General features: G+C 58.1%; 7 protein-coding genes, 1 long non-coding RNA gene, 1 other non-coding gene and 1 pseudogene across 18 annotated transcripts in view; 1 reads left to right on the top strand and 9 right to left on the bottom strand.

Moving 5' to 3' along the window:
* Positions 1 to 1,129, bottom strand: part of LOC115517703 (histone H1.0) — a 1,383-nt gene extending 254 nt beyond the window's left edge. Inside the window, exon 1 of the mRNA XM_030320576.1 lies at positions 1 to 1,129. This exon is cut by the window's left edge and continues 254 nt beyond it. Within this exon, the coding sequence (XP_030176436.1) occupies positions 227 to 811 (585 nt within the window). The 5' untranslated portion in view covers positions 812 to 1,129 and the 3' untranslated portion in view covers positions 1 to 226.
* A 26,746-nt stretch (positions 1,130 to 27,875) lies between these two features.
* Positions 27,876 to 49,723, bottom strand: LOC115517702 (TRIO and F-actin-binding protein-like). Its single transcript, XM_030320574.1, is given in 23 exon segments — positions 27,876 to 28,614; positions 29,399 to 29,565; positions 30,332 to 30,381; positions 30,384 to 30,417; positions 30,945 to 31,054; positions 31,130 to 31,220; positions 31,222 to 31,294; positions 31,836 to 31,894; positions 31,896 to 31,939; positions 33,639 to 33,731; positions 33,734 to 33,785; positions 38,553 to 38,665; positions 39,328 to 39,387; positions 39,390 to 39,444; positions 39,446 to 39,598; positions 39,600 to 39,644; positions 39,646 to 39,812; positions 39,815 to 39,849; positions 41,303 to 41,406; positions 41,725 to 41,814; positions 41,942 to 42,010; positions 44,458 to 44,514; positions 49,533 to 49,723. Coding segments are annotated over 23 exon segments (2,127 nt in total). The 5' UTR covers positions 49,707 to 49,723; the 3' UTR covers positions 27,876 to 28,382.
* Positions 49,724 to 59,059: 9,336 nt separating this feature from the next.
* LOC115517701 (TRIO and F-actin binding protein) lies at positions 59,060 to 78,740 on the bottom strand. Its single transcript, XM_030320573.1, is given in 16 exon segments — positions 59,060 to 59,351; positions 59,353 to 59,406; positions 60,086 to 60,200; positions 65,376 to 66,088; positions 66,090 to 66,161; positions 66,163 to 66,431; positions 66,434 to 66,582; positions 66,584 to 66,837; positions 66,839 to 66,901; positions 66,904 to 66,995; positions 66,998 to 67,408; positions 67,411 to 67,968; positions 71,973 to 72,141; positions 73,166 to 73,355; positions 74,559 to 74,698; positions 78,533 to 78,740. Coding segments are annotated over 16 exon segments (3,648 nt in total). The 5' UTR covers positions 78,647 to 78,740; the 3' UTR covers positions 59,060 to 59,066.
* A 4,586-nt stretch (positions 78,741 to 83,326) lies between these two features.
* LOC115519519 lies at positions 83,327 to 83,432 on the bottom strand (annotated as a pseudogene).
* Positions 83,433 to 86,789: 3,357 nt separating this feature from the next.
* On the bottom strand, positions 86,790 to 93,051 carry NOL12 (nucleolar protein 12). 2 transcript variants are annotated; one of them, XM_030320570.1, is made up of 6 exons: positions 92,902 to 93,051; positions 91,443 to 91,548; positions 90,951 to 90,999; positions 90,263 to 90,405; positions 88,921 to 89,018; positions 86,790 to 88,500 (listed from the first exon to the last, which is right to left on the bottom strand). In XM_030320570.1, exons 1-6 carry the CDS (start codon positions 92,982 to 92,984, stop codon positions 88,335 to 88,337), a joined length of 645 nt encoding a protein of 214 aa, XP_030176430.1. In that variant the 5' UTR covers positions 92,985 to 93,051; the 3' UTR covers positions 86,790 to 88,334. The 2 variants fall into 2 exon arrangements, with proteins under 2 accessions (XP_030176430.1, XP_030176431.1); XM_030320571.1 differs by lacking the exon at positions 92,902 to 93,051 and adding an exon at positions 92,363 to 92,443.
* Positions 89,679 to 89,807, bottom strand: LOC115519600. Its single transcript, XR_003970595.1, has one exon. It is a non-coding gene; the product is annotated as a small nucleolar RNA SNORA21 (small nucleolar RNA).
* Positions 90,400 to 106,757, top strand: LOC115517700. 7 transcript variants are annotated; one of them, XR_003970043.1, is made up of 5 exons: positions 90,400 to 90,560; positions 92,307 to 92,670; positions 100,794 to 101,056; positions 101,930 to 103,840; positions 106,574 to 106,757. It is a non-coding gene; the product is annotated as an uncharacterized LOC115517700 (long non-coding RNA). The 7 variants fall into 7 exon arrangements; XR_003970038.1 differs by lacking the exon at positions 106,574 to 106,757 and adding an exon at positions 103,990 to 104,248; XR_003970040.1 differs by lacking the exon at positions 106,574 to 106,757 and having other exon boundaries at positions 92,307 to 92,663; positions 101,930 to 104,248.
* Positions 97,622 to 101,018, bottom strand: LGALS1 (galectin 1). Its single transcript, XM_030320572.1, has 4 exons — positions 100,936 to 101,018; positions 99,613 to 99,692; positions 98,141 to 98,312; positions 97,622 to 97,824 (listed from the first exon to the last, which is right to left on the bottom strand). The coding sequence occupies exons 1-4, from the start codon at positions 100,942 to 100,944 to the stop codon at positions 97,678 to 97,680; spliced, it is 408 nt and encodes a 135-aa protein (XP_030176432.1). The 5' UTR covers positions 100,945 to 101,018; the 3' UTR covers positions 97,622 to 97,677.
* A 3,426-nt stretch (positions 106,758 to 110,183) lies between the features above and the next one.
* LOC115517697 (pyridoxal phosphatase) lies at positions 110,184 to 115,893 on the bottom strand. The gene is made up of 2 exons (XM_030320568.1): positions 115,320 to 115,893; positions 110,184 to 111,499 (listed from the first exon to the last, which is right to left on the bottom strand). Exons 1-2 carry the CDS (start codon positions 115,891 to 115,893, stop codon positions 111,183 to 111,185), a joined length of 891 nt encoding a protein of 296 aa, XP_030176428.1. The 3' UTR covers positions 110,184 to 111,182.
* A 1,927-nt stretch (positions 115,894 to 117,820) lies between these two features.
* SH3BP1 (SH3 domain binding protein 1) lies at positions 117,821 to 131,149 on the bottom strand. 3 transcript variants are annotated; one of them, XM_030320566.1, is made up of 18 exons: positions 130,759 to 131,149; positions 129,486 to 129,528; positions 129,135 to 129,239; positions 127,959 to 128,035; positions 127,569 to 127,680; positions 127,389 to 127,465; positions 126,740 to 126,884; positions 125,941 to 126,009; positions 125,686 to 125,776; positions 125,146 to 125,291; positions 124,331 to 124,442; positions 123,884 to 123,965; positions 123,717 to 123,797; positions 122,404 to 122,520; positions 121,611 to 121,708; positions 121,133 to 121,286; positions 120,012 to 120,106; positions 117,821 to 118,028 (listed from the first exon to the last, which is right to left on the bottom strand). In XM_030320566.1, the coding sequence occupies exons 1-18, from the start codon at positions 130,815 to 130,817 to the stop codon at positions 117,880 to 117,882; spliced, it is 1,812 nt and encodes a 603-aa protein (XP_030176426.1). In that variant the 5' UTR covers positions 130,818 to 131,149; the 3' UTR covers positions 117,821 to 117,879. The 3 variants fall into 3 exon arrangements, with proteins under 3 accessions (XP_030176426.1, XP_030176427.1, XP_030176425.1); XM_030320567.1 differs by having other exon boundaries at positions 117,828 to 118,017; XM_030320565.1 differs by having other exon boundaries at positions 117,828 to 118,669; positions 130,759 to 130,817.
* Positions 131,150 to 135,598: the final 4,449 nt, after the last annotated feature.

Genomic DNA, 135,598 nt, shown 5'->3' with positions numbered 1-135,598 from the left:
GTACATTCTCATCATTACAGAGAGATTTGTTGTTGCTGTCTTTGCACGATTGGTTAAGGAAAAATGAATTATTCCCTAATGTCTGAGGAATCCAAATTCTGTCTCTTATACAGTCAGGATAGAAAGGGGCAAAGGATTGCAGGTGAAGATCAAGAGAAAAGAAAGGAGAAAAGTATTTACAGAAAACAGGAGACAGGCAGGAGTGTCCACAAGAAAAGCCTCATTGTCACTTCTTCTTGCCGGCCCTCTTGGCACTGGACTTGGCTTTGGGCTTCACTGGTTTGGCCTTCTTAGGCTTTGATGCTTTGACTGGCTTGGCTTTGACAGTCTTGGGTTTTTTGGTTTTCTTGGGCGTGGCAGCCGGCTTCTTCTTGGCCTTCTTGACTGGGGTGGCTTTGGGTTTCTTGCTGGGAGCTTTGGAGGCAGCCTTCTTGGGCTTGGCTGCCTTCTTTGGGGTGGCCACCTTCTTGACTTCCTTCTTCGTCTTCTTGAAGGCCACCGACCTCTTGGGCTCATCGCTTTTGGCCAGCCGGAAAGACCCCGAGGCACCCACCCCTTTGGTCTGCTTGAGGACCCCAGTGGTGACCAGGCGCTTGATGGACAACTTGATCTGCGAGTCGGCATTCTCACCCACCTTGTAGTGGCTCTTGATGTACTTCTGGATGGACTGGCGCGAGGAGCCAGCGCGGTTCTTCTCCGCCTGGATGGCAGCCACGATCATATCTGAATACTTGGGGTGGTCTGTGGACTTCTTGGAGGCCTTGGCCCGCTTGGGCTTGGCCGCAGGGGCGGACGTGGAGTTCTCGGTCATGGTGGCCTGTCTGGTCCTGCGGTTGAAGGAGGCGCCTTCAAAAGGGCCAGCCCTCGTCGGAGGCCGAGAAAAGCCTTACTCGGGAATCTGCTCTGGCGCTCCCGAGTCCCCGGCCAGTCCGGGCCCCGGCTCTCAGGGACCTGGCTCGGGTCGCGGGAGGACTCGCCGGGCCGGGTCTGCGTGGCCCAGCCCCGCCGGTCTGTCGGTCGGTCGGTCGGTCTCGGCGCCGGGCTCTGGCTCGGGCTCGGTCTCTGGCTCGCGCTCTGCCTCCGCCTCCGCCTCCTCTGCCTCCCCTTTCCCAGCTCCGCGTCTGGCGCTCGGGCGGCGCATCCGGGTATTTAGCGGCGGCGGGCGGACCGCGGTGAGGACAGGGCTGCTGGCTGCCTGCTCCCGGCCCGGAATGGCGCCGCGCCGCCGCCATCTGTGTTTCTTCCGCCGAGCAAATCCGACCTTTCCCCCCGGCCCGGGCCTCCCCGCTCCCCGCCGCCGCCCGGGACCGCTGCCTGGCTCCCTGGGCTCCCCCGCCGGGCATCCCGCCGGCCCGGCCGCCGCCCCCCGCGCCCGCCACGCGCCCCAAACGGCGCCGAGGACGGCTGGTGCGCCTGCACATTTCCCCTTTGCGGGGGGCTGGCCCTGCGGGGCCTTGGAGCCCAGGTGCGGGAAACCCCCCGTAGCAAAGCTCCCCCCTGGGGCTACCAGGGATCCCGCTCCCGGGCCGCGGCGGTGCCCCCCGGCCCGGCGGAGCGGCTGGAAAGCGGCCCCAACTAACACACGCTGCCCCGAGCTGGGCGACTCCCAGCCGGGCCGAGCCGGGACAGGGGGGAGGGGTCGCTCCCCCAGGGTCCGGTCACCTCTCGGGGGTCATCCCACCATCGGGCCCCCCGCACCTCTACCGCTTCTCAGTCCTTGGGGCCCCCCCGAGCAAACTTTCCCTGGAAGAGTTGGAAGGGCACTTTCAAACTTTGTCCCTTCCCCCTCCTCTGCCTGCTCTCCCCCAGCGCGACCCCTGACCTCTGCGTGGAGGTTCCCTCCTGAGGCCGAACCCCCGGTGCTGCCCGGGACCCCTGAGGGAATGAGGAGAGGTCTCCCGAGTCTTCTGCTGTCCTCAAAGACCCCCACATCGCCCGTATATCCCAATCGGGGATTCATTTATATGCCTCTCTCAGCCTGGGAGTTTCGGGGTCTCAGACGCAGAACCTTGCTGTCCCTACCCCTGAGGCACATCCGGGGGTCCAGTCCCCCTCCCAGGGCCCCTTGCAGGCAGTGGGGGGTGGGGGGGGGTGGGGAGGGGGTCTGCAATGGAGGAGCTGTCCCAAAGACTCCAGCAAGAGACTGTCCCCGGGGCCCCTGGGGTGAAGAGAGGCGCTGAGTGCTTTGGGAACTTGCGAGAATGGGGACTCTGGGGGAGAGGGGGAGGAAGGGGTCATGTTCCTGGGGTCCCGAAGAATCCTCAGAAAGTGTGCAATTGTTCGGGGAGCGGTGGCCGGGGCCACCGCCATTTTGCCGGGAGGATGCGAGGTCTTTGTTAAAATGTATACATCTTTTCCGTGCTGCTTGGCAGGTATAGATGAAGCGAACGGGGGCGTCATCGTCTGAAGGGAGTCTTGAGGGGCTCTGGGGGGCTTTAGGGGCCCAGAGGCCAGCAGAAGGGACGCCAGAGTTCCTGGGACCCCTTGTCTATGACACACATCCTAATCACGTGCAGGGCCCGCTTGGCAGGGGCCCTGGGTTGAGATTCTGGGATGCTCTCTCCCTGAGCCCCCACCCACAACAAACCCGCTTTTATTCCCCAAGCAAAGAGGCCCGGCACTCTTCACGTAAACAATGCCCTGGGAGTGGGGGGTTTATAGCTGGTCAAAATGATGAACGTGCCTCTGGTATGGTCGGGAGCTGTTTGCAGGCACTGGCTGTTGGGGAGGGGAGAGGGGGATGATTGGAGAATTTAGATGGGGGATGGGGGGGCTCGTAGCTGCTCTTGGGGGGAAGGGCTCTTACTGGACCTGGGGAGTCTCTGAGGCCAGGAAAATTAATAGGTTTCCCCCACATACACCAAGGGATGGATTAATCCAAATGATTGGGAGGCGGGAGAGGGAGGCCTGAGACGCGGTATCAGATGCCTTCTCCCGGGCTTATCTTGGTGGCACAGGCAGGGGAAGGAAGCCACCAAGGGCCAGGTTAGTTCAAAAGGTCAAGGTTCTTATTTGGATGATGTCAATTACCGCCGAAGTTTCCTGGTTTGAAAACACAACATTCTGGTGGGTTCGTTTTGGTTATTTACAAAGACAATTCTCCTGGTTCCCACTATGATCTGGACCGGGAAATAGGCAAATCAAATAGCCAAGCCCGGGTACGAGATGTTGCACGCCCCCCCCCCCTGCCCCCACCCCCTCGCCACGTCCCTCGGCGTCTTAGAATAAGGACTAGCTGAATCCTTTGGGACGATGATGAAATAATTTTATTTACACAGCGCCTTACAGTTTGCAAAGTGCTTGCTCTCGTTTCTTGATCCTTTGAGCCTCCAGCCTGGGGAGGCGGCCAACGTGATCACTCCCCCCGGCTACTCCCATTTTACCGTGGAGACCGCCGGATTCGGAAGGGTGGATATGGGGGTGCACTGTGAGGCTCAGCTCCCGGGGCCCCCAGGCCTTCCCTTCATTTTGTGGCTCTCACATCCCACATCCCCTGCCCATCCCAGAGACCTGTAAATTCTCTCCCGGAACCGAAGCCACAAATGGAGAGAAGGGTCACCTCGGAGTCGCCCGGGCTTCCCGCCGGCGGATAGCCCACGTTCCCGCCCCGGGGCTGCGAAGTTCACCGCCCCCCTCCTCCTTCCCGCCCCCCCCCCCCCCCCCGCCCCAGTTAGAACTGGAGGGGAAGCGAGGGGGCCGGGAGTTGGGCGCAGAGTCCGAGGCAGAGGGGGACAAGATGAGGAAACGCCGCCTCCAGATTGGCTTGGCCTCACCTCGCCCGGCTGGTACTGCAGGGTCTGGGGGCTTCTTGCCCCCGGCGGGGCCCCCCCCCCCCCCCCGCAGGCCGCTCTCGGGTCCCTACCAAGCGCAGAGCAGAGCGGTTTTCTGGCCGGCGGAGGGCGGAACTCCCCCCGCCCCCTTTAACGCGAGCCCTTTAAAAAACCGGGAGCCACAGAGCTGCGGGCAACTCCTCCTGGGAAATGTAGTCCCCCGGCGCCCGCCGAGCCCCACTCTGTCACCCCCCCCCCCTTTCCCCTCGCCCGGGGACCCTCTAGAGCATCGGAATCGCCGGTCAGCCACGGCGTGGGGACATCATCTGCCCAGACCTCCTCGCTGTTTTTCCACCTGCCATTGTTTCCACCTGTAAAAAGGTGAAAGGCCGCGGATGATCTGTCCTACCTACCTCTGGGGCTCTTGCCAGGGGGAAAGAACGAGAAATCCTGTATGGAAAAGTGTAGATTGCATTAGAACGCCAGGGGTCAAGTTTTCCTAGTGTTCATGTGTTTGCACGTGCCAGCCTTTATTAAGCCCTAGGTACAGCTATAACGTCTCCGTTTTCCAGAGAGGTGGTCCAGAATGGCTGAATGACTTGTCCAAGGTGGGTCAGCCTGAAGGAGGGTGGCAGGGTGACATTCCCAAGCCAGTGACTCCCACTGCGCCACCTGCGATCTCATTCTGGGCTTTGAAGCCCAGATAAGTGCCAGGCACTGGGGTAGGCAGTGGGATACAGCTGTGAACGAGAGATAAGAGATTCCTGCCCTTGTGGAGCTGACATTCTAGTTGAAAAGATAGATAAGCAACAGACCAAATAAAGAAGTCAATTATACAGTGTGTTGGAAGGCCATAATTGCAAAGACAAAACTGGAGAAGGGTAAGGGGGAGGTGATGGGCAGTGCTGAGAGGCGGTGGTTTACAGTTTTCAACAGGGTGGTCAGAGGAAGCCTCATTAAGAAGCCGACGTGTGGGGCGCCTGGGTGGCTCCGTCAGTTAAGCGTCTGACTCCGGCTCAGGTCATGATCTCACAGTCCGTGAGTTCGAGCCCCGCGTCGGGCTCTGCACTGACAGCTCAGAGCCCGGAGCCTGCTTCGGATTCTGTGTCTCCCTCTCTCTCTCTCTCTCTCTCTCTCTCTCTGCCCCTTCCCCACTCATGCTGTCTCTCTCAAAAATAACCAAACATTTAAAAAAATTTAAAAAAAGAAAAAGAAGCCGCCACGTGAGCAAAGATTCAAAGGAGGTGACGGAAGGAGCCGTTCTTTTTCTTGGAGGAAGAATCTTCTAAGCAAAGGAGACAGCCAGTGCAAGGGCCCTGGGGTAGGAAGTGTACGGGGTGGCTGAATTGAGGAGGACAACAGGAGGAGATGAATTTTAAAAAGTAAGAGCTGCCGAAGTGAAGGAGGCACAGGCCAGATGGGGTTTTATGGAACTTTGGCTCTTCCCTGAATGCGATGGGAGCCATTGGAGAGTTTTGAGCAGAGGAGGGACATTCTGGGATCCACAGTCAAAAATCAACCCCGGTTAACTCTGGTCGCTGTGCGGGCAAGAGGCTGCGGAGGGCAAAGACAGAAGCGGGGCCAGGGGGTTGTTGAGATAGCCCAGGTGAGAGAGAATGGTACTCTGGCCCAGGTAGCAGCAGTGGAGGGGATAGGAAGGGATCAGGTCGCAGGGGCACCCCAAGGACGTTGGCTGGAACACTGGGAGACGGAGCTGTGGTGAACTGAGGCAGGGAAGACTGAAGGCGGAGCGGGTCTGAGGGGTCTGGCTGTGGGTCGGGTTTGAGATGTCTCCTAGGTCTGTGCGTGGAGATGCCGAGAAGGGAGGTGAGTAGGAGAATCCTGGGTCTGCGGTTCAGGGAGAGAGTCTGAGGTGTATCGGATGCCCATTTGGGGGCAGGCAGCTGGCGTTTCAAGCCGTGGGCTGATCAGAGGGAGAGCACATCAGAAGAGGACAAAGGCCTGGCCCTGGGGACACTGACCTGGGGAGGTGGGAGTGAGGAGGAGACACCGGCAGCGGGGACCAAGAAGGAGCAACCAGGGAGGTAAGAGACAGATCTGGGGAGGAGGGGTGTCCTGGAGGCCAGTGAGGAAGGAGAGCGTGTCAAGGTGGGGCGGGGGAGAGGCCAACCTCTCAGGTGCCACCAGCCAGGGCAGCAAAGGCCGTCATCTGCCCTCCTGGAACCGGAGACCCTCGTGGAACCCTCGTCTGGAGAGTGAAGACGTTTGACCGGAGAGTCTCGAAGAGCCTTTCCAGCTCTCTGGGACTCAGGCAGGGCTTGGGGGGGGGTTGGTGGTGGGGGGGGTAGTGGGGGGTGTGGCCCTGCGGTCCGATGGAACAGCAGGAGTGAAGGCTGGCCATGGGAATGTAGGTGACTTTACAGGCGGAAGGGAGGTGACTGAGTGACTCAGGCAGAGATCCGAAAGGAGTGGGACCCAGGCCTCGCAGCTGGGCAGAAGGGGCATGGGATGTTTTTGTGCAAGGGGAGTGTGTGTGACATGATCAGGTTGGCATTTATTTTTTTAAGTGAGCTCTAGACCCCACGTGGGGCTTGAACCCATAACCCCAAGATCAAGAGTCGCATGTTCTACCGGCTGAGCCAGCCAGGCTCCCCCAGGGTTGGCGTTTTAGAAGGAGCTCCGGCTGCAGTGTGATGGTGGCCTGGAGGGCAAGTCTCCTATCAGACCAGTGTGAGGGCAGTGACACCGGTTTGTGGGGGTGGAGGGGAGGGGCTGGATTTCAGTGACATTTAAGAGATCACACCAACAAGTCTCAGAGGGGGACGAGGGGGAGAAAGCTGAGGGTGTCAACACGGAGGCCAAGATATGGGCTGTGCTGGGGAGGGGAGAGGACTCCTCTGGCCACATGGGGCCTGCAGAGCCTGGAGGGCTCCGGGTGGAGGTGTCTAGAGGCACCTGGACAAAGAGTCAGGGGCTCTGGAGAGAGACGGGGGCTGGAGACGGGGAATTGGAAGGGTTTGCAGCAAAGTGCCGCCCTCCCTGGAGCGCCTCCTCCAGGAGGCTCGCCTGACTTCCCAGTCTCCAGAGCTGCATGTCTCAGCTCGGTGATTCTCAAGTGGAGGCAATTTTGCGTTCCCCAAGGACATTTGGCAATGCTGGGACACATTAAAAAAATATTTTTTTAAAGTTTATTTATTTGGAGAGAGAGAGAGAGAGAGAGAAGCAGTGGGGGGGGGGCAGAGAGAGAGGGGGGACAGAAGATCCAAAGCAGGCTCTGCGCTGACAGCAGAGAGCCCGATGCGGGGCGCGAACTCATGAACTAGGAGATCACGACCTGAGCCGAAGTCGGAGCTTAACTGACGGAGTCACCCAGGTGCCGGGGGCCGGGACACATTTGTGATTGCCACAGGTGTGGGGATGCCACTGGCATCTCGTGGCTAGAAGCCAGGGATGCGGCTGGAACGCCGGGGGGGGGGGGGACAGCACAGCCACCCCCACCCCCAGCAAAGAATGATCTGGCCCCACGTGTCCATCGTGCCAAGGTGGAGACACCGATGCAGTCAGAGAAAATCAGCGAGGTCAGGAGTTCCCTGAGGGCGGGGGATCGTGCCTCACTTGTTCTGACGGTCCCCATGCTGAATATAGGAGTTTTCTTACCAGAGATGCTCAGAGGTTGTTAACGGACGCAGGGTGAGCTGAGACGAGCCTTGCTGCTGGGAAGGACACCGGGTTCCTGTGTCCAAGCACTGGCCTAGCTGAAAATTTATTAAGTCTTTTTTTTTTTAATGTGTATTTACTTTTGAGAGAGAGACAGAGCGTGAGCAGGGGAGGGGCAGAGAGAGAGGGAGGCACAGAATCTGAAACAGGCTCCAGGCTCCGAGCTGTCCGCACGGAGCCCGACGCGGGGCTCGAACTCACGGACCACGAGATCATGACCTGAGCCGAAGTCGGACGCTTAACCGACTGAGCCAGCCAGGCGCCCCAGGAAGGAGGGGGGCGTTTGTAAAGTCCCTGTTAGATTTCCGGTGCCCCCCAAAGTCAGTTGGTTTTCAGTTCAAAAGGTCTAAGCGACACCTAGCTCACGGGGGGGTGGGGGGTGGGGGGGGGAGGGGCAGCTCTTATTTCCGGCAGGTTCCCAGACAGAGTTACCCCAGAACCTTGTTGACAGGCGGGAACCCTGCCCTCCCGGGTGTAGTGGCCAGCCGTCCTGAGTGAGGGGACCACCGTCCACTGACCCCTTCTCCTCCCCCACCCCCTTCCCTCCGGGCCTTGTTTGCTGTTCTTCTGGAGACTACTTCTGCCTCGTGCAGCTCAGAGTCTGAGACCGTACCAGTTAAAACCCTTCAGGAGTCGGGGAGCCCCAGGGGGTGCCGGAACAGACCCTGCCCTTGGCCTCTTGAGGCTCAGAGTCGGCGCAGGGGGCAGGGGGAGTGGCATCGGTAACATCGCAAATTGGGATTGGCAGGAAAACAACAGGGGCCGGTGAAAGGGGGCGACGGGCGCGTTTACGCAGAACAGGTGCCGGGGAGGACTGTGCGACTGGATGGAGACGTGCCCGCGTGGGGGGATGTGAGATGCCATCGGAGGTGAGCAGGCCGGAACACGTGGCGTTTTGGGTCACAGCAAGGGGCGTGGATTTGGTTCCAAGCGAGAAGCCATGGCAGAGTCTTCCAGCTTAAAATTTTAAGTTGTTTTAAAAAGTTAATCCAGTCGTTTTATTTTATTGCATTTTTTTATTCTGTTTTTTTCTTGAAGTTTATTTATCTATTTTGGGAGACAGGGAGAGTGAGTAGGGGAGGGGCAGAGAGACGGGGAGGGAGGACCCCAAGCAGGCTTCTCGCGGTCAGCGCAGAGCCCGACTCGGGGCTCGAACCCACAAACCGTGAGATCACGAGCGGAGCTGAAACCAAGAGTCGGGCGCTCAGCTGGCCGAGCCACCCGGGCGCCCCGTTCCAGCTATTTTAAAACAAAAATTTGAATTCTAACGACCATCGCTCATGCAAGAGAGTATGCGACATATATGCAATTCTAGAGGTAATACGGGAACAAAAATCTGTGTTTCACCACCCAGGTTCACACGCCACGCGTCTCCTGTCCCTCAGGAGCCCCCTCTGTACTCCTCCTTGATCACATCTCTGTGGCCTCTATCCTGAATTATGTAAAGAATTCTCTCGTTTTCTCTTTATCGTTTTCCCATATATGTGTGCATCCACGTACACGATATAGCTTACTTTTTTTTTTTTTGTTTACTTTTTTACTTTTACTTTTTGCCTGGGTTGGGGCCACAGACAAATGTTGCCTTCTGTGACTTGCTTCTGTGACACACAAGTATTGTCTTCTGTGACTTGCTTCTTTTCACTCGGTGTATGTTGGAAGGTCATCCACGTTGGTGCAAATAGTTTTCGCTGCTGTGGTTGGAGCACATTCTGGGTTTGTAGGGCTTGGGGTTTATACAATCTGGGAGGTTCTTTTAGAAGTGTATAAAGTGGGGGGGGGGGCGCCTGGGTGGCTCAGTCCGTTAGGCGTCACCTTCAGCTCAGGTCACGATCTCGCGGCTCCTGAGTTCGAGCCCCACCTCGGGCTCTCTGCTGTCGGCACAGGGCCTGCTTCAGATCCTCTGTCCCCCTCTCTCCATGCCCTTTCCTGGCTCACGCTCTCTCTCTCAAAAATAAATGAACATTAAAAAGAAAAAAAGCATACAAAGTTAGAGGGGCGCCTGGGTGGCTCAGCTGGTTGAGCTTTGACTCTTGGTTTTCCTCTCAGGTCATGATCTCGCGGTCAGGAGATCAAGCCCCGCCTCGGGCTCTGTGCTGTCAGCAGGGAGCCTGCTTGGGATTCTCTCCCTCTCTCTCTGTCCCTCGCCAGCTCATGCTCACTCTCTCTCTCTCTCTAAATAAGTAAATACACTTTTTAAAAGCCATATAAAATTATACTACAAGAGGTAAAATTAGGTAAAAACTTTATTTAGAATGAGAAGAGAGTTCACAACAGATTACAGATTTTTTTTTTTTTTAAAGCTGGTAAATCGCACAAGCGTCACAAAATCCACAAATGTATTCTTACCAATGAACCATCTGACCCACGTTGCTGGTATCCCTCTCAGGCCTTGCAAGGGACCTGGGGACACCTCACGGGACCACGTCGGGGGGTTTTGGCAAGGAAGTCTTCAGTGAGGTCCGCTGCCCAGGGCAACCGTCCCAGGGCGACTGTTTCGTCTGTTCTACTAGAGGAAAAGGCCACAGTTTGTCTCCGTTCTCCTTGTGATAGAACGACTCCTGAAGACATCCATATCCTAGTCCCTGGAACCTGTGTACGTGTTCTGTTACATAGCAAGGAGGAATTAAGGTTGCTGATCTTGACATGGGAATTAGCCTGGATTATCCAGGGGGTCCAATGTCATCACAGGGGCTCTTAAATGGGGGAAGTGGGAGGGGGAAGAGCCTGAACCAGAGTCATGGCATCACGAAAGAGGCTTGACCCATCATTGCTGGCTTTTAAGATGGAAAGAGCCCACAAGCCTCCCTCCCTTCCTTCCTTCCTTCCTCCTTCCCTCCTTCCCTCCTTTCCTTCCTTCCTCCCTCCCTTCCTCCCTCCCTCCTTTCCTTCCTTCCTTCCTTCCCTTCCCTTTCCTTCCTTCCTTCCTCCCTCCCTCCCTCCCTCCTTTCCTTCCTTCCTTCCCTTCCCTTTCCTTCCTTCCTTCCTCCCTTCCTCCCTCCCTCCTTTCCTTCCTTCCTTCCTTCCCTTCCCTTCCTTCCTTCCTCCCTTCCTCCCTCCCTCCTTTCCTTCCTTCCTTCCTTCCCCTTCCTTCCTTCCTTCCTTCCTTCCTTCTCCTCCTCCCTTCCTCCCTCCCTCCTTTCCTTCCTTCTTCCTTCTGTCTTCCTTCCTCCCTCCCTCCTTTCCTTCCTTCCTTCCCTTCCCTTCCCTTTCCTTCCTTCCTTCCTCCCTCCCTCCCTCCCTCCTTTCCTTCCTTCCTTCCTTCCCTTCCCTTTCCTTCCTTCCTTCCTCCCTTCCTCCCTCCCTCCTTTCCTTCCTTCCTTCCTTCCTTCCTTCCCTTCCCTTTCCTTCCTTCCTTCCTCCCTTCCTCCCTCCCTCCTTTCCTTCCTTCCTTCCTTCCCTTCCCTTTCCTTCCTTCCTTCCTCCCTTCCTCCCTCCCTCCTTTCCTTCCTTCCTTCCTTCCCTTCCCTTCCTTCCTTCCTCCCTTCCTCCCTCCCTCCTTTCCTTCCTTCCTTCCTTCCTTCCTTCCTTCCTTCCTTCCCTTTCCTTCCTTCCTTCCTCCCTCCCTCCTTTCCTTCCTTCCTTCCTTCCCCTTCCTTCCTTCCTTCCTTCCTTCCTCCCTTCCTCCCTCCCTCCTTTCCTTCCTTCCTTCCTTTCCTTCCCTTTCCTTCCTTCCTTTCCTTCCTTCCTTCCTTCCTTCCTCCCTCCCTCCCTTCCTCCCTCCCTCCCTCCTTTCCTCCTTCCTTCCTTCCTGCCTTCCTTCCTTCCTTCCTTCCTTCCCCTTTCTTTCTTTTCCAGAGATGAACATCTATTAGATGCTGGGTGTATACATAAGCTCCCATATTTAACTCTTACGCAAAAATCTATATAATGGGTATTATTAGTGATTTGCAAAGGGAGAGGTTCAGTAGGAACCCTGGTCTGTCAGCCTCCTACACCTGTCCCATCTCCAAAATGTCCGATCCTGACAGAACACAGGGTTTCTGTGAGCCAGGGGTCTCCCGAGCTGCCCCTGTAGGAGTGTTTGGTTCCGGGAAGTCTCTGGAAGCTGGAAAAGGCAAAAACCAGATCCTCCCCTTAGGGCCTCCAGAAGGAACACACACCCACTGACACCTTGACTTTAAGCCCAGTGAGACCCATTCTGGACTTATTAAACATTAAAAAAATTGTTTTTCAACGTTTATTTTTGAGAGACCGAGAGAGACAAAGGATGAGCCGGGGAGGGGCAGAGAGAGAGAGAGGAAGACACAGAATCTGAGGGAGGCTCCAGGTTCCACACTGTCAGCACAGAGCCCCATTCGGTGCTCGATCTCACGAACCGTGAGATCATGACCTGAATCGAAATCAGGACTTGGATGCTTAACCGACTGAGCCACCCAGGCGCCCCTGGACTTCCGACCTCCAGAACTGTGGGGCAATGAGTTGTGTTGTTTTAAGCCACCAAGCTGGGGACACTTGTTACGGCAGCCCCAGGAGACTAATACACCACCGTACTGGTTGGGTATTTGGGTTGTTTCCAGTTTCTGGTTTCTTGCTTTCCAGACCGGGTTGTTGTGACTTTTCTCCAGCAGGTGTCCTGGTGCAAACAAGAAGGAGTTGGCAAAAAGCGTAGCTGCAGCTTTTCCAGGTGGTTCCAACTGCTTCTCACAGGCTGCAGTATGGGTGACGGGTGAGGCAAGGGCAGAACGGATGGGGGGTGGGCCATCTCAGCTGTGCGGGTACTGAACTAAAGAGGCGGCCCTGGAAGTGGAAAGAAGGAGCAGACATGAGAAATAGTTAAGAGAACAAGTCCACAGGGCTTGCTAAAGGGTTTGTTGTTGGGGGTGAGGGAGGAACCAGAAAGACTCCCAGGTTCCTGGAGCGGAAGCGAGGATGGGGTGGGTCCCAAGACGGTCGTGGCCGGGGATTCTGACACCAGGATCCTTGCTTGGCCGGCCTTCCCCTTTCCTGCCCTAACAGACAGCTCTCCCGGTCCCTCCTCGTGCGGTGGAAGCTGACCTCTCGCCCACTGCTCCCGTGGTGAGAAGACATTTGCAATCCCGTGTGGACTGAGATCAAATGATGGAGAGAAAGACAAACACTCCTGAGACGCAGGAATAAAAATGCAGGGGACAGCTTCACAGTCAAACTTGAACGAGCTTCCTAAGATTTAATACAACGGGAGGCATCACCAAGGAAAAGACTAAGGCTTTTGACTTTACGGAGATGGCTTAATCTACTTCATGGACGCTATCCTTTGGAGGGCTCTGCGTCTCTTACACAGGTGAGGAGGCTGCATGAGGAGACGTGGGAAATGTCTCTGGAAGGCTGCTTGAGAAAAGCAAGCTAAGAAAAATGTGTGTGGGCGATCTCATTTTTACAAAATAGGGAAATTAGAGAGATCCTACATGTGTTGGGTATAAAATAATAGTTCACACTTATTGAGCAGTTACTACGTGCCGGGGGCTGCGCTAAGTGCTCTGTCCATAGTCCTGATGTATTACCTCTTCTATTATTGTTCTTTAACAGATGGGGAAGGAACTTGCCTAAAGGGGTCTGGCCCCATGCTCTTAACTAACCGTCAAAGCTGACCCTCCCTTAATCTGGGAATGAAGCGGGCACACTTGTAGCTGGCCTGGGAGCCCCGGGAGGAGCGAGCTCGGGTGCCCAGGTTCTCCCTTGTGCCGGTCAGTGGGTCAGATTAGCTGCCGTCTGAATTGGGGGAGTCCTGACTGAGGTCAGCCGGCAAAGAGGACACCTATGCCCCCAGAGAGGGAATTCACTCTGTGGGAAAAGGGGTGTGGCCAGGTGACCCAAGCCCAAGGCATTTCACAATGCCTCACGGTGGGTGGGGGTGGGGGGCAGACTCCATGTGCGTCTGGGGCTGGAAGCCATGCTGGACCCACCCAATTCTGGAGTCATTCCCACTTCAGGGAGCGAGGACTAAGCTCCTGGTATAAACGAGAGGGCTGTAACCTCGGGGCTCAGGGGCAGGCAGGACGGGGCATTGTGGAAGTGAGACCGGCCACCTCTGGACTGCGTGATCCCCTGGGATTATCAGACTGTTCTGGAAGAAACCTCAAGAGGGAGACACTGGGCTTCTTACCAGTAAATGCGTGCCGGTGCCCGAGAGATCGGTTAAAGAGACAACCGCACAGCACTGTGGCCAGGGTCCGAGCTGGGCGGGGGGGCCATGGATGTGTGCGCGCTTACCCCCCACGGTATTCTGCCCGTTTTCTCTGACAAGCCGACCTGCGTCATGATGGGCTCTGAGTTTTTACTTTGTACAGCTCTCTTCTTTTAAGTTTTTATTTAAAATTGTTCTATATTGTTTTCAATTTGGTGAACAACACGCATGCATTTTGCAACGAAAATAGAGCCTTCAGGGATGGGCTAAATGGGCAAGGGGCATTACGGAAGACGCTTGTTGGGGTGAGCACTGGGTGCCATACATAGGGGATGAATCACTGGAATCTGCTCCTGAAATCATTGTTGCACAATATGCCAACTAACCTGGATGCCAATTAAAAAATAAATAAAGTGAGGGGCGCCTGGGTGGCTCAGTGGGTTCAGCGTCCGACTTCGGCTCAGGTCACGATCTCGCGGTCTGTGAGTTCAAGCCCCGCGTCGGGCTCCGTGCTGACAGCTGGGAACCTGGAGCCCGCTTCGGATTCTGTGTCTCCCTCTCTCTCTGCCCCTCCCCTGCTCACGCTCAGTCTCTCAAGGATAAAGATTACATAAATAAATAAATAAAAATGTTAAAAAAAAGGCATAACCGGGGTTAATAGCGGCCTGTGACGACAGCACAAATTTACAAACCGCCCAAAATATTTTTGGTGTCCTATGATTATTTTCTAAAAGAAATACTACTACTTTTTATTTTATTTTATTTATTTATTTTTTTTAAACACGTATTTATTTTCGAAAGACAGAGAGAGACAGAGCACGGGCAGGGGAGGGGCAGAGAGAGAGGGAGACACGGAATCCGAAGCAGGCTCCGTCCAGGTTCCGAGCCATCAGCACAGAGCCCGATGCGGGGCCTGAACTCACGAGCTGTGAGATTAGGACCTGAGCCCAGGTCGGACGCTTAACCGGCTGAGCTCCCTGGGCGCCCCAGTAATACTACTTTTTAAATGTGAGACTTTGACAAAAAAAAAAAAAAAAAGAGAGAGAGACTTCATAATGTCCAAAAACACACATGATGAAAAGGCAAAACATAATACGGAAAAGAAACCCTCCAGAGTAAATATGATGAACGGTAAATATCTGTAGCGTAGGGAATAGTGCTTACAAATCCTTAAGAGAAAAATGGTACCCGCCCCCCACCCCCCACCCCGGCAGCGGGAGAAAAGACACGAACAAATCATTGATAGACAAGTCAATATCAGCGGCTCTTTGATCCCGTAAGTAAGCAGGGGTGCGCACTTGTACCCCACAGAAATATCACCTTTGTCACCTTTGGGGTTACCTGAGACTTTTAGAAATGACGACAGTCCCGGAGCCGGGCGGGCACCCCTCCCCCAGGTCACAGGCACCCGACGTTAAGTCGACACGCCTGGATAACAGCTTCCCCCCAGGAGCCAGGAGCCTTAGACCGTTCAAACTCAGCCTGGATCCAATCATGAGAAAAGAACTGGACAGACCCAAACCGAGGGACGTTTTCCAAGATGACAGGCCTCGTTAAGTCATGAGAGACGGCAAAAGGCAGGAGGCGTGTTCCAGGTGAAAGGAGACAAAAGAAACTCCCCAACTAAACGCAACGCGCGATCCCTGATTGGAGCTCGGATTCTATTTTTATTTTTTTATACTATTTTATTTCTTATTTGATGTTTATGTATTTGGGGGAGACAGAGCGGGGGGAGGGGCAGAGAGCGAGAGGGAGGCACAGAATCCGAAGCAGGTTCCTGGCGCTGAGCATGTCAGCACGGAGCCCGACGCGGGGCTCGAACTCACAGACTGAGCCGAAGTCGGACGCTTCACCGACTGAGCCCCCCAGGCGCCCCTGTTGTACGATTCTTGCAGCTCATCTATAGGTTTGAAAATGTACAGATTAAGTTGGAGGACAAGTTTGCAAGGCCGAACGCGGCACCAAAGCCTGTTTTCGGCTCCACACCCGAGGGACAGAGGCAGGGTGCCAGCCGAACACCATCCCCACCTGCCCTTGCTCTCCCCAATCCTGAGAGCCCCACCCCTTGGCACCTCCAGGCCGGAGACCCCTTGCAGGCTCATGCCATGGGCTGTCCCCCCCCCACCCGGGCCCCCACTCCAGAACCCCTGAGCCAGCCCTCGTCCCACATCAATCTCAGGATGAGGCCAAACCCCAACCTTGTCCCGAGCTCGGCGGTCGCGCCTGGCTTCTATTAAGGACAGTGAGTCTCAGCTCTGCCTGTGGGCTTTGCCTGCGTCTCCCGCTTAGCCCTGCTCTGGGACCTCTTCCTTGCTGGACTCACCCGCCCATCTTCCCTCCTGCTCAGGGTTTGGGTCTTTTCCAGCCATGGGCAAGCACTGGCCGGACAGGACAGTCACAGCCAGGAAGTTCACGGGAGGCCCTGGGGGTGGGGGTCTCCCAGAAGAGGCCCCGGAGCGCGCTGTCCTAAGCCTGGGGCCCCGCTTCTGTCACCCGGCGTACGGGTCCTGCCGTTGAAGCCCAGGACACATGGATGGATCGTTCGCGTTTCTTTTCTTTTTGTTTTTTTTTTTTTTTTTCAAAAACACCCAATGTCAGCACCAGCTTCCGAACCTCAGGACATGTGCTCTGCCTCTCACAGCGGGCAGCTGGGCTTGACCTTGGGGCCCCTCACGCGAGCAAGAGCCCATCTGGAGGAGGAGATAAGGAGGGGTCCCTGGGTGGGGGGACTAGGGCATTTGAAAGTAACACACAAAACAAGCCCGGAGATTTCAGGACAAGATGGCAAAAGGGTCATGGTCCCTCTCCCCTGAGAGGCCTAAACCAGCTACCTCCCAACGCTCCAGTGTCCTCTAGGCAGCCCGCTTCCTGGCTGCCCAGAGGAAGGAGCCATGACCTCCCTTAGCCCCAGCTTTTGGCAACGAAAGGCAAAGACTCCTCGAATCCAAGATTTCCAAATAATCAAATTAGGGAAGCCGAGAATTCTATACTCACTGTATGAGAGTTCTAAAATGTAAAATATTGGAGTCGCGATCTCTCACGGCGTAGAAAGTAGACGCGCCTGGGTGGCTCAGTCGCTTAAGCGTCCGACTTCGGCTCAGGTCGCGATCTCATGGTTCATGAGTTCGAGCCCCGCGTCGGGCTCTGTGCTGACAGCTCAGGGCCCGGGGCCTGCTTCGGATTCTGTGTCTCCCCGTCTCTCTGCCCCTCCCCTGCTCGTGCTCTGTCTCTCCAAAATAAACATTGAAAAGATAAATCAATAAAGTGAACACTGTAGAAGGCACTTCGGGTGGATGAAGCACCCAAATCTGCTGTGTGACCCAAAGTCGTTTTCTAACCCTCTCTGGGCCTGTGGGTTCTCTCCTCGAAACTCAGGGGACCTCATCCACCCACAAGAAATCCACAAAGTCTCGCATAGTGATGAGTCCCAAGCACCACAGATCCACGTTGTCTGGGTTTAAATCCCTGCCTCACCACTTACAGGTATGAGGCTCTTGGCAAACTGACCCTTCCGTGCCTCAGTTTCTTTTCTTGTAAACTGGGGAGAATCATGGCGCTTGCCTGATAGAGTTTCCATGAAGACTAAATGTATACACAGGTGTATACAGATATGTGTATGTAATAGGTATATAACGAACGATATATATCACGTGATACATCAAATGATGTATATCATGTATATATCACGTAGAAGAGTGCCTGACACGTGATCAGCGCGGTTTAAATGTCACCACTTGTCCTCATTGTTGGTATTTCAGACACCTGGACAGAAATGATGTGTTTACCCACAAGAAGGCTGTAGAGACTCAAAGGCGTGCTGAGTGTCTTTCCTTTTGGCTAAGATGTACGCCAATTCAGTGTGGGAGCTGTGGATTTTCTCCCGCTCCTCCAAAGCTTTGACTGGCAGTTCCGTATGGCTTTGCTTAATTTTTTTTTTAATGTAGGAATTTCTTATTTCTGAATGTAGTTTGAGAGATCACAACTTTTTAAAAAAAATTTTTTAATGTTTATTTATTATTGAGAGACAGAGAGAGACAGAGCATAAGCAGGGGAGGGGCAGAGAGAGAGACAGAATCGGAAGCAGGCTCCGGGCTCCGAGCGGTCAGCACAGGGCCCGACGCGGGGCTCGAACTCACGAACCGTGAGATCACGACCTGAGCCGAAGTCGGACGTTTAACCGACTGACCCAGGAGCTCCTAGAATTCGGGGTTTTTAAAATAGCCTATGTGTAGTGCGAGCCTATGAAGGGTATGTACGTTTTCCATGAAAAGAACCGTATAAGAATGGACAGCTATGTGTGTCCATAGGATCATAGAACAAACGGACAAGATAGTCGACAAAGGAATGAAGTTGAGCTCTAGGTGGTGGATTTATGACGATCCTTTCTTCTCTTTAGCTCATTTGCTCATTCTCGCTTTCAAAAATTCACGTAACTCACTTGTATGGTAAATAACGGTCTTTTTTTTTTTTTTTTTTTTTTTTTTCAGTAGGCTCCATGCCCGGCATGGAGACCAAAGCGGGCTTTGAACTCATGACCCTGAGATCGAGACCTGAGCTGAGATCGAGAATCGGATGCTCAACCGACTGAGCCACCCAGGCGCCCCCAAACAGGTTGGATTTTAAAGAGCATGCCTTTCACCATCACCTGGTCCTTCTCACTCTTCCGCTGAGCTCTGGGCAGCGGGAGTTACTGCCGGCCCCTCTCTGCACAGGCAGTACGGGCCGGGGTGCCACTAGAGTCCCTCCTTCTTTGGGTACAGGTGATGTGTCCCCAGCCCGACAAAGGCTTCCCGAAATGCTCTCTGCCTCTTAGACGGCTGAGTGAGCAAATACTGATAATGGTGGAGCCCACACCCTGGGCCCCCTCGGAGCACGGTGACACAGCCTCTCGGCCCAGGCCCACCTGAAGCGGAGACTGCCTCTCCCAGCTTCCTTCCGGCTGGAGTGACCCCGTGACCAAGTTCTGGCCAAAGGAATATAGGTGGAAGTTTTGTGCTAGAACTTCCCCGAGAGAAAGCTGGCTTAGGCCCTTCGTCCCTTCTTCGCTTCACTTCTCCTACCTGCTGGCTGGGGTGCAGACGTGTTGGCTGGCACTAGGGCAGCCATCTTGGGCCATGAGGTGCATTTGTGAATGGAGGCTGTGCATGATGGAGCCTGGGTCCTAGATCTAACTATGTAAACAGTGGATCCCAGACGCTGTGGCTCAGCCTGGGATCCCTCCCTTCAAACTTAAAAAAGAAGATGTTTATGTATTAGTTTTGAGAGAGAGATGGTGCGGGAGCAGGGGAGAGGGGCAGAGAGAGAGAGAGAGAAAGAAGGGGGGTGTGGAATCTTAAGCAGGCTCCATGCTCAGCGTAGAGCCAGACGTGGGGCTCAATCCCACAACCTGGGATCATGACCTGAGCCAAATTCAAGAGTCAGCCATTCGACCGACTGAGCCACCCAGGCACCCTTCCCTTCAGACCTTTCTGCATAAAATAAATAAATATCTTTCTCTTTTATTGTCATTGCCACTCACAATCAAATACATCCTCCCTAAGCCACTCCCTGACGACCACTGTGCCAAAAGCTGGTTCTGGGGACAAAGGCAAGTCACACGTGAGCCCCGTCTTCACGAAACGCACAGCTCAGAGGGGAGGGGAGGACGAACTGGCCGGCCCCCAAGGCAACTCTTCGGAATTCCACACGACTTTTGTCTACAGGAAGTCAACTCTTGCCACGAGCTGGGCCCCCTGCTCGGCACCAGGCTCCATGCCGGGCGCAGGGACACCTGTGCCGGCCCTCGAGGGGCTCCCGGGCCAAGAACACGCTCCGTGAGCCTGGAGGCTTCGCGCCCTCCAGAGCAGCAGCCTCTGACTCAGTGGCTCTAGAGTGTGGCTCCTGGTCCCCCATCAGCCTGGGTCCATCCTTCTCAGCAGGTCTGCGAAGGCAGCTTCGAGAGAGAGCGTGAGCCGGGGAGGGGCAGAGAGAGAGAGGGAGACACAGAACCCGAAGCCGACTCCAAGGCTCCGAGCTGTCAGCCCCGAGCCCGACGCGGGGCTCGAACCCACGAACCGCGAGATGGTGACCCGATCCGACGCTAGAAATCGTACCGGTGAACAGCCGTTGAACGGTACAGGAACTGCCGCATCGAATCCTCAGGTCTCCCCTATGAGGTCGGTGCTGTTATTGTCCCCCCGTGAGAGGGGAGGGAACGGAGGCACAGAGAGGTCCAGGGGCCTGCCTGGGGTCACACAGGCAGTCCGCCGTCCGTCCCCAGCCCACACCCTGACCCCCACGCCTTCCTGCTTGGCGAGCACCTGCCTCCCGTCCAGGCCCGTGCGGGGCCGTGCACGGGGGCAGGGGAGCGTGGGCGAGAGGCGTGTGTGGGACGGGCCGGGGGTGCGCACAAGGCGCTCGCGACCGCGCATCTGTTGCCGTTCGTGCGGTGTGGCTACAGGTGTGTCCAGCCTGGTCCCCCAGCCTGGACCCCCCCCTTCCCCCCCTCTGTCCCCTGACGGGGCCTCCTTATCTTCGGAGACTCCGGGGGCCGGCGTCCCTTCTGCCTGCCGCCCGCCCGGGATCCTCTAGCCCGGAAGGTTGTGCCATCAGCCCGCGCGGGCGTTGTTGTCCCCGAGCGGGGCGAGGGTGTGTCCCTTCACTTCTGCGTCACCCGGGCGCCCGGAACAGGCCCGACCAGGACATTAACAGGGATGCCAAGGGCTGCCGCTCAGCGGGCAGGCGTGTGCGGGCCCAGCGCCCTCGTGACCCCGCCCGATTCCACTTGTTAATCTCCTCTCAGGAGAGACGCAAACGAGTCAACAGAAGGTCCGTGGCTGAACCAGGCTCCGGCTGTGGCTTCCCCCTCCCGGGCTCCCTTGGGGACTATTTCATTTTTTTTTAACTGTCACTTATTTTTTTAAGGTTCTCGATTGGCTTGGAGAAAGAGCGAGCGAGCGAGCAGGGGAGAGGCAGAGAGAGAGGGAGAGAGAATCCCAAGCAGCCTCTGTACCATCAGCACGGAGCCCGACCCAGGGCTCGAACCCCCAGACCGTGAGATCACGACCGGAGCTGAAATCAAGAGTTGGATGCCGAACCCACTGAGCCACTCGGGCGCCCGGCTTTTATTTATTTTGGGACACGTGTCACGTGCACCTGAAAAACAGTTCAGGCCAAATGAAGGCGTACGATCTCGGAATGAGTGTCCTTCCACCTCTGTCCCCCCCCCCCCCCGACCCCCGGCCTTCCCGCCCCCTCCCGGAGGCAAACACTGTCCCAGGTTCTTGTGCGTCCGGGGCCCCTTCGCGCTGGGTTTTCTCACTGTGGGCGGGGGGAGGGGGAGGGGGGGGCGTGTGGGCGTGAAACTCCCCCGAGGGATTTTAAACATCCTGGCACGCGTGGGGGTGACTTTCCTATTTCTGGTGCTGCAGTGCATGGTCCTGTGTAGACGCGGACAGCCACGGAACGGAGGAAAAGAGGGAAGAGGCGAGAGACAGCACGCGGTCGGGGCCCGAGTTCTGGGGGGGACCCTGGGCGTGGGGCTGGTGACACCGGCCACCTGTCTCCCCCTAAGGAATCGGGAGCACGTGAGAACCGGCTGGAGGCCGGGAGGTCACAGCTAGCTGCCCCCCCTCTGCAGGCTGGGGCCTCGCTCTGGAGACGCCTCGACCGAGGGCACAGGGCCAGCGGGTGGCCAAGCCAGGACTCATGCTGGCCTTGGGGAGCCACAGGGGAGCTTGGAGGAGGCAGCCGACTGCCTGCGTCTAGGGAGGCCAGAGCCGGGAGTGGAGGGAGCGGGGCCGGGGGTCTAGGCAGGGAACAACACGGAAGGGGCTTTGGCACCTCCCACGACACGCGGGGTGAGTCTGGAGCTGCGGGATGGTGAGGGGATGAGGGCCGGCCAGGGACGCAGGCACCTCTGGAACCCCTTCTTGTCCTTTCTGGGGACCCCCAGCCTTCCTGGTCCCCGGGGGGAGGAAGCTCTTGCTCTGCTTTACTAGGGAAACTGAGGCAGGAGCGCGGAGCCCATTCCAGTCATCCCAGCAGAGGTGCGCCCGGACCTCGCCTCACACCTACGCCCCCAGCTGGGGGACCCGGAGCACCTGTTCTCCGGGCAGCGTCCAATGGGACGCCCTCGGTCAGCTCAGGAAGCCCCCCCCCACCCCGGGCGGGGAGGCCCCGGGGACGCAACCAGCTCTGTGACCGGGTGACTCGTTTTGCTGCCCTGAGTGTCGGGCCCCTCAACTCGAAAGTGGGGATGGTTGTGCCCCTGCCTCACCGGGCCGACCAAAGGCAGACGCTGCGACAGGTAGAGGGGAGGCGGCGCTGGAGACAGATGGGCCGAGATGTGAGCCTCTGAATTATTGACCCGGGTGAGTCACGTCCCCCTTTTGAACCTCAGTTTCCTCTGGAAAATGGGGACAGCAGCAGGTGCTTACTTCAAAGGGTTGTTGTGAGCCTTAACAGGGATGCTGTCCAGAATGTTTGCTCGCGGCGGGAGCTCGGTCAAAGCCGGCCGCCCCTCCCCGCCTCGGCCTCCGAGCCTGCAGGGCCCTCATAAAGTCCAGATGGGACGCTGGGGTGACAAGGGTGACTCAGAGCTCCACCCCGGGCCCTGCGAGGTGCCAGAAGCTGCCGTCCGCTCCCAGCCCCTCGGGCCGGCTGCCAGGCGCCCCGGTCGGTTTGCGAGGAGACCCGGCCCGTTGCCATCCGGTGCGCCGGCGAGGCCGAGGCCGTGGCTGTGCCCTGCCTAGAGGGTGCCTGGCTGGGTAGTCGCCCGCTCCTGGTCTGCCGCTCGGTCAGTCAGTCAACACACGCGCCTCCGGCGGAGGCTCCGTGTGCTCTGTGCTGGGCCCTGGGGAAGCAGAGGACCAGAGCTGGTCTCACAGTCTGGGAGAGCCGTGTGGAAAGAACACGTCCAGTGGAGGAGCTGTGGAAGCCAGAGCCATCAGTCAGCCCCAACTGGGGTATCTGGGAGGGCTTCCCGGAGGTGGCAGATGATGACTGCTCCAAGTCCCGGCTCTACCAGGGGAGAGGCAGGGAGTGGGCAGGTAGGTGGGGGGAGAGAGCAGGGAAGGCAGTCAAGGACATGGCCGGTCCCCCTCGGGGGGGGGGGGGCAGGGGGCTTCCTGGGGAAGCCTGGGGCCCAGGGAGTCCAAAGGGGCAGGCTGAGGGGCTCGTGTGCCAAGACTTGAGGGGACTGGGCAGGGCTTCGTGAGGGGAAACGACCGCCAGCTCTGTTTCAGAAAGCCCACGCTGGTGGGGCGCCCGGGTGGCTCCGCTGGTTAAGCCTCTGACTTTGGTCCAGGTCATGATCTCACACTCCGTGGGTTCGAGCCCCGCCTCGAACTCTGCGCTAACAGCATGGAGCTCTGCCTCAGATCCTTGCCTCCCTCTCTCTCTGCCCCGCCCCAGCTCTCTCACTCGCAAATAATAAACATTAAAAAGAAAAAAAAAAGAGGGGCGCCTGGGTGACTTCGGTTCGGGTCGTGATCTCGTGGTCCGTGCGTTCGAGCCCCGCGTCGGGCTCTGGGCTGACAGCTCGGAGCCTGGAGCCCGCTTCGGATTCTGGGTCTCCCCTGTCTCTCTGCCCCTCCCCCGCTCATGCTCTGTCTTGCTCTCCCCAAAATAAATGGATGTTAGGAAAAAAAAAGAAAAAGTCCAGGCCGATGGGGCGCAGATCGGACGGGAGGGGAAGAGCAAAGCGTCTGGGGACGGGAGGAGGGGAGAACTGAACAAGGATAAATCATCGCATCCAAGGGCGGGACGCAGTGGGGAGGAAGGGTCGCTACCCGCTGGCCAGGCCGGACTCCCCCCAGGCTGCCGGGTGTCCCCCCACCTGCCAGCGGTGGTGATGGTGCGAGAGGCGAGACGTCGTGAGCTCCTCGATGGGACACTCGCCGAGACTATTTTTTGCACTGGAGGGTCTGGCCTCGGACCTGGCAACACGTCCTGCCCTGAGAGAGAGGGAAGTGACAGGTGGGAACCACCGGGCAAAATGGAAGGAAGAGGTCTCGATGCTCGCGGGCCTTGGAACTGGGGTTTGGACCAAGTTTAAGCAGACCTCCTGGGGCGGGCGGGGGGCGGGGGCGTCCAGCTGACTTCCGACTGCAGACCGCGCAACAACGGCTGTGGTTTTCGAAACGCGCCCTGTATTCCGGGCCCCGGGCTGTACGTCTCACTCCTGTTGTCTCAGGGAGTCCCCGTGACCCCCAGGAACGGTGGCAACCGTCACAGGGACAGCACCAGCTGATGCTTGCATGACGCCGCTAGGCCCTGCCACTCTTCTCGGCCTTTTACGTGGATTGGCTCATTTTGGTGCTTCACGATACTTCCGTGCGGCACGCTCGGCTATCCGCAACTTGGAGGCGGGGAAACCGAGGCACGGAAAAGTTCTGTAACTGGCCGCGCATGGCAGAGCTAGGAGCGAGGAGGTGATGGAGGCTGGCGGCCCGTGGACGGGGACGGGGACGTGGGCCTGAGATCTCACCCCCGCCTCCCCCTGGGGGGGGGTGTGCCTTCCGCAGGTGTGTGCAGGCTGAGGGAGGGGCATCCGGGCTCAGAGCAGGGGAGAAGGGAGAAAAGGGAGGATGGGGGGGGGGGGGAGGGTCTGCGGGGGTAGCGCTTCCTGGGGGGGGGGCCACTGTGGGGTGACATTGCCCCACCAGAGCGGCCGCAGGGCCCCGGAGCTGAGAGTGGGTGAGGGTCCCAAGGCCCCGAATGTGGTGGGGCCGGGTGATTGGAGGTCTAATAAAGGGAGCCTCGTGGGTGTCAAGGAAACGACAGAACTCTGTCCTCCCTGAGAGGACCCCGTACCCCACACAGCTTCCCACCTTCTGTAGCCTGACAAAAGTCGGTGGCCTCTTTGTGGGCCTTTATTTCGAGCCCCTGTTGGCCACTCCCTTCTGGAAGCATTCGCGCGTGCTCTGGAAGTTCCGGCCTACGTTTTGCCCCAGGCTACATACCCCCCACCCCCCTCCCCCAGCCAACCCTCAGCCTTCTCTACCCTCCACGAGCTGAAGACACCCACACCCCCGTCTCCACCCAGGCAGCTGTCCCTGAGCCAGGGCACTGCCCGTCTAAAACTCCCTTGTGGCTCCCCACCGGGTTAAGAATGAAGTGAGAGCTTGGATCCATCCAGCTCCAGCCTGACCCTCTGGGCTCATTTCGGATCCCTCTGTGCCTGCTCTAGCCAAACCCAGCTGCCCTGTCCCAGAATGGGCTTTACGTTCCTCCGTGCCTTTGAACACGATGTTCACCCGACCTGCAATATGCTCTCCACCCTCCTAGCCTAGCTAGTTCCCGCTCAGCACCAGCACGGCCTCCTCCAAGAAGCCTCCCCTGACCTCTCAGCCTGGGTTTGCTGCATCCTGTGTGCTGATTGTGGCTCCCTGTAACTAACTGAAGAGCCACAGGTTGGAGGGAAGACAGGGCCTTGGCAGTGGCCTCGAGACTGAGGCTGCTCAGGTCTGGCGTTCCTGAGAAAGGTCTGGGCTGGAGACGGCCAAGAGCCAACGATGAGCATTCAAGGAGAACAGGTGGACGGTGGCAGGAGAGCTGGGGACAGACTCCGGGGAACTCCAGCATCAGAGGGCTGGGCGGAGGGACACAACTCCACAGAGTCCTCGGCAGGAGTGGGGAAGAAAGATGGCGCCCAGCATTCATGCCCTGGTGTGGTCCCCTCCTCTTGAATCTGGGCTGGCCCCGTGACCTGTTTTTGACCGATGCGATGGAAGCGACACCACAGCACTTTCGAGCCTCCGTCGTAAGAAGTTTGTAGATGGTACCTGGGTCTCCTGAAACTCTCTCTCGGGGAAGTCAACCACCGTGAAAGAAGTCACATTGCAGACTTCCCTGAGACTGCCATCCCGGGAGCAAGCCCTAGCTGGCCACGTGAAGTGGCCACGTGGAGAAGAGGAGACAGCTGCCCAGGGGCTCCCTAGCTGTCACAGCCATCCCAGTTGAGGCAGCAGACATATGAGTGAAGACGCCATCTTGGATGTCCAACCCAACTTAGCCTTCAGGGGACTCCGGCCCAGGGAGGGATGTGACTCAGGGAGGTTTACGTAGCCAGCTGGAGGCAGCAGGTGGGGTTTGAACCCAGGCAGGTATGGTACCTCAGCCTGTGCTCTTTTCCATGGCACATCCCTGGCTGCCTGAGGCCGGACCTTGCAGCCACATCGCGTGGTTTTGGCCAAATTCCCCCGTGTGACAGGTTACTGGGTTTTCCCCAGGGCAGCTCACCCGGGCACCTGTTGGAACCCTAGGTTTTCTGTTTTTGGGGTTTTTTTTTGGGGACACGATTCACACAAATGCACAAATCACCAAGTGCACGGCGTGGTACATTTTTACATGTGTATACACCCACGTGGCCCCTACCCAGGTCAAGACCTCCAACGTTGCCAGCACCCCAGAAAGTTCCCTCATGAATCACTGCTAGCCATGTCCGTCCCCGGCCCAGAGGCACCCACTGTGCTGATGACCGTCACCATAGTGACCGTTCTGCCTTGAACTTCACATAAACGGAATCGTACCGCAGGTCTTCTTTGTGTCTGGCTGCCTCACTCAACCTTGTCTGGAAGATTCACCCCAAGTTTTCGCGTGTAGCATTAATTCTTTTCTTACCGCCGTGTAGTATTCTAACGTATGAATGGGCCACAATCTACTCGTTCATTCAGAGGTGGAGCACTTTTCCCACGTTGGCCCGATGGTCCAGCTTGTCCTGGAGGCCGAGGAGGGGGTGGGTGGGAGGCAGGCACCGAGAAGGATGTTGCCAACGACCCAGGTGCTAGATGGGGGGGGGGGGGGGGGCCCGGGTTGGGCTAAGGCGGTCCTGGAGGCAGAGGACGGAGTGGAGGGATGTCAGGGGGCTGGCGGGAGGCAACAGAGTATGGTGAGGACGGGCAGTGGGGGCTCATCTGGTGTCAACCATCTGCATCTTGGGGCAGCCAGGTGCAGACACCCCTCCTCTGAGTGGCTCAGGGATGCCCCGTATCTTGTGAGACAAGAAGTCCCAAACCAGGGCAGTGCCGAGGCTGGACGATTTGATGGCTCGGGGTCCCGGTTCTTCCTTCTTTCTACTCGGCCATTTTTAGCGTATCGATGAGGCAGAGTTGTGGCGACATGGGGACTTCACCCAACACCGTCTGAAGGCGGGGAGAGAGAGGCCCTCCCTTTCTTGTACCCTTTTTTTAAGAGCAAGGAACACCTCCCAGATGACCCCCTCCACCCCTCCACCCCCACTCAAGTCTTTCCCCCCCCCCTTTCCCCCCCCCCCCCAACTCACTGGCTGGAATTGCCTCCCGGGCCCGTTCCTAAACCCATCACTGGCCAGGGAATGGGACACCTTCCCCACAACCCACATGGTTGCTCCCCTGTGGGTCTTGCCCTGGACACACCAGGGATGTTCACAGGGCATTTGCTCATGCCGTTCCCTCACTTGGAATGCCCTTCCTGCTTTTTCCATCCAGAATAGACATAGTTCAAAGCCGCCTTCAAAAGCCCTCTCCGATCTGCAGGCTGGGTCGGGGTCCCCTCTGGGTGCCCACGACCTCCGGGACCCAACCTGTTTTTGTGCCCTCGGTGGGGGCAGGGTCAGTCCTTGTTCACCTCCCCCGATGCCCGGCCCGGATTGATGGGGAAGGCCGTGGGGGGTGAGGCCAGCTCACCTGCCCTCCCCCCTTCGCTACAGCCCTGCAGATCGGACAGCCGGGCTGGGCTTGAAGTGGCTGGCAAAACCGGGACCAGGGTTCGGGAGCCGCACAGCTGGCCGCTGGGGTATGAGGCCTCCAGCCTGGTGGGCCTGGGGTGGCCGCGTCCACCACCCGCCCCCACCGTGCCCAGGGCTGGACGTGACCTCTGGGCACAGCCTCAATAGAGGACGGAGGCTGAAAGGCAACCATTTGACAGGAAAGCAAACTAAGGCTTAGAGAGGGGATGTGGCTGGCCCCAGGTCAGAGACAGAGCCTCGGCTCCCCTCCTCTTTCCAAGGCCTAGACCTATAGCGCCCACTCCAGGGCGTCCCAGGCTTTGAGGTGCACATGAATCGCCGGGGGTCCGTGTCACAGGGCGGATTCTGACTCAGTAGGCAGGGGCGGGGCCCGGACTCGGGAGTTTCTAACCGGCTCCCTGGTGACGCGGCTGCGGCGGCTGGTCTGCAAACCCCACGTGGCGCTGCAAAGCCGTGGCCTTGATGGAGGAACTAGGTTGTCAACTCCGCCCTCAGAGCTCCCAGGCCGCCCTTCCAGGAAAGAGTGCCGGCAGGGGGTGGGGGGGGTGGGGGGGGGGAGGGTGGTGAAGCCCCAACCTCCATAACCCGCCCTGCCCCAGCCATCCTAGACGCCAGAGCCGCGGGAATATTTTATTAAGTTAAGAAGGCTTATGGAGCAGAAGAGAAACGCCTTCATGGGGCGGCTCCAGTGGTTCCGTGCCCAGCACCCCCTCAGAGGAGGAGGTGAAGCCTTAGGGAGCTGCCGGCTCCCTCTGCCCATCTGTCCCTCTGTCCAGAGTCCCAAGGTGTGGGTCCCCTCAGGGCAGGAAGTAGTTAGTGGGAGGTAGGGTAGGAAGAGGGTGGCTGGCTGGCTCCCTGCCTCTCCCACCAGAGTCAACGCTGCCGTGGCCGCTGCTGCGCCCCTGCTGGACCCCCCTCCCCCCACCCCCTGGGGCCGGGCCACGGGCCCAGAAGCCTGAGCCCCCCGTGGCTGGAGACAGAGGGGGAGCCAGCGTCCAGGAATTGGTTTTTTCAAAGTATAAAGTGTTGGGGGGGGAAGGAAAAAAAAATCTATATAAAAATCTCTTCACATATAAAATCCTGAAGAAGGTGCAAAAGGTAAGACCCAGTGCGAGGGGCGCGCTCAGATACGCAGAGTGTGTGTGTGTGTGTGTGTGTGTGTGTGTGTGCGCGCGCGCGCGTGTGTGTGCGCGTGTGTGCACCTGTGTGCGTGTGTGTGGTGGGGACGAGTGCACGTGCGGCCCACAGCGGGCGGGGAGAAAGCTTGGCTTCTGACTTCCATCCAGCAGGAAGGAGGGCGACTGACTGGTCCCCTCAGTCTGGGGGCGTCTGCCGCGGGGCTGGGCCACCAGGACCTGGAAGACAAGAGTCGGAGAGCAGCAGGCTTAGGCCAGGCAAGGGCGGCGCTGGGCCTGGCCCACAGGGTGGCCTTTCCTGCCGTCTCGGGAAGTCCACAAGGACTGGTCAGAAAGAAGCAGCTCCGAGGGCGCCTGGGTGGCTCAGTCTCGCGGTTCGCGGGTTCGAGCCCCGCGTCGGGCTCCGTGCTGACGGCTCGGAGCCTGGAGCCCGCTTCAGATTCTGTGTCTCCCTCTGTCTGCCCTTCTGCTGCCTGCACTCTGTCTCTCTCTCAAAAATAAAATACACACTAAAAAAAAACTTTTTTAATTAAAAAAAAAAAAAAGAAAAGAAAGAAAGCAGAAGCTCCAGGTAGACCCGGCATTAGGAAAGCCACCATAAAATGCTCCGAAGCCTGGTAAATCAGAGAGGGCCGTAAGACCAAGTCGGGGGCCAGGCTCCATCCGTGATGTCGGAGGTGTGGAGCTCGGTGGAAGGAGCGCTGTGGCCGTGAGGGGTGCGCGCCACGCTGCCCGGCCTGAAGGTGGGGCCAGCGCCCGGCACCTGCCACCAGCGGCCGACGCAAGCTGAGCCAGCAGCGGGGAGGAGGGCCGCGGGCTGATGAGGCTGCGGGTGTGGCTGTCCCCATTCTAGAAAGGGAAACAGAGGCCACGAGAAGGAAGCGCCCTGGGCCCGCTGGCATGGCGAGTCGGGTGTGGATGAGCCTTGGGCTCGCACCTCCAGGCCCAGTGCCCCGACTTGGCCCCGCCCCCGCTCGGCCGCGCCCACACCCTCGGCACCTACCTTACTTCGGCCAGGCTGTTGCGCATCGACTCCTTCTCCCGCAGCGCAGCCATGGCAAGGCGCAGGTGCTCCTTCAGCTGCTCGATCTCCCGCTCTGACCGTGTCTTGATGTGGTTCAGCTCTACGTACACATCCTGGTACTTTCCCGAAGTGAAGCGCTCCTTGTCCTGGGAGGGCGTGGAGGGGCCGTGAGGCCACGAGGCCTCCCCGACCTGGCCCCGCCTACCTGGCCCAGGCCCACGGCGCTCTCTGCCGGCACAGAGCAGCCGGGGCCCCTGCACGGCCCTACGGCCCTGTCCCTTGGGGTGCCCCCCTCGGCAACCCCTAGCCCTGAGTACACCCTCCCAGCACGGCCCAGTGAGCCTCCAGGATCATTTTCACCTCTCGAGACGGGAGCTGAGGTTCAGGGAGGCAAAGGCCACTCGGCAGTGAGCGGCCAGGATGTGAACCGGGTCGGCCTGGCCCAAGCCTTGGGCCCTTTCCATGAGTCTGACTCACACATGCTCACAGAGGATGTCAAAGACTTAGGGACGTGGCACCAGGCAGAGGCCAGGCTCACACCCTGGGCCCAAATCCGGGCCCTTCCCCACTGCCAGCCACGCAGCTTCCTCACCGGGACGCATGCTCCACCCCGCAGGGACTTGGGTCTTTTCTGTTCACAGCTGTCTCCCCAGCGCCTAGCACGGTGCCCGGCACACAGTAGATGCTCAATAAAAATTTGCCGAATAATAAAAGCAAGTGTGGCCGTGGGCAAGTCACTTATCCTCTCTAGCCGGTTTCTTTGTCTCCAAATAGGGACAAGGACACCTTGTCCTCGGGAGAGGCCCGAGGAGAGCCGTGACATGAGGAGGCAAGGAGAGTGCCTGGCACAGAGCAGGCGCTCACAGGTGGGTCCAGAGGCTCCCTCCCCAGCGGCCCCCAGTCAGGCCCTACCTTCTGCAGCATCTGTAGCTCATCCCGGAGGCACTGCACCTCCTTCTTCAGTACTGGAGCTCGTTCTCCTTCCCCCGCAGCAGCACCTGGGGTCATGGGCGCCAGGCTGACCCAGGGCCAAAGGCCAGGGCTACCCCGGCCCGACGGCACCCTGCAGCCTGGCTCTCTCTGCCTCAGGCCCCTAAGATGCAACCCCCAACCTGCACCAAGACCCACCGCACCCCATGGCAGGGCTCCTCCAGGAAGCCCTCTCTGATTTCTCCTTGCTGGTTCGAAGATTCAAGAAGTTAACAGATATGAAGGACTTACAGAAGTTCCAGACAGAGTAGAGCCATATATAAATTTTCGTACAATAAAATAAAACACGAGGGTGATCCTAGATCACACACGTTTTCTCACTCCGGCCTCTCCCAGTAAGGGGGTGCCAGCCTCATTTTACAGAGGGATACTGGAGGGGGCAGGACCCAAAGGGGAGGGCTGGACTCTGGCTGTAGGGCTCTCCTCCCTGGGGCCCAGCCCCGAGGAGCGATGCCCTCCCTGACGCAGGGCACAGCCGGCCTGTCGGGGCCCCGAGAACCAGCCAGGCTGCCCGGGCACAGGGGTGGGCGCTCACCTCCAGCTCACAGGAGCTCCGCTCGCTGCTGCGTCCACAGCCGTCGCTGGTGCCCTGCGAGGCGATGAAGCCGCGCAGCCGGTCGATCTCCTCTGACAGGCGGCGTGCAGCTCCTGGGGGGCAGGGACGGGTCAGCGCAGGGACGATGGACCGCCGTCCCCGGAGCCCCCCACCCCGGGCCAGGCTCACCTGGTTGTGGCGCAGCAGCTCCTGGCCCTCCTGCTGGCAGCGCCGTAGCGTGTGCTCACGCTCCTCGGCCTGCCGCGTCAGGGCCCCCGATCTCCAGGCACTTCTGCGAGTACTGCTCTGACAGCACCTGCAGCTCCCGCTTCAGCGCCGCCACGTCCGACCTGTGCGGGGCGGAGGACGGCAAGGACGGCATGGGACTCGGGGCAAGATAGACTCAAAGCAGCTCCAGACTCCGGGTTCCCGCCCTAGCTTTGCCTTCAGCCCACTGTGGGCTGTGACCTGGTGACAGCCTCTCTGGGCCGCAGGTGCCTCCCGTATGAGGGGCTGACTTAAGCCTCAAAGGCCTCCCAGGTCCTAACATCCCAGAACTGTGCTCCGTGGCCAGGAGGGACACCTACTGGCCGAGGGTGGTACTGCAGCCCAGCTCTAGGGGACACTAACCGGAAGAGGAGGTGGAGGCTGAAGAAGGGGTCTGAACAGCTATCTCTGTGGACTGGCACGGGGGTCTGGCTGAGGCCCCACCGCTTCTGTTGCCTGTGCCAGGTGGCTGATCGGGAGTCTCAGCTGGGGGCAAAACGATGTGTCCTCTGCCGAGGGGCCTCGGCATAGGTTCCTGCCTCATAAACACCAAGGTGGGCAGCTGGGCCCTTAGCTCAGAACGAGGCCCAGCCCACAGACCCCAGGGTCCGGATGCCAGCTTACTGGTGCTGCTTGCGAAGGCCATCTGGACCCTGTTGGAGACTCCGTGTCTTGCTCAGTTCCCCGGCTCAGCTCCTCCTGGTAGGCCTTCTTCATGGCTTCGATGGCTGGAGGCAGGGCAGAGGCATGGGGGGGATCTTGGGGAGGGGTCAGCAACAGTAAGCTCCACCTCCTCCAAGGCCCCACAGATACCATGCAGGCAGGAGCAAAGAACACTGGACCAGGCTGTATCAGGAGCTGAGGGGCTTTGGGTAAGTTGCTAGACCTCTCTGAGCCCATCTATCAAGGGAGGGGGACAATCCCTGTCTGACGGGACAGTGCTGGGGAGACGCCTCAGCGTCTGACCACTGGTACGTCTTGTTGGTCATGTCCCTGTAAGGCCCCACACAGCCCGCCATCCCTGCAGAGCCTGGAGGGTTCTTTAACAAGGCCCAGCTCCCTTGCCCAGCCCGGCGGTCAGGAGTGCAGGGGCCACAGCTGGTACAGATCTATGCAACTTTACGCAGGGCACTTAACCACTCTTTGCCTCCAGTCCCTTGATGGAAACGGGGTGACCATAGCACCTTCTTTCGTGGGTTATTGGAAGATGCAGATAGAGCATTTAGAGCAATGCTTGGTCCAAAGTAAAGGCCCAGTAAATGCTCCCATTGGCTTATTTTTCGGGCTGTGAGCAACCAAGGACCAAGTGTTTCCACACTCACGCAGCGTTATTGGGAGGATTAAATGAGCCCTCAACCATAATCTTATCCATAATTCTAAAATCCGAAGGCTCTGAACACTGAGAGCTTTTCATAACTCTTTTGGTGGCAATCCCTGACCCGAACAGACGCAGGGCCACTTGCGGTCATTCTCAGCCCACGTTCAGCATGACTCTGAGAAATTTCACTGTAAAAACCTTGGTGCTAGATTCCAGGGGAGAGTCCAGACTCTGCTGGGAAGGATATCTAACTGATGTACTAAGTTATCTTCCTAAAATGCAAAACACACTGGCCCCAGGCTGTTTGTGATGAGGGGCCAACGGGCCGGGGGTGTGAAGCACGTGGCATAGCGCTGGCAGGTGGGAAGGTTTCTGGATCACGTGACTTGTCTCGTCCTTTCCTATCACTCTGCAAACCGCTCAGAAGTGCTTAGGATGAACCAGACCTACACAGCAGGTGCGCAGTGAACACAGGGAGGGAGGGAGCTGTCCAACGTCTCGGGCATTCCTGTTTCCGGCTTGGGGGGGCAGGGGGTGGGGTTCAGGGCACGGCTTTGCAATCAGGGTGCTCTGAGCTCCATCCCCGGCTCTGCCATCTGGACAAGTCACCAACCTCTCTGCAGCCCGTTATTCATCTGTTAAATGGGGGCCCTCGATCAGGCACTACAAGGGCCAAGGGTGCTCGCGTTCCCCAGAACGGGGCTTGGCAAAGGCTCACGCCTTTCCTCCCGCTCTGCCCAGGGTCTGGCCCTCTCACCCGGGGAGATGGCACTTCTGTGGCTGAGCAGGCTCTACCCCAGCACAGAGAGCGCACCTGGGCACGGAGTTGGGGCTCCATGCGTATGTACGGCTTGGGGGCGAAACCCCCAGTGGCTGCAGGCCCCCGAGGGAGAGGAGTCACAACCCAGGGGGACAGTAGGGGGGGGAAACCTTTTATTGCCTTGGTTTCCCTTTCTCAAGTAGGAGCAGAGGCCAGTTCTAGGGGGCTCCAACCCCCCCTGTGCGTTTTCCCAAGTCTGGCACTGAGACCCCCCCCCCCCCTTATCGAAGCCTTCCCCGATTCAGCCAGGGCCGCGGCTGGGAGGCTCGTGGGGCGCAGGGTTTCTCACCCGAGGCCGTGGCCGCCGTCTCCTCGGCCAGGAGCCACTCCTTCTCCTGCTGCAGCCGCTGCAGCTCCCGCTCGTGGTGCCGCTGCAGCTCTCCATCACCTGCTGGTGCGAGGACTCCATCTCGGCCAGGCTGCGCTCGCACGCCTCCTGCGGGCGGGAGGCCAGCACGTCCCGGGGCTGCCCCCACTGCCCAGGACACGGGCCCCCTCCCCAGCCCGAGGCGGGAGCCTCAGGGTGCAGGCTTCTCCACCTCTCCTCCCTGGAGCCGGGAGCCACCGGCCGCACCTGCGCCTGCTCCCCCGGTCCACAAACCTCACCCTGTCACTCTCCTGCTTCAAACCCTTCCGAGGCTCCTATCCTGTGGGGCCAAGTCCCTGCTCCCCTGTCCGACCCTCGTGGCCTCAGCCTGGCCTTTCCCACCAAGGAACGCCAGTCACGGCATGTTCACATCTCTGAGCTTTAGCTAAGGCTAGCCCTCTGCCTGGAACGTTCTTCTGCTACTTTCTCTTCCGGGATAACTGACTTTGGCCTGCAGCCCAGCTCAGTGTCCTCCCTGCTCTGCCTCTGGACGGCCTCTCCCCTGCCTCCGAAGGCTCTGCTTCTGCCGGACTAGAAGTTCTCCCAGGACAGGGAAGACCTGACCCAGCTCGGAGTCCCCGGCGTCTGGACCAGGGCCTGACATGGGCAGGTGCTGAGTAAGTGAACTGAAATTGATGGCATCACAACACAGGGCCTGCAGAGAAGACTGGCAAGTATTTAGAAGACTGCTAATGCCCACCGCTTGGGAGACTCAGCTGTGACGGGTGTGCCGAGGGCAGTTGATCGTGTCACCGCACTTTCAGTAACCCCATCCCTCGACCTAGCAGAAAGTCACATGTATAAAGACTTGCGGACGAGGGTGAAAACAGATGAAAACGGGACACGGTCCGAATCCCTAACGGGGGAGCCCTTAAATAATGATGGGATCGAGCCTTGCAAAAGAGGAGGCGGGAGGGCAGAGAGGGAGAAGTGACCACGGAAAGCCAATGACGGGAAGCGAGGGGGACCAGACTCTCCGTTGCAGGCTTTGAAGATGGAGGAAGGAGCCAGGAGCCAAGGAGCGCAGGTGGCCACAAGCCGCCGGGAAAGGTGAGGAAATGGGCCCCACCTGGAGCCCGGCGAGATCCGAGTTAGGCTACCATCCTTCAAAACCCTGAGATGATAACTTTGGTTATTTAAGGTGGTGGTAAATTTCTTTCGAGAGCAACAGGAAACTATACGGATGTGCTCAAAGGTAACCAAGGTGACCCCTGGGGTGGGAGCAGGCAGGGGAAGGAGAGCTCGGGTGTTTATTTCTAACCTTTTGATTTGTTTGAATTATTTTCGAAAATGTAAACATATTTCTTATGTATTTAAGATCATTAAAAAGGGAAGGGCAAGAGCCCCAAGAAGAAATCGAAGCAGAGGGCCAGATAAGACAGTATACTCCACCACCACCCCCCCCCCCCCCCCCCCCCATACCATAGGGCACGGTGGGTGGGGACCGCCCTCCACCTGTCCAGCAGCCACACCAGAGGGCTATAATGGCCAGGCCTCCTGGTCCAGGTGTTTCTGAGTGGGGGCAGGGAACATCGTGTCCCTCTGCATGTGCCCTCCATGTCCCTCCAGTGACAACAACAGAACATAGCTTTGGAGTTCCACACACTGGATCCAGAGCCTCGCTGTAACCGTAGTGAACTGAACGGGCCCCCTTCCCACGCTGAGCCTCAGTGCCTCATCTATAAAACAGGCCCATAAGGCCAACTCATGAGGGTCCCTAAGATAAACCCACCTACAGAGATGGGAGCAGCACAGGGGGTGGGGAACCGATGTTCTTAAAGGGCCAGATCAGGCAGGCGGACCCGGCAGTTAATAGGGGGTCAGAGGCAGGACCGAGACCAGGAGGAGGGGCCTCCTAGAAGGCCAAGTGCTATTCTCCTCTGACATATCTTCCCGAAGGCCCAAGGTGTCCAGCAGCCACCTCTGACAGGGATCAAAGTAGATGCAGAAATGCCTGTAACCCCCCCCCCCCCCATTAGGCTGGAGGGAGGCAAAGGAGGCACTAAAGCCCCAGTGGGTGAAGCCCCAGAACCACCCCCACCCCCCCAGCTGCTGTCCATGGAAGCCCCACAAGCTAAAAGAAGATTCCAGGACGAAGATACCAGGCTGGGGAATCTCTCCCCAGCCGTCCGCTCTCCAGGGTCTGCTGAATCCCCAGCCACCTCCTCCTGGGCTGGCGAGGGGACACAGATAGCTCAGCTCCTCTTGTCTGGCACCCTCCACACCTGGGGCCCCTCCTCCACTCCCGTCTTTGCTTGTTTCCTCATCATTGCCTTCTCACCTCCCCCAATTCCGTCTGCACCATTCCCATCCCAACCTAACAGGATGAAACACCGACAGCCTTTGTGGTGTCCAATGGCCCCACGGGGACCAGGAAGCCTGGGATGCAGACACAGGTCTGCCTCCCGCTTGAAGGTCTCACCGCCTCTCTGGGCCTCGGTTTTCCCCATCGAGAAGCTGAGAAGTCAGAGCAGTGCTTTTCGAACTTCATTTGAGGGACAGAAATCTTTTCCAAAGGAAATCTAATGCAGGTTCTAAGAGTAAAATCCAAGAGGCTGCTCGGATACCCCTGGCTATGAATGGACCCACCCAGAAAGGTAGCCCCTGGGGCGTCGAAGGGCTCCAAGTACAGTCTGAGGCCCTCTGGGTGGGGGTCTCTGAGGGTGTCCCAGCTGCCTCAGGCTGTGGTGTTAAGCCACACCCAGCCTGAAGATGCCCCACCCACTCTGTCCTCTGACCTCTAGAGAGCCTTTAACAACACTGGTCCCTCCCCCATCGCACCCCTCCCTATGTCAGGTGACCCCAAAGTCACGCACCCCTCCCCTACTCAGGTCCTAACTCCCCTTGGCCCGGGTCTCCCTTCAGTTGAATGCTTCATTCACCCACCACTCAGCTCCAGACGGCTCCCGGGCCTTGCACAGCCGCCCAGCCTCAGGGCCCCTAGGGCTCTCCTCTATCTGCTTTGGGCCCAGTCACCCAGTCCTAACCTCTCCTCTCAGCACACCCTCCTACAGCCCTCTCTCCTTCGGTCACCGTCCTAGCTCCTGACGCTGGCCCTGTGCCCTCCCAAGCCCCCCCCCCCCACCCCAACACCACTTTCCTCCCACGTCATTGTCAGAACCCCAAACCTCCTCAGGTCTGCAGAATGAGATCTCAACTCCTGGCTTGCTGGAGGTCTCCACTGTAGACACCCACCGGCCCTCCACCTCTGGCCCCAGCCCGTGCCCCCACCCCAAACCAGTGCTCTGCTCAATGCCCGCCCCCCGGAAGCCTGCTGAGAGCCCCGCACAGCGACCTCCAACCCTGGAGCTTCTAGAAGGCCCTGCCCACACAGAGCCTAGGATCCCAGCAGTCTTTTCTACTTTAGGCAACGGCGGGCTGACTGCCGACAGCTGATGGTCATATATTTTGCATTCTGTGACACGATTAAGCGCAGCCATTTTAAAAGTTAAAGTATATACGTTTACAATAACTACATTAAAAACAAAGGTGATACTCATTCATCACTTCCTAATTATTTCACTGCATTTTATTATTGTTTATGCTCTTGAGGTTTTTTTGTTTGTTTTTAAAGATTTTATTTTTAAGTAATCTCTACACCCAACGTGGGGCTCGAACCCAAGACCCCCGAGGTCAAGAGTCCCGCGCTCCACCGACTGAGCCAGCCAGGTGTTCCTGTGCTCTTGAGTTTATTTACATCTTCTGTATCTTGTACGGTGGAAACGCTCTATAATTCTGTGCCACGTGTATCTTCCCGATTCGGTGTTCAGGGACATCGGCCACAGTGGGAGTATTTACACCACGGAAATTGGTGAACATTGCACGTCAGGGCTTGATTTATTGTTTTGCTGACTTAAGCGAGGGATGAGAAAACGCTAATAATGCAGATTCAACTTCCCAGCGTGCCACATTTACGACCATCACATTGTCACTAGAACACGGACCTGAGAAATAACTCTAAATGGGATATTCTCAAAAGAAAAAACTATTCTCCAATTCGGCCAAGAAGCTGCAAGTGACATTGATCAACTAGAGTTTTGACAGATGTCTTTTTGTTTTACTCGTGAACATAAACCAAACTGTCAACCAACATGCACGGCAGAACGACACCCGCTTGTCAGTTAGCTGTGCATACAAGCTTCGGAAAAACCAATGAAAGTCACAGTCAATTCCGAGAAAAAGGCAATGTGCTATATATGTGGAATTCACAATAAAAGTTATATATTTTGTACTTGTACACTGTGTCCTACACATCCTTTCGATCAGTAAAATTTACGGTAAACGTACGTTAGTATGTGTTTACATACACATGGATTTTTCTGTCAAACGGTTACCAGACCACTGTCCCAGGCAGACGGAGTGTCCCCTGGGGCCACTGGAGGGTCCCACATCCCGCGGCCTTGGCCTGGTAAACACAGGGCAGGATTTCTCTGTCTTAGGGAGTGACCCTGGGGGCCTGCCCAGTTGGGGATCCCATTCCCCACTGGCCCTCCTTTCCCCAGGGTGGTGTGGGAGAAGGGGTCCACGTGCAGAATGTCCCATGGGGGCTCACACACAGCTCTGCAGTCAGCCGGAACCGAACTCAAAATCCCACCTCTGACATCTGCAGCTCAGTTGACCTCGGGCAGTCCCACAACCTCTCATAGCTCAGTGGCTTTGTCTGTAAAATGGGCACAGTGATCACGTCTACGCTCCCGCTGGGTACATTAAATACGAGGACGCATACAAATGCCTCACACGGTTCCGCTACGCTCCCAGAACGTTAGCTGTTCTCTGAAGCCATGGCAACCAGAAACCTTCCCCGAGCCCCCACGAAAACAGCCCCCCCGGCCTCACCTGCGAGATGTAGCCTGGGGGGATATGGCTGTCCTCCTGGGGCCTGGGTGCACTCTGAGGGGCCTCTCCTTGAAGGCGCCATGCCTCCAGCTGGGGCGCGGAGAGGACTGCACCTACATGGGGAGGAGGCGAGGTCAGCGGGAACCTGGAAGCCGGCAAGGGTCTGGTGGCAGTCAGTGAGGAGCTTTGGGTCTGAGAAAGGGAGGTGGCCTGCGGCCGAAATGCAGGCCAAGGGGACATGCCAATCACGTTCCTGGATGGCCAGGTCAGTGACCCAGGATAACTTTGTCCCAGAGAAGACTAAACGGGGTTGGGAGCAGGTCACTGTGATCACAGATATTTATCCCTGCAGGCGGCAGGGAAACGTCTGAGCCTCAGTTTCCCGCCAGGACAATCAGGACAAGGTCTACCCTCTGGGACCACGCGACCGCTGTGAGGGTTTACATGAGGCCAATGTAGGTAAAGGAGGCCTAGGACGAGGTATTCAGAAGATGCCTAATAAGTGCTCTCTCCCTCCTCTCCCCTTCTCTTTGGTTGCGGAGGACAAGACTAAGGAGGGAAACAAAAAAAAAAAAAAACACCCCAAAACAAGAAAACACCGAGGTCCAGGAAGCAAGATTCCGGTTTCACGGAGTCTGGGGCACCGCACGGTGAATCAGGGTGAGCTTCCCGTCACTTTAGGAATGCAAAATAAATGCACAGGCGCGACGGCAGGGACAGGCGGGGCGCGCTGGTGGGGCGAGGGGGGCTCCCCGAGGCCGGCCGGGATGCCTACCTCCTTCCTCCAGCGCCTCGTGGCTGTCACGCGGGGGCCCGCGGCGCTCCCCGCGGCTTTGTTGAGCAGGGCGGTGAGAGGCACCCGCTTGTTCTCCCGCAGGGGCAGCTTCTCCAAGCTCCTGCCACTTCTTCTCGATCTCCTCACTGAGGCGGCGCTGCTGGTCCTCGGTCAGGGGGGCCCCCAGGCCCCGGCGCGGCGCCTCGCCGGTCGGCGTCTCCACGGGCCTGCCGTCCGTGGCCTCAAACCACTTGCGACGCTCCTCGGAGCGGCTGCGCCAGGTCCCGCTCCAGCTCCTCCTGCTTGGCCGGGCGTTCGAGAGGCGCGGGCCGGGGTGCGGGCCCGCTGCGGGGAGCCCTGAGTCAGCGGGGAGAGCTCCACGTAGTCCAGGGACTGCCGCTGCCCGTCCGCCTTCCGTGGGCCGCCCCGACCGATGACCTCAGAGCCCACCCGCTGCTCCCCCGCCTTCAGGGAGCCCTTCTGGTGCTGTGCGGCGTGTTCTCCTTATTGCAGTCCGAGAGCCTAGGGTGCCAGCAGAGCCCCGTCAGGAGGGACGTGTGACGCTCAGCCCCCAAGCCTGCGCTTCTGGAGCGCCACCCGTGTGCCAGGGCCGGCGACAGACCCCGGTGGGGGAAGCAACCAACCTAGAGGTTACAACTAGAGATTTCATCATTAAAGGACCCTGGGAACCATCCCAGCTCCAACGCTTAGCAGCAGAGGGACCGGAGAGCTGGCCTCCCTCCTTGACCCTCAGTGACCGCATCTGTAACATGGGACAGCGGTGCCTCTCACAGGATGGACGTGAGCACTAGGCGGTGAATGTGCCTAAAGCAACCGCGAGCCCCCTGCCAAGGCTGATCAAAGTGTTATTACAAAGGTGCGGTTTGAGGCAGGGTCCTGGGTTCAAGAGAGGCTCACAGTGGAAAGGGGAAGATGCCCACGGTCACGGTTGAGGGGGTGAACAGTGACCTCTGGGTGCACGGAGCGCGAACAGTGGCAGTCGGCCCCCTTCTTCCGTTACTTGCCCAGGCAAAAACTACGCCTCCCGGCGTCCCGTGCAGCTGTGGGGGCCACGTGACTACTTCTGCCCAGTGGGTGTGAGAGGCGGCAACCCTTTCCGGGACCAAACGTGCCCTGGCCTGGCCCCTGGCTGGGACTCCATGAGGACAGAGCCAAAGGTGGGAGTCGTGGGCCACGGAGCTGCCCCACCAGGCCTGGAGGGCACACCTCTGGATTGTTCTGGAGAGAGAAAGAAATCTCTCCCGTATTTATGCCACTGTGTTTGGGGCTTCTTGTGTTACAGCACTGAGACTACAGACTAATTAACGGTCGGGCTGCATAGACCTGCAGAGTCTACAGAGGGCTCCTGGGCACATCCTCATGTGAAGGAGGGGCCACACTCAGCGTGACAGATACGGAATGTGAAACTCAGACAAGTAGAGCCACTGGCCGGACGCCGAATAGCCAAGGTATGGCAGGTTGGGGGGCTCGTGCCGGGGCCTCCCGATACTATACTCTGTTCCTGCTGTCCCACAGCTGCAATTCCCCGCCCCCCGCACAGGCGGCTAGGGTTCACAACTGTATGCGGGTTCTGCCACCAGCTTACTCAGAGCCCTCCTACCCTCTAGGCACCTCAGAGGGTGAGCTCCCCAGCCAGACACCCTCTGCCTAACAGGCTTAGACGTAGCGGAGGGGGGTGACGGGGTGTCTTTGACTCACTGGCATCTTCTCCAAAGAGTCAAAGCCCCTTCCCACCTTTCAGGCTGTCGCAGAATACAAAGGCATGGCAGTCAAACCTCAAATAAGTATCTTCAGGGGGATGCCAAGAACGCTCACTGCCCTCTCTCCATTTTGTTGATGGAGAAACTGAGGCCCGGGAGGCACAGCTGCGGGGCCCTCTGGCGTGTGCCAGCACCCCACTCAGGATGCAGGAGGAAGCGCCTCCCTCAAGGTCCCGCTCCAGCTCGGCACATACTTGGTGACATCCGGGGCAGAGGTTGGCCGCACGGTCTTCCTCAGAGCCTCGATCCAGTTTCGCCGGATACCCGAGGTCATGGCCGACAAGGTGTAGACAGCATCCTTGTCTGCAAGTCCACCCCACGTGCAGGTTGCCACACGGCCAGCCCCACCGCTCCCTCGCCACCGTGCACCCCCAGGGAGGGTGGCCCTTCCCCCCAGGAGGGCATCTGAGGTCCTGCGCCTGGGGATGAGCTCCCCTCCGCCAGCTGGCTCCAGGTCTCCCCAACGTTCAGCCCCAGTGATAGCCGGTGTCTCCCCAGACACGCAAAGTGCCGGCGGCAGAGCTTCTGACTGCTCTGAGGACAGTGGCTCTAGGTGAACGAGGAAGCCCATCACCCCGATCAGGCCCCCCCCCCCGCCCCCGGCCCCGAGTCTCACGTGGATCTGGAAGCCATAGTTGCGCTGCACCGCGTACTCGGTGACATCCGTGCAGGAGCGCAGGTCGATCTCGCCATCCAGCTCGTCTGCCTGCCGCGGGAAGGCCACGACGGTCCCACGATTTCCACTTCCCCACCTAGGCCCCCCCAAGCCCCTCCCAGGGACACCCCCCCCCCAGCACCTGATGGCGGCAGGGAGCCTCCCCACTTTGTCTCACCTCCTCTGCGGTGGAGTCCCTGTAGTACTTAAGGCTTGAATCTGTCAGCACAAACCAATGCTTCTTCCACTGTGAAGGAGACGTGGCGATGAGCGAGGGGACGGGGCGGCAGGGAGGGTGGAACGAAAGGGTGTGTGCGTGCACCACTCTACAACTGTCCTGGGTCTGGCCAGGTCAACCGTGGGGGCCCCGGCCCCCTCAGCCGCCCTGTTGGGGGGCCAGGGGGGGAGGGGGACAGAGAAGAGTCAGAAAATCCAGATTTTGCAGCCTGGCCCTTCCAGGGGCAGCGTCTGTGAAAGGGGTTGGCTTTTCCTCAGTGACCACACCTTCCCTGTCCTCCTGGGAGCCCTTCTCTGACTTGCTGACAGCAACATAGCCCTCCGGACCCTCTCCATCAAGATCACCAAGGCTCCTACAAGTGCACGACCCCCCCCCCCCCCCCGCCCCAGGGCAGACCAGGAAGGGGCTGTGACCTGTGTAAGACCATTCAGCTAGCAAGTCAGGGAGCAGAGCTTTGCGAGTCATTTTCCCCATGGCCCTCTGGACCCCCTCAGTAACCAAGGACAAGTCTCCCAGAGTTAAGACCGGAAGGTGGCCTGGTGGGGGCGGGGGGGGGGAGGTAGGTGTCTGAGCACTGGTCCTGTTCTGTTTCTTGATCGGGTTGCTGGTTACACGCGTGTTCGGCTTGTGAGTGCGTTATCTGCACATTTATGATTTGGGCCCCTTTCTGCAGTGCCGCTCTCTGCTCCGGCGGGCGCTGGGCTGGCAGGACGCACAGCGAAGGGTAGGGGCACCACAACAGCCTGATGTTAAATGTGCCAAGCTCAGCCCGCCTCGGGGCTTCTGGCCATTCACTGGAATGCCAGTCAAGGTCCGCCCACCACCAGGGTCAGCACATATCACCCAGTCCTCAGCCCTCCGGGGGCTCCCCCACATCACCAAACTCCATCCACGTTGTTATTTCAAATATTTAGGCTTCTTTCCTCAAGAAATGGCAAGTTTTCAGGGGTGTGCTGGGACGACACTTTCAACTCTTTCTACATGGCCTCCCCGAAGAAATAGGGGTTGAGCCTCCAAGGGACCTAGATTACAATGATTTTATCCCTAGCTGTGTGTCTTTGGTCAAGTATCTTGGCCTCTCTGAGCTCCATTCTTCGCACTTGTAAAGGAGGGCTGATAAGAAGGTCGGAAGTGTCTATCCCTCCCTGGTCCATGACAGTTGAGGAGCTAGATGGAGTTCTATGGCCTCAGGCAGCCCAAGTTCTAGGCCTGGGTCTACCGAAGCGGTGACTAGGCCCGGAGGAGAAGTAAGCTTTGTGGGCCTGTCCCCTGTCCGTGCACCAAGGGGCTGGGCTTCCAGCTCGGACCGTGCACCCGGGCCCTTCCAGCTCGGACATTCCAAAACCCTGTGAAAGAAGATGAGTAGTGGCCAGCTCTGGGTGGGGCCTGTAATCTCTGCCCTCCAGAGACCCTGGGTGGGGAGGCTGGGAAGGGTCACTGGCAGGCTGCCAGGCCTTGTGTGAGCCTGGAGCGTAGCCACCAGAGGACTGGCGAGCAGGCAGCAGGGACGGAAGGCTGTGGGCTGGAGGGAATAAAACATGTGGGAGGAAACACAATGAGATTCCCTTTGGCTCCGGGCCCTCCCAGGCATGCGGGCTGCGTGCCGACCCGAGCCACGGGCGCATGCAGGACAGGGTGGAGAGACGTCCCCTCCCAGGCTGAGCGGGCAGGAAGCCAGCTCCAGCTCCCAGACTCCATCAGCCTGGCAGCTGGAAGGGCAGAGCCAGCGACAGGCCGCTGTCCCTCCTAGTTCTGAGGATGGACACGTTAGAGACAGGGAAGGGTCATTAGCTGAGCTATAGCAGAGACCCTACACGGCCCGACCTCTCTGACCCTGCTGTCTACCCTGGAAAGAATCCTCATTATCCATATGCCCATTTCATAGATGTGGACTTAACATCTTCACAGTCTCCACTTAAGTCCTTCGCAGAGGACGTAACCAGGGGAGCCCCAGGTGGGTGAGACTTCCGAGCCTGTGCTCCGAGACCCACTTCTATGGGGAGGGAGAGGCTCCCGCATGGCTGAGTCTTGGGGAATCTGTAATGTCTCAGGCCAGATGATCTCTGTGAACCCCTCAGACCCAGTCAGGGTCATCAAGGGGGGAGAGGGCCCAGGGGCTCTCAGTGAGAGGAGGGGATGGGGCGTAGGGCGTGAGGGGCTAGGAGGCCTCTACCCCTGCCACCCTGTATGCCTGCAGACTGTCCCAGGGGGCCAAGATGACAGCAGCCTCTGCTTCCCACCCCCTCAGCCCAAGGCCCACCCTGACTGCACGAGAAATGCCCGCCCTCAGGATGCCCACTCTGAGCCCACCTGCACCCCTCCGCTCAGAGGCCAGGCTCTCTAGAGGCCTAGACAAGCTGCGGAAGCAGCTCAGACTCCTGGGCTGCCCCCAGAGACGCCCTGGGGCACTGAAGCCGCACAGGCCAAGCCCTCCCCTCTGACTGCAGCCCTCCTACCTCCCCAGGCTCGTCCAAGATCGACATCCATCCCTTCTTGAAGTTGAGCAGATCGGGCTATGGAGAGATAAGGAGGCACATAAGTTAGGCCCGGTGGAGAACCAACCGGGGCTGGGGAAGAAGGAGTGTTGTACCCATCCTGCCCCCTGAGTCCTGCGAGACTGGGGTCCTGGAAAGCCAGGAGAGGGGGCGGAGGGCCCAGGTAACCCCCAAATCCGGGCAGGCTCCCCAACCACTGAGATAGCCTTGGCCCCTGTCCCCGACAACGTCTGAGAGCCAAGACGGCAGGCAGGGTGACTGGCACATCTACCACAGGTGGCCAGGCTCCCCTCCTGCCAGCCTACTTCCTCACCAAAGAGCGGAGAGAGAGACCCCGGAGGGCTCTGAGAACAGCCTGAACCAGCAGGGCTGAGCAAACTGTCCAGTCGCTCTCACCGACAAGACCAGGAGGCCCATCAGGAAAATACCTTAAAGCCCCCCCGCTCATCCCCAACCCACTGACCCTCCTGTGGTCCAACCAGCCCTGCCCTGCCCTGCCCTTCCCTTGTCCCCTGGAGACTCTGAAAGATGGAGCCAGGCCCAGGGTGGGGTCAGAGATCTCTGGAAGGGCCAGGAAGATACCACTTCGGTGGAGGCAAGCCCTACCTGCCGGGTGCTGCCCAGGGGGGCGGGCCCGGGGTCGGGGGGCTCCCAGCCGCTGCATGTTCCAGAGGCCTGTGAGCTAGGTACCCCTCCACCCCCACCTAGATGAAACAGATGCTCCTCCGGGTGGTTTCTCTGGCCACGCCCATCTGGTGGGCGCCAGCCACCTGACCCTCCCTGCCCACCGGCAGACTTCTCTCTCGTGTCTAAGGCCTGGTCCCTCAGCAGAGTGTCAGCTTCTGCCCGCTGGCAGGGGGGAGAGCAGGGCGGGCCAAGCTGCGGGCAGGGAGGAGGTGGCCACCTGTCGCTATGGCCCTGAGCCCACCTATCAGTACCGGCATCACAGCCTCACCAGGCCAAGGTGTCTGGTTGCTGGAAGGAGCTCGGCTCCGTGGGGTGGGCAGCAGACACAGCAGCTGGAAACCGGAGCCACCTGACCTGGCCACCTCCCCTGACCCGCCTTCCTCCCCATTCTCCTCTTCCTCAGGTGGAGGAAGTGGCCTAAGAGGGGCTTGGCCCAGGGGCCTGGACATCCACAGCCAGCCACAGCCCAGGCTGTGCAACCAGGGCCCCTGGATCTCAGCAGGCCAGCAGCCCCACCCCTGCAGGGCAGCCCCTCCCTGCATACCTGTCTGAGGGAGGGGACCCAGGCTCGGCTCAGAGCTGGGAAACCCTGGGGCTGTGTTTTTGCCCTCTCTCGTCTTCCTCACCCTGTTCCCCACGAGTGCCAGAGGCTGCCCGGGTGGTCCCAAGCGAAGACTGAAGAGTGGCAGCTACACTGGGGGCCAAGTCACCTGGGTAACCTCCCTTCAGACCGGGACCTCCAGTGACCCCCAAGGTCTGGCCCACGGTGACTAGGCCTCGGCAAAAACCTGCTGAATAAATATCACTCCCCCACCCCCCCCCCTTTACCTTCCTGATCGAAATTCCTGTGCTTTGGGGCAGTCTCCACCCTCACCCCCTGGCTCTGAGAAGTCAGGCTATCTGGGATGGCCCACAGAGCTGGCCTTGCTGTCCAGGGGAAAGCCCCTGGGAAGGACGAGCAGATAGTCTTCCAGAGCTGAGCAAGGGCTCCCCAGCTAGAATGACAGGCTGGGACCCCAAGGGGTGCCTGGGAAGCAGGGGGGGGAGGAGGGGTCCCTGTGACCTTCCCCTCCCTGAGCCCTGGCTGCCTAATGTAGCAAATGATGCTGGGGGTTGGGGTGCGGGGGGTGGGGGTCCTGCCGTCCCCAAAGCTTTGTGAGAGGGCTGAATGAGCTACGTGTGGAGGAGCTCGGTGACCCTCTGGAAGCTGGTACAAACACACTACGAGCGTGTCAGGTACGAGATGGGCACAGTGACCTTGGAGGGAGGAGGATGCCAATGTGAGATTTTAAACCTGCTGGCGGGAGTGGGGCGGGGGGGGGCGGGGGGGGGGACAGGTCCTGCAGTCACCTGGGAACCTCTGTCCAGGGTCAAGAGGTCTGCTAGTCTAAATCTCTCATGCCACACCTCCACTCGGGCCCAGCCACCCTCCCTCCACCCAAGGCAGCTCACTTTCCCTTTGTCCCTTCAGGAGTACCGGCCAGCTCTCACGGCCTGCCCTCTCCTTCCTTTGGCCATGGCCACAGCCGCGGCCACAGCTCAGCACTGCCTCCCACCCGCCTGGACCACTGACGCGGCCTCCTCTAAGCACAGAGCCTCTCAAAAAGGCCTAGGGTCCCGAGTCGGCTCCGGACCTCCAGGGATGGCTCCAGGTGGTTTCAAACCAAGGTCCAGCTGCCTGATGGCACAGAGGCCGCAGCTCACCCTCCCAGCCCGGCCTCCCCTTCCTGTAGGGAACCCTGTTTTGATATTACCACGTATGCTCTCCGATCCCCGGCACAGCGGGACTCCAGGCCCCTCCGCACCAGCCCGAGTCCTCCGCTTACGTACCAGGCTTCCTCCTCCTCCGTTGACCAGGCAAACCCCTACCCGCGCCTTAAGACCCAACTTAATTGCCACCTCTGAGGCCCCTTTCCCTGCACACAACACACACCAATGGCAGCTGCCCTCCCACAGCCTCTGTTGCATTTGTGATTATCGTGAAGCCAGTTACTTATCCCTCACAGGCTACAGTAGAAGCAACTCCATTAGGGACATGCGCTGTTCACCCTCCAGGACCAAGGGGCTAAGGGAATGTTTGTTAAAAATAAAAATTAAAAAAAAAAAAAACAAAACAACACATCAGGCACTGTTTTAGGCCAGGAAATCAGCTGCAATTGGGAGATGTGGCCCCTGCCCTGGTGGAACTCAGGAGACAGACAATAAACAAGTGACGGGTATATAATCTGATGCCAGGCGGTGGCTTAGGGAATGAGGCTCCAAGGGCAGGGCTACACAGGGCTAAGGCAAAAAGAGGGGGAAGAGATCTTGACTCCAGGCCTTTAGGCATTTACCCATTCGCGGCCACTTTACCATTTGCTTCCTGCAGCTCTCTGAGCTCAGGGCTAGAGGTCAGGAGAGAGGGAAAGGGTGTGAAGAGGCCCAGGAGGGACACCGGGCTGGGGCAGGCTCAGGCATGAAGGCAGCCATGATGAACCCAGAAAGCACCGTCAGTGGTGATCATGAGCCGCCTCTCTGCTCCAAAACCTTTCTTGGCTCCCCAGTGTCCCCGACCAAAGCCTAAACCGCTTCTCCTGGCCTTGGAGGCTTTCCTTCCCGGGTCCCCTTTCTATGTTGTCACCACTCCCCAAACGCGACCACCAGCCTTTGTCTACACTGTTCCCTCCCTCCGTCCATTTCCACCTGATAAAGCCCTACAATCGCAGCTGGGCATCTTCCTTTGGAAAGCCCCTTCGCACCACAGGGATATGCTGTCCCTCCTTCAAGTGCCCCCACACGTTCAACATGGGCTTTCTCAAGAGAGGCAGCTGTGTACATTTCTTATCTAGCCCCAGCGAGAAAACTGGGGCAGACCTAGATACAAATGCTGGCTCAGCCCAGGCCGAGCTATGTCACTTGGGGCATGTCACTTCCCCTGTCTACACCTCAGTGCCCTCATCTGTTAGATGGGGAGTTACAATCATCCTTAGAGGATCAACTCTGGTAGCATGAAAGCACCCAATTCAGGATCTGGCAGGCACCCAGTAGGCAATGCAACCACCCTCCCCAGGCCAAGGGCTTGGGGCCTGGGGGTGGGCGGCCAGGACACTGACTCAGCTCCTCCCCCCACATCCCTCTGGCTCTCTGACCAAAGGGAGGCTGCTGACGACAGGAAGAGCCAGCAGGGAGGTGGCAGGATGTGCGGAGGCCGAGGAAGTCCAAGCAGCGGCCAGGTCATCACACTCTTAGGGGCAGGGGCCCTGAGGGCCCACCGCCAGCAGCCCAGCCCACTTCTTAGGGTCTCCACTAGCTTGAGGAAAGGGGATGTGCGCATGCGCAAACGCACCGTGCTCCACTCCATCACCCCACCCTCCAAGGCTGTCAGAGCCTCCCTAAGACTCTAGCCAGAAACCAAAAGCAGCCCCGCCCCTCCTCTTCCAGAACATCACGGTCAAGGGGCCAGACTGACCTGAAAAGAGGCTACTCGTTCCTTTACGTTCAGGGTAAACTCGGGCAACTCACCACCGCCCCCCCCCCAACAAGCCTCGGTTTATCTAACTGTAAAATGGGAATAAAGGCCCACTCAGTTGCGAGGCTCAGTATGATCATTAAGGCATAGGTATTGATGTAACCGGAGTAGTGCCTATCCCCAAGAGAAAGACAAATCTCTGCCATCGTGTCCCCCACCCCACTCGTGGGCTTGCTCCGAGCCAAGGCCCCAGTGCTGCTGCGAAGTGGCAAGCCGAGGAGAACACGGCGTCGTGCCACTTCGGAAATCCCAGGACAGGCTCCCGGACGGGGTGGGACGGGGCGGCCCCTTCTCACCCACTCAACCTCGGGCGCCCATGCGGGTAGGCAGTCCTCCCAGGCCTGGATCAGCGCGACCCATTCGAGCCGGGGAGCGCCCCTCTCCAGCCCTGGCGAGACCCCAGACCCAGGCCAGGCCCTTCTCCGCTCCTCCCACTGCCCGGAGCCCTGGGAGTCCCTACGGGCCTGGCAGCTTGGGAGAATCAGGTCAGGTCTTCACCGAGGGGCTGGAGGGGTGGTGGAAAAGGGCCATCAGAAATTGTCCGTGACTGGTCCCACAAAAGTAGGCGGAGAGGGGACTGCCCAGGATAGGGAGTTCCCGTTTCCTCGGGGTCGCCGGGGCTCCCAGTCCGGAAAGGTGAGGAGGAGGTTGGGGGAAGTCGAGGCAGAACAGCCAGCTGGGGCCGCTGGGGTCGCCCTGTCTTCCGGCCGAGACCTCCTCTCGCCTTCGGGAAGTGAAGGGGGTGCCCAGGAGGGGAGCGGCTCGGCTGGGGCTCGGGCCGTCACTCTCCTCCCGGCCTGGGGCGCAGAAGGGCTGGCCCGGGGGCGGGGGGGGCACTCACCGTCATGGCGGCGCCCCGGGGCGGCGGGAGCAGGAGGCAGGGAAGTGGAGAGGGCTCTCGGGCCGGGCCCAGCGGCGCGGGAATCGCGCCGCCGCCGCCCCTCTCGGCTGCCCGCCGCCGCTCCTCCGGCCCTTCCCTTCCCCGGCGCTGCCCCGGCCCCTTCCATCCGCCCATAAAACTTTTTTTTTTTTTTTTTTCAAACTTCCTGGGAGGACCCGGGAGGGCCAATGGGCGGCGAGGCAGCCGGGACAAACAGCCGCGGGGGCCGCGGGCGGACCAATGGCAGCGCGGGACGGGACGGGGGCGGGGCCTGCCGCGACGGGACGGGCGCGCGAGGGCGGTCGCGGCCGGCGGATGGGGGCGGAGGGAGTTGAGGGCCGGGCTCCCGCCCCGGGCGCGCTGGGAGAAGGAAGGACCCTGCGTGCAGGTGACTCGGTCGGGCCCCGGCGCGGGAGTGCTGGGCGGGGACAGCCGGGTGTGGCACCCAGTCGCCCTGCGGTGGCTCCCGCGAGCCGCCGGACCGAGCGATGGGTCCACTCACTAAGGGCTCGGCGCCTCGGTTTGACGGAGACGTGGGCAATGCAGCCAGAACTAAAACTCAGCAGGTCCCACTCGCCGAGCCCCGCTCATGACCTGTGTAATCTAATTTCGTCCTCACCACAGACCTGACAGGGAGGTGTCCTTGTCCCCCTTTTACTAATGAGAAAACAGAGGCTCAGAGAGGTGAGCCGACTTGGCCAAGGTCACACGGTAAGAAGAGACGGGATTCCTAGCACGGAATCTAAGCACAAAGCGAGTTCTGGAATGGTAGGGCCTTCTCCAAATGGCCCCTCCGTACAAGCGGGTCTTTCTCGGCTTGAGAACCCCATTTTGGGTTCTTGGATGTGGGCGTACACACTTTTCTCACATTCCCAGCACTTGGCAGTTTGTAAGAGGCCTTTTCGCCCGCAGGAGCTCATCTGAGCTTCCTAGCAGAGGAGGGACCTTCGTGGAATTTGTTGAAAATGCAGTGGTTGCTTGTGTGGCATGGTGATTCAAACCCTGCAGTTACCTGAAGCAAAGTATTACTTACCCTCTCTGGGCCTCAACTTCACCCTCTGTAAAAGGGGAGAATGCTACTATCGCCTGATGTTCCTGTAAGGATTAATTGTTAATTTAAGTCACCCCCTAGAACGTCCCCTTTATCCTTAGTCAGCTGTTTTTAGGTGGGGAGGCAGGGGAGCTTGGAGTAACTGCCATTCCAATTTTCTGCCGTCTCAATTTGGGGCTCAGACATTATTGCTTTCATAGCTATAATTGCTCTCCCCACTTCCCAGATAAAGAAATGGAGGGCCAGGGGCTGAAGTTCTTTCCTAGCATTTCCCCCCGGGGTGTCTCTCCTCCACCCTGAGACATGAGGCCAAGGATAAGCCTATCTTCCTCTAGACACCGGCCTTCCCGTCTCCACTTGCTGAGTTTTCCCGCTCTCCCCTCTACCTCACTTAGGCATTTGGTCCTTGGGAGAGTGAGTGAATAAACAGAAGACCTCCCCTACCACCAGCCGCGCCCTGGTCCAGTGGCTCCCGACCAGCCTCCTTGCTGGTTTCCTGGCCTCTGGGACTCCTTTCAGTGCCCTCAGCCCAGCGATCAGTTCACTCCCCTGCTCAAAGTTCAACAGTGCTAATAGATCAGCTCTGCATTCTTGCTGCAGGCGGTCAGCGGCCATCAGAATCTGACCCCTGCCTGCTGTCCTCCATCATTGCCCACACGCGTTTTACATGCTAGGGATACATAACACTGGACTGCTGGGAATTCCCAGAATAAACCAGGTCCTTTGCACCTCAGATGGGACGGCACATGTTGTTCTCTGCAGGGTCTGGAACAGCTTCTCTTCCTGTCCTCTGTGCCCCGACACACACATACACTCCGCCCCCCCCCTCCCGCCCCTCCTTCCCCTCTCTCCAAATGTTCGTTTGCCTGGAAAATTCCTTCTCACCCTCCAGGTCTCAGTCCAAAGGAAGGGGTGTGCCCCCAGCCCAGAGGTAGAAACTCCTTGTCCGCTGCTCCCTGCATCTGGACATTCCGCCACTAAAATGATGACCACACAGTGTTCTAACCAGTTACGTGTCAGTGTCCTCACCAAACTGAGCCTCTTGTGGGCACAGAGTGTTTTTGCCTAGATCTCGGAGTCCACAGTAGGTCCTCAGTAAACATGGGTCAAATGAGCGAATGCACAAATGGAGAAATGACTCCCTTGCCACATCTTGTCCTAGTGGGACAGAGATGGGACTGACTCAGGGACCCAGGAGTGAGTTATAAACAGAGCCACCAAACTTGGGGGTTATCCATCCATCCAACCGTTGTTAAACTTGACTCTACTGAGGATAGCAGCATGAGGCTGAGAGGGCCACAACGTCCCAAAGCCGTATAACTTAGAGACAGAACTCAAGCCCAGGTTCCCTGGCTTTTGACCTTGGAGAGCGATGTCACCCTCCGACCCAAGAGATGTTTGAAGCTGCTCTAAGTAACCGTCTGGGAGACTCCGCTGGCAGTTCCGTCCCATAGCTCTCGATTTGCCTCATTCCCAGATGAGAAAACGGCTGCACACCCACTCAGCCTCAGTTACCGCATCTGTCTAACGGGGAGAAAAATGGGGATTCTCGGGGCTGCAAGGAGGGCTTGGAGATCAGGATGCCTAGAGATGGGAGGGTTCACATCTCAGCTCTGCCCCTTGTGTGACCTAGAACAAGTCGTTTTTTCCTCAGTGCCCTTCATTTCCTTCTGTAAGACGGACAACACGAACCATACTTCGTATGCCCGGTGGTGAGGATTAAACGCAATCAGGCAGGCCGTGCACGAACACCGAGCTGAGCACAAACCAGGTGCCAAATACATGCTGGTTATCATCACCAGCACCATTGTCCCAGGTGCCTTTCCCCGTTTCTCCCCCTTCTCTCCACCAGGGACTTACCTGCTCCCTCCTGCCAGACCGGCTGCATGTTGGTGACCTTTAGTTAGTGTGACAAGGTAACTCCCGCCCATGGCTCGAAGGTACCACTCTGCCCAGATAACCGTGTTTGTCCCATCACCCGAGTGCCCTAACCCCCAAAGAGCAGCAGAGCGGAAGTTAGGAAGCGGGTGGGAAAAGTTAGTGTTTGGACGCCCCCAACCGGCACACCTCTGTGCCTCCTGACCTCCCTGAGCCCTCTCTGCAGCCCTGAGCATCGCTATAGATTCTGCCCCATTAAACAGATGGGGCAACTGAGGCGTGGGGTGGGTTAGCTGCAGCCAGTCTCTCATCTAAGAATGAGGAAAATCAGCAGGAGGCCGACTCCCCTCAACCCGAGCCGTGCAACTCCCACTCACTCCCTGAGCCCCGGTCCCTTCATCTGCAAAGTGGGCATACTGTCTCTGGCGTGCCCAGCCTCGTGCTGGACCCAGAGCCAACGAGAGAGTACAGGAGTCATCCTGTCGACAAGAGAAGAGACCCCACGCGCCTGCCAGTGGCCCCTGGAGAGACCAGGCCCCTTCTCTCTGCTGCGAAGGGGGCAGGAGGAAGCGAGTCACAGCTGCCTGCCCCCCCCCCCGCCCCTGAGGAAACCCTGAACCAGAGGCCTGAGTGTTTACAGCCCTCTCTGGGCAGGGGGTAGGTTACGTCATGCCAGATGTTTGTGAAACTGGCTGAGACCCAGGTCTGAGACACACTTTGCAATCCCAGAGCCCCCCCTCAGGCCATCCCTCCCTCCCTCCCTCCCTCCCCCCAACCTGACTCCCCTTGGCTCAGTTGCTGCTTGGCCGCTTTCAGCTGTATAGATTATTCAACCCCCCCTCACCCTGAAAACTGAAAACAGCCCCAGCCCCGTCCTGGAGGTGGGATTCTCCTTTCTCGTGTGGGAGCCCCAATTCCCTCCTCTCAGCCCCCACTTTCCCCCTTTGACTAACGCCAACCTCCTTCCTCCCCTCCCCCTCTCTCCACCCTCATCCTCCCACCCCGCTGGAGCCAGCCTACCCTTTGCCACCTGAGGACCCCCAGAGACAGCAGGAACGGATTGAACAGCGTGGGAACGTCCCCGGGCATCCGCCATGAGGTCACCAGTCGGCCCTTGAGTGGGCTCCCAGCCTTGCCCTCCGCTGGCCTCTTGTCTGCCTGTCAAACAGGGTCCAGTGTTGGCCCCCAGGTCCCTTTGGTGGGATGGGGGGGGTCTCTGACTACAGTCTCCCCCCTCCCTATTCTGCCATGCCTACCTGGAAGGCCCAGGGCTCTCATCTTTCTTATCTCACAGAGCTGCCAAGAAAAGAGCTTGCTAACTCATTCACACTACGGGGTGTTTGGCTGATAGGGCTCTCGGGGCTCAGCACCTTTGGGGATGTGCACTTCACCCCCTAAAGCCAAACCACAGGTGGCCAGTAGGAAGGAGGGGAGTACACGCCCCAGATGTGCGTTCAGCCCGCATAGGGTTTTCAGATTGTTTTGCATTAGGTTCCAATGTTAAATAATCAAAAGACTGACGTATAACTACATTTCCAGTTTCTCAAGGTAGAAGACCTCTGGGCCCATCTTCCCATGGCGTCAACCCGTGTGGCACCAAGAGGTCACAAGTGCCCCTGATCTCTATCCCGCGTCCGCCTACTCTCCCCATTTTATGAAAGGAAGGAATCACAGACTTCTGCAGCCACTCCCGGCAAGGTCCCCAAATGCACCCCCTTTGCAGTCATCCTTGTTGGGGAAACAGGCCCCAAGAAAGCAGAAGCATTTACCCAAAGTCCCATAGCAGCTTACTGGCAGAGAGGTAGGCCAGAGCCCAGGGGTCCCCACTCTTCGGGGTCCAGAGCTTATCTGTCGGTGGGGTGTAAGGGCTTTGGGGGAAGGAGTCCGCTCCCCACCTGGCCACCACATTCCCCCAGCAGGGCCCCGGCCACTAGACCAGGAGCTCCACGCGCTCCAATTTACTTCTGGCCCGCACCCAGGCAAGCAGAAACGCTCACTAAGGTACGTGAATAAATGAATGAATGAATCGATGAAACACGAACGAGCAAATGAACGAGGCAGTTCCAGCTCTGTCCAATCCAGGTCGCCTGGGGATGGACTGAGAGGTTTCCACGTTGGTGGGATGGGCCCGTTTCGTGGAGATTAGAGGGGACCCCTATATTGCTATTTCCGGTTCGCTCACGAAGCTCTGGCCCCAGGAAGTATGAAGAAATGACCCAGAAAGAGGAAGGCAAAGTTGCCAGAGCCCCTGTGAGAGCTGGAAGCGCCTTTAGTGACCAGTCCTCTGTCTCCTCCCCTTTCACCGACGGGGAGACTGGCCACCAAGCAATTAGAGTCCTGCTGCTGCCTCAGGAGGCCGCGGCGGGTCAGGACAGAGCCAGGAAGCAACATCAGGCAGCACCGGGACTGCGGGATGGGGGTCCTGAGCCCCAGGTTCTAATTTGAGGTTCAGCCGCTGCCTGGCTGGTGTGACCTGGGATGACGCTCCTGCCCCTCGTTTCCTCCTCTGCAATGAGGGCCTGGGCAGAATCGCCCCAGCTCTGATTAGCGGCAGGGCCAGAATGGGGGTTCCAGGCTGCCCGGCAGATGCCCCCCTCTCACTCTCTTTTCTGGAGGCAGCACCCGGAAACAGCGGAACCAGAGCAGGATGAGGAAAGCATAGCCCCGAGCGGCCCCGTCTCCTCCCCGCCTCCTCCCCGCCTCCTGCCCCAGGCTGTCAGCTCTGACCTCACCTCTCTGGAGGCTGAGGGTGATGAGAACAGTCTGTTTGGCAGGTTGTGGGAGGGGAGGGGAGGGGGGGCACAGCGCTGTGCTCCAGCTGCTGCCTGGCCTTCCAGCGGCCTCGCTGGGTCCCACCCCCTGCACACATCCCTCCCGCCCCGAGGATCCTGGAGACCGTCCAGGCTCAGCTGACTGCCGACCTCTCGGCCCCTTTCAGCGGTTCTCTGACTCCAGCTCCTGGAATCCCTACGCTTTCTCCCGGCCTGCCCAGCCCTCCAGAACCAGAAGGACCTTACCTTCAGAGACCATCAGGCTCAAACTGCCATTACCCAGAAAAACGGGAGCGACTTTTCAGGGCGTCCTAGCAAGTCAAAAGCAGAGCCCCAGGCGTCTGACCCCCGGATCATTTACCTGCCCCGGCCCCCAAGCCAAAAGGTGGCTCGGCGGCCCAGCCCCCCCGGAGCCCCTCTCTCAAGGCCCTACCAGGCACACAGATGACCCCCATGGCAGAGCCAACCCCGGTCTGGACGACCCTAGAGCGTATCAGAGGACCTCAGCCCGCCTCCAACCTGATTTCCCTTCCCCTTCACCTCCCTGTGCGCCCACACCCATGACCCAACTACCGAATCTGCCTGCTTCTGGTCGGTCAGTGAGTCTTGGCCTTTGCTTGGTTCTGATTCCTCAGGCTCCTCTGATTGGAACTGGAGGTAAGAAGGAACAAAGCTTAGCCCGGGTTATTCGCCAGGTTCCGTTCACATATCCGCCTTCTTACCCATCCATCCAACATCTACCTAGCATCCAACATCAATAGACCCGTGTGTTGTCCATCCAATGGTCCAACGTCTGCCTTACGTTCTCCACTCACTAACCCATCCAGCATCCATTTCCCACTCATACATCCAGCCTCTATGTATCCATGGTCTCCCCATCCAGCCTGCATGCCAAGTATCCTTTCTCAACCCACACAACATCCATTCGTCCACCCATTATCCGTATTCCACGTTTACCTCTCCACACACCATCCATCCATCCGTTCCAGTTCCATCTCATGTTCATCCATCAATCCACCCGTCGCCCCATCTATCATCCAAGCAAACATTATCTACCAATCACCTGTTATCTGCTCCACCCTCACCCATCTAACTTTCCATCCAGCATCTTTTTACCATTTATCATATATGGTTATTGTCCATCACCCATTTACACATCCGCCGTCCATCATTCATCCATCATCCCCCCGCCCCCCCGGCTAACCCACCCATCCTCCATTTGGTCCTTGCAGGCACCGATCACTCATCCATTGGGGCTGAGCTCCTCCCGTGTGTCTGGCCAGGGCTAGAAGTGCAGCGATAAAGTAGGCACAGCCCCTGCCCTCACGCAGCTCATCTTTCTTTAAGGAGGAATGACAGCTGAGTGTGACCAGAGTGGAGGGCAGCAGGACCACCAAGCCCAGAAGAGAAACCATTACCAACCGCGAGGTGGGGTGGCTGTTCGGGGAGGGGACCTCAGAACAGGGCACTTGATCTAAGAGCTGAACGACGAACAAGTGTCCTGGTGAGTGAAGAGAGGGAAGGGAAGAGCATCGTAGGCAATGGGAACAGCATGTGCAAAGGCGGGGAGATGCCCCTGGAGAGCTCTGCAGCCGGCTCAGTAAAGTAGAGAGCAGATCTGGGCCAGAAGGAAGGCCAGGAGGAAGCCATGCAAGGATTTTCATAGAGGGTGGCCAACTGGAGCCCCCAGTGACAGCAGCTTCTTGGGGGGGGGCTCCAAGCCCCCCAGCCCCCCTTTGACCAGGAGGGTAGGACCAAGCTGGTTCATCTCTGCAAATCTCGGGTCTGTGCATTGAGTTGACTAGAGAATAGATTGAAAAAGCCTCAGGGAAATACAGGGAAGGGGACTCCCCAGTATGGCCATGGGCACAGAGGCTTCACCAACATGGCCGTTAAAAGCGCGGGCTCTGGAGTTAAAAGTCTGATCTGATTTCTCACAACGTATACATGTGTGACTTCCGGCAAATGGCGGACTGAGGCTGAGCCTCGGGTCAGGCTGAGGCATATAGATGGCAAAGCACATAAAACACCAAGCCCAGGGCCCGGCACACTGGAAACCCTCCCCTGTCATCCAGGAGGGAGGCAGCATTGGGCTGCACATCAAGGAAGTGAGGGGGCTTGGATGAATGAGCAGGAGCCTCCATATCACGCCAGTGGGTACCTATGAGGGAAGAAGTTGGTCCCATTTTACAGGGTAAGACCAGGGCAAGAGAGGCCGGGCGCCCAAACCACACGCTGCATTCCCAGTGAGCTGAGGCCAGGTTGCCCGGCCTCGGCCTCCAGGACCCCTCCCCACCCACCATCTTCAGGTAGACGCTCCGGGCAGCACCCGAGTACCACTGACCCTGTGACCCTGCCCCTGAGCCAAGGAGGCAGGCAAGGACTTGGTGAGCTCCTACTATGTGCCAGGCCCCAGACCTGCACATAGTAGGCCCTCATTTAACTAGCCTGTCTTAGCACTCAACTCAACCCAATGAGCATTTGTACAACCTCTTCTCTGTGCCCGAGAGGAGCTGTAGGGGCCAGAAAGGGGTAAGTGAAGCTGTCCTACATTTGAGGAACTTAGAATACAGAAGGGAGGGACGCCTGGGTGGCTCAGTCAGTTGAGTGTCCGACTTGAGCTCAGGTCATGATCTCACCACTCATGAGTTTGCGCCCCGCGTCGGGCTGTGTGCTGACAGCTCAGAGCCTGGAGCCAGCTTTGGATTCTGTGTCCCCCTCTCTCTCTCTGCCTCTTCCCCACTCGTGCTTTGTCTCTCTCTCTCTCAAAATAAATAAAGATTTTAAAAAAAAAAGAATACAGCAGGAAAGTCAGGGGGACTTGACCACACTGGTTGCCGTCCCAGCCAGGGTCAGGTAAGAGCCATCAGAGGCAACACAAGCCAAGGACTGTGCAGCCAGGAAGGGAGAATGCCTGGTCAGAGCACCTTGCTTGAAGCGGTCCACCCCTGCCCCAGCCCTGACTAGCTGTGTGATCTTAAGTGGCTTAACCTCTCTGAGTATCAGTTTCCTTATCTGTAAATAAACAGTGCCTTTCGCATCAGGTTGCTGTGGAAACTGAATGAGGAAAACACCCACGAAACCTTCAGACCGGGGCTTAGCATCTAGTAAATGCTGGTCAGTATCACTGCGGGGGCGGTCGGAAAAGTTTTGGTCGGGAGGAGGGATTAGGGCTGAGCCTCGGAAGGCGTGCACTTGTCCGGGTGAGGCTGACCTTTCAGGCTGCCCCTTGGACGTGACACTGACTTACCTCCCACTCTGGCAAGCTGGCCCCTCTGCAGGGCTACTGCTCCCCGGCTGGCCCATCTCCTCCAGACCTAGCCATAGTCGAGGTCTCCGGTCCACGTGTCACTTTGGTCTTTGGCCACTGGGTGGAGACGTAGTCAGGGCTGGGTGGCTGGGCAGAGCTCTGGGGCCACGGCCCAGCTTTCTGTCCGTTGACTAGGGTGGCCTCCACCCAGCCGTCAGGCTGGCCCTGTCGCTCTCGCTCCAGGGTACCGTTTGTGGCTGGGGAACCCACCTCTGGCCCCGAAGCCGTGGCCAGGGTAACCCCGTGTCCAGCTGGGTCCTGGCGGGGCAGCCGGGCCTGCAGGAGCTCCAGGAGGCCTTCCCAGTCCAGCCTGGGAAGACGGGAGGCGAGCGTCGACGCCTCCATGCAGGCCCAGGCCCCCTCTCGGAGTGCCCCGAGGAGGCCCACGAGGTCCCTCCAGTCAAGCTCGGGTCGCCTCTCAGGGCTATGCCGGTGTGGGCATGTTCCCTCAGCACCCCGGCCCGTGGTGGTGGGGGTCTCGGGGCCTACCCTGGAGCTCTCCGGGGGGCTCGTAGGCTGGTGAGGACACAGCTCTGGCAGGCTGCCCAGCCTCTCTCCATGTATCTGTGAGGGCCCTGGGCACCTGGAGACTCCTCCTGACTCTGCCGGCCCCCCGGAGACTGTCTTGGGCCTGCCCGGCCACTTTCCAGAGATCTTTCTGGCCGCCGCTCCCTCTCAGGGGTCCAGGCTGATGTCCTCGGGGGCAGCGAGGACCCCTGGAGCCTCCGGTCCCCTTCAGGCCGCCTCTCGGGGCTCCTGGGATGAGGGGGGCTCCGCTTGGCTCCGCCGGGCCGGCTCTGCCTGCTTCGCAAGGGGCTTGGTTACCTGAGGATAAGTGAGGGGGTGCGTGACGCTCCAGAACCCTGACGGGGTGGTCTCTCTCCAGTACGGGAAACTGGGGAGAGGCAGGCTGTGTCCTCACAGCAGCTGGATGAAAGCGGGCCGCAAAGCACCTAGGGTCTTTCCTCCCCTGGGGTGTGAGCTCTTCCCTTTCACCCAGTCTCCTCACTTTCAGCAAGAGATCTTCAAAATGCTGCTTACTTTCCGGGCTCCCCCCGTGCCCCCCTCCCCGAGATATGATTCCACCCTGGGCTAGCAGGTGCCAGAACTCCACCACCAACACCCCACGCCACTGGGTCAGGCCCTGCTCTCTAAGAGTTGCTTTAAAAATCCAAATCCCCAGCGAGGAAGAGATAGCCCTTAGAGCTGGACTGATGCGTCTGCGGCTTTCCCTGAAAACTTTTCGAGATAGCAGGTGTCTAATGAAGGAAGGGGCCAGCACGGAAGGGCCCTCTTTAAGACAGTAATTTGGGGTCCTTCTCAATTTTGCTAAGAGCTGCTGGCTCTTTGGTCGGGGGAAGCTGGACACCCGCGATTGGGACTCTGATCGTTTCACAAAGGACCTCCCTTCTCGAACCGCCTGCCTGCCACCTGGGGGAGGGAAGAAGTGGTGGCCCACCTCTTGGGGGGGTGCAGGGGCCCGGGGCAGACTGGCAGTGCTCACCTCCCTGCTGAGGGCAGGGCTGGACTGTCTTCGGAGAAGCTGGCTCTGACCTTGGCTGGGCCGCTGCGACCGCCCCTCGTCCCGGGCCTGGAAGGCCCCCGGCGCCTCGGACTTCCTATGAGCAAATGCAGCCGCCCCTCTGAGGGCCCTTGGGACTGTCCCAGCATCCCGGCTCCTCTACTCCCGCCCCCAACGGCGGCAGGAGATGTGGGAGATCCAGGGACCCTCCACGAGCTGGTTGAAGGGCCTTAAGTAAGGGATGATCCTCTCAGGTTCTCAGTTTCCCCTTCTGAAAAATGAGGAGGGTCGACATCGCTCTAATCTACCCACCTCATGGGGTGAAGTGAGAAAAAGGGGTAAACACAGGTAGGGGGCTTCGCCTTGGTCTTGACTGCCTCCCGCCTCACTCAGGACCTCCTGTTTCTGACTCCCACCCCCACCAGCAGTCCACCACTCACCCCTAGATAAAGGTTAGACGGGCCTTTGTGGGAATTAAGGTTTTATCGAGCACCTACTGTGTACCAGGCACTGTGCGCACATGATCGGAACAGCAAACATTTATTGAGCACTTTCTATGTTCCAGGTGCCAAGCACTTGACCACCCCACTTTGTCTCACACAACCGGTGAGGTGGGGGCGGGAGATACAGAGTGTAATGTGCCCCCACTTCCCATCCTTTCTGCCCTTTTTCCTGTCTACATGGTGAGTTTTGGATTTCCCAGACCCGTCTTTTTTTCCCCCCTCCATAACCAAGAGGGTTCCGGCACCTAGCCTTGAACACTCCAGGCCATCTGAGCTGTCAGTAAAGGAGCTCTTAGCAAGGTCGGAAGGAAGAAACATCCTCTACAATTCCAGAGAAGACCAACACAAACTGTCCACGCAAGTGGCACTTCTAAGGCACCTGGACTTCAGGCACGGTTGCCCAGTCCAATGAAGATAACCTCTAAGCTGTAAAAAGTCCCTGGTTTCAGTCCACCGTCTGCTTAATAATTGGTAGCCGTGGCTGTTAATATTTAACGTGACCCGAGAGGTAGGAACCAAACAGAATCTGGGCACACCTCTCCGCTCCCGTAGGTAAGGTCACAAAACCAAAGACCCAACTACTCCGGTGGAACTTTATTTCAACAGGTCTGACTTCATCTAAATTGACCAAGGGAGCTGGGTCTCTAACGGCTGACGTGAGGGAAGCCTGAAAGAGACCACTCGGTGCCAGGCCTCCCGCCGAGCCAGCCAAAAGGGAAGGAGGGGGGACCTCTGCGCAGCCAGGCCTGCCTTCGGCCTTGCCTCTGGCTTGGGAACTGCACGGAAACTCCACCGGACACTTTGGAGAGTAGAAAAAAATACATATATATGAATTTGGCATTTTTGGGGTGGTCTTACAGCTTTTCCAATGTCATTAGAACCAGACCCATAAAGTCCGTTGAGATTTTAGCAGCTCTTAGAAGACTGACTCAGGGCGCCTGTGTGGCTCAGTCGGTTGAGCGGCCGACTTCGGCTCAGGTCATGATCTCGCGGTCCGTGAGTTCAAGCCCTGCGTCGGGCTCTGTGCTGACAGCTCAGAGCCTGGAGCCTGTTTCAGATTCTGTGTCTCCCTCTCTCTGACCCTCCCCTGTTCGTGCTCTGTCTCTCCCTGTCTCAAAAATAAATAAAACGTTAAAAAAAAAATTAAAAAAAAAAAAAAAGGAGACTGACTCACAGAAAACCAAAGTTCTCTTCCCTGGTGCAAGTGTTTCAGAGTTCGAGGGGTGCCTGGTCAGCTTCCATTTTTAATCTATTTGAGGCGACGGGAGTCCCTTGCTCTGTGAGATCTGAGGTCGCAGAGTGAGTGTTCCACAGAACCAGGCACTGGAGGCTCCGTGAAGCAAAAGCCCCAACGTGGACTGGGTTGGGGGGCATAACGGCGAAAAAAAACCTCAGGGCAGGGCGGACAGGTGGACCGGCCAATGTGCGCTTTCTCGAGTGGATGCGCTGAATAAACTCCAGCGTGCTCAACAATGAGCCCTTCTGAGAAGTTTCCCCCCATGTGGATTTGAGACATGGGAGGAAAGGACTCCAGAAGAGTCCGAGAAGCCAACAGAGACCCAGCCTTTGCGATGCTGAAGCAACAGTGTCCCCTTGGGCCATCAGTGTTGATGTGGCTACCCAAGGGAGAGGCAAAGGAAACACGTTTCCTTTGGAAGCTTGGATGGGCTCCACTCTATTTCCAGAGAGTAGTAAAGGACAAGAGCCATCAAGTCTAGCAAATTCCATGAAGACTCTTTTGAATTCAAGAGATTACAAATGCTTACATGATGCTAAGATAAGGGATTCCAAAGGCATCTGAGGAGGCGGGGTGTGTGTGAAGATATCAAGATATCAAGCCAAAACTCCTCATGTTTAATGTGATAGCTTTTTTTTTTTTTTTTAACCAGTGCCAGACGATGTGGAAGATGTATAATAAGCAGAATGTGATAGCCCTTTAAGAGAAATCGTCCGGGCTCAGGTAGACAATGCTTGGACAGAATAGATGCTCAATAAATACATGTCGAACATAGGGGGAGAAAATAAAAGTATGGCTCTATAGCTAGCCACTCATAAATTTTGGTCTGTCCCTTACAGATACTGAAATAGGTTTTAAAGGCTCGTCTTCAGGGGACAAATGTTTTCCTATTTGGAAAAAGCGCCATACGAGAGGAAAAAATTAATTACGCAGTAGAGTTATAAAACGTTGATTAAAAAGCAAACAGTCTACTTCCCCACAAGGTATACAATAAACATATGCAATTTTTATATACCAATGATACTGCAATAAAGCCTTAAAAAGGTAAACAACTTCAAAGAGAGCAGAATAAAATGAATAGAAGTATCCGTGTAAAGATAACTGAATGTCACAAAAGTACAAACACCTTCCAGACTTCTATTCTAAACACTTGGTCTGTCTCAAAGTTATCCCTGGAAGAAGAAGGAGGAGGAGGAGGAGGAGGAGGAGGAGGAGGAAGAGGAGAAAATTTACTTTGGTTTAAAGACTTTAGTGTCCCTGCCTGAGTATCAGATAAAATCAAAGGTATGCAAAATGATATTGGACCAAAAACAGTCATCATAAGAAGGCCAAAGACAAAGGGAGTTTTTAGGGCAGTTAAACTACTCTGTATATCACAATGGCGGATACACGCCGTTATGCATTTGTCCAAATCCATAGAATGTACATCGAAAGTGAGCCCTGATGTACACTCTGGACTTTGGGTGGTAATGATGTATCAATGTAGCTTCATGGTTTCTAACAAATATTTCATGCTGGTGGGGGGATGTGGATAGTCCAGGAGGCTGTGTATGGGGGGGGGGGGGCGGGGAGGGACAGGGGCTGAATGGGAAACCTCTGTACTTTCCACTCAATATCGTGAACTTAAACCGCTCTAGGGCGCCTGGGTGGCTCAGTCGGTGAAGAGTCCGACTCTTGGTTCAGCTCAGGTCAGGATCTCAGGGTTTATGAGATCGAGCCCCACATCGGGCTCCATGCTGACAGTGCAGAGCCTGCTTGGGATTCTCTCTCTCCCTCAAAAATAAATAAACTTAAAAAAAAATTTTTTTTTTTTTTTTAAACTGCTCTAGGGGCGCCTGGGTGGCGCAGTCGGTTAAGCGTCCGACTTCAGCCAGGTCACGATCTCGCGGTCCGTGAGTTCGAGCCCCGCGTCGGGCTCTGGGCTGATGGCTCAGAACCTGGAGCCTGTTTCCGATTCTGTGTCTCCCTCTCTCTCTGCCCCTCCCCCGTTCATGCTCTGTCTCTCTCTGTCCCAAAAATAAATAAAAAACGTTGAAAAAAAATTTAAAAAAAAAAAAAAAAAAAAAAAAAAAAACTGCTCTAAAAAATTTCTTAATGTGTTTTTCAAAAAGGCCAAAGAAAGAATTACGCTAATGCCGGGGACCACAAAGGTGGTCGCCTGGGTACTAAATGGATAAAACTTACTGGAAAAGGAAATTTGAAGAGTAAGAGATAAGGTTTCTCAAGTAGAGTCCAACCTAAGAGACAATATTGCCTAAAGGAAACAAAGAGGAATTCTGGAATGCAAAATATTACCCGCTCCTAGGGTGATGGAAGGTTCTAAAATTAGGTTGTGCGTGGCTGTGCAACTCAGGCTTAGTAAATACGCTGTAATTCATTGAATTATACGCTGTAAGTTTTGAGCCTTCCAGACCAACTTTTTGTTCTCTGACCTTAACTAATGGCATTCCAGCCCCGATCCTTGAAAAACTCGGAGGCTGGAACTGCTGGAGAAAGAAATCTCAGCCAGATCGGGAGGAAATGTTTCCTTTCCCCGCAGCTGTGGCAAAAGCAGACGGTGTGGGGCCATAAACGGCCCGCGCAGCACTCGGGAGGAGGAGACTCATAAAATACCCGGACTTCAGGCATTTGTCGCCACGTCCCAGGAAAGCGACCTTTAACTTCTAAAAAATTTGTAATGCTGTGCGTTCTCTTATTTAAAATAGGTGGCTTTGGCCATTCGTTTTAAATTGACCTGTCTCTGTTTTCTGAAACGCATGGGGACCCATGAGTTTCCTTTGTGAAAGCGGAAAAGAACCATGGGTAGTTTCTTCTCCCTCATGTAAGAAGGAAAAAATAAAATAAACCTATGATTCTGGATCAAGCAAAGGCTTTGAGAGCTAAACCTTATTTAAATTAAGGGTGCCCGGGGTGGCTCAGTCAGGTAAGCGTCCAACTTTGGCAGTTCACGGGTTCGAGCCCCTCGTCAGGCTCTGTGCTGACAGCTCGGAGCCTGGAGCCTGCTTCTAATCCTGTGTCTCCCTCTCTCTCGGCCCCTCCCCTGCTCACGCTCTGTCTCTGTCTCTCTCTCAACAATAAAGAGAAACACACAAAAAAACCAAAAACCTTATTTAAATTAACATACTAACGTTCTCCCCATTTTACAGATGAGGAAACTGAGGCTCGGGTAGGTTAAATCACTTTACCAGATCCCATAGGTTGGGGAGTTAGATTTGACCCAGGATTTGACCCCCAGCCCGCCTGACCCTGGTCTATTGCTCTTAACCACTAGGCTACACATAGCATCACTTGGTTGTCAAAACACACACACACACACACACACACACACACACACACACACACACACACACACGCGCCTCTGAAAATGTGGAAACAGGGATGAAGTGACTTGCCCAAGGTCACACAGCCAGTAAGTGGCAGGGTGGGGGGTCTGAACCCTTTCCACCTGCCAACCTAGGCCTGTGAGCCTTCCACCTGTCCTGCTGCCGAGCCTCCTCCCCACCCCGCCTGGCTGACCCCGCCCTGAGCTCACCTGCGCTCTTGCCCGAAGAGGCGCTCCACCTCCGCTCGGCCAGGGCTGCGGGTACGGCCCCCGTTGCCGCCCTGGGGGCCTGGCTCCCTCTGCGCCAGCCTCCTGGGCGGGGGGCAGGTCGGCCAGCATGCTGTACTACCTCCCTCTCCAAGTTGTGGCCTGGTCTCCCCAGGGGGCGCCGAGCCCCGGGAGCCCCCGGAGCCGCCCGGCGGAGGTGAGGATACCAGGAGCGCTAGGTCACTGGGGGGGTGGCGGGGCGGGGAGGAGGCTCGAGGTGCATCCCGGTGTCCGATGCACACTTGGGGGGGCAGCACTGGGGAGCCATGCAGAGAGTCGGTGGAGGGGGCCAGGCTCTCCATACTAGTCCCTGGGGGATCCTGGAAGAAAAGGGAGGGCTCAGGGGCCTGGCGTGGTGGGGATGAGAAGGAGGGGGCATCCCGGTGCCCAATGCACACAGGGGTGGGGATGTGGGGGGGCTCGTGCAGAGAGTCTGTGGAGGGGACAAGGCTCTCGGTGCTGGCCCTGGGGAGATCCTGGAACAGGAGGGAGGGCTCTGGGGCCTGGCGCGGCGGGGAGGAGGCCCGGGGTGCATCACGGTACCCGATACATACAGGTGGGGGGAACTGAGGAGGATCGTGCTGGGGGGACTGAGTCTCAGCATCTGATGTGTCTGGGAGGAAGGGAAAGGGATCAAACTGGGCGTGGCGGGGGGGGTGAGGAGGCCCGGGGGGCATCCCGGTGTCCGATGCACACAGCTGGAGGTATATAGGGGGGGTTGTGGTGGGGGTGATTCACTCTCAGATGCATGGGGGTCTGGGAAGAAAGGGAAGGGGTCATGTTGCAAATAGCGAGGAGGGGAAGAAGCTCGAGGTGCATCCCGATGCCCAATACACACAGAACATGGAGGCTGGGAGGGCTCAGAAGAGGTCTGGGGTGCCCCGCGGGTAGCAGGGTACGGAGGTGAAGAAGTCCGGGAGGCACTGTGGTGGCCCAGGTTATGGGAAGAGGAAGTGGCCCGGGGTGGTGGGCTATACTGAGTAGATCCAGAGGAGGACAGGGTGGGTCACGCTGAGCTGGCCTACTGGGAGATGAGGTCTGAGGCCTGTCACCTTGGGTTGGCCGAAGGGCAATGGATGCCCAGGGGACCTCACTTTGCTTGGAGCGAGATGGGGAGGAGGTTCGGGGGCCTTCACTCTGGGTTGGGCGAAGGGAAAGGGGCCCAGGGGATATCTTTGTTAGTACGATGGGGAGAAGCATTCCGGGGATTGTTCCGTTGAGTGGAGCATCGAGGGGAGGAAGTTCCAGGGTTGTCCTGCCGAGAGGAAGATTGCGGGTAGTCTCGTTGAGTAGAAGAGGTTCTGAGGTTGTTCCATTGGGTACAAGAGGTTTTAAGGTTGTCCTTTTGGGTAGAAGAGGTCCTGGGATTGTCCCGTTGGGCACAGGATGCCCTGGGTTGTCCGTGGAGTGGTTCTGTTGGGAGAGGAGGCTCTGGGGTTGTCCCGTTGGGTGGTTCTGTCGGGAGAGGAGGGGCTCTGGCGTTGTCCCGTTGGGCACAGGATGTTCTGGGGTTGTCCCGTGGAGTGGTTCTGTGAGAGAGGAAGGCTCTGGGATTGTCCCGTTGGCACAGGATGTCCTGGGGTTGTCCCGTGAAGTGGTTCTGTTGGGAGAGGAGGCTCTGAGGTTGTCCCGTTGGGTGGTTCTGTTGGGAGAGGAGGCTCTGGGATTGTCCCGTTGGGTGGTTCTGTTGGGAGAGGAGGCTCTGGGATTGTCCCGTTGGGCACAGGATGTCCTGGGGTTGTCCCGTTGGGTGGCTCTGTTGGGAGAGGAGGCTCTGGGATTGTCCCGTTGGGCACAGGATGTCCTGGGGTTGTCCCGTTGGGTGGCTCTGTTGGGAGAAGAGGCTCTGGGATTGTCCCGTTGGGCACAGGATGTCCTGGGGTTGTCCCGTGGAGTGGTTCTGTTGGGAGAGGAGGCTCTGGGATTGTCCCGTTGGGCACAGGATGTCCTGGGGTTGTCCCGTGGAGTGGTTCTGTTGGAGAGGAGGCTCTGGGATTGTCCCGTTGGGCACAGGATGTCCTGGGGTTGTCCCGTGGAGTGGTTCTGTTGGGAGAGGAGGCTCTGGGATTGTCCCGTTGGGCACAGGATGTCCTGGGGTTGTCCCGTGGAGTGGTTCTGTTGGGAGAGGACACTCTGGCGTTGTCCCGTTGGGCACAGGATGTCCTGGGGTTGTCCCGTTGAGTGGTTCTGTTGGGAGAGGAGGCTCTGGGGTTATCCCGTTGGGCAAGTCTTGAAGGAGAGGATGCACTGGGGGTGTTTTGCTGTGTGAAAGAGGTCCTGGGGTGGTCCCGTTGGGTGATTTGTGGGGGAGAGGAGGCTCGGGGGTTAGCAAGCTGCGTGGAAGCAGTCTGGATAACGTCCCTTTGGGTAGAACGATGGAGAGAGGAAGCCTGGGGGGTGGCACTTCGAGGTCCGCTCTGTGGCGTTGCACAGGAAGCCTGGGTCAGCGCTGAGCGGTGCTGCTCCAAGAAGTATCCACTTTCTCCCCGGAGCTTGGCCCAGTGCTGACCAGCACTTCGGCTCCGCCTGCAGGTGTCTGGAGAGAGGAGATGATTTTTTTGTTTTTAACACTGATTTATTTTTGAGAGAGAGAGGACAGAGCATGTGAGCAGGGGAGGAGCAGGGAGATGAGGGAGGACCCAGAATCAGAAGTGGGCTCCAGGCTCCGAGCAGTCCGCGCAGAGCCCGACGTGGGGCTGGAACTCACGAACCGCGAGATCACGACCCCCAAGCGGCAGTCGGATGCTAACAGACTGAGCCACCCAGGCGCCCCCAAGAGGAGATGATGAAGGCAGAGCCCACAAGCCCCTTCTTAGAGGCTCCACTGTCCCTACAAGGGGATTCTTAGTGGCCTCTCTCAAGCTGAGGCTGGGATTTGAAATTGAAACCCAGCCTGACTCAGTCCATGGGAGGTAGGCTCCCAGGGCTGGAAAGGCACATGGCCTGCGGGTCCCGGAACAAATCATAGAGAGCAGTTTTGGCAACAGCCCATGTAACCCCCGAGACGGAGGTGGGGGGGGGGGGTCAGCAGCAGCCACCTAGGCAACTTCCCTTTCCCTGTTCTACTCCTGCGGTTGGGTTCTGAGAAATTCCCCCCATCTCTTCTAATGAGCCTCTTTCACTGTGATAGTTCTAGAAAGCTCCCGTTCCTTTACACCCAGCGAGGCCCTTGCCCTAGAAGCTTCTGTCAGAGCTGCCATGAGGATGGGCTGGCCTTTTGTGAACCTGCAGCATTAGCCTCACCAGGGGAGTTTGCTAGAAATGCAGAATCTCAGCCCCTCACCCCCCGCCCCGCCCCACCCTGGGCACCCTGCCCCGAATCTACTTTTAATAAGATTCCCAGGTGATTTGCATGCACATACTGCATAAGCAGCCCTGGTCTAAGAGATTATTGTAACTGCCCTAAGCAGGCACCTCTTCACAACTCCCGTCCTCATGAAGGGGCCGCCACGACCTTGGTGTCACCCACCAGCCCCCTTATCCTTTGGTCATCCGGCATGGGGTGGCCGCCGGCTCTGTGCGTGTCCCCGGGCCGCTGCTCATCGGGAGAGAAGCAAAGGGTACTGTGGCCTCATCTCGAAGGAACCACAACTGCTGTCGTTTAAAGGCCGTGCTTAAGATTCCCTCTCCTCCTGCTTGGGAAAGCTCTGTCTCTTTCCACACTTTCTGAGCTGTCACCAAAGTCTGAATTTCCGGCGCCTAGCCAGGAGCCAGAACACACAGAGAGCAGCGCTTAAATTTTTCGTTGTTGCCTGACGAACTGATGCCCCAATGTGTGTGCTGTGGGCCCCCAGGTTCGTCGTCCCATTCAGGGAGATCCTTTCCAGAAGGAAACCTGGCTAGATCACTCACCCCTGCGTCCAAGGAGGGACCGAAAAGCCATCAGACTGGAGGAGACTGGGGAGACATGGAGACTAAATGCACTGTGGGTCCTGGATGGGACGGTAGGACCACAGAGGGACGGGGAGTCGAAAAACAGGTGAATACAATAAAGTCTATAGTTTTGATACTATAACGTCCCAATGTTGATTTCTTAATTTTGGTAACTATACCATGGCTCTGGAAGAATGTCAACATCAGGGGAACCAGGCAAGGGGTAGAACAGAAACTCTGTACGCTTTGCAACTCTTCTATAAATTTAAAATGATCTCAGGGGCGCCTGGGTGGCTCGGTGGGTTAAGCGTCCAACTTCGGCTCAGGTCATGATCTCGCGGTCTATGAGTTCGAGCCCCGCGTCGGGCTCTGTGCTGACGGCTCAGAGCCTGGAGCCTGCTTCCGATTCTGTGTCTCCCTCTCTCTCTGTCCCTCCCCTGCTTGTGCGAACTTTCTCTCAAAAATAAATAAATAAACATTAAAAAAAAATTATCTGACAATAAAAGACTGGAAAAACATCAGGGGCTCCCAACTGCATTTGAATTAAATTCCAGAGACTTCCCCTGGCTGGGCAAAGGCTCTGGCCGCCCCCACTGGCCTCCCAGTTCCATCTGGGGAGGGGCCTCGCCTTCTAGTTTTCCATTGTGTCTCCCGGGCTGGGCTTCGGAAAAGTGCTAAGCACAGCAGAGGAGCTCAATGATACTGTGCCGCCACCCTCCAGCTCTGAGCGCCGCCTCCCACGCCGTGCCTGGGTGCTGGCTGAGATGGCGATTGTCACTCCTCTCAGTGCCTCCCAGCTGGGTCATCGCCCCCAACCTTCGCTTCTTCCCCTGCCCGCCCATCTCAAGAATCCCTTTCAGCCTGGCCCACCCAGGATCTGACTTCACTCCTGCAAGCCCCCACTTGTGCACACACAAGCCAAGCTCTACAGATGTCCTAGGGCACTGTGTCCTGTCTCTCTGCCAGCTGGGCATTGGCTAATTCCTCCTGGGCCCCGGGGGGGGGGGGTGGGGAGGGGAGGGGCCTGCCTGCAGTTTGGAAGCCTGCCACGGGGAGGACAGTGGTGACTGACTTCGATCGAGCAGGTCACACAGTGAGTTTCGCCCCACTCCACTGCCTCCGTGTTAGAAGCAAGAGAGCAGGTATTTCGTACAAATCCCACTTGCCTATCAGGCCACTCACATTCCAGGAGGCAGTTGGCTCCCTGTGTTCCCTGTGAGATTACTTCTTCCCATGCACCCTCTCCCCGGTGCTGATGGGGCCAGGCAGTGGGGGTGGGGTGATGACAAGACCTGATGCATGTTTTTAAAAGATGGCTCTAGCTGCTGTGGGGAATGGGAGGAAGAGCGCTGGGCAGCAAAGCGGGGACTCTCAGGGGGCTCTGGCCACAATCCCAGCGAGGGGCAGCGGTGGCTGGGCCAGCGAGTATTGCGCAGAAGACGAGAAGGGGACAGATTTGAGAGGTGTGTTTTCCAGTGGCGCTAACCAGAGCTGCTGAGGATTGAATATAAAGGGTAAAGAAAAGAGAGAAATCGGGAAAACACACGATTTGGGGCCTGAGCTTCCAGCATGCTGGGGACGTGGGACAGACTGCAGGAAAACCAGGTTTGGAGGGAGGTGCAAGTCGTGGGTGGCCCCCCGCCCCCACGCGCTTCCTCTCCCCCCATGCTCCATGCTCCACACGCTCCCATCACCCACACCGGGTTCACAAGTCAGCGAGATGCTAACCCAGGTGCCATGGGCATCTGGGGGCTTGGCCTGCCTGGTAGCCTTTTCCCTTTCTCTGCGCACAACGCCCGCCCTGATTTCCTTTGGGCAATCTCTTCCCCCGCTCTGAGGCCATGAGGTGTGCACAGGGGTCTGACCCCCCCATCCCTGATCACCAGGGCACGGGCACATGACCCATGCTGGGTCCCAGGGAGAACCCTTCCTGGGACTGAGCAACATCTATGGGAAGACTGCACCCTCCGTCTTGGGAGCTGATATGCAGATAGGATACAGCCTGGTACTGATATTGCTCATTGTGCCCTGACTGGGGGAAGGTCTGGGGGAGAATGAAGGCAGCGCGGAAGGAAACATAGCAGAGACCAGATTTCTGATAGTATTTGAACATCTGGATCCAGCCATGCGTGTAAGTCACAAACCCCTAAACTTTTACTTATGTGAGTCATTCCGTTTATGTGCAGCCAGTTTCTGTCAATTGCAACCTGATCCTAACCAACGAGTCGTGAGACGATGTATTTAAAGCAGGTAGCACGGGGGCGCCTGGGTGGCTCGGTCGGTTAAGCGTCCGACTTCGGCTCAGGTCATGATCTCGCGGTCCGTGAGTTCGAGCCCCCGCGTCGGGCTCTGTGCTGACAGCTGGGAGCCCGGAGCCCGCTTCGGATTCTGTGTCGCCCTCTCTCTCTACCCCTCCCCTGCTCGCGCTCTGTCTCTGTCTCTCTCTCTCTCAAAATAAATAAACGTTTTAAAAGTAATAATAAAAATAAATACAGCTGACGTATGGCACACCATGGCCGCTCCTCAATTATATGGGAACTGTTACGATTACTCGGGTCACCAAAGGAGCTGTGCCAGGGGACCCAGATGGCCAGGGAGATCTGGCCAGGCCTCAGGCCATCACCACACCTGTGGTCACGGGGACCAACCTGGCCTGGAAGGACTCACCTTCCTTTCTCTGGCCTGCGGTATCTCCTCCCGCAGGGGCCCGGGTGACGGGACATGGAACCCTTCGGGCACTGTCAGCTCTGGGTCCCTCCTGGGGCTTCCTTGGGATCATCACGGTGAGCTCGTCCCAGCTGGGAGCCTCTTCCTGCCTTTCAACAGTGTCCCAGTCCTGCCGGGGAAGGGAGGAAAAGCATATTTGGAGCCTTTGGGCCTGTGCCCCCAGCACGAGACGGGTAGAAGGAAGGGAAAGGCACCGACATTGAAAGAGCACCTGCTGAATGCCCTGCACTGTGCTGGGCTCCTTAAGGCACGAACTTAGCTAACCTCCAATCAACCCACGAGGTAGGCATGTATGTTGGTGCTCAGAACTCCGCCCAAAGTCACACAGCTGGGAAACAGTTGAGGTGGGAGGAGGACTTGAACCCAGGGCAGTTGGACTCCCTGCAGTGGCACAGCAGCCCCCAGTCCCCAGAGGCACTCCCAGGGTCCAGAGAGAAGTGAGGTCAAAGCCTCGCCCCTCCACTTCCCAGATAGGTAGCCTTAGGTAAGTTGCTTCCCTTCTCCAAGCCTCAGTTTTCTTGCCCCAAAATGGGGCCATAAAAGTCTCTACCTCTGAGCGGGTGGTGAGTCTTCTTGAACCCACACCTGCCATCCCATCACTTCCCCTTGGAGGTCTCACACATAGCCTGCCTTTTCTGCCCTGTGACAGCCCTTTGAGGGGTGAGTACCCCCGGAAGCTCCCAGGCAGATGGCCCCCAGCCCTTCCCTGGGCCCCCCAGCCTGCTCCCTCTCCTCTGTCCCTCGGAGATCTATCCCAGGGCTGGTCATGGAGTTCAGTGGTGTGTGACCAGGACAGGGCTCAGGACCAGTTCTGTCCGAGGTCCAGGCAGCACGCCCGACATCCCGGCCCTCTGTGACCTTGAGAGTTTTTGGAAGGCTGACCCGGTTGGTGATTCACCTGAAACTCCTTCTGTCTTTTCGCAGCCAAGCCCCAGCCCCCTGGGCCCGCCCTGCAGAGACCCCCCCCCCCCCCCCACCCCTCCCAGGCGGTCGGTCCAGCCGGCTAAATCTCCAGAGGACCTTGGCCCGGCTCCCTGGTGTGAGAGGCTCAGCCCTTGTCTGGAGTTGTGGGCGGGACCCCAGGGCTGGCACAGAGGGGCGATCGTGACCCCAGCTTTTCATCCCCAGCTCACCACGGAGGACGAGTCGCTGGGATCATCAGGGGTGTTGCACTCAGGGCTGGAGCTGGTGCCGGAGTCGGGGCCTTCGTCGAAGTTGCCGCTCAGGGAGGAGGCCAGACCCTCCAGGTAGGGCACTGCCTCTTGGCCCTGGCTCCTGGGGGCGGCTGTGGGGCCCTCTGCAGAGGACCCTGCTGACGGGCCCCTGGGAGAAGAGACAGACCTATGACTTCTTCCCCCAAAAGTCATGGGAATTAGGGAGTGATACCCCCACCCAGGGACACACACACCTCGCATTAGAGCAAAGGAGGGAGCTAACACCAAGGGCTCTCTGTGCTGGGCTCTTCACATGGACCGTCTCTTTCAGCTACAACAGTCTCCCTTTGAAACGTGTGTAATGATGCCCATTTTACAGATGAAGACACTGAGGCTCAGAGAGGTCAAGGGACTGGCCAAGGTCACAGAGCTAGGAAGGGCTACAGCTGCATTGTGAAGTAAAGCCCTGGTTTAGGAAGCCAGTCAGGACAGCCACAGGCCCGGGAAGGCTTACAGATGGCAGTCTCCCCAAAGAGTGACCCACAGATTGACCTATAAATTGGAAAGGGATAATGGCCGTGAAAAAGAGGTCTGTGGTCAAATGAGTCTGGGACATACCACACACTTCTCCTACCTCCCCTACCCCAAAGCCCAAGGCCCGCTAGCAAACTAAAGGTGCTGACAAGTCTTGCAAGAGAGATATTCAAATCTGTTTATCCCAGCCTTTCTGAAACATATTTGATGGCAGAGCTGGTTTTTGTTTTGTTTTTAAAATAATACCTCCCTGTGAGGAATGCATGTTCCCCAAGCAAAGCCAATCTGATTCAATTCCTCTTATTTCCTAAACAGGGAAACTGAGGCATGGAGGAGGGGAAACATTTGCCCATGCTCCCTTTGCCCATCAGGGATGGAACTGAAGCTGGAACCCAGGTTTCCGGACCCTCAACCACGACCTCCCAAGGCACCTTGGTCTAAAGAGGGACTTCAGCTCAGGCCTGGGCGTGGAGGGAATCCCAGAGCCTGGAGCAGGTAGGTGGGTGGTAACAGGTGCCGCGCCCCGCCCCCGCCCCCCTCCAGTGCTGACACTGTTTAATCTTTTAAAGCTGTGCAAAGGGAACCAGGAAATGTGAGCGGTGGGGGGCCATGCCCCCTGCGGGGTGGGTGCCTGGCAGCTCCATTCCCCAGAGCAAACTGAGCTAGGGCCCCAGGAACATGCCCACTGCCTGCCTATGCCCAGGCCGTGTGACCTGACCATATGACCCACACTGGCAGCCAGCAGACAGATCCTGCCATCGTGAAGGGGTGCAGGGTGGGGGCGGGTGAGGGCATCCTCCCCTCGGGAGCCCCTCCCCAAGCCTGGGGCTCTACCCACCTCTCTGGCCCTGGCCCAAGGCCCAGGCCCACCACGGACTGGCAGCCGGAGGTCGAGGAACCGAGAGGACCCTCAGAGACAGGCAGGCGGCGAGGCAGGTCGCAGTAAGGCACCTCAGCACCTGGAGGGCTCCCCGGCTCCTGGGGCAGAGTTGGAGAGAGGAGGCAGCTCCTGGCCCACGTGGGGGTTCCCCTCCCCCCCACGCAGCCCCTCCCCCCACCAGGCCGGATGGAAGTGTCCAGGCATCTCCTCCTGGGATCTCAGGCTTCTCAAGGAGAGCTGTCCGTCAGGCTGGAAGCGCCTCTTGGGACCCAAGCCGGGGGGCTGGCGGAGATAGAGGGTGTGTGCACGCACGTGTGTGTGGACAGGTATGTGTTTGCACAAAAGCCCGTGCGGGTGCGAGCGGGCCCACGTGCGTGCGTATGCAAGTCCGGGAGTGGGTACGCTAACACACGCGTTTGCGTGAAGTTCATTACTACATGCGTGTTGCTGCACGCGGATGTGTGTGTGCCGGAGGGTGGGAGGTAAACAAAGGGACACAAAAGCAGGGTGGGTCTTCCGCAGCTGGGAAAACAAGGGTGAGGAGGGGAGGGTGAGGACAAGGACCAGCCCGGCCTGGGGACTGAAGGCAATGGGAGAAAAAGGAAGTCTGAGGTCTGAGGAAGACCATGGAGGAAGGAGAGACTTTCAGGGCTAAAGGAGGGGCAGGGGGCTCCGCGGGTGGGGCGGGCGGGCGGGTCCGGGCCCCAGGGGGCCTGGTGGGGCCCTGAGCCCAAGGCCCTTCTGTCCCTCCCTCGTCCTCAGCAGGGCCACACCTGCGAAGGCTGGTGCCGGGCTCACCCGGGGGGAACGGCCGCTCACCTCCGGGAAGGCCCCCCCCATTCCTCCCCACCTCCCCGGGGTGGCGGGCCCTCCCTGGAGGTGGGAGACAGCGGCCACAGCACCCTGCACCCCGCCTCCTCTCAGGTTACCTGGGCGGCGGGCTCCGCGGTGGCGGCTGGCGGCTGTCAGCACCCTCGTCCCCGGGGGGCTCCGGCTCAGGCCCCCACGCTGCCGCCCTCCCAGGCCTTGACTCTGGGCCGTGGTGGTGGCGGCGGCCGAGGCAGCGAAACCTTAGAGGGGCCGGCTGCGAGCAGGGGCCCCTCATTACTCTTTCATAAGCCGGGGCCCAGCCAAGAACAATGCGGGACATGAAACCGCAGGAACCTGATCCCCGCCCGCTCACCTGAGAGCCGGGCGGGGCGGGGGCCCGGGCACCGGCTCCCCGGGGACCCCGGAGCTCAGCGCCCGGGGCCGAGGCCGCAGCCTGGCCACGGTTCAGGGTGGGCAGAGACGGCCCCGGATTGCAAGAAAGCCACCCGCGGGCCCTGGGCAGCGCCCCGGAGTGGGGCCGGCGTATCCGTCGTGCCGTCCAAGCCAGAGGAGGCCCGTCTGGGTTCAGTTTCGCCCCCTGCCCCGGAGCCAGATTCTGATCAGAACTCAACAGCGGGAGGTGTCAGATCCAGCCTGGCGCCTTGGCCGCCCTGGGGACCTTGCCACATGAATGAGGAGGGAGCAGAAGCGCGGGGTACCAAAAAGGGGTCCAGCCCAGCTGGGCCCAAGCAGGACCCCCCCCCCCCGCCTGTCATGGCACCTCCTCCTTGCTTTCACCCCCAGCCCCCGACACTACCCACTGTCCCCGTGAGCAGTCCCAGTAGCCAGTCCCTGGCTCTGATTTCCTGTCTGGCGGGTCAGCACGGGCTCTGGCCTCAGACAGACATCAGGCCCAATCCTGGCACCTCCATTTCCCAGCTGGGTGACCTCAGCTTGGTGGCTTCCCTCTCTGAGCCTGGGTTTCTCATCTCCAAAACCGGGGTGATAAAAGCACCCACCTCCTAGGGGTGTCACGAGAATTAAACGGGTTAATACTTGTAAAGGGCTTAGAACAGGACCCGGTCTGTACATCTTATGTATAATAAAAAATGTAAAACCATTAAAGAGAATTTCATTAGTGTTAAATCAATAGGATGTTAAACACATTTAAGAATAAATACGCTGAGAAGCGCCTGGCTGGCTCAGTCAGAGAAGCATGTGACTCTTGTTCTCAGGGTTGTGAGTTCGAGCCCCACATGGGGTGTAGAGGTTATTTAAATAAGTAAAACTTAAAAAAAAAAAAAAAAAGAATAGGGGCGCCTGGGTGGCTCAATGGGTTAAGCGTCCGACTTCAGCTCAGGTCATGATCTCGCGTTTGTGAGTTTGAGCCCCGCATCGGGTTCTGGGCTGATGGCTCAGAGCCTGGAGCCTGCTTCCAATTCTGTGTCTCCCTCTCTCTCTGCCCCTCCCCTGCTCACACTCTGTCTCTCTCGCGCGCTCTCAAAAATAAACAAACATAAAAAAAAAAAAAAAAAAGAATAAATACATTGAAAGAGATGTGTGTGCCTGGCAGACAGCAGAACCCTCCCACCTCCCTCCGGGCAGACCCTGGCCTTGACCTGGTGGCCCATGTGATTTCCAGGGATAATCCCTCCCCCATCTCTCAGCCTATAGAAAGCTCAGCTGAGAGCAGAGCACAGAGGCATCCAGGACCCAGGTTCCTAGGGGAGCTACAGTACGCTTCAGGGAGAGGGTTGCCCTGGGACCTGGGGCCACTTCTGCATACTCTCGGTTAGCATAACGCCTGGCACCTTTTAAGCACCCGTTCAGTATGAACAGTGTGAACACGTGAGCTGGCCCCAGGTCTCAGCCCAGAAGTGGCTGGATTGACTCTAGAATGCGGACCTGTCTGTATCTAAGCTTCTCCTCCTGTTCCCACACGTGCCATCTCCCCAGCCGCTGGGGAAGGGCATGTGCCTCAGAGACAGACCCACGGGGCTTTCAGGCATGTTCCCTGAACTTGGGGCTGAGGGTAGAGCGCTGTTATTGGTGGTGTCAAGACAGGTAGAAAACAATCCTCCAGACTGACTTCTCGGGTCGGGAAGGCGGGAGAGAGGAAACTGATGTGTATTGAATTAACCACATGTGACTTGGGCCACACAGTGCCAGATGCCCTGAGTGAGAACGCCCTGTTGCCCCACTTTACCCATTAGGAGAGTGGAGCCAGAGAGGGTAAGTGGCCCCAGGCCACACAGCAGGTAAAGGGCAAACCCAGGTTTGGAACTCTGGCTTGCCTGCTTTCAAAGCTGAACGGCAACTCCCTTATAATGGCCACCTCGTGGAGCCTGACGCCCCGCATAAACCGGCTGCCAGGCTTAAGAGGAGCCTTGGGATCCTCTGGGAATGATGGAGCCATGGGGGCGGGGGGAGGGGGGCGGGGGCAGGTGGGGTCAAGGCTGGAGGGGGTCCGTGGAGATTCACAGGTCCCCTGCTTCTCCTAGGGCTCTGGGTTTACGTGCAGCGGGGCTTGGCCTAAGACCACATGGATTGCCAAGTGAGAAAACACATTCCCTTTCGCTCCTTCAATACCTTCAAGGAGAAAGTCTCCTGTGGGTGCTGGGGTGCCTTTAATGTCTTCCTAACACCCGCCAATCTCCCTTTGTAACAGAGAGACAGCGAGCTTCAGGCTCAGAACCGGCCTTCAGCCGACAAGACTCTCTAGTTAGAATTTAAAGACGTTTCAGATTTTTTTTTTTCGTTCTTCCTTTTTAACCTTCTATATGAAGGATATGATCCTGGTTTTCTATTTATAGGGATGATATAAAGTTGCGTTTCAATATAGAGTTTAAAAGGGTGTTTATTTAAAGAACAATAAAGTAAGTACTAGATTGCATGAGGCTATGGAAAAAAAAAAAATCATAAAAGCAGGAGGAGAGTGACTCACATTTGGGAAACGTACTGTGGTCCCAGCACCTCGTGGAACAGACGGCAGAACCGGGGTTCTGCCCAGGAGGAAGGCCAGTGTCTGGGTTCAGCCGCAAGTGAGTGGCCCAGCCAGGGGCAATCCGTCATGAACATCCCCCATCCCAGAACACCACACCCGCTCAGGAAAGCTGGCCTACCTGGCTCCTCGCTCTGTGGGCCTCCTCGGGGTGAAAGCAGTTTTGACAGCAACCCTGGGCAAGCACGTTGGCCTCAAAGTGTTCACAGGGGACAGTCCCAGCACCCCCCTCCATATTGGCTGAGTCAGGCCACGGCAGCTCCTGCGATCTGATGGTGGCCACCGGGAAGAAAGGGGGGCAGGCAAGGGCCAGGTAATTGGCTGGTGGACCACCCGGAACCCGGCCTCAGCTGCCCCTAGACAGACAAGGACCGAGGAAATAAGGTCATCCATCCATTCATTTCTTCACTCAATAAACACTCCCGGGGCGCCTACGTGGCTCAGTCGGTTAAGCGTCAGACTTCAGCTCAGGTCATGATCTCACAGTTCGTGGGTTGGAGCCCCGCGTCAGGCTCTGTGCTGACATCTCAGAGCCTGGAGCCTGCTTCGGATTCTGTGTCTCCCTCTCTCTGCTCCTCCCCCACCTACGCTCTGTCTCCCCCTCTCAAAAATAAATAAACATTAAACAAAAAAATTTTTTAAACACTCCTGAAGCACCCACTAAGCACCAGGCACTCTGCCAAGCATTTAGACATGTGATTTCTAGTCATTACCACAGTGTTGCTCAAAGTCTGTTCTAAGGACCCTGCATTAGACTCAGCCGAGCTGCTCATAAAATGCACATTCCCGGGGCACCTGGCTGGCTAAATCAGTGGAGCATGTGACTCCTGATCTCCGGGTTGTGAGTTCGAGCCCCATGTTGGGCACAGAGCTTACTTTAAAAAAAAAAATTAAAAAAAAAAAAAAAAATATATATATATATATATATATATATATATATATATATATATATATATAAAATTCTCAGTGCCTCCCCAGATCCACCCAGTCAGAATCTCTTGGAGGTGTGAGGCCTGGGGTTGTGCATTGTTAAAAAGTCTCTCAGGTGATTCAGTGCACCCTAAAGTTCGAGTGCCTTTTCTCACGGTCATCTTACATTGTAGATAAAGCCAATGCCAATTTAAGATGAGGCATCGAAGACTCACCAAGGGTCCATACCTTGTTCTAGGTCCCAGGAGCTGAACTGGTGCTCTGACTTGAGCACAGAGCTCTCCCATCTGGGGGAGGCCACTGAGAGCTCCAATGCCACGCCCTGGGAGGGGGGAAGGGGGGATGCCCCGACGACAGTGACTTCAAGATCCCTTCGTCACGCACACAGAGCCCCAGGAGGAGGGTGGGACAGAAGAGGAACCCATCTCCCCAAATCCCATGCACCTTGCGGTGCCCCCAGGTCACCAGCCCACACACCTGTCCTCACCTGGCAAGTTTCCTGCAAAGCCTACCAGGGGATAAAGCCTTGGTTGCCAATCTCAGCTGAGGGCTGCGGAATTTCTCATCCTCCCCTGGGGCAGCCAGGGCGAAGGTTCCTGGCTTCTCCACCATCAGACCTGGGGAGGTGGCAGGGCCCGTTGTGTATGTGTGTTTTGGAGGGGGGTACCCACTTGCCCCTCGATCCTTCTTGGGCCATCATCTCCCGGAGACGTCCCTTGCCCCAGTGGTGGAGGGGGCGCGAACCGGTTCCGCCCAGCTTGGGCGGTTCTTTCCTGGTCTGGCCATATAAAGGAGCATCGCCTGAGAAGGAATACGCCGCTCATCTTCCTGGGGGCGGATGGGGGCTCTGTTCCGTGTGCCCCTCACTGCTCCCGCTTCCTCCTCCTCCTTATTCCCAACCAACTGGCAGAATGCTCAAAAACGCACACTAGGTGTGGCTGTAACAATGGGAAACCTTCAGCGGACACTCATGCCCCACCCGGAGAATGGACTCCTGGACCTCTCCAGCGGGTCAGCCAGTCCCTCTCCGTATGCCTCGCCCCTCTCCCTTACCCCACCGGCCTCCTCTCCCCGCTCCCCTCCCCCGCTTCCGCAGCGCAGTACTACTGACCTCGGCTCGGGTTTCCACGCACAGGAGGTGCCCGGGTGGGATGCCGGGGTCACAGCTCCTATTTTAACAATGAATCAGAACGTTGCCCGGGAGGTGGACGAAGACCACTCCCCTGCCGCTCGCGCATAGGCTCTCTCTAGGCGCTTCATTTACATAAGGGCTGTGAGATTGGACCACCCGAGGGCAAGGGGCGGGGCGGAGGCGGGCGGCGCCCAGAAGCCTCCGAGCGCGGGACCCGCCGCACGTTTAGCCCGAGCTGTCGGGTCTGGGTTCCCATCAGAGGGCTGGCACTTGGCGGGGCTGTCTCCCTCTGACCTCCTTCCCGTCGATGCATCCCCTCTACGGTTCCCTAGGCTGGTCTTGACCCAGATGTCGGGCTAGAAGACTTAAATTCTCTGTGCCTCACTTTTCTTATCTGTAAAATGGGAAGGGTAGTAGTACCTGTGGGGATGAAATGAAATGCCCAGGCGTTTTCAGCCTCCATCTGCTCGCTTCCACAGACGTAGAACTCACAAAATGCACAACTCTCTCTTTTTTTTTAATCCCCCCCCCTCCACCTTTTAAGCTAATATTTATTTTGCACTATGTGCCAGCTCCTGTTCCAGAATCTTTACATTCATCAGGACACAGTAACCCAAAGGGCTAAGTACCAAGATCCTCATTTCACAGCAACTAAGGACAATTAACTTACCAGTGTCACACAGCTAGTCAGAGGCAGAGCCAAGACTAAAACCCTGGTGTGCCTGACGTCCTCTGACACCACAGAACATCTTCATTCACTAATTCACTCGGACATTCACATGTACCTGTGCTGGGCTCTGGGGAGAGGATAACATGAATAAAACGTGCCTCCTTCTGAGATGAGAAGCCCATTGACCGGTGGAAGAGATAGCCCCTGAACTAGGGCATCCTGACCCAGGATGGAATGGGTGAAAACATAGTTTAGTAACAAGGATCACGAGTTTTCAGCTTGATCCCCATTACTACGAGCAACACAGAGAGCAGGGAGACCGATAGTCAATATCCGACTCTAGCGACTCTTGGCTGTGTGCTCTTGAGAAAGTTACTTGACCACTATGAGACTGGGGTGGGTGAGACATCTGGTGTGAGTTTGAAGCTCAGGACAGGGCCCCGGGGTCTTTAGCCCCCCTCCACCACCAAACAATAAAACCTGGAGCTAACTCACAGTCGCACTCCTGACAATTCAATTCACGAAATACTCAACGGAGCCCCTACCTTGTAGGTAGGCGGTGCTGAGGATACTTAGCAAAGAAAAGATTGAATCTTCTGCTTTCTTGGTGCTTTACACTGCAGTGGAGAGCAACAGACCCCAAACAAGATAGATAAACAATATATGGAGTATGTGGGCTGGTGAGAGGTGCTAAGGAGAAAAATGAAGCCGGGAAGGGGCTGGTGTGGGAGGGCATTACATTTGAAGTAAGGTGGTCAGGAAAGCCTCGCTGACCTGTGACATCTGAGCAAAGGCCTGGAAAAGAGAGAGGGAGCCTGCAGGCCCTGGGGAAGAACAGACTGGCTGAGGGGACAGAGTGTGGAGGCTGGAGTAGAGAGTAGGGCGAGGCAGGGAGGAGGGGAAAAGTCCTGGGGCAGGACGGGTTTGTCCTGAGTGCCCTCCCTAGCTCTGGAGCTGCCTGGCTGGGCCCCTGGAGGGCAGGAGAAGATGGTAGGAGGATGGGCAGAAGCCAGGGTCCTGAAGGAGAGATAACTGGACAGGAGGCAGGAGGAGGAGGCCAGGGAACCCCGGGTACTCTTGAAAGAAGCCCCACTCTTGGAGGGGACCGTGGCTCTGAGAGTGATTGAGGCCCAAAGCGGGGCTTTTAATCATCTAAGTAGTAACAGCCCCTCCTTTTCCCAAGGGGGCAAAGCTGGCCTGTCTGCATACGTGATGGGGTTTCTCCCAGCACCTCCCTGTGATGAGAAGGGCAGCTGTCACCATCCCCATTTCATAGGAGTGAAACTCAAGGATGAAGCGGCTTAAGGAAGTTGCCCAAAGCCACTCACTTACTTGATGACAGAGCCTGGTCTAAAAAACACAGTCCCAGAGTCCTGTGGGATGGCTCAGATGGCTCAGGGTTAAGGGCGCAATGGCAGCCAGGGCAGCGCTCGTCCCCACTGTCACCATTATATCTCAGCCTCACACCCCCCTTTCTGCTCCCTGAAGAGTCTGTGCCCGCTCGTCTCTGTCTTTGCTCATGCTGTTCCCTGTGGCTGGGATCCGCTCTCCCAGGGGTCTGGGGTAGCTGAACCACCACTGACATTACTAGACCCATGCCACCCCTCCGACCTTGACCTTGGCTTCCTCCCACTCCTGTGGGAATGGTCATCCCAACCTCGGAGGATCATGTGCTCGGGCAGGCGCGGTAGTGATGCAGGGGGCGTGGCCCGGTAGAGCAGAAGCAGGAAGGCTGCAGTCTCTAATGGGGTCATCAGGGCTGGCTCCAGCCCATGGCCACCTGGGAAGTGGTGATCAGGGCAGCCGGGCTTACTTTTCTCTTTTCTTTTTTTTAATTTAAATTTTTAAACTTTTTTTTTAATGTTTATTTTTGAGAGAGAGAGAGAGAAAGTGAGTGGGGAAGGGGCAGAGAGAGACGGAGACACAGAATCCGAGCAGGCTCCGAGCTGTCAGCCCAGAGCCTGATGTGGGGTTTGAACTCATGGACCGCGAGATCATGACCTGAGCCGAAATCAGACGCTTAACCGACTGAGCCACCCAGGCTCCTACCCACCACCCCCCCCCCTTTTTTTTTTAAATTGCAGCCAGGCTTACTTTTACCGAAGAAGCCAGAAACCTGAACTTCTGCATGAAATCTCAACATCTTAAAATATGGCTAAGTCAAATTGTTTTGGTTTTGGTTTGGTTTTTGCCTCAAAAAATTGGGTAAACACTCAGATTTGTTCCTCTTCACAGAGATCTTTAGTCAAGGGCAAAAGACTTCTAGGATCTGAAGAAAAACCAGAGTATAAGTCAAATTGTTTGTTTCTTTAAGTCAAATTGTTTTTAAATACTCTGTGAATCAGACCAAGCTAATATGCAGTGTTCCTGAATTGGTAAATCACAGATAGATTTTCCTTTAAGTGTATTTATTTTGAGAAAGAGAGGGCGGGGGGTGGGGGTAGGGGGGAATAAGTGGGGGAGGGGCACAGAGAGAGAGGAACAGAGAATCCAAAGGGGTTCTATGCTGACCGCACAGACCCTGATGTGGGGCTCAAACTCAGGAACCACGAGACCATGACCTGAAGTCAGACGTTTAACCAACTGAGCCTCCCGGGCACCCCTCACAGATAGGTTTTTTATTCCCTTAGTGATAGTTGAAATAGCACCCCCTCCAGGAAGCCCTCCCTGCTTCCCCGGCCTTAAGAAAAGGGCTCACTGTGCTGAGCTGAGATCTCATACAAGACTCACATGGCTCCTAGGGTGTCTTTCGTGTTGTGGACCATGTGAGTGTGCCCCTGGAAGGGAAGACTCGGCTTGTTCAGCCAATGGGTCAGTATTCGTGTCTGTATCGAGAGTATGGCTTGCTTCATGAGGGGGCCACCTCAGTGTGCCTCAACTGCAAAATGGGCTTAATGGCATTGTCTAGACCGTGGGATTACTGTGAGAGCTCAGTGAGTGAAACCAGGTAGAGTGGCTGGTATACAGTGAGTGTTCAATAAATGCTACTAATATCTCTCCTCCAGTCTTCTCCATTCGGTCCCCACAGCTATAGCTTGTGAGCCACGAGTCGACCGTGGGCAGGGACTGCCCTCTCCTGCTCACCAGTGGATCCCCAGTGGCTGGGACTTCTTAGCGCTCAGTAAATGCTTGGGGAGGGAGTGAATGGACACCTGCCTGGGAGGAGGGCCTCCCTGCCTCTCACGGAATGACAACAGGGTCCTGGAGCCCCCAGTACTCCCAGTGCACCATCCACGCTGCCACTGGGCGGAGGGGGGATGTCTCTGAAACAGTCACTGACCCCGACTTTCCCCTGCCAACCCCCCAACCCCACCTCAGGGGGTCCCAGTGTCCACAAGCTAAGGGTCCAGATCCTTAGCTCAGTATTTGAGGCCCTTCAGGGGCTCCCTGGCTGCCCCCCCACCTGCCAGCTCATCCCCTCCCGCAGCCGCCTGGCCAATCCAAATCGTCCCTCAAGATTCAGGTCAAGGGTCACCTGTCTCTGCTCTGTGCCCCTCTGGGCCCTCTAATACTTTGCTGAACCTCTGGCCTCCAGAGGGACTCCCATGTGTCTGCCCCCTCCCTGGGATGCAGGGACTATGTCTTCTTAGCCATGACGTGTAACCTCTGACATTATGTACCTGGAGACTCAGTTTTCTCACCCGTCAAATGGAGCTGATATCCGCTCACAGTGCTGTTCTGAGTTAATAATGTAACCGTCTGACACAAGAGAAGGGCTTGATAAATTGCTTTCCCAGCCTCTTTGTTTTTTGGTTGTTGTTTGGCAATCCTGCTGACTAGGGTGCAAGGGAGAGGGCAAAGCTCATTGGACGGGGAAGGTTTGTTTCACCCGGGCCCCAGGAGAGATGGATGTGGTGATGGGAAGGAGGAAAACAGATTCAGAAACTTGCAGACAGGCAAACAGAAACTTGCAAACTGGGGCCAGAAAATTCTAGAACAAACTGTTTCGAGAGTTACTGGGAGCACCTGTGGGGAGGGGGAATTGGGTCCCATGTGATGCAGCCAGGATTGGTTGAGGACCCACAGTGAGAGGGGCCCTGGGCCAGAAGGAGAAACATAGCAATTACGGACACAACTTCTCACTAGGGGGCTCATGGTCAGCCTGCGAGGGGGTTGGGAGACAGACATAACCAGGTTACAATATGTTCAGTGTTTGAAAGGAGGCAACACCAAGTGTCACTGCAGCCCACGTGGGAAAAGGATTAATTCCCGGGGCTGGAGGAGGGGTCAGGGAAGGCTTCCCCGAGGAGGTGGCTCAGAACAGAGCAAGAGAGGCTGTGAGCAGTCCGTGAACTTCTAAAGGGCGCCTACCACATCTGGAAGAGGCAGATGTCGGCTCAAAACCCGGAGGACGTTTGTCACGCGGGACCCGCTCACAACTGAACAAGGCAGTGAGGTCTTCAGCTCAGAAGCTGGGAAGCCCCTGCCGGAGCCATTGACAGTCCAACCCGGGGGCTTCGAGCCGCTGAGGCTCCGGGGGGCTCTGGAGAGGATGAGAGCAGAGGTCTCCCCCGCCCGGAACCGTCTCCTCCGTGGTTGCCCCCCAGGCAGGTAGCTCCGCCAGGCCTGCCCACGCGTCCCCCTGGGGAGGGCTCAACCACCCCAAAACACAACCTACCGGGAGAGCCTGTCCTCTGCTGAGCGGATGGCCTTGCTCCTCCTAGCACTGGCCTGACATGTCGGGGAAGCTCAGTGCAGTCGCCCAGGAACAGAAAAGCGTCTGCTGTGGCTCTGGTTCCATACGGTTGGATCCCCTCCCGACAGCCCTTTCCTCGTATGTTCAGCTCCCGGGGGAGACCCCACTGCTTGTACCCCACTACCGACTCTCCCCGTAGTAGCACAAGCCTCAATTCTTATTTGGGAACATGGTTCTCCAGAACGGACCGCAGTCCGCTCTCTTCCTCCTGCCCCGTCTTTGCCTTCTGCTGGACTAATGGCACTTGACAGGGGTCAAAGGTTCCTACAAGGAGGGGCATGCTCCTCAATCCGTCCTCCCACCTGCTGGCTGAAAGGCAGGTGTGATGGCTGAGGCTCAAGCAGCCATCTTGGACCACGAGGTGGAAGCCAGGTGTTAAAAATTGCACAAAACAGGGGCACCTGGGGGGCTCAGTCGGTTGAGCGTCCGACTTCGGCTCAGGTCATGATCTCGCGGTTCACTAGTTCGAGCCTCGCGGCGGGCTCTGTGCTGGCAGCTCGGAGCCTGGAGCCTGCTTCAGATTCTGTGTCTCCCTCTCTCTCTGCCCCTCCCCCACTTGTGCTCTGTCTCTCAAAAATAAATAAACATTAAAAAAAAAAATAGCACAAAAGGCTAAAAAGTCTGCCATCCCAGCCCCCCTGGCTCCAGGCTAGTTACTTCCCTGGTAAGCTCCTCTCAAGTAAGCCAGTTATTTTTAAATTTTGGTTCATATTATATGCAGCTAAACCCAGTCCTTCTTTATAAAGCTCCCGGAAGCCCCAAGCCCAGGAGGCCCACACGACGGGACGGCGGCAAGAGGAAAGAATCCAGGTGTGAAGCCTGGAGGGGCTCCGGGGAGAAAAGACAAGTTCTCCAGAGGGTTCTGATTCCACCACTTCTGGTCCCAAGACTGGCAAAATCGCTGACTCAATTTCCTCGGTCTGCTGGAGGAACTGATGTCACACACAGGAGAGAGTGGCTGAGAATTTAATACTTGCAAACAGCACAAACCGTAGATGTGGGTGGTGAGTGACCCCGTGTCTCTGGGGATGGGAGACGAGACGTGGGTCAGATGTCTCAGCGGCAGCCGTAGGCACCCTGCAGGTGCACCTGGGAAGTGGCTCCCTTCAGCCCCAGGGCAGCCCTAAGAGGTAGGCGTCTTGCCATCTTACGCATGGCGACAGACCCAGAGAGGTCAGCCCGGCGAGGCTCACACGGAGGCCAAGCGGCCGAGCCAGGATCTGAACCCGAGCCCTGCTGTGTGCACGAATCCCTCGGACCCGGGGTGTTGTTCTGCTCCCGGAGGCCTGTGAGGGCCAGGCTGGCGCTCGCTGCCCTGGGTTGAGCGCTAGAACCACCTGGAGAGCTTGCCGGCGGGCCCCACCCTCTGCCCAGGGTGGAGTCGGCCGGGCGGAGGGAGTCACCCCACCCCCGAGAACCGGGAGGCAGCAGAGAGAGCAGGTGGAAGGGGCTGAAGAGCCAGGTCACAGGTCCTGCGCTCCGGGCCAGAATCCCAGGAGCCAGCGAGCGGCAGAGGGTGGTGGCGGCTCACGGGGTTCCTCGACAGGTGCTCCGGCGGTCCTCACCGTACGTCTATCTACCTGCTGCAGGCAGGATTCCACCCTGCTCGGTCAGGGGATGGGGGTCAGGCGGCTCACTCACAAGCGGAGACAAGGAAGGGACGAGGGAGCGTGAAAACCCGGCAGCCTTGCAGAACACCCGCGGGCCTCCTGACGGGTCTGCCTGGGAACCGCCACGCTTTCGAGTGAGTCGAGACACATTCTCTTTAAAAGGGGTTAATCACGCCTTGATCGGTGACTCTCCGCGAGCTGCTGGAAGCCTGGGGAGGATGCCCAAGTTTGGGGGTGGGGAATGCTCTGGAACTCATCTGCTTCCAGCACTTCGATTTCAGCTGAGGGGACCAAGGAGGCCACGGAGAAGGGACGGACCCACAGCCTCAGCCGGTAACGGGCAGAGGCTGGCAACGCTCAGCCACCTGCCTCGGCGGCCCGCTTCGCAGAGCAGCAGGACGACTCCGGACCCTAGCAGTGGTTATGCTGGCCTGGAGCCCGGGTGAGGGGGCCTGGAGCCCGGGTGAGGGGGCCCAGACCCAACGCGACCTTTTCACCCCCACGGGGAAGACTGCTGGACGGTGAGGACAGACCCACTTCCCCGACAGGTTCCACCCCCTCAGAAGCCTGCCCTGGGCACGTGGCACCAGGGTCAGGGACAAACAGATCACAGGGGCACTTAGCTTCACAAATCCGAGGACGGCTCAGTGGGAAGCCTTCCCACTAAGGCAGATGCCCCCGACTTGGCTCTGAAGTCTCCTCCTGAGGGAAGCCAGCTCTCAGCTGCCTGCCCCCTTCCAGCGTCCAAGCTCTGGGCCACAGAGGAACTGCCTCCCAAGCCGGGGCCGCAGAGTCACTCCCGCAGTGCTGGGTTCCTGGGACCGCCAAGCGGAGACAGGACGGCCCCTGACAGCCCAGGCTGGAGCGTGGCCTGGTTCTCGGGGCTCACTCTCCGCTGTGCCGGGCTTTGCCCGTCAGCCGGCGGCGCTGGGTCTTGCTCGTACGGGTGGCACTCGGGGGCTTCTTGGTGGAGTCTTGGGCCCGTCGGGGATGTTTCCTCTTGCCCTTTTTGCGACTGTGTGCATGCAGCGAAGCCGTGAGAGCGGAGATCCTGTAGGAGGGTGCAAGGCTGGTGAGGCTGGGAACAAGGCATGGGTGGAGGCTGGGTGGCGGGGTGACTGATTGCCCGGCTCACGGAGGACGTCGGAACAGGCCTTGAGTGCCGGGAGAACCACATCCATGCCAAAGGCAGCCGGCTCTGACCCCAGAGGCCCTGCCAGCTCCTCAGCTCATGAAAAGGCCTTTACCCCAGGCACCGAAGGCACCCAGGGCTGGCCATTCTCAAGGAGTGGAGGTGGGGGACAGTAAGGAGGGAGGGACTCCTCAACAGGCAAAGCAGAGCGGCTGCTCCAGGCTCCACACCTGCCCCGTGCCACCCGCCACAGGCCAGCGAGAGGCGACTCCAAAGGCCCGGCCGCCACTGTCAGCCATGAGGGAGCAGTGTCATAGGGGAGGACAGGCCAGGGCTCACCGCTGGGACAGGAGGGGATCTCTGGACTTCCTGGGTAAGGCTCTGGTCAGCTTCTCCGTGGATGACGCCTCTTCCTCGGACCCGTGCCCGGCCGCTTGCTAAAGAAGCACAGGACAAGGACTGTCACACAGAGTGGCAGGTCGGGAAGCCTGACCCCGAGCAGTCACGGCTATGTCACGTGAGGGCATGGCCTGCCGCTTCGAGGCCTGGCTCGGGGGCTCGGAGAAGGCCGTGGGTGGAAAGGCCACGTGCGCCCCCAAAGCGGGGATCACACGGGGAAGAGCTGTGTTTCAGAGCCTCTCCCCCAGTTTTCGAGTTCTTTCACCTGTGAATGTCTGACCGTCCACCGTAAGCGGAGGCCGGGAGGACCGTGCGGAAGAATGAGCACAAAACAGAAGGTGAGGGCGAGACCACTAAGGGCGTGACAAGGCAGCAGCTCAGGACTTAAGGACACGTGAACCCGTGACAGGAAGTGTGGTTTGCCTCGTAACCATGTACGTACAGGTATTTCCGTGAAAGGCCCACACAGCCAGGCAGACACAACTTCAGCCGGAAACAAACGTTTCAGATGACACTTAACTGGGAGGCTTTTTGATGTTTTCAATGACGTTCTGCTCTCTTTCCTTTTAATTGTTCACTTGTGTTTATTTGTCGAGAGCTGAGGCCGGTTCGCCCGCGTAGCATTTCCTTGTCACTTCCCAAGCCTCTCCCTTCGCTCACACCCCCAGCAGTCGGTGCCCCCGCCCCCGAGGCGAACAGCTTGTGACACCAACGGAAGCGGAACACAACACGCTGCCGCTTCGTCCAAAAGCAGCGTTTTCAGTCCGCCCTTTAGTGACGGCTCGGTGGGTCATTAGTCAAGGCGCGCTGAGTGCTTTTAAAAGGGGGGGATCCTTTTTTTTTTTTTTTTTTTTTTACTGTTGGTTGCAACCTGCTAACACCTCCCAGCTCAAAGCCTGACAATTTCCGTGTGACTGCTACCGTGCAGCGGAGTGACCACAATAAACGGCGATCTTAGGTGCTTCTCTCGGATTAACCGCTTTTACGCTCACGGCAACCGCCACGAGACAGGCGCTATCACCAGTGACCCCCCCCCCCCTTACTGGGGCAGAAAGGAAAGCTGGCAAGGCAGACACCTGCCCACGCCCCCACAGCCGTTCAGGCATGGAACTGGCTTCTGGAAGCCCCAGGGTCAGGGATTTGGCCCGGGCTCTAACGAGCGCCCAGCAGGGAGAGAGCCCCCGGCATTGCAATCCCCAGGACGTGGGCCAGCACTCAGCAACCCCGACAAGCCAGTCTGCATCTGGGCCCCTTCCCTCCTGGGGCCGGAAGGTACACCCACCTCGGGTGGGGGCAGTCCAAGCAGGCGGGCCCCCGAGAGGTCCAGGTCGCTGATGGTGGTCACGGTGACCGTGTGGTTGGGATGGTCATACTGCACCGACTCTGTCTTTGCTGTCACCAACTTGTCCAGTTCGTCTGCCTCCTCTGCGCAAGGTGGGCAAAGAAGCGGGTCGCAGCCTCATAGCACAAGTGACCAGATTCTAACCCCCCTCCCAGCCCTGGAGCACAGCGGCCCCCGCTACTCTATGGGAGAGTGTCCAGGGAAGTCTCCGGCTCCAGAGCCTGGCCTGTGGACAAACGTAAGTGATTCAACTCCTCCCTTGATGCTCCAGGGGGACCTCACACCATCTGGTTCTCATCTAGGACAAACCCGATGTGACCCCAGCAGCTGCTGCTGCCCATTCCCTCTACCCCTAGTCCCTCCAGGCCTCAGAAACTGGGCTTTCTGCTAAGGAATCGCTTTCCCAAGACGTCTGTCCTCCTCGTCTCTGATCCACTCACGTTTAGACGTCCCTGAACACCACCCGTGACCCCCAGGTCACCACCAAGACGCCTAGAGCTAGGGCAGTTGGCTTCTGTGCAGCCCCCACACCTCTCCCCTTTCACCCACCAAGGGATTAAAAAAAAAAAAAAAAAAAAGCCTAGGCCTGTTAGCTGTTCTCCAGGTCCGGGCAAAAGCTGGGACTTACCCAGAGCCTCCTCTCTCTCTGCCAGCAGCTTCAAGTACTCCTGATGGCGCTAAAGCCAAAAGGGAAGGGAACACAGTGAGTATGGCCTCTCCGGCCAACCCCAGGCAAGAGCACTGCTCACCTCCAGGGTGAGTGAGACCATGTGTGGCTCGGGATGAAACGCTAGGAGATTCCATCCTAAACCTTCTCCAGACCTGGGCCCACCGTGATTCTACCTGTACAAACTCCTCCCCAGGCCTGCCCACACCTCCCCTCATTCCTGCAGATACCCCTATTAAGGCTAACCAAGGCTGTAAATCCCTTGGGAGTCACATATAGATATATATATATATATAGATAGATAGATAGATAGATAGATATTCAGATACATATATATTCAAATATATATACATGCAGATACATACATATATTCAGATATATATATATATATACACATACATACACACACACACACTCTCTCTGTCTCCCTAGTCCCCTTCCTCCCCCCTGTACCTCCTCCCGGAGTTTCTTCTGCTCCTCCTTGAGCCGATGCTTGATCTCCTCAATGGCTGCCTTCTTCCGCTCTACCTTCCGCTTATGGAAGCCGGTCAGGTACTCCCTACAGGAAAGAGGCAAGGGAGAGTCAGGAGGGGACACAAGGAAAGGAAGGCTCACTCCAGGGAGAGAAAAACCATTACTTCTGTACTGCTCCGAAAATTAACACGGGTTTAATTCACGTATTCCTCACAACAACTTGTAAGTAGGTACCAATTCCCAGTTTACAATTGGGGACACTGAGGCACAGAGAGGCTAGGTCACTTGCGAAAGGTCATAGAGAGTGTAAGTTTAGGAAGAAGAGGGAGATGCTGCCTGTTTCCACCCACCACCCTCCAAGGCTCTCGACTTCAAGCAACAGGGCCAGTGGGGGCCCTTCTACATTGCCAAATTCCACTACCCAGGGGATTAAGCCATTTCTAGGAAGGCCACTTTTAATTTTTTTTTTTAACGTTTATTCATTTTTGAGAGAGACAGAGTGTGAATGGGGGAAGGGCAGAGAAAGAGGGAGACACAGAATCCGAAGCAGGCTCCAGGCTCGAGCTGTCGGCCCAGAGCCTGACATGGGGCTCAAACTCACGAACCGTGAGCTGAAGTCGGACACTTAACCGACTGAGCCACCCAGGCGCCCCCTTAGCAAGGCCACTTTTAAGGCCACCCTCATCCAGACATCTGCAAACTTTCCACCCGACTGGCACATTCGCCCAGGACACCTGCCCCCTGGACCCAACCGTAGGGCCTGTTGACGCCACCCTGTGTATCCTGACGATGCTCAAGCATTCCCCTCTCCTATCTGATCTTGGCTCCTTGTCATCTCTCTAGTGCTGGCTGCACCATCCCCAAACGTTCCGGGACCCAACACTAGGTTTTTCGCTGACCCGCTACCATATGCCAAAGTGACACTCTGAATGGATAGCATCTGATGGACTGGACGCTGAGACTCAGGGGTCCAACTCAGGGGTCCTGCGATCGGGCTGGCACACACACCGAAGGAGCTCAGCACACGTCTTGACGAGTGAATACGTGAACTTGAGCCACTCTCATCTCATTCACTCATCACTCATCACCAACAGCTGGGTCTACCGCGTGTGGGGCGGCTGGGCTGGGCTAGGGAGGTCGAAGCCACCGCTAAGAGCTGAGCCGCCAGCTCCCAGCTGAAGCGCACACAGCAGGAGCAAGGTGCAAAGTGAGCAACGAGAGGGCGGGGCGGGCGGTTCCATTCCCCACGCTGGGGGCCGGCAGCGGCCGCTTCCATTCCGCAGTGGGGGTTGGTGTCGAAAGGGGTGGGGGGGGAGGCAACGGGCCACGCCAAGAGGGAGGGGCCGGAAGGGACCTCTGCGGGAGTGGAAGCCGCCCGGGCCAGGCCGTGGCCTTGGCCGGCAGCCCGAAGGAGATCCGCTCCAGGCTTGGCACTCACCGCCGCTTTTCTTCGTCGAAGCTGAGAACGAGCCTCGGCCTCCGGTCGTTGCCATCTCGCTTCTTCTTCTTGTTGCGGCCCATAGCGGTGAGGCCTCCGGCAGCGCGCCGCCCGCACGCCTAAGACACTTCCGGGTGTACCGTTTTTACCCTCTCGGGCGCGCCGCGCACTTAGGCTCCGTCGTTCCGTTCCTCAGGCCCCGCCTTTTAAAGGGGCCGCGGGGCCGGCCTCCCTAGCCCTGCGTTTTGGGTGTTCCCCCTCCGTGATTCCTAACCCCAATCGGTCTCGTAGACTAGCAACAGTGAAAGCGAGGTTCCAGAGCCTAGCACGGTGGCTGGCGTGCAGTAGGTGCTCAGTACGGAGATATTAGTAAACGGGCCAAATATTTCTGATCCTACTTTTGATTCTCATGTCAACTCGTTGGTGGTCTCCCAAGAGCACACTTCTGGGGCCAAACTATCTGGATTAGAACCCTGGTAGTCCACGTACAGCTGTGGTTCTGGACCAATTGCCTTTGCTTTGCCCCGGTTGGCCTATTTGTAAAATGGGGATAATTATAGTGACTTTGTAGGGTTATTGCAAGGCAGTGGTTTTCCAACTTTGGCTTGCGTCAGAATCCCCCAGAGGACTTGCTGAAACACAAATGGCTTTGCACCCGCTTTGAGTTCCTGATTCAGCCGGTCTAGAATGAGCCCCATAATCTGCATCGCTAACACGTTCTCAGGGGTTGCTGGTCCACGGACCACACTTTGAGAACCACGATTCTGAGGAAAGGTGAGTTATGTCACAGTGCGTGTAAGTAAGACATGCCTCGCACGTGTTTGCGACACAAGCCGTCTCCCCTGTCTGTGTGTCAGTTTCCCGGAGCGTGCCATGGGGGTGTAACAGCACATCCTCTACTGAAAATGAGGGCACGCATGTGAAGGCATTCAGTAGAACACCACCTGCAGGGGCATTTTAGTAACTAGGATTGTATGCCTGAATCCCCTATCTCAGTTCATCTGTGCTGGGTGCCGCAGACAAGCTGCTACCCTTGCTTGTAAAGACTGGCCAGTCTGGCAGGGTCACAGTGCCGGGTCACAGTGCAGGGAGAAGCACAAGAGGCTGCAGGAGGTCAGTGTTGGCTCCTCCAGTGCAGAGGGCTTCTCAGAGGAGGTGACCCCAGAACTAGCTGAGAGTAGGGACAGCGGAGGAATAAAAGGCCCTTAAGACTCCGCCCCCTTCTCCTTTGACAAGTAACGGGAGCCCAGAGAGCAAGTAAACACACGTGCATTGAGTGCCTACTGTGTGCCAGGCACACGGAGAAGAGACGTGTCCTTTCAGCAGACGCAACGTGTCCAAGGTTACAGGGCTACTCTGTGTCCAAGCTGGGACTTGAACCTGAGTCTGTGGCCTCGTGGTCCAGCTCCCTGGGCCACTGGCCTGAGGGATCCCTCCCCCAGGAGCTCACGTGCCCGCTCTGGAGGGCAAGATGCGGACCCTGACCGTGGGTTTTGGAAGGAGCCGGACACACAGTGGATACCTCTCTCTGTGAATGTCGAACCCATTTCACAAGGGGGCTCTGCCTGAGGGGTTCCATGCTGGGTGCTGAGAGGAAGTTATCCTCGAACCCTGGGCACAGCAGGGGACTGCCCCAATGGTGGGGCTTCAGGGTGATGAACACTTGCCCTTCTGACTTTTTGCCCCTCAGTGGCCACACCCTAATAACACCCCTGGTACCCTACCTCTGGGTAGAAGCATTGCCCTGGCTCGGGTGATGCCCCCAGCGATGCTGGGCTTCCTCCTGGATCCCCGGCACTGGGTCTCAGGGCTGCTGCCTGCTGTTTACCAGGTTCCGCTGCCCCAAGCAGACTGGCTATAGATGAAAAGTGCCGCAGGACTTGATAAATCATAAACTTCCCTGGGCTCCTTCCCTCTCCACCGTCCACCCGTTCAGTCTTCCTCTGTGCTGAGGAATGTTCTCGGGGCCTCCCGTGGATTATCTCAGTTGACCTTCCCAACCTCCCTGTGACTTGTGTATAAGTAATACATGCCTCGCACGCTGCTCTCGCCCCTATTATACGGAAACGGAAGCTCAGGCAGGGGAAGTGCCTTGACCAAAGTGTCTCAAGTAGTAAGTGGGGTACAGAGCCATTCCCTGACTTCTGTCCTCCCCGAACTTCCAGCCTGACACAGAGACGGGGACCGAGGAAGGGGTCAGCTGCTTCTGCAGGACCTTGTGTGGGGAGCTCTGGGTGGTTGGCTCTCCAGCCCTTGCTGCCTGCCTGCCCCTGCGGAGCTCTGGGAGACCTCGGGTCCAGAAGCTTCCAGTGCAGAGCGAAGCCTGCCACCTCAGGCAGGCACCGTTACTCCACACTTCCCAGGGCATTTCAGGTCCCCTTGCCCCAGGAGAGGAGACAAGGGCCTAGTACCCCACCCAGACTCCAAAACTTGAGAGTCCTTTATGGCAGCTCATGGTCTAAAACACCTACCCCTCTTTGGATGGGTTTCTCTTTTGAAATCATTTTTATGGTTACTGAGCACCTACTGGGTGCCGGGCACCATGCATTTCTCTACATTATTTCAGCTAATCTTTGCAACAATCCCACAGGGTGGATACGAGTATTTTTCCAATTCGGTGATGAAGCAACCGAGGTTCAGAGAGGTCTAGCAACCGGTCCTAGGACACACAGTGATGGAACTGGGGTTTGAACACAGGTGTGTTTGACTCTGAACCCAGTTTCCTTCCTCCAATCCCAGTGGTTTCATTCCCTATCTGCCCCAGGGCTTTCCTCTGCCCCGTTGTAGTGCCTCCCAGACCTGGTGTATTGTGGGTGTTCAGCCCGCCTAAGGGAGCATCAGTGGGGCTGAACCCCGAGGCCCGGGAAAAGACAGTCCAAGAGACACTTTCTCCGTTGCCCAGCAGAGGGCGCCCCACCACAGCCAGACTTCCAAAGCCGTTTCCCTTCAGGCGGCCACTCGGGTGCCCCAGGAGAGCCTGGAGATGGGGTGTGGCTCATGGCAGACCCCAGCGTGTGCACTCCATCCTCCTGGGGCCGTCTTACAGGGATGTTCTCCCTAGGGGACCCACTGAGATGGGAATTAGCCACCCAAAAGGGCTCAGGTGCAAATACTGACTCCCATTTTACAGATAGGGAAACTAAGTCTCGGGGTGGAAAAGTGCCACTGTGAGTCCCACACCCAGCGCTGCCCGGAGAATGAAATTTGCCAGCCTTTCCCCCCACCTACCACCCCCCCCCCCCACTGCCCCGCATACACACACAGCTCAGGAGATAGTGCCCTAGGGTTTGAGGGGAGCCCACACCGAGGTTCTGAGCCTGAGTCATCCAAAACATTGGCTCGGTTCTGGGGGCTGTTTCTCAGGGAGGTAGGGGCCTGCAGCAGGGAGCAGGAAGGAAGAGGTGCTGGGAAATGGTCGGTCTGCAGGGTGGCCCGGCCACCAGCTCAGATCCCGTCACTTGTGACAAGTAAGTGTGATGGGCTGGGTTAAACACCGCCCTCTGGGGTGACAGAGCCTGGAGGGTCTTGAAGACTGTCCTCTTTGGAAGCCAGGAGGAGAGACACATGGACACCTCATCTCAGGCCGAGTGAGTTCCCTGAATTCCTCTGCCCTGCAGGAGGCCTCTGGGGGCCTAGAGGCTAAGCTGCAAGTCTGCTAGGTTCTCCGCGGGGGTGGGGGTGCTGGCATGGTCCCCTCACACCCCAGTTCCTCCTCTACAGAAACAGGCCAGCAGGGGCTGCCTGGCTGGCTCAGTCTGAAGAGCATGTGACTCTTGATCTCAGGGTCATGAGTTTAAGTCTCACATTGGGGGTAGCGATTACTAAAAATAAATAAACTTAGGAAAAAGAGAAGAAAAGAAAAAAAAAAAGGCCAAGGTCCGTTGCCCAAGCCCATCTTTCCCAGAGTCGGGATGAGGGTCCTGCCCCAGGGCCACGGAACCAGAAGTTTCCAGACTAGCACCCTGGCTGCCCTTACACTCCAGCATTGGGGTATGTGGCCTGGGCCCCACAAAGCTGGGATGCCTGGGGAGCCCCACAGGGCTCAGCTGGGCCCGGTGAAGGCCAAGGGGTCCTGTCGTCATGCAGAAGCACTTTCCTCCCCTTCAAATTCGGGTAAGAATGTCTCGCGAGGTAGTGCAGCAGGGACGGGAAACTGCTCCCCACCTTGTGCCAGGCATTAAACTTGTCCTGCTTCACACATCATTTCATCTTCCGGACAGCCCTCCGATAGGCTCAGAGAGGTCAGTTAACATGCACGAGGCCACACAGCTCGTAGCCCCACACTCTGAACCAGATCTCTTTCTGGCCCATGAAAGCCAATGAGGGGAGCCTCAGGGATTGTTCCCTCCCCCTCCCCCTGTGCCATCAGATAACCATGGCACGGATCGGTCTGTCCAAGCCTCTTTCCCCCTGGTTTCATTTATTCGGCATCTTTTGAGCACCTACTGTGTGCTGGGGCTCACTGGGTTGGGAGCTGTTTGAGGATTGTGACTGGGTTTCACTTAGCAGACACCAGTCCCCTCCGATGCACTGAGTTCCCTGTTTGGCCCTGGGGACCCAGGGGAAGATGTCCCTGGCACTTAAGAGGTGTGCACCGAGGAGGTGAATGGAATCGAAGAAAGGAGCGGAGCCTGGGGGAATTGGTGGCAACCCTCTTTCCTGCACCCTCCTCCCTCCACACACACACACACACACACACACACACACGGGGACACGAGGCTGGGCTAGGGAGAGGACAGGCAGCTGCCTTTATTAGGGGCCATGAGCCGGCTGGCTTCAGTCAAAGGCCATGCACTTGATCTTGAAGTCGCCATCGGCTGCCAGGTAGTTGATGGCCTCCAGGTTGAGGCGGTTGGGGAACTTGAATGTGTGTCCATCTGGCAGCTTGACGGTCAGGTCGGCCTGGTCGAAGGAGATGCACACCTGGCGGGGCAGAGAAGGGCAGTGAGTGGGGTGGAGCCCCGGCTGGGCAGTCATAGCCGGCAGGTCCTGGGCCCTCGGAGAGCTCCTTCCTCAAGGAGCCCTAACAGCAGCCCCACTTCCTGGGCGGGGCTGCTGAGGCTGGGAGAGGGGCTGGCGCTCAGCTCATTGGCCATCAGGCAGCAAGTGAGGGGAGGGAGGGGACTGGGGCAGAGGAGGGAGGGGACTGGGGCAGAGGAGGGAGGGGAGGGTGGGACCTAGGTGTTTAGCCAGTATACCCAGCTCCGCCCCAGCCCACTGCCCCCAGGCCCCAGCCCACCTCTGCGACCGTCCCAGGCTGGAAGGGGAAGGCGGACTCGCGCTGCTCCGCGCCCCAGGCCCCGGCGTCCTTGCTATTGCACACGATGGTGTTGACGTCTCCGTGCGCTTCAAAGCGAGGGTTGAAGTGCAGGCACAGGTTGTCCTTGTCTTTGCCCAGGTTCAGCACGAAGCTGGGGGGGAGCAGGGGGCATTGAGGCCTTCTCGGCCAGCAGCAGCCCCCTCAGACTGACCAGTCGGTGCCACTCAGTGCACCATCACTGAGCGGGGAGGCAAGACACCAGGACTCTAGTTCTGGCCCTGCCACGTCCTTGCCGTGTGACCTTGAGCAAGTCCCTGGCCTTCTGTGGATTTCAGTCTCCTCATCTGCACAATGGGGGGCAGTACAAGAAGGATCGCTAAGGGTCTTGCTGCACTGACGGCCAAGACTCTCGCTCACCGACGTTAGTGTCCCTTTGGTCAAGGATGGGGACTCCTTCCAGAAGGTGACCTCTGGGAGGGCAAGTGTCCTGTCTGGTATATCTCTGCACTCCCGGTGCCCAGCATGACGACACACAGTAGGTGCTCAATAACGATGGCGCAAATAAACACATAATAACAATAACCGGGTTCATGGGTTCCAGCCCCGCATCAGGTTCCGTGCTGACAGTGCAGAGCCTGCTTGAGATTCTCTCTCTCCCTCTCTCTCTCTCTCCTCCTCCCCACCCCCACCCCGCTTGCATATACTGTTTCTCTCTCTCAAAATAAATAAACTTAAAAAAAATAATAATAGCAATAATACATTTGCTGAGTGGAGACAATAGCAACACCACCGGGGGTGGGGGGTGGGGGGTGGGGGTAAGAATGAAATGGACAATGCACGTGAAATGTACGGCTCTTTCTAACGTCCGCTGGTCACCACCAGCATCCCCGAGAAAGAGAGAGATCCAGCCTCTCACCTCCTCCACACCACCACCTGCCCCCTCCGTGATAGGGTAAGACTGAAGCTCCGGCGGTTGGAGGACTGGTCCAAGGTCACATGGCTGCTGAGAAACTAGGCAGCTGGCCTCGTGAATGAAGGAAGGAAGGAAGGACCGAAGGGACGAAAGGTTGAGTGAGTGAAGAGCGCGGGAAAGAAGGACCTCCGAGGGCCAAGGGCGGGGCGACACCCCCTCGTTCCCTCTCCCGGGCCCCCCCACCCCCACCCGCGGCCTTGGCTCGCGCGCACAGTGGGGGCAGGGCCAGCCAAGGTAGATGACGAGGCCGCAGCTGGTTTAGTTTAAGAGGCTCCGGCAGGGAGGGAAGGGGGCGAGTATACAGGGGGCGTCCAGACCCCGCGGAGGAAGTGACTCACTCAGAAAACGCCACCGCCGACAACCCCCCTAGCAGCCGGAGGGAGGGGCGGGGCCTGGCCGGCCACGCCCATGCCAGACGCGGGGCCGGACCCTCGGGCTCCAAGCCGCCTGCCCCCGCCCCCCATCCGCACCCCCTCACCTCTTGGCTTCGGGGGCCACCTCGCCCCGCACTCTGAGGCACTCGCCAGGTTTGAGATTCAGGTTGCTGGCGACCAGACCCTGCAAAGACGAGACCACAACCAGCCGGGTTAGAGGACGCAGTGCCCGGGGGTGGGGCGGCGGGGTGGGGTCGTCCCCGCCCGGGATCCTCTGACCCCGCCTGCGGAAAGCCTGGGGGAATCGGTAGCAAGTTCTAGACTCTTTCTCTGTGTGGTCCTGGGCAAGTGCCTGCTCCCAACCGGGTCCTTTTCCTATCTGTAACACGACTGAGGTCGTAGAAGCCAAGATCTGAAGTTTTTGCGGTTCGGCTTGAGGATTTTGGATTCAGAGTGGCTATGCTCCATCCCTTGGTTTAATAGATGGAGAGAATCTGAGTCGGAGTGAGTGACACTACGATTTGGTGGCAAAGGAAGGGGGATGGAGAGGTCCGCCCTTCGGTTGGAAAGGAAACAGCCCGGGGCTGGGCGATCCCCCACCATCCCCTTCTAGCCCCTCGGTGCAGAGAGGGGCAGGGGCTGGAGAAGAGACCCCTAAGGGGCGCAGCCAGGCCCCTCTGCAGAAGGGAGAGTGGCGCACCGGCCGGAGTCAGCAGCCTGGCTGGTTCAGCACAGCAAGATTGAGCGCACAACTTAACCGGCATGAGTGGTTCCTTCTGCCAGAACCGTGAACCCTTTCCCTCGGGGCCTGTGGAAGAGGCTTGCCTCCTTCTCTCTCCCTTAGCACCCACCTCCCAGCATGGGGAGTGGCGGGGAGGGTTACCCAGCCCCCACCCGACTAGCCTGGACAGAACCACCCTCCACCCACTAACCCAGGCAGGCGCCCTCCCGGGCAGCCTGTCTCAGATCCTGGCGACTTTGCAGAGCTCTCTGGAGCAGAGGATGACTCTGCCCTGGCCCAGCGACTGGGGACAGCTGCAGGAGGGGGAGGGGACAGGAGGCTCTTCGGGGTGGAGGAGGGGGAAAGGGACAGCGGCTCGGGCGTCCTTAAAGTGCCTCCCTACCCCACCAGTTGGCCACACCCTTCTCACTCCCACTTATCAGCGAGCTGCAAAATGTCAAACCTTGGCAGAAATAACTGTGCTGTCAGACCCTGGAGGAATTCAGGTAAGTCTGAAGCCAGAGAAGGCCTTTGGGGACCATGGCGCCCACCCCCATTTTACAGACGGGGCCACTGAGGCCCAGAAGAAAGAAGGCCCTTGTTCAAAGCCACACCCTGGGGACTAGAACCCAGATCATCTGCGCCTACTCTCCTCTGTCTGCCCCCACGCCATCCCTGGGCCTTGGAGCGGGGTCCCCGCACTCACGCAAGCCATGACTGAGGACAGGAGGATGTTCCTGCGGACTGCGGCACCAGCGGTCTCAGGACTCTAGGAGAGAGATGGGCCCCCGGGGCCGCTCCCACCCTTTTAACTGGACCAGACTCCGGTGAGTCCCGCCCCCCTGGGCGCCCAACCAATTGTAAGCCAGGACAGAGAAGGGGGCCCCACTGGAGGCGGAGTCAATGGAATTTTGAAGCCCTTCGGGAGCAGAGGTGACCAATCGGAGCGGTAAACCCCCTTCTCCTTTAACCACTCCCCCCGGGGTCCAGGCTCCACCTCCCATTCTCCTTCATCCCTCCCCACCCCCCACCCCAAAAATTGTGCTGTGGCAGGGACTGGGGGAAGCCAATGGAAAATAGTTTGAGGATGAGTTAGGCACGAGAGTTGGCGGGAAGAGGGCCTAGGGCCAGCAGGCCGAGCTCCGGGGGTAGCCAGAGAAGATGGCTGAGGGGATACAGGGTCCTTCAGGGAATTAGAATTGGGGTTCTTGAGGCTGCCCTGGCAGGGACCAGGGCGTGGCCGCGCTGCAAGGCCTCTGCAGAGAGCCCAGGACCATTAACCACAAGGCCCTGGCCCCACCCGGGCCTCCCCCGGAAGCAGGGATTGTGGCTGAAGTTCAGGCTTCTCGCTAGCGCTAAAGAAAGGCTGGGCCGGGTGCCAGGCCTGACGCTGCCTCCGGGGCTCAGGCCTCAGGCCTCAGGCCTCCTGAGGGGCCTGCTGGGGATCTTCCAAAAGCCCCTGCCTGACAGCCTCCGGCCTGAGAGTCAGGCCTGGGAGGGGGCCCGGGATGGGCCGAGCCGTGAAGGGTTGGGGTCCCCCCTCTGAACATCCCCCTCTTCTGCTCTCTTCCCATCTGTCTCTCCAAGGCTAGGCACTGCCTTTTCTTTCTCTAGTCATTTAGCAGATATTTTATTGAGCATCTACTATGCGCTGGCCTGTGAGGAGTCAAAGGTGAACTCCATCCAGCCCCTGCTTTCAGGTAGCACACTGCTGGGGCCGGACCTGGCCATGAACCTGAGTAAGTAGCATGTTGCTGGCTCTAAGGGGAGTCATGAACAAGCACCGTGGTGCCGAGGAGACTGTCCAGAGTGTGAAGAAGGTGGGTTTTGAAGGACGGATGAAGAAGGAGGGCCTGGCTTTCCAGCGTGAGCAAAGGCGCAGACCGGAACAGTGAACATCTGGGCATGGCTGGAGTTTGGGGTATGTTGGGGAAAGATGGGGCATGGGGCCGGGAGGCCAACAGTACGTGGATCATGAAGGGCCTCTTTAAGGGGCTTGGCCATTGTTTTAACTGAGGGTGCTGGGGAGCCATAGAAGGTTATAGGGAAGGTGAGTATTGAGGACAGACACGAGTTACAGGGAAGATCGCTGCAGCAAGAGTTGAGGGTGGATTGGAGGGGTGCTCACCTCATACCCAGGAGCCAGGAGGAGAGAGGGGGATGGGAAGCACTAGGCAAGGTGGGGCACTTGCTCGGAGAGTTGTCCTTGGGACCTCCTTCTCCGCATTGCCATCTCCCTTCTGAAATTGCCAGCACCGAAGATGTGGACCAGGAGGGACTCACATCTGGAGGCCAGGCCCTCCGCTGCCCCCCCCCTCCACCCCACCTTCCTCCGGATGACTGAAGCCCACCCCTGGCACAGGAGGAGTGGGAAGGGGGGGCTCATTGGTCCTCGACGCAGGCCGCCCCCTGTCTGAGCCCATCACCCCTCGGAGACCAAGCCTCCGAAACCAACCACAGCTGTTTCAGTTTTTCCTCCAGGGCCTCTCCTAAACCTCAACGCAGGGAGGGGGTGGGCGGAGCGAGCCAGCTCCGAGGCCTTTCCTGTGTGCTTCCCCTCCAAGGGCCACGGACACCCTCCGCCTGATCGAGCAATAGGGGCATTGGAGGAGTCCTGGACCGAGGAGCAGAGGTGGTTCCGGCACAGTCCTTTCCTGGCTGCGTCGCGTGGGTCTGGCTGGCTGTCCCAGTCCAGCAGGTGGGCTCCCAGGGCATCAAGAGCTGCTTCCCCCGACTTGGAAGACAGGCCCAGCACCACGAAGCGTTTGCTGTTGGACGAGGGGCTGCTTTATTCTCCAGGGTCTGGCCAGCTGAGGGCTGGTAGAGAATCAGCATGGCGTGGGGAACAGGCCTCCAGAAAGGCCCCTCTGGGAGTCTGGGGAGTTGGAATCCGGTCCCAGCCCTGCCACGCCGTCCCCCAGGGCATCCTGGCAAATCAGTCTGCCCATCTGTAAACTGGGGAGGTGAAACCCTGCTCTCCTACACAAGGTTGCTACGGGGGGGAATTCATGTCTGTGGCACTAAATAGGTGATTCCCCCCCCCGACCCCTCCCCCCCGCAATCTCAGAAGGTTTTAGCTTCCCTCTTGTCTCTTTCTAGGCTGAGCTTACCTTTCTGGGGTCAACACCTCTGGGAAGTCTCCCTCTTACCCCCACCTGACCCCCAACAGTCCCTGCCTGCCTATGCTGGAGCAGGGAGTCTCTCCAGATTCCAGTGTCCCCTGTAACACGGGTCATGGTTTTCCCGGGTGGGGGCAGGGACCAGGTGCACTGTGTGTGCCGAGCTCCCGCCCAGTCCTCGGGGCCTCCTAGCGATGGCACCCACTTATCTGCCCGGCCCTGTGCCCGGCGCCTTGCTTTCATACATTATCTCATTTCATCTACACCTCCCCCCTGCCTGATGCTTGCCAGCTGGGATGTACCGCACAGGGAAGCCGCTCCGGGCCCTGAAATGAATGAAGCTGGCGACAGAATCGGGAGAAGGGAGGCGAGTCCTAATTTGGGGGCTGCCTGGCTGTGACTGCGGCCAAGGACCTTACCCTCGCGGAACCTGTTTCCAGGCCTGGAAAGTGGGAACGTTAGCATTCACTGACTGGCTGCAGGATTACAGAGGTGATGTGTGTCGGGGGGGCTCCACATTAGTTCTCTCTTCTGCACCCTCAAGGCCAAGGCTCCCCACCGGGGGGGGGGGGCTCTCCTTCTCCCTCACTGCTCTGCAGCAGAGGCAGTGAACTCTCTGGAATATTCCCCCATTCTAACAGGCAGCTCTACAGGCTGGACCTTGGCCGCTGCTGTTAGAAATGAGCTCAGCACCTCTGGACAGGGGACCCAGGCCAGCGCGGCCCTTCCCAGACTGCCGACTCCTGCCCTGTCCTGCCCGCTCCTGCCCTGCCCGTGTGAAGGCAGTCCCTCCTCTAGCCGGCAGTGGCAGGGAGGGCTGCCAGACGCATTGAAACACCATCCACACCCCTCAGCCAACCTGACTGGCCCAGCCTGGGGATGGTGGAGGTGACCAGAGCAGGCTCCGAAGTCCTAGAAGTCAGAGCAGGAGACGACCCCAGAGATTCTGCACCTGATCTGCTCCCTCAGAAGCCACCCAAAGAGACCGGCTACTTGGCCAAGGTCACACAGGGAGCTAGGGCTGAAGTGACTTCCGTCTATGGAGCCAAGGAAAGAACATGATCCCGGGATACCTGGACCTCAAAAAGTGATCTTTTCCGGGGCGCCTGGGTGGCTCAGTCGGTTGAGCGGCCGACTTCGGCTCAGGTCGTGATCTTGCGGGTTTGTGGGTTCGAGCCCCGCGTCGGGCTCTGGGCTGACGGCTCAGAGCCCGGAGCCTGCTTCGGGTTCGGTGTCTTTCGCTCTCAGCCCCTCCCCCACTTGTGCTCGGACTCTCTCTCTCAAAACTAAATAAATGTGAAAAACAAGTGATCGTTTCCTCCTGCTCCATGAAGGGTAGAAGGGACTGTGGCAGGGTGGGAGGATGCCCCCTAAGCTCAGGCACTCTCCCAGCCTCCACTTACCTTGCCCATCCGTCTTACCTCCCTGCCTTCGTCTGCTGCCCAGACAGCCACCTCCCCACACACAGTGGGCTTCTGTCACTTTTGCCTTCCCACCTGGTGTCTGTCCCCCTTCTGATTACAGGCCCTCACTCGTCTTTGGGGAACTACCTCTCCTCTCCCAGGAGGTCTGGGTGGGGTTGAGGCCCTGCCATTCATTAGCCCTCTAGGGCTCAGGCATGAGTCTTTATTTTTGTAACGTTTTCTTTTGCCATAATTATAGACTCGCAGGAAGCGGAGAGCTCTTTAAGAGCTTAGAAAATATTTGAGACCTGAAGAGAAGAAATGTATTGGCTCTGGAATGGTAAAACTGGAAAGCTGAAACGAATCAACGTTTACTGTATTCACGCTTCAAACCTGGTGGTGGTAAAAACAGAAACATTTGGAAACAATTTTCTTGGGTTGAATTTTCTTATTTCAAAAGTGTGTCCAAGTCTTCCTAGAGGTTGGTCACTCCTACCTTAGATCCCCATTGGCCAAATAATGTCTCAAACAAACATATAAAAATACTTTGGAAATGCATAGCAACCTCCCCACCCCGCCTATATTTAATGTGGGACTTAAGGGAAGGGGGCTCATTTTAATGTTTTCTAGAATATGCCTGGGGCCTGCGTATCAGGAGAGTTTTGGGTGGCAAGTAACAGAAAACTCGACAGAAATCATTCTAAAAACTATAAAAAAAAATGTTTATTAGAGAGAGAGAGAGAGAGAGAGAGAGCGAGCACAAGTGGGGGAGGGGCAGAGAGAGAGGGAGACACAGATTCCCAAGCGGGCTCCAGGCCCTGAGCTGTCCGCACAGAGTCCGACGCGGGGCTCGAACTCACAAACCGTGAGATCATGACCCGAGCTGAAGTCAGACGCTTAACTGACTGAGACACCCAGGTGCCCCATCAACAGAAATCATCTTAAAATTACGGGAAACTTTCACATCACAAAAATCTGGACCGAGGAGGTTTCCGTGGCAGCTGATTCAGTGGCTCGATGAAATCATCCAGGATCTGGGTTCTTGTATGATTGTGGAGCATGGCTGCGGAGACAGTCCTAGCTTTTCTGTGTGGCCATAATCCAGGACTAGTCCTTGCCCCTAGGAGAGGCCAGCTAAAGGATTTAGGGTGAACAGTGTTAACATCTGCAAAGTATTCTCAAGTGAATCAGTGCAAAATATATACAAAGGGCGATTGAGCAAATTGGTCAAATATCGACAACTGGGGATCCAGGTTCATTATCCCACTGCTGCACCTTTTCTGCTGTTTTGAAACTTCTCTAAACTAAAACTTGGGGAGTCGGGGCACCTGGGTGGCCCAGCACAGAGCCTGCTGGGGATTCGAGTCTGTCTCCCTCTCTCTCTGCCCCTCTCCTGCTCATGCCCTCTCTCTCTCTCTCAAAATAAACATTAAAAAAACCCACAAACATTTTTTTCTGAATTAAAAGTTGGGGAAGGGGCACCTGCTTGGCTCCAGTAAGCATCTGACTTCAGCTCAGGTCATGATCTCCTGGTTTGTGAGTTCGGGCCCCGCATCAGAGTCTCTGCTGTCAGCACAGAGCCTGCTTGGGATTCTCTGTTCCCCCCTCTCTCTCTCTGGCCCTCCCCAGCTTGTACTTCCTCTTTCTCAAAAAGAACGTTAAAAAAACAGTAAAAATAAAACTTGGGGGGTATGAGATAATAAGAAATGTATATTTGGTCTCTGACCCCAGTTCCTACCAGTGTTCCTAAGACCCTTGGGATTTCCTAAGTGACAAAAGAGCTGGGAACGTCTTTTGTTTTAATGTTTGGTCTTTGACTCAGGTGCCTGACACAGAGCTCCTAAATCCCTTGGAAGTTCCTGGCAGGCATACATCACCCTAACTCCATGGGGAGAGAAGTTCCTGCACTTGGGACCCCTCTGGACCTTGCCCTGTGCATCTCTCCATCCAGCCGTTCATCTGTATTTTTACATATCATTTATTATATAATAAACCAGTAAACATAAGTGTTTCCCTGAGTTTTGTGAGCTGTTACAGCATATGATTGGATCTGAGAAGGGGGCTTTGGGAACTTCCAATTTATAGCCAGTCGGTCAGAAGCTCAGGTGACACCCAGGACTTTCGAGTGGCATCTGATGGGGGGGGGGAGGGGAGGAGGAAGGCGGAGGTGAGGGGGAAAGGGAGTCTCATGGGACTGGACTCTTAACCTGTGGACCTGTGGAGACTTCACTAACTCTGGGTGGTGCCAGGATCGAATTCTAGGACACCCAGTTGTCCACAGAAGGCTACAGACTTCCTCGGTGCAGGAAAACCCATACATCTGGTGTCAGAAGTGTTCTGCGGGTAGAGGAAACAGCTTTCCCTTTTAGGTGGTGTCTGAGAAGTGGGATTTGCTAGAACCGCCCAGGCTCATGGAAACATGTGGTTTGGGAAGAGAAAGGAAGGGCAGGGATGAGGAACCTTCGGTTCCCGAGTAGCCGAGGCGCCACGTGGCAGCTGTGTGGTGCTGAGTTACTCATGGTAAAAGTTACCCACGGAATTTAGAGACGACTCCAATTCGCGGGGACTTGGTCTACTGGACATATAAGGAAATGGGGGAAAAGCCACACACAGGGACCATCCCTCGGTTGTGGTTCCTCTGAATGGCGAAAATGAAATCAACAGAGTGCTAGGCGGGAAGGTGATGCTAGGCCGAGCTCAGGTTTCAGTGAATCTGAGCTCCTGTCGCTGGCCTCACAGCCACCTCCAAAGGGAAACATCATGCAGTCACCAGAAAGTCCCTCTAAGGCCTCTGGTCACCAAGAAGGTAGTGGATGGGGGTGGAGGAGGGAGACAAAACCGGGAAACTATGGACACCAGAGAGTATAGTGGGAAGGAGTTGTTTCATTTCGTGGATTGGGGTCATCAGCTTCCTGAGATATTAACTGGGAATCCAGGTGAAGGGCATATGGATGTTTATGGTACTTTTCTTGCACTTTTTCTGTTGGTTTAAAACTTTTCTGGGGGTGCCTGGGTGGCTCAGTGGGTTAAGTGTCCGACTCTTGGTTTTGGCTCAGGTCATGATCTCCCTGTTCATGACATCAAACCCCGTGTGGGGCTCTGCATGGACAGCACGGAGCCTGCTTGGCATTCTCTCCCTCCCTCTTGCTCTGCCCCTCTTCTGCTTGTTCTCTCTCTCTCTCTCAATAAAGAAACATTAAACAACAAACTTTTTTTCTGAATTAAAAGTTGGGGAAGGGGCACCTGGCTGGCTCAGTTGGCAGAGCACGGGACTTTTGATCCGTTGTGAGTTTGAACCCCATGTTGGGTGTCGATTTCTTAAAAATACCATCTTTAGAGTAAAATTAAAATTGGGACGCTGGGTGGCTCAGTCAGTTGTGTCCAACTCTTGATTTCAGCTCAGGTCACGATCTCAGGGCTGGTGAGCTCGAGCCCCACATCAGGGTCTGTGCTGACAGTGTGGAGCCTGCTTGGGATTCTCTCTCTCTCCCTCTCTCTCTGCCCCTCCCCCTCTCGCTGTCTCTCTCTTTCTCTCTCTCAAAAATAAATAAAACAAACTTAAAAAAATAAAATTAAAAAGTTGGGGGAAACAGCCAGCCCCAAGTTCTTCCCACCTTTCTGCTCTGCCACCTGAAGTGGAGAAGTCTGTTGGGTGGGTCTCATGATCACAGAATGGCTGCCAACAACTTCCACACCCAAAGCCCAGAAGAGTGTTTCCCTCCTCCGGCCACGTTCTTCTTTTCAAAATATTTATTTTTGAGAGGGAGAGAGAGCATGAGCGGGGGAGGGGCAGAGAGAGAGGGAGACAGAGGATCTGAAGCAGGTTCTGAGCAGACAGCAGAGAGGTGGGCGTGGGGCTCGAGGACCCGGAGATCATGACCTGGGCCAAAGTCGGAAGCTTAACCGACTGAGCCACCCAGGCACCCCCAACCATGTCCTTCTTTGAAAGTGGGGCAAACATTCCCAGGATCTCCCAACAGCCCTCCCCTCATGTCCTGTCTGTCAGAAGTGCACCGCAAGTCCACGGCTAAACCAATCACTGGATGGCCCGGGAATCAAATAACCTTGATTGGCTCAGACTCAAGCTTTAAACCAATCAAGAGTCACTTCCTGGGACTGGGCTGCTTCCTCCTTCGGATTCACAGGCCACCCTGGGCTCCGCTCAAGGAAGTCAGGTTTCTGTCCACTAGGGACGGTGGGGAGGGGCCTCTAGGTCCGGAGCGGAGCCGGGAGGTGGGCACTCCTTGGGGGCGTGGGGGGTGGGGTGGCGGGAACTTGCCCCAGGCTAGCCAAGAACTCTGCTCTATCCCCTCCGGCGCAGGTTCTGAGATGGGCATGTGGCTTCAGCCCTTGGATGTCGGTCGGATGAGCACAGCTAAAGGCGGGTGCACCTGGAGGGCTGGAGCACCTCGCAGGGGCCGACCGTGAACTCCTCATGCCTTAGCCAGGCCGAGCTGAGTTCCTGTCACAGCCAGAAGTCCCCGCGAGGGAAAATGGGCTCTGACTTCGTGATGCAGCCGGGCTCAGTCAGCACTTTCTCTTCCCTAGAAGAACCACCCTGGAGAACACCGCCTAGACCTCGCACCTCTCGCTTTACACAGGAGGGAACAGGCTGAGCGGGAAGGCCTTGTGCAAGCTCGCGACAAGCCAATCAGTGACAGTCAGGCCTGGAGCAATCGTGACACCTCCCGGCCTGCAGCCCCTCAGCCAGCTCACTGCGGGGGGCGGGGGGGGGGGAGTCACAGGAGCACCCCAGGCGGGAGGGGAGCCCGAAGGTGGGTGGGATGGGGGTGTAGGATCTCACCTGAGCTCCCGGAGAGCCAGGACCTCCTTCCTCTCGGGTCTCTGCAGAGAGGGCGCTGTAGCCCCCTGGAATCCGCTAACGGGAGTTCAAACCCTGTCTCAGGAGATCACGCTTTCTAGACGTGTGCTGCTGTGTAAATTAACACCGCCATTTCTGATCCTCATTCCCCAAGAGGCAAAAGGGGCCGAGCGATACAAACTGGCTGAGTTTTCGGAAGGACTGAAACACATCAGGACGTAAAGACCCAGCGGGGCATCAAGCGCTACTGGGCTGAGGTAGGACAGGGAACAGGAGAACACTCCGCGGGGGCGCCTGGCTGGCTAAGTGGGTTAAGACGCTCACTCCTGGTTCCACCGTGGCTCAGGTCATGATCTCACAGCTCGCGAGTTCCGGCCCCACGTCAGGCTGTGTGCCGACAGCCCAAAGCCTGCTTGGGATTCTCCCTCTTTCTCAGAACAAATCAATACGTCCAGAAAAAGAAGAAAACGCTCTGGGACCGGGGTGGGTCATTTCCTGCGGAGGAAGGTTGCCAAGCCGGCCAATGCTGTGGAGACCCGGCTCAGGCGGGGGGGGGGGGGGGGGGGGGGTCCTCCTCCCGCCCCGTGGCCCACACACACTCGAGGCCACACAGGCTCTCCCGCTCGCACTTTATTAAGTACGGGACGGCTGGTTACGACAGAGGCGGAAGTGGCGGGAAGGCCCAGCCCCCACCCCCACCATCACCGACACACGAAAATAAATAAATAATAAATAAATAAATAAATAAATAGCCGGGGGCGGGCATGGGGGAAAAGTGGCACAGCAAACACTGACAACACGGGGACACAAAAGCCCCCCCCCCCCCCCCCCGCCGTGGCCACCATCAACGCTGGACTGATACCAGTACCATGATCAGGGAAACGTGGGGCTCTCGGCCACAGAAGCCCCCAGAGCCATTGGGTGGGCCCTCCCCGGATCACAACGTTTGTGGAGGGGTGGGTGTCTTCAGCACTTGACACGTATGGACAGAAATCTGGACCCCTAGCTAGTCCAGTCAGATCCAGATTGTCAAGAGGCCACGCTCTCTCAGACTTCTGGGTTGTTCTCTTTAGGATCGAAGAGACCAGTGAGTCATTATTACCTGGTGTTCTGATCGGTCTACCCAGGAGTGAGGACCTGAAAGGGTCATCGTCACTTTGCCTTCTGATTGGTCCACTCAGGGATCAGGACGATAATGGCCGGTGGCTCCCTAGACCTCTGATTGGTCAGCAGGAACCCAAGGCCAGGACTGGAGGGAGGAAGGGCTCTAGAGGCCCCAGGGAAGGAGTTGGGGATTAAGTGCTCAGGGTTAGGGGAAATCTTCAGTGGGCACAAGGCCCAGATTTCAAAGAGGGGAGTTCACGAGGCAGGAAATAAGGCCACCTGGCTGGGTCAGGCCAGGGCGAACTGGTAGGGGCAGGGGGACAGCCTCCGGAACGGCAAAGAGTGCCCAGCCACCACTGGGAGGGGACGCGAGGGCCCTAACACCTTCCCTGGGTCCCAACCCCACCAGGCTGCAGAAAACGGGGCCCAGGGGCCGGCAGCTCTTGGCCCATCGCCTCCATCTACGGGACCGGGGTGGAGGGCTGCGGTTGCTGGTCAGGTGGGCTCAGTCCTCCAACCCCTCCATCAAGTCCGCGATGCTCTCCACATAGTAATGGGGCACGAGGTCGTGCTGGCCAGACGCCAGGTAGGCCCGGGCCTCCTCCAGGCGGGAGACGCCTGTGAGCGTGAGCACGGTGGTCATGCCACAGCGGTGGCCGAAGAGGATGTCGGTCTCCAGGCGGTCACCCACCATGAGCGTGCGGGTGGGGTCCACGCTGAAGTGCTCCGTGATACACTCGAACATGTAAGGGCTGGGCTTGCCCACCACCAGGGCCTGGCGGCCCGAGGCTGTCTCCACTGCAGCAGCCAGGCTCCCAGTGCCTGCAGGGAGATGGAGACGTGGTCAGTGTGGAGCGGTCGCAGGGGAGGCATGCAGGCTTGGAAACAGAATTCCAGGGAGGCGGCGTGGCACGGGGGTTAAATGAGGCACTGCAATGGGTCAAAATCTTCCCAGTCTTCGTGGTTAAGAGTACAGACTGCGACCAGATGCCTGGGTTCAGGCTCCATCAGCTCCACCCTCCTCGGGAAGGCCACCTAACCTCGCTGTGCCTCCGTTTTCCCATCGCTAACATGGCCCGGTAGGGGCTGAATGAGCCACTGCGTGTAACCGGGCCTGGCTCACCCAGTCCCGTCTGGGGTTCACTGTTGGACCCTGGCAGCTGTGTGCCTTTGGGCAAGCCACGTGACCCTCTCTGAGTTTCCTTGGACTCACCGGAAAAGGAGGATCCAAGTGATAACTGCCCACCTTCTAGAGGTGCTGTGGGCTTCGCAGGGGCAAGCGGTTTGGAAAGCAGAAAGTACTTAACGGACAGCAGTGTGGTTACCGCCACAGGAATGTGGGCTCCTGGCATCAGAAACTGGCACAGCCCTTTTGGAACGCAGCAGGGCACAGAAACGTTCGCACCTCTGCCCCAGTCGGCCTCGGCCGGGAAAGCGATCACAGGCAGAGAAATTCAAACTGGAGACAAAAAGCTACATGCCTGAAGATGTCCGCGGCCCCAGTAACTATAATAAGCAAAACTGTGGACATGCCCAAGAATTTAACAATAGGAGGACTGTTTGGAAAAGGGCAGTCCTGACTCCCAGCCCCGTACCATGCTGCCCCACACAATGAGTCCACTGTGCCCGTCCCACAGGCACATCTTTGTGCCAGACGGTTCTGCCTTCGCATTAATGTCCCTGAACCAACGATGATGATAATCGCTATTTACGGAGCACATTCTCAAGTGGGCTGTGCTGGGTGCTCACGGAAGCCCATTTCACGGATGAGAAAGCTGACGCTCTGTGACCCTGAGTAACTTATCCGGGGCCGCACAGCTTCGCGAGCAGCAAAGGATATGTGTTCGGGTGGGTCTGACCCAGTCATGCGCTGGGCCGGCTCGTCCCGGCTTGGGAGTGCTGAATGCTTCACTTTCAGGAATTTGGTGGACTGCTTGTGAAAGCCACGATGAAAAGTCAACTTACCGTCTAAACGTACAGTCAAATTAACTGTTGAAAGCAAAGGCACTAAGTTCTCAAAACTCATTTCTTCCTAATTATCTTAGCATCATCTATGCTCTCGAGATTGCTTACATCTGTAATGATGAAAATACTGTATAACGGTGTGTGCACAAACCTTCCCAACTCCACAGTTCAGTGACTTTATGCTGGTAGCTTGAAATTGGCCATGGTGGGAGTACTTGTCCCACAGAAATTGGGAAATGGTATCAGTTAAGCCCCCCCCCACCCCCCCAGTTATGAAACAATTGTCAGTACACCACTGGGTTGACCCCATATGCCCTGGGCCTCTCTCCTTTCACAAAGGATGACATTCTGAGCAGTCAAGCCGAAGTTACAGAACGATAAAGCAGGCTCGAAAGCAAGAAATCCTCAGGGCGCCTGGGTGGCTCTGTCGGTTAAGCATGCGACTTCAGCTCGGGTCATGATCTCACGGTCCGTGAGTTCGAGCTCCGCGTCGGGCTCTGTGCTGACAGCTCAGAGCCTGGAGCCTGCTTCCCATTCTGTCTCCCTCCCTCTCTCTCTCTCTCTCTGCCCCGCCCCTCCCCATCCCTGTTCACGATCTGTCTCCCTCTCTCAAAAAAAAAAAAAAAAAAAAAGACAAGAAATCCTCAGCCCAGCAAATCCCCAGAGGAGGAGGGGGAGGAGGAGGAACTTCCCCAGTGTCACAGGACCAGGGCGGAGCTGACCCGGAGCAACACTCCTGGGAGGTTCGCCTTGACATCCGACCTAGAATTTGCTTGCTTTCTTGATAACTGGGTAGGGAAGAAAAGCCATTTGCCTCCTTGGTTAGAAATTCCTTCCAGGATGGGAAGGGTTCAACTGAGTCACCCCCAAAGTGTTTTGCTTGGCTCAAGATTGGTCTCGGCCGGGTCGTCGATCTCCTTTCCCACCAGGACAGAACTGACCGCCCTTAATCCCCCACAGCCCACTTTATCCACTCAGCCAATATTTACCAGGCTCTATGCTAGGCACTGGGCATAGAGCAGTGAATGCAACAGGGATCCCTACCGTAGGGGAGCGGGCATCCTGGCAGGGGCAACTGTGAAGAGGGCTCTGTCCTCAGACTACCATCATCCCACTTCATTTAACATCCTGTCATCCAAGGCTGTCACGTGTTTTAGTGGTGACATAGTCCTCAGACAGCAGGCATTTCTATTTGCCAGTTCAAGTGACCGCCATGTGAGCAAGAAGGCAAACACACATTTAGGAGACCCACCAGGGAAGGGGAAAGGAGGGGGAAACGGGGGTGAGAGACCCCCGCTGCGTTAGTTCAGATTTTACGCACGACGGGGCCTTTATTAGTATATTTCTATACCACCGTTTCAAAGCCGCCTTTCAGTTGTGCACAAACACGGCTGAGCCTCTGCTTCCCCCTCTAGGTTGTGGGAACAATCAACAGGGCCAGTGACCCAATCAGGTGGGGCCAGAGATGAAAGGGGCAGGCAGGCGTAGGCAGGGCCTGGCCCCTCTCTCGGGCTCGTCCACACCACCCTTCCTGAGTCCTAGAGGGCCCCTTAACCCAGTCTTAACCTGACCCGTGAGCCTCCAGGGAGAAACTCACTTTTCATAGCATGGCCCAGGTGACCAGCGAGGAGGGAATGATGGAGATCTGTCCCTACCTTCAGCCTCCTGACTTGGGTAGTGACTTGTCCACACACACTCACCACTGTCAGCTTCTGCCACCGTCTGCTCCTGACTGATTCAAACCCTCCAAGATGTTAGGAGCCTCCACCTGCTCCCGCCTCCTCTGCAGGCCTGAACATCCAGATGACAGCAGCAAACAGAGCCTTGGATGGGGCTGGGGTGGGGGCTGGGGTGGCCACAAGAGCCAAGTTCAGGTCTTCCTGTTCTTGGGCAGCTCACTTCCCCTCTCTTAGCCTCAGTTTCTTTATCTGAGAAATGGGACAGTAACTCCCAGCTCCAGAGTAATTTAGAAACTAAGTCAGAACAAACAGCAAGGTACTTCATGAAGCTCTGTACTAACAGGAGAGGGCTCTGGATACAACCCACACCATCTGAGCACCTACTATGTGCCAGGCACTCACCCTGATCACTCTCCCTCTGAGGAAACTGGCATGGTTAGCATTCCCATTCTACACCCAGGACAGAGATGCTCCGACGTTATGTAATTTAAGATTACAGAGCCCTGGGTCAAACTCCATCCACCTCGAAGGCTCCCCGCACACCCACCTACAATCTGCCGCTGCCAATGGTGTTCCAACCGCTCGACGGGGGGACAATCCTTCCAGGCTTTGTTCCCAACTCTCCGACCTCACCCCGATGGCGGGTAGGACAAAACGACAGGAATCCCTGAGGCTGGTTCGGTAAGGCTAGGGCTGGGGGGGTCGAGGACCTGGATTCCGCCTGCAACCCCCCTGAACCGCAACGGGCCTCAGTCTCCTCATCTGTTAAACGGAGACCCTACTACTGACCCTCGAGTGGTGGCAGTTTCAAGAATTACCAGACGTGGCCACGAAAACGCTCCCCTGGGCTCCTGCAGGGTGGGAACCGCCCTCGCATCTCTCCGGTTCCCCACCTGTCACCTGGAGACACCCCTTCCTCGCCCCTCTCCCCTCGGCGCGGAGGGGAGGTGAAACGCAGGTTGCCACCCCACCTGCTTCCCCGCCAGCCCCGCGCTCACCGGGGGTCCGGCTGCCATCGCTGAGCGGGTGCCACGGGTCGCGGTCGGTGGCCACGAGCAGGCAGTCGGGGTCGCGCAGGTGCGCGCACGCCTCGCTCAGCTTGGCGAAGGAGAAGTGCTCGTCGTAGCCCACGAGCACGGCGCGCACGCGCGGGGCCGCGCCCGAGTCCTCGCCGGGGTCCCCCGCCAGGCGCAGCCCCGCGGCGCGCAGCTCGGCGCGCAGCCCCTCGCCGCCCAGCACGAACACGGCGCCCGGCACTTCCGGCGGCCCGAGCAGGCGCTGGCGCAGCAAACGCGCGGCGCACAGCGCGGAGCTGAAGAGCTGCTCGGCGCGCAGGCCCCCGAAGCCGAGGCGCGCGAAGCGGAGAGCCAGCTCGGGCCGCGCGCGCCGGCTGTTGTTGCTCACGAACAGCGCCGCCTTGCCCGCCCGCGCGAGCCGCTCCAGCAGCTCCGGGGCGCCCGGCACGGCGCGCTCGCCGTTCCACAGCACCCCGTCGCAGTCGAACAGGACCCCCTGCGTCCGGCCCAGCACGTCGCGCAGGGCCGCGCCGCGCAGCCGCTCGCAGCGCGCCATGCAGCCGGCCGGCCGCTCGCACGCCCGCACGCCGCGCGGCTCTCCCTCTGCGCGCACGGCGCGCTCGCCCGCAGCCCGCCCCCTTCCCCGCAGCTGCCAATCGACGCGCGGGAAGGGCCAGGGGGCGGAGTCACGGCCTGGCCCGCGGGCCAATGGGGGCAAGAACCTCGGAGAGGACCGAGGCCCCGAGCTAACAGAGCCCGGAGAGCACGGTGAATCGCGGCCGCGGCCGAGGGGCGGGGGCCAATAAAGACCGAGCCTAGCCCTTCGCCCCTCCCCCTAGCTCTGCTAGGCCAGTTGCCGCCGAGTTTCAACCCCGACTAGCCTTTTAAAGGATAAACTGACGTTCTTCTTGGCCAGTAAAGAGTTACGAATAGAAAATCTGGAGCGGAGAGCCGCGCTTACGTTCCCCAGCCAATCAGAAGCTTAGTTGCTAGGAGGAAAACAGATGCCAAGGGAGATGTGGCCTTTGGGTCAGAACCCCTTGCCCTCTGAACCTTGGACGCTCCGGTTCTGAGCCAAGTCCTGAGAAGCGTGTGGGTATGATTAGGAGAGAGGCGCATAGTGTCTTCTCGAGCGCTGGGGCCCTTGGCCTAGACCAGTCGTTCTCGACGCTGGCTGGTAGAGTCCCCCGGGGAACATGTATTTTGAGGTTTAATTTGCATACAGGTAAGATGTGCAGATCTTACATGTACAGTTCGGTGACTTTGACAAATGCTGTTTAAAAATACCAAAGCGACGCAGCACCCCAGAGATCCTGACTTAATTGGGTGGGGCCCGGGACTTTATTTATTTATTTGCTGTTTTTTAATGACTTAGGGGTTGTACTGCGAGGCCAGGGTGGAGAGGCACTGGGTCACCAGGCTGGGAGAGGCAGCCTGTCACTAAGCACCCTGGGGAGGGAAGGAGCCAGAGCAACAGTAGTCAGTGGCTCAGGCAGCAGCGGTAGCGTGACTTAGCTGCCTAAGTCCCTACTCGGGGAGGCATGTGTCAAAATTCCAAGTTGTCTGACCTCTGAGAAGGCTCTGAAGACCTGACCTCCAGGAGCAACCTGGGAAAAGCCACACCCTATCAACCCTCTCTGAGGCTCAGATAATTTCCGGTCCCCAATGCCCGCTGGCCTTTTGCTCCTGTAGTAGGTGGTCTCCTTAGCCTGGAATGTTCTTCCTTCTTCCCTGACTTTTTCGCCTGGTCAACTCCTGAAAGACTCCTCTTTGAATCACCTCTTCCACGAAGCCTACCTGTGCCCTCCACACACAAAGACAGGAGTCTGGGTCCGATGGTCAGCCCCTGACTGGTTTCACATGGGCTCCCGGTGCCATTATACTTGATTCTGATTGTCAGCTCTCCTGCGTGTCTGTTCCCAGGAGCTCCCTGGGTGTTGGGCTGAGGCCGGGGTCTGGCTCAGGGTGCAGCACCCAGCAGCCTCAGCGGTTTGCAGACAGATCCATCCCTGCTCTTCGAGGGAGCCTTTCCTGCCTACTCTGAGAACACCAGGGGTTGGGGGGATTGGCATTCACGGGAGCCAGTGCTTATGGGGCGCTTCTGTGTGCAAGGGTGATGCTTGGGTCTTTATAGGAATGTCCCGTTTCATTCTCGGAACGACGGTCCTGGGGTGGAAACTGCTGTACTGTTTCCTGGATGAGGAAAGTGGAACGCTAGGCAGTTAATTGTTCCGGATGTGAGGGACGGGCCCAGGCTCTGGAATCAGACCCGCGTCCTCCTTCCACGTCCATGCCTCTACTTGCTGTGTGTCTGGCAGGTCATTTTCTGAGCCCCAGTCTCCTCAACCTGTAGGAAGGTGACGGGATCCACTTCCCAGGGAGAGGAGTCCATGGAAAAGCACAATGTATAGCACAGAGTAAGAGCCAAAAATGCTGGCTCTTATCATTCCAGACAGCAAGAAAGAAAGGAGGCAAAGAACGGGAAAGATCTTCCCCTTTATGAAAGTGGCTTCTTTATTTGGAGGGCAGAAAAAACCAACCATCATTTGGGCAGCTGCTCCGGTTTTGTCCAAAATAATTTATTTACCAGCCTTACAAAAAAATACGTTGGCAAGAGACAAATAAGAGTCCTGTAGGGGCAGGCAGGCCCCTCCTTCCTTCCGGCGGCTCCCCTGGGACCCTGCCAGAGAGCTGGGAGTCGGGTGAGGGGCCCCCAAGCCCCGTGTGGGTTCAGGAGGAAAAGGTCTGGAAGTGGAGGACTAGCCTGAGTCCTCCTTGCCAGGGGGGCCGACCCAGCGGGCACCGAGGCACTTGTAGGCAGAGGCTGGAGGCCCCCAGCCCTGGGAAGGGCGAGGGCTGTGTCCTGGGTAGACCGATGGGAGGGAGGAGATGCTGACTGTTGCAGGGGAAACCGCCAGCTCAGTCGGTCTCTGAGGCAAGGCTCCTGGGCCGGGGTTGAGGGGGGATGGCGGGGGGAGTGGAGGCCCTGCCTACAACCTCAGGGGCCCGTCCCTCCTCTGTGGCCACCCCTAGGTCCACCTGCACAGGCATGCTCAGAGACACTGCGCTAGGGGAGGCCGGCCCCGGGGAGGCCGGGCTGGGGGAGGCTGGCGAACGCCGGCTCTGGCGTCGGGCGGGCTGCGGGGGGTTGGGGGGCAAGGGGGGTGGCACCGTGGGGGCCCGGAGGCTGCTGCCGACCAGACGGCGGGGCAGGGCCTGGGGGGTCACGGGGCTGCCAGAGCCAGGGGGCGGGGGTGGGGCTGGAGGGGAGGAGCGCGGGCTGGAGACCTGGGGGGGCGGCATGGTGGGCCGGGCTGGCGCTGGGCGCTTAGCTGTGGAGGAAGGACAGGGCAGTTAGGCATCCACACAAGCTCCATGCTACCGCGGGACCTTTGTACCTGCCATTCCTTCTGCCGGGAACACGGTTTCCACGGCCGGCTCCCTGACACTTAGGCCTCTCTCCGTGTCCCTTCCCCTGCCCTGCTCCAGTCACTGTCATATTTTCCCGTTGGATTTTCTTCACAGGACCTGCTGCCCTCTGAAATGACCATGCCCGTTTTTATTTGGCTTGAGTCCCCGGCTGGAACGTAAACTAAGCGAGGCCATCCCGTGCGGGGTTGGCTAGCACAGCGCGGGCCACGGATCGATATACAGTCGCTGAATGAAGAAACGCTCACCGTTCCTCTGGATTCTTGGGCCACTCTCACCTCTCAGGAGCCACCAGAGCCACCCACCCCGGTTTTCAGAGATCCTGCTACACCGTTCCGATCGCGTGAGGCAGCTGAGGAGCCAAGAGGCCTGGACACGGGTCCTAGCCCTGCCTCCACCCACTGTGGGCTTTGGGCAAATCGCTTGCCCCCCTGGGGCCTCAGTTTCCTCATCGTTAAGATGGGATGAGAGCCTGGACCTCCCAGGGCTGACACAAAGACCTTCAGGGGCTTGAGGTGCTGAGCCCCGGTGAACACCTATCCCACTTGCCCCCATCCAGGAATGGTGGCTGGAGCCTCCTCCTGCAGGAAGGCCCCTGTGTGACCTGTCAACCCCATGCTGGTCCGGAGGGTCCTGTAGCTCTACATTGTACCCCCAGGGAGAAAACTCCAGTGCCTCCTGGGCTGGCTGGGCCCTCCCAAGTGTCCTGATCAGTGGCAGTGACCCCTCATCTGAACCCTGCACCTTCTCACCTGCTGGGCTTTAGGCCAAGTCAACAGGTGAGTGCACCAAAGGGGCTCAGAGGAGCCCCGAGTTTCTTTCCACGCCCAGCCCACCAGCCCTTTGAAGCCTCTATCCCACCTCTTCACTCTGATCTCTGGACTTCTTGAGGGGCCGGACTCCACAGCCCCGCTACGCTCAGGAGGAGGGCTAACCTTTATCGAGCACTTACTGGGTACCAGCTGCCAGCCAGGAGAGCACCGTTTAATTTGCCCAACAGCCCTACAAGGTAGGTGCGGTTATTGTTTCATTACACAGAGGAGGAAGCTGAGGGGGCAGACAGTGAAGTCACCTGCCCAAGGTCACAGCACCGGAATCTGAACCCAGAGCGTCAGGCAGCAAACCTAGGCTCTTAGCCACCTGGATTCCTGGCCTCCCAGCTGTCCGAACACACGAGATGGTCTGATGGCCCAGCTCCTCTCCTTGCCCACCCTCTTCCCCCCTTCCCTCCCCTGGCCAACTTACTCTTTCGAGCCATGTCCTCCCCTGGAGTGGCTGCCTCCGAGGGGCTCCTACTGACCTTGGGAGAGGCTGGTCTGGGGGGCGCCTCGGACTCTATCCTGTGAAAGAAGGAGAGGGCCAGGGTCCAGCTTGGCCATCTCCCAGAAGTCTGGAATCTTGGGGAGACTCCCAAGGCACCAGGCTAACTTTGGGTCCTCCCAGGACTTGTCCCCTGCCCCTGGTCACTGGGCCTGGGATCTGTCCCCAGGCTGGGCCCCCATCCCTCAAGAAGACGCTCCTGGCATTGGCCAGAGTTTGGGTCCGCTGAACCCCTGGCTTCCATGTGACCCTGTGACGGTGGGTCCCCATGGGCCAGGATGGCAGGTAGAAAGCAGGGCCTCGGCTCTCGGCCTCCGTGTGATCTCCACTGAATGTTCCAGCCACGAGAAGCCAGAGAACGGACAAGCACAAGGGGTGGCCATGGCTCCTTCTGGGTTTCCTCCAGGTCTCTGCTCAGTTGGCTCCTCTTTAGGGAGGCTTTCCTGATCCCCAGGCTAGAGCAGCTCCCCACTCCCTCCCCCTAACCTGCTCTCTTCTCCTGTAAGGGCACGTATCACTGCCTGCCATGACAGTACCCATTTACGGATGTACTTGTTGGCTCTCTCTCCCCGGCCCTAGGAAAGCAAGCTCTAAGGCCAGCGTCTGTCTGTTTTGTTCCTCCGAGAAAAGTCACGGTGTGCGCCCTGCCTGGGTGATGACAGAATAGTGCCTGTTTGGTATGGAGACACCATGTACGACGGAGCCCTTCGAGATCTGAAGGACCAAAGAGAACACTGGAAGGTGTTTACAAGATTCCAGCTGACCAGCTCCCTAGTTCCCTAAATCCCCAGGGCCTGAAACAGTGCCTGGAACATAGTGGGTGCTCAGTAAACAGCCATACGACGAGCGAGGAGGCACATTAGAGGCTGAGCGGAATACAGCCTCTGGGTCTCCACCCCGTCCACTCCAAATGGGGAATCCTGGTATTTGGGATGGAAAATACAATAATGACGTTTCCCAAGATGCTGTTGGAAGCCCGGAGATCGTGCCTCAAGCTGGACATCTTGGGGCAAAGATGGGGGTCATTCATTTCCATCAGTCCTTACCTTTCCCTGGCAGCCGCTGAGGCCGGGGCAGGGGCTGGGGCTGGAGCGGGTGTGGACACAGCGACCGTTGGAAGCTCCTCAGGAGCTGGCCTGTTGCTGACCTTGTCCTGGGGGACAGGGGCTGAGAACAGGCCTGACACGTTGAAGTTGACGTCTGCAGACAGAAGGAAGCAGGTCTTAGCTTCCAGAACCTCCGCCAGCCTTCCCGCCTCGGCCAACATCAGGGCCTCTTTCCTTTTCCCCCGACGTTATCTGGACCACATATCACCTCCCTACTCCCACGTGAGCCTCACGACAATCCCACGAGGCAGGCAGGATCATCCCCATTGTACAGGGGAGACAGTGAGGCTCACGGCAGAGAAGCAATTTGCTCCGGGCCTCATAATGAGGCCGCCAGGGACGGAAGCTAACTCTGGAGGGCACCCAGCTGGGCAGATGAGGGCACAAGGGGACACGTTCACAAAGACGGGAACTTCACCTCCCGGGAAGAGGGTGTCCGCGTTCTGTATCAGAGCCTCGACCACGCCCACCACCTGGATGGAGGACACTGAGGCTGCGTCCAGCTGGGCCTGGTCCCTGGGGCAAAAAAAGGAACGGAGGTGAGCCATCCATTCTGCAACCTGTTAGCGACCCCAACTCTGTGTGGCCCAATCACGCCAAGTGCCTGTTCTCAGAAAGCTCAGGGACCACCGGGGGATGACAAATGTGTCGCCCACGTGCCAAATGTTCCCCTTCCTTCACCCACAACAGGCATCGCTCGCCAGGGATGGGACCCTCTTCCTCGTAGTTCTCGGCTCTAGGCTGCCTCGCCCAAGTAATCGTCCTCAGCAAACGAATGAAATCTTTGTGCCATCTGTGGCCGGGTGAATTATAATGACCCCTCGCCCTTTACGGTGCATAAAACATTTCTCCATTTTCTCGCCTAATTCCCCACGCCAAACCCCTCAAAGTTGGTAATGATTTCTCTCCAATTTACAGAGGAAGCAGTGGGAGCTCCGGAGAGTGAGCTTCCTAAAGGCATTTCTGGAAGGTCGAGGGGCGGGGCTGGAACGAAATCACTGGGCTCCCAGCCTTCCAGGCAGCCCGCTACCAGTATCACCCAGAATGCCCATCTCCAAAGCCCCGTGGGGTCCACGCTCCCTTCGGCAGCCTGGAGAAGAGGAGCTGCTTGATCCACTCCAAGGATGGGGAAACTGAGGCCCGGGGGAACAAATAAGCAGCGGACGGGTGGGGTGGGGATTGCCGCCTTCCCCCGAGCTGCAGCCCCTCACCCTTCTTTCTCGGGAGGCCACAGCAGGTTGGGCCCCAGGACGATGGCAATGTTGCTGGGCGTCATTTTATTCACCTCCTGCTCCTCGGCCAGCCGTGCCAGGAACTTCATCAGGTACCTGGGGAGGCAGAAGGTGGGCTTGGCCAGGGACAGGGCGTCTTTGGCCATGAACACCCATTGACGCCCTTGAGGCCTGAGAATTTCTCAGCCTGGGGTTTCCAAAGAGTGGCAAAGGTACCCCATCGGGTGGCTTAAAATTTGTTTTTGATTGCTTTTAACATTTATTTATTTATTTATTATTAAAAAAAAATTTTTTTTAACGTTTATTTATTATTGAGAGAGAGAGAGAGACAGAGCGTGAGCAGGGAGGGCCAGAGAGACGGGGAGACACAGAATCCGAAGGGGGCCCCAGGCTCCGAGCTGTCAGCCCGGAGCCCGACGCGGGGCTCGGACTCACGAACCGCGAGATCACGACCCGAGCCGAAGTCGGGCGCTCAGCCGACTGAGCCACCCAGGCGCCCCAACATTTATTTATTTTTGAGAGACAGAGCAAGACAGAGCATGAGCGGGGGAGGGGCGGGGGCGGGGGCCACAGAATCCAAAGCAGGCTCCAGGCTCTGAGCCATCAGCACAGAGCCCGATGCGGGGCTCGATCCCCCGAACCGTTGCGATCACGACCTGAGCTGAGATCAAGAGTCAGATGCCCGGGGCGCCTGGGTGGCGCAGTCGGTTAAGCGTCCGACTTCAGCCAGGTCACGATCTCGTGGTCCGTGAGTTCGAGCCCCGCGTCGGGCTCTGGGCTGATGGCTCGGAGCCTGGAGCCTGTTTCCGATTCTGTGTCTCCCTCTCCCTCTGCCCCTCCCCCGTTCATGCTCTGTCTCTCTCTCTGTCCCAAAAATAAATAAACGTTGAAAAAAAAAATTAAAAAAAAAAAAAAAAAAAAAAAGAGTCAGATGCCCCACCGACTGAACCACCCAGGCACCCCTAAAATGTTTTAATAGTTAAGTCGGCTGGCCTGCTGAGCACCATATATGTGTCAGGCATTGAGCTAAGCTGAGACTCTCCCAGCCACCCTGCGGGGTAGGGACTGCTATGCTCTGTGCTTTCCAGATGAGGGCACTGAGGCACAGAGCGGTCAGTTCACCTGCCTCGGACCACAAGGTGGCAGAGGTGGGAATCTGAAGCCAGGTGGTGTGGCTTCAGAGGTTCAAGGTGTGTGTTTAGCTGCAACGTCAGGATGGAAGATAGGACTAGGCCATTTTAGCCGTGGTTTCAGAAATGCTGCTCGGGCCGAGGGGGCAGGCTTGGGCTCACCTGAGGTTGCTGAGGTTGTCCTGGGGGAGGCGGCTGCACACTTCCTGGAGGGCCTCCAGCCGGGCTCCTGGCTCCTTCAGACTGGGTGGCGGGGAGAGACCCGGTGAGCCAGGCCAGGGCCCTGGGGCCCCACCTCTGCAGCCCCGCCCTCCCCAGCATAAACTCACCTGGCTGCCCTCATCCAATCGTCATAGAGGTCAAAGGTCATCAAGGGCTCTGGCAGCTCCCGCAGATAGGACTTGAGGGCACCTGAAGCAGTGGGAGTGGGGGGGCGGGGCTTAGACCCAGTCCCCCAGGCCCCCTACCTCCACGCCAGTGCCCAGCTCTCTCCATCTGTTGGGAACCAGGCCTTTGTTCCCACTAATGTGTCTATATCTGATCATTTCTTTGGGCCATGGGCCTTTTGGAGAAAATGCCGAAGGCTGGTGGACCTGGTCCCAGAAAAATGTACGTACACATCACGGGCCCCACTTTAAGGACCCCTATGTCTCCGGAGGTGTCTCCTCGGCAGATGATCAGGCCCTCAGCCAAACTATCACGGGAGCATTTCAGGCTGTTGAGGGGAAGGGATCTGGGGGGAAGGCCCTCCTCCCGGGGCTCCTCGGGGCAGGCACCTGCCACGGCGTGGGGGTCGGAGCAGAACTCCTGCAGGCCGCGCGGGTCCGAGGCCATGGTCTGCTTGAGACGTTTCAGCACCGAGGCCCCAGCGGCCAGGCGGAAGAGGCCCTGGGGTACAAGAGGAAACGGGCGGGGGTCACAGAGGGGCGGCAGGGGAGGACGCCCTGGCCGGGAGGCCCTGGCTCGCTCAGGGTGGGCGCTCGGCCCTCACCGGGCCTGTGTCCCCACCCAGTCTGGTGGGCAGAGTGGGGACCACAGGATGCGTGGCCACCCTCAACTCTCAAGGTCTAGGACTCGGCGCGAAGTGGGAAGTCTGGGGGCAGCGGGGAAAGCGGTGGGGACACAGGAGTCTGGGTGGGCGCGGAAGGGAGGAAGGAGGCCCGGCAGCACTATCTAGAAGCCCAGGTCGCTCTGCGAGTAGGTTCCGCGTCTAAGGGTCTGTCCTCGGGGCAGGAGCCTATAGACCAGCGCCGGCAAGGTGCACGGGACGGATGAGGACAGTGCGAGGCAGTGACTGCATGGGGGTCCCTGGCTTTACTGACACCTTCTCGTGTGCCACTGGGCCCGTGTTCCTCTTGGCCTCCGTCTCTCCCTCGTAAAATGGAGCTGGTGAAGGCTCCTTCTCAGGGTTTTGGGGATGACTAAACGGAGCAAGACGTGGAAAGGGTTTATGGCATAGCGGCTGCCCATGAACATCACTCAGTGGGCCGTGATGTCAGTTTGGCAGCAGGAGGCCGTGGCCTCACAGGCACCTGTGCTCTAAGGATTCCGGCCCCCGTGTCCCTTCCAGACCTGCCCCCACGAGCCCCACCTCTTCCTTCATGCCCTCAGAAAGCAGCATCATGACGCAGGCCTCGATGGGCAGGGCGATGTCCCGGCCCAGCTCTTGCAAATGGGTTCCCAGTGACACCCCATACACCCTGAAGAAGGGGGCGGCCGTCATCGAGGGGGAGGGGTCTGCAGGGACGAGACAGATCAATGGCCCGGGCTCCCCCCCGTCCCTGGACAGCCAGCCCCCGCCCCACCCACCCCCAGACATCCTCAAGGGCTACTGCTTTGCCCAATCTCTCTCGAATCCACCCACCTCCACTGTGTCGCCCCTAGCCCGGGCCATCACCCCTTCCCTCCTGCCTCTTAAAGGTCTCCTGACTCCTGTTCTGTTCCCCTTCATTCCATCACTCTGCACGGCAGAGTGACTTCTCCGTCACAAATCGAATCGGAACGCATCTGCTCAGAACTCATCCGGGGCTCCCTACTGCCTCCCAGGATGGAGTGCAAGCATCTCAACATGCCCTGAGCAGGGCTGGGGGCGGGGGGGGGGGGGGGCCCCTGGGTCCGCCTGGGTCCCCACCTGCTTGGCTGTGGTTCTCCCTCAGCTCAGCCAGGGCCGTGTCCAGTGAGCTCAGAGACTTGCGATGGTAATCAGCTTGGATCTCCATGAGCTGCGGGGACAAGGGGGTGGCCCCAGGGTGGGTGAGGGAAGCTGAGCCTCCCCCCCGGAGTCCCTAAGAACACACCCCTCCCTCCCACATCTTGAAGGGTGTCTCAGGGGGCCCCTGGTGTCCACCCCTGAGTTCCACTGGCCGGAGGCCACTCTCGGACTCACGTGGATGAAGTGGTTGGCATATGTGTCCTCCTTGGTGGCGAAGTGGTAAAGGTCGGCCAAGTACTCGTCCTTGGGGACAGAAAGGGGAAGCTGAGGCCTAGAGGGGTTCGTACTCGTCCAAGCTATACGTGGAAGGCCCCGGCCAACTCTCCTCTCTCTGCCAAGGTTTGCACTTGGGGATGGCCCACAGGGACCCCCCTCGAACTCTTACATATATATTGTGTGTTTAGAGAGAGAGAGAGAGAGACAGAGAGAGAGGGAGAGAGAGAGCACAAGCAGGTGAGGGGCCCAGAGAGAGAGAATCCCAAGCAGGCTCTGCACTGTCAGGGCAGAGCCCGATGCGGGGCTTGGACCCACGAGCCACGAGAGCATGACCTGAGTCGAAATCAAGAGTCAGACGCTTGACCGACTGAGCCACCCCGGCTCTTAAGGGACTTTTACGGCTTCTAGTCCTCATCTCTGTGCCCCATACCCTAAGCACGGTGGCCTGTCTTAGTCACCATTCATTCATCTGCTCACTCAGCAAACACACTGAGACCGTGGTGAGTAGCCCAAGTCCCCGCCTCCCAGGAATGACGGGTACGGTGTAGACACAAGAGGCCACAAGATAGTGGCCGAGTGCACACAGCTTGGAGGCTGACGGCCTGGATTCAAATCCTGGGCTCTGTTGCTTCCTAGCTGTGTGGCCTTGGGTGAGTCACATCGCCTCTCTGAGCTTCAGTTCCCTCCCCTGTGAAATGGGGTCAGTACCTGCCCTCGCCACCCCCTCACGTCCAGAGAACTCCAAGTGCTCCCTCACCTTGCACTGTTCCACCTTCCTCTTCAGTTCCTCCTCCTCCTCCTTCAGCGTCTCCACTTTGGTGGCGGTGGCCGTGTGGCCGTAACTGCCGGGGCCACCGCCCAGGCCCTGACCGCCGCCCGAGTTCTTGGCTGCCTGAGTGAGCCTGGCAACGATCCCAAGGTGGGGGGGGGGGGGTCACTGTCCCCGTTGCATGTCCAGAGCCAAGTGTCCCTTCCACATGCCTGACCCCCCAAGGTTTCGGGATTTATGGATGAACATCCCAGAGCTCTGCTTGCCCTGGGCCTCCGCCCAGCCTGGGCCATGAGTGCTCAGGGGCTCCCCCTGGTGGTGGGCTTGGTGATCGCGGCCACCGAGCTCCAGAGTGGAGGGTGGGGGCGTCCTGCAGTCCAGGGATCTTGGGGGATCCCTGATAGCTACCCCAGGCTCTGGAGTCACCCCCGGCTGGCACGCGCACGCGCACACCCATGTTCAGAGAGGGACTCTCACATGTACCCTCACATGTGTTCCTAAAGACCGGATGAGTCCCCAAGTACACACAGTACCCAGTGGACCCTGCCCCCGCTGTTCTAGTGTGGGTCCTGTGGCCACCGTTATGGGCTGATCTAGGCATGGACCACCCCCCCACCCCAGGGACCATGGCTCCCACCTGCTCTTCAGGGTGTTCCAGTCAGACACCAGCTTCTGCAGGCTTTTCTTGTGCTTGAGGATGGCCGGCAGCTCCTCCTGGGGGCAGGTACACGGGGAGGGAGGGGGTCGGTCGGCAGGCTGGGGAGGTGGGAGCCGAGGCTGGGCAAGCTGGGCGGGGAGGGGGCAGGGGGCAGGTCACCTCACTCAGCCTGCTGAGCGGCTGCAGGACATCCCTCTCCAGAGTCATCTCAAACTCGGCCAGAATGCGGGCCAGCTGGTTCTGAATGGCACAGCTCATCTCTAAGGCCTTCCTGTGGATACAACACCGGTGGGCCCAGCCCCCACAGCTCCTCACTCCCGTCCGGAAACACGTGATGGGGCCTCCTCCCTCCCCGTCACCCCTGCCCCTTCTATCTGTCCTTCATCTTGGCTGAGCCAACACCTTCCCAGACCTGGCCGCCCTCACTGACCTGGACGCCACCCCCCGCCCCCAGCTCAAGACACTAACTACCCCCATCCTGGTCACCCGTCCCTCACCTGGAACCCCTCCCAGCCCAGATCCCCCGCTTGGCACCCCGTTCCTGCTCACCCCATGCTGGAATCAGGGTCCAGCTCCTTGAAGCTCTCGGCCATTGTGGTGGACAGAGCCATGAGGGGGAGCTTCTTCTGCAGGAAGGGCAGGGCGGGCTGTGAGCAGGGGCCCCCAGTGAGCCTCCCTCCACCCCACCCAAGCACAAGGCAGGCTTCTCGGCGGGGGGGGGGGGGGGGGGCGCGGCGCAGAGCCCCATCGAGGCACTGGGTGTGGACAGGGGAAGAGGGAAGCCGGGAGGGCCACAGTCTTAGGTAGGAGTGGAGACCGGATGATGACGAGGCCCGGAGGAGTGACATCTCCCTGTGGCCCCGTCCCCTGACCCCACCCCACCTGGGGTGCCCTTTTCCCCTCCCAGAAACCAATCAACTGGGCAGGAAGGAATGGCCAAGTACCCTCACACGCTAGGAAACCAAGAACAGAAGGCAAGGAGCTTGCCCAAGGTGACACAGTTGGAAGGAGAATGAAGGCACTGGGAACACCCCGGGAGCCGGGACCTTCCCCTGCCCCAGGGCATATGTGGCTGGACTGAGTCACTGCAGAGCTCAAAACCCTCCCACTGAGAGTTACTAGGAGCACCAGCTTGGGCCGGAAAGACCAGGGATCAAATCTCAGTTTTGCCACTTACTAGCTGTGTGACCTTAAGACTTTACCTCTCTGACTTCATTTCCTCCTCGGTACAAAGTGCTAATAAGGCAGCCTCCTCCTAGGGGGTGTCGTCGGCAATTAAGTGAGGCAACGCATTAACCTATCTTAGCCGCAGACTAGCGGTAATCAGTCTACAAGTGCCGTTGATTAATACCAGTGAGTATCAATATGTGCCCAACTGCCACTTCCTTCAGGAAGCCCTCCCACACTGCCTCAGTGCAGAGGGCCCGCTCTGCTCTGCTCTGGGTGCAGACTGCATCGAGAAGTTCAGGTGCTGTCCGAGGCCTGGCCTTGTGGCTCAGGGGGTTGGTGCAGATGGGGGCGGGGTCCAAAAGGGGCCGGGGAAGAGGCAGAGCCTCATCAGTACATGGCCTGAGGGGTCTTGGGACAGAGCAGTCCGGACCCTCTTGGTGTCGGAGGCTCAGACTAGCAGGGGGACCCCAGCCCCGACCTCCCTCTCCCATTGGACAGAGGTGTTCGGTCCAGGCCCCTCCTTCCCGGCACCCCCCCCCCCCCCCCGCCACTTACCACCCGCTTGTCCATGTCTGCCCCGCTCTGGCCCTGCAGACAGGCCTGCAGCCGTTTGTGGACATTGTGGGCCGCCCGCTTGGCTGGCTCCAACCGCTGCTCCACCTGCGAGGGGGGCTCTGGGTTTATGCGGCGTGGCAGGTTGTTGCCCCTCCCCCCTCCCCCCCCCCCCCCCCGCCCCGTTCTTTCCCAGAGCAGGAACCACCTTTCTCTTCCCTCCTCCTGGAGACCCCATGGCCAACAGCTTGGGGAATGACTCAACCCGACCCCCCAAATGGCGTCCTCGTCCTCGCGGGGGCCCTCTGCTGACAGCTTGCGCGGGCCTGCCCTGCCACCCGCCCGGGCACGTACCTGGTGCAGATCCTCCCCCAGGAACTCGGCAGTCTCCGGGGTGCTGTTGGGGGGGGGGGGGGGGAGGAAGGAGCTTCTGCTGAGGCGGCCCGGGTTAGGAAACCCCCTGCCTCCCCCTGCCCCCTCAACAGGGCACCTGGACCCCGATCGTTCCCAGTGCCCCTCCTCGTTGGAGGCCGCCCTGGGTGGCCCGCCTGCCTGCCTCATCCCAGTCGGAGCACATTCCGTGGGGGCGGGAATAGGATACGTGACTTTTTCCTCCTCCACCCAGGGCTGTGTCCTGCGAGAGGGCGGATGAAACCCAAGGCAGTGGAGTTGAGAAGCCACCCCCGGGCCCAGCCTCTGTCTTGTGCTGACCCCGGGGAGAAGGAGGCCAGGGTGGCCCCAAGAACGGGAAGTGTGTGAGCTCACACACTCCTGGGCTGTCAGTCACGCAGGACTCTGGCCTGGGGTGGTCGGCAGGCCCTGGGTCCCCGCCCGGGGACACACGGGACCCTGAGGCCCGGAGCCGGGGGGCCTGACTGCCCAGGCTCACACAGGCATCTGGGTAGCTGAAGACTAGAGCCAGGTCTCTGGACACCCAGTCCCCTCCCCGGAGGCCCAGAGAACGGGGAAACTCGCAACACAGGGGGCAGAGGAGAGAAAACAGACCCTGGGTGCTCCCCAAACTTCTGGCTTCCACCCCAAGGGCTCAGGGGGTGGCGGGGGGTGGGGGGGCGGGGGGAGGGAGAACAGAGACCCAGGGATGTTTCCACCTGAGGCTGGGAAAAGCAGAAGCAAGAGAGAGAAGCTGGAGGCCTCTGGGCTTGGTGGGGGGAAGAGGCACACAGCCGGACAAGGGAGGCCCCTCAGCCCTCCACGACGGGACCTAGTCTCCTCCCCTCCCCCAGGGTCTGGGGCCCTGATCGCCCCTCCCCCTCCCTCAGGCAACCAGAGATGGTCAGCTGTCCCCATTGTACAGAGGGGACAAGTGAGGCCAGGGAGGATCATCCACTCAAGAGGCGCATGGAGGCAGAGAAGACCCAGGTTCCTTGATCCTCCCTGCACTCCGCTCCAATCGGGGTGGGGGTGCCCCTTTCCCCCAAAGGGCCTAGCCCCTCCGGCCAGAGCCCCGGGAGGTGGGGGTGGCATCCCAGAGGGGAGGGAGAAAGAGAGGGGCTCCGGCCAGTCAGAGGGCGGCTGTCCAGCCGTCCCCGCCTCCCCCACCCCTCATCCCCTAGGGTCCGGGGCCGGGGGTGAGCTTGGGGCCGGGAAGGCGCGGGTTGACACTCACCGTCCCAAGCTGCCCGTCTGGGCCAGCTGCCGCATGCGATGCAGCTGCCTCTTCATCATCTTGGGCGCGGGCTGGGGGCCGCGGGGTCACGGTCGGGGGGCGGGGGGGGGGGGGAGGGCCCGGCAGCCCCCGGCCCAGCCTGCCTGCGCCCGCGGTGCCGCTCTCTCCCCGGATGGGTGGGCGGCGCTCTCCGCTTCCTGGGCCAGCCGCGCTCCGGCGGCCGCTCGCTCCCTCCTCCTCCGCGCGCGACTCCGCCCCCAGCCCCCAGGTCACTCCTCTCTCCAAGTTTGTTTTCTCGCCCGTCCCCGGCTTCCGGGCCCCCCCTCCCCCGCAGGCCCCCCGGCCGGTCCCCGCGACTGTCGGGCCGGCGGCCGCCTGGTCGTCCACAGGTTGTGTGGCGGCCCCGCCCCCGGCCCCGCCCCGCCCAACCCCGGTGGCGGGAAGCAGGTAAGCCGGCTCCGGCCACCCGCGGTGGCCTCTGGGTTCCTGCCCCCCACGCAGGCCTGCCGGCCGTGGGTTTAAATAACTTTCACACACACACACACACACACACACACACACACACACACACACCCTTTTTTTTTTTAAGTTTCTTTATTTTGAGAGTCAGAGAAAGAGAGAAAGAGACAGCACGAGAGGGGGAGGGGCAGAGCGAGGGAGAGAGAGACAGAGAGAGAGAGGGAGAGAGAGAGAGAGGGAGAGATGGCTGATGGCGCAGAGCCTGAAGCAGGGGCTCGATGCCACAAACCCCGAGGTCACGACCCGAGCCGAAATCAAGAGTCCAGCGCTCAGCCAACTGAGCCACACTTTCGCACCCCTTTTAAAGGAGAAAGAGAGTTCCACGCTTAGGAGGCAGAGGCCAAGGACAGGCCTCTCCAACCTGTACTGGCCCATCTGGGCCGGCCCAAGGATGCTGCCCCCTGGTTCCCTCTCCCAAGGATTCCCTGGCTACCTTGAGCTAAAGGTTACCCCTGCCTGCTTCCCGACTGGAGACTGGCTGGGGACTTTGGCTTCCTGGGGCCACCTTGCTGCTTTGTGCCCTTGGACAAGTCCCGGGAACTCTGGACTTGCCGTCTTCATTGGCCTGATGGGCCAGCTGTCCTGGCCCTGCCCATCCCGAGGAGTGGACAAGATAACCCTGCCTACTCCCGCTGCCCCTTTAAGGGGGGTGCCCCACCCTCCAGAGGAGCTCCCTGACACCCTGCTCCCTCCATCGGTAAAGTCCCTTCTTCCAGCAAACTTCTTCAGTCCTTGCCCTTCCTCTCCGAAGGCAGTGATGTGGGTGCTGCTGTGATCCCCCAGACTCGGTAGGAGTGATTTCTTTGGCCCTCCACCCAAAACAAAGTTGCTCCATAACAAAGTGCTCCAGAGGCGCCTGGGTGGCTCAGTTGGTTAAGCGGCTGACTTCGGCTCAAGTCATGATCTCGTGGTCCGTGAGTTCAAGCCCCGCGTCGGGCTCTGTGCTGACAGCTCAGAGCCTGGAGCCTGTTTCAGATTCTGTGTCTCCCTCTCTCTCTGACCCTCCCCCGTTCATGCTCTGTCTCTCTCTGTCTCCAAAATAAATAAACGTTAAAAAAAAAATTTTTTTTTTTAAAGTGCTCCGTAACTATTAGTGAATACAACATGAGAGACTTTGGGCAACAGTAGGTTCTCCTTACTCTGAACCCCCACCCTCTCCGGCATCAGGGGCCCCAGGGCTGGGGGCAGAGGGAGGGGCATCAGGTAGCGTCCGGCGCCGCCCATTGCACTTTGCTTTGTTGCCAGTTTTAACTTAGTTTGAGGATTACTCGAGCCCCTACCGTGTGTGCGTGGGCAGGCTGGGTACTTCACATGGACGAGGACGAGGATGAGGCCTGGCACACAGGGAGGACTCACTGCTGCTCTCCAGTTCCTAAAGGGAGAGCCAGACAGGCCCGCTGTGGGTGGGGGAGGGGCCGAGAAGGGAACGACGACCCTCCAGCTGCTGCTGCTGGAGTCAGAGCCTCCCAACTGCGAACCCACGGCTCAAGCTGGCCCGAGGAGATCCCAGACAAGGTTCCCTAGCCCACCTCCCCGTTCTCCACCGGAAGACCGCTGGTGGGGATTCTAGCGGAAGGGCAGGCTTGAGGAATGCCTCGACGGAGGGAGAAATCAGAGTCCAGTGTAGACGTGGCTGCTTGAAATGTAGGGCTCGGGTTTGCAATGCCTGGCTGTCCTGGCCTGTCCGTCCCCCTTCCTCACCGACCGGATCCCGGAACACCGTGGTGGCTCCGTTTCCCCCATCTGTGCAGTGGGCACAACCTAATGGGTGCACAAATAGGAAACTGAAACCTCCTGAGCCAGCAGCTTGCCACCAGGTACCACAATTTTACCGTCTGGGAAACCTCTGGGCTACATGGTGTCCCCGCCCTGTTTCAGCCCTGCCTCCAGCCTGGAACACACTGGGTCTGGGCTTGTCCACTTCCCCAGCTGTTCTGAAGGTCCCTGAGGGCAAGGTCTGGCTTCTCCCTTTTCCCCCCCCTAGGCTTGCCCAGGCCTGAGCCCCAGCTCAGGCCTGCAGAGGGGTCAGGACATGTGGGGCTATAGCAGCAGCGGCTGGAAACAACCGGGGCCATATAATCAGCCCAGTGGAGGCCTGGGGCCTCCCCACCGGGCGCCAGGCTCCCCTCCAGTCTGACCCTCTTCTCTGTCTCGTCTGGGTGGGGCTGCTGTGCCTGTTGGCCGGGTGAGGGGTATATTTTAGGGTATACTTAAGCTCGAGCGCACTTGGATGCCGAATCATAAAGGGTCGGACGCCCCAAAGGTTGGATCGTAGGCCGCCCCTCCGAAGGATGTTGTCATCAGAGACTTTTGGACCCCGCAGTGTCATCAGTGAAGGTCGAGATTGTAGTTTTAGAACTGCAAATGCACAAGTGGGGGCTTCGGAGGTCACCGGCCAGCCCCTTCTCCGGTCACGAGACCTTTTCCCGCTGCATCGCCGAGGGCTTGTTGACTTGGCTGGGTCTCCTCCGCTCGTGCCGAATCCTGTATGGCCTGGCAATGTGCCATGGTCACAGGAGCTCAAGAGACAGGGCTGACTTGAATGGCAAGTGGAGGCATTGCATCAATGGACACTTATTTCCTCCCCAGAGACAGCTAGAACAGAGCTTGAGTGTGTGTGGACGAAGCCGGCCAGCTGGGCTCAGCCTCTCGCTAGCTGGGTGACCGTGGACGAGGCGGCTGACCTGAGCCTCCGTGTCCTTGGTGAAGTAAGAGCGAGAGCGGGTTCAGCCTGCGAAGTCTGGAGTGAAAAGACCCTTGCCCCCATTTCCGCCTAAGTGCCCCCCCCCCCCAGCCGTGTGTCCTGCCTTCTTGGGGACAGTAGCTCCTATTGTCGTGTGGTCCAGCACATCCTCCGGTGGGGTCGGTATCCTCGTCCCCATTTCACAGGTGAGGAGACCAGAGCCCCTGGCCCCGGGTCCCAAGCTGGTTAAGCGGTAGAGGCCAAGTTGGAAAGCAGATCTGACAGGCTCCAAAGCCCCCGTGTGCTCTCCTGCCGTGCCAGATGGCACTGGAGACTCCAGAAACGCTGGCCCCTGCCCCCCTCCTTCGTCCCCCGGGGCTGCTCCGGGGGCCCAGGGGCCTCTGTACAGACTGCGCAAGCCTGGGACGGTCTAGTGTCGGCTGCGCAGGGAGGCCGGTGGCTGGGCGCCGAGGCCGTGCTAGCAGGGGTCAGCCGTGGGGCCGCATTTCAGACACTTTGACAGGTTGCTCGTCCGTGGTCATATCCGTGCTGGGCTCCGAGTGGAGGCTTCTGCCCAGAGCAGCTAGGCGTGTGGTATGATCTCGGGGGCTCTGAAAACCCCCCTGCCTTCTCGAGCCGGAACGACTTTGCCAGAAGGAAACCCGGGGGTGGGGCCGGGGCAGGGGGACTTCACGATCCTGACAGCCCCCGAGAGCCTGTGCCCTTAGCCCTGACTGCAGGGAACAGCGGTCCAACGGAGGGCTGGGGAGGTCTTAGGAGACAGAGCGGCCCCTCCCAGGACTGCTGGTTGGACTCAGGCCCTAACGTGTGCCTTCGGGTCTCAGTTTCCCATCACTACAGGCCGTTCTGAGGACGGCGGGAGAGGGTGCCTGCGGCAGGTCTGTGCCAGGCCGGGCCCCGGGCTGGCCCCCGTGCTCTCCGCCTGCGCGGACACTGGGGGCAGGGAGCACCGGATGGCAGCAGAGACGGGCTTCTTGTGGCTGCCACAAACTTAAGCAGTGCGCTGCGGTTGCCAAAAAAGAAACCCAAACGAGTTGCTGTGTCCAGCCGCATGAATAGAAGTGGAAGTGTGGCTTCGAGGTCTGGGAAGTCCCACTGCTCCCGAGATGGGGGTGGGGGTGACCCTTCGAGAGACAGAACACTCCTTCCCTGTTCGCCCCCGTCCAGCCCAAGCACCCCAGAGGCTCTGGGTCTCCTGGGCAGTGCTCCGGACCTCTGGTGGGATCCACACACAAGCTGGGGGATGACTCCCAAGCTGGGGGATGACTCCTCCAGGGACTGGAGGCTGAGGGCCGCCTCCCATGATTAGACCCCACCCCCAGCCCTTTAGACAGATGCGGGGCTCCTGTGGCACCTCAGCCCCACCTCCCTCCCTTCGCTCTGCCCTGACATGCTGAGCTCCCGGCTCGTAGGTTCCATGCCAGCCTGTGAGCTGACCGCAGGGCCAAGCCTGGCACGGGGCTGCTCAGAGGCACCTGTGGGATGGCTGACAGTTGGATGGATAGACCAGGAAAAAGGGAAGACGGTAGGTCCGAAAGAGGAAAGGGGTATCCCTGTCCCTGGAGCATCTGGGTCACTCCAGGCCAAGAGCTTGGGGAACCCTTTGCTCAAGGATGC

Source organism: Lynx canadensis, chromosome B4 (assembly GCF_007474595.2).
Source record: "Lynx canadensis isolate LIC74 chromosome B4, mLynCan4.pri.v2, whole genome shotgun sequence".
NCBI classification, from domain to species: Eukaryota; Metazoa; Chordata; class Mammalia; order Carnivora; family Felidae; genus Lynx; species Lynx canadensis.
Note: the sequence above shows the minus strand (reverse complement) of the source record. Positions and strands in the feature narration are given on the sequence as shown.

Coding starts and splice junctions, on each gene's coding strand:
- LGALS1 (XM_030320572.1), bottom strand. Junction 98,313..99,612: donor GTGGCCCCCGAAGCCAAGAG/GTGAGGGGGTGC, acceptor GCTCCCCCCCAG/CTTCGTGCTGAACCTGGGCA. Junction 97,825..98,140: donor AGCCTGGGACGGTCGCAGAG/GTGGGCTGGGGC, acceptor CTGCCCCGCCAG/GTGTGCATCTCCTTCGACCA.
- NOL12 (XM_030320570.1), bottom strand. CDS start 92,984: ATGGGCCGCAACAAGAAGAAGAAGCGAGATGGCAACGACCGGAGGCCG. Junction 91,000..91,442: donor AGAAGAAACTCCGGGAGGAG/GTACAGGGGGGA, acceptor TTTTGGCTTTAG/CGCCATCAGGAGTACTTGAA. Junction 89,019..90,262: donor TTGGACTGCCCCCACCCGAG/GTGGGTGTACCT, acceptor GTGCTTCTTTAG/CAAGCGGCCGGGCACGGGTC.
- LOC115517697 (XM_030320568.1), bottom strand. CDS start 115,893: ATGGCGCGCTGCGAGCGGCTGCGCGGCGCGGCCCTGCGCGACGTGCTG. Junction 111,500..115,319: donor CGATGGCAGCCGGACCCCCG/GTGAGCGCGGGG, acceptor ATCTCCCTGCAG/GCACTGGGAGCCTGGCTGCT.
- SH3BP1 (XM_030320565.1), bottom strand. CDS start 130,817: ATGATGAAGAGGCAGCTGCATCGCATGCGGCAGCTGGCCCAGACGGGC. Junction 129,529..130,758: donor CAGACGGGCAGCTTGGGACG/GTGAGTGTCAAC, acceptor CCCCCCCAACAG/CACCCCGGAGACTGCCGAGT. Junction 123,798..123,883: donor GATTGGATGAGGGCAGCCAG/GTGAGTTTATGC, acceptor CCCGCCACCCAG/TCTGAAGGAGCCAGGAGCCC.